We start from the raw sequence: 143,727 nt of genomic DNA on the forward strand, positions 1-143,727 counted from the left end.
ACAGATGCGATGTTTGCTTTGAGAATGTTGATTGAGAAGTATAGAGAAGGCCAGAAAGAGTTGCATTGTGTCTTTGTAGATTTAGAGGAAGCTTATGACAGAGTGCCGAGAGAGGAGGTGTGGTATTGTATGAGGAAGTCAGGAGTTGCAGAGAAGTATGTAGGAGTGGTGAAGGATACGTATGAGGGAAGTGTGACAATGGTGAGATGTGCGGTTGGAATGACAGATGGGTTCAAGGTGGAGATGGGATTACATCAAGGATCGGCTCTGAGCCCTTTCTTGTTTGCAATGGTGATGGACAGGTTGACGGACAAGATCAGGCAGGAGTCTCCGTGGACTATGATGTTTGCGGATGACATTGTGATCTGTAGTGAGAGTAGGGTGCAGGTTGAGGAGAGCCTGGAGAGGTGGAGGTATGCACTGGAAAGAAGAGGAATGAAAGTCAGTAGGAACGAGATGGAATACCTATGCATGAATGAGAGGGAGGACAGTGGAATGATGAGGATGCAAGGAGTAGAGGTGATGAAGGCGTATGAGTTTTAAGTTCTTGAGGTCAACTGTCCAAAGTAACGGGGAGTTAGGTGTTAAGAAGGGGAGTTAAGAAGAGAGGTGAAGAAGAGAGGGCAGGCAGGGTGGAGTGGGTGGAGAAGAGTGTCAGGAGTGATTTGTGACAGAAGGGTACCAGCAAGAGTGGAAGGGAAGGTTTACAAAATGGTTGTGAGACCAGTTATGTTATGTGGTTTGGAGACAGTGGCACTGACGAAAAGACAGGAGGCTGAGCTGGAGGTGGCAGAGTTGAAGATGCTAAGATGTCCATTAGGAGTGACAAAGAAGGACAGGATTAGGAACGATTATATTAGAGGGACAGCTCAGGTTGGATGGTTTGGAGACAAAGGAAGAGAGGCAAGATTGAGATGGCTTGGACATGTGTGGAGGGGAGATGCTGGGTATATTGGGAAACTGTTCTCAAAGTACAGCACAAATGAATTCTCATTGCTTACAAATAGCCTAAATGCACATGCTACGACAAGAAGCTACATTTAGATTAGTTTACTATTTTTACCCTTAGCAAATGAAATTATCACAAATAGCATTGTTAATCCATCCATCCATCCATCCATCCATCCATCCATCCATCCATTATCTGAACCGCTTATCCTGCTCTCTCAGGGTCGCGGGGATGCTGAAGCCTATTCCAGTAGTCATTGGGCGGCAGGCGGGGAGACATCCTGGACAGGCCGCCAGGCCATCACAGGGTCAACACACACACATACCCATTCATGCCTAGGGACAATTTAGTACGGCCGATTCACCTGACCTACATGTCTTTGGACTGTGGGAGGAAACCGGAGCCTCCGGAAGAAACCCACGCAGACACAGGGAGAACATGTAAACTCCACACAGAGGACGACCCGGGATGACCCACCAAGGTTGGACTACCCCGGGGCTCGAACCCAGGACCTTCTTGCTGTGAGGCGAACGTGCTAACCGCTGCGCCACCGTGCCGCATTGTTAATCCAAATGTTTGAATTCCAAATTATTAATATGCACATTTTCACAAAGCACGGCAAGAGTAACAAACTTACAAGCAAGGGCTTTCCACAGCAAAAACATAAAGAAAAACGGAGCGGAACTTTCTGTCTGGTGCGTGGAGAAATTCTTGCAAACTGCCATCTTTACCTGGTTGACCTCTAACCTACGAGTCACATGATCTGAACTGACCACTGAGAAAACACTACATTTATCACCGTTTTTTACAACAAACTACCACAAGCATGGCCGGATTAACCCACCAGGGGGCACGCACGTCCATTGGGCCCACCCCATCAGATACTAAACATTTTTAAATGTAAAACTAATGCAAATACCCAACATGGTAGTCGACGCTATGCCAATCTGCATTGGATTCGGATGGCGACTACAAAATACAACACAATTTTGAATCTCAAAACAAACAGAGATGAGAATGGCAGCTCACAGCATCAATAGAGACTTTGTAGCTTGGGGCCCTGCAACAGTAGAGACTGTAGCTTGGGCCCCCCGCATCAATAGAGACTAGCTTGGGCTCTGCATCGCAACTCAAGGTTGGAACAAACATCCATTTTAGGGTATGATTGGGGATCCCTACTATATGCGAACACAATACCCCTGACCTTTTGGGGCCCCTCATTGTCCGGTGCCCTGGGGCACTTGCCCAGCCTGCCCGGTCCATAATCCAGCCTTGACCACAAGGGGTGCTAAAAGAATATGAATTTGAAGGCCACAGAACGTGTGCCATGACAGTCACATGGTGCCCCTAATGCTCCCTGGGTGATGAAGTTCAATTATGACCATTATGAATCACCCAGAGAACCTAATAATAATAATAATAATAATCATTACGTCTATATAGTGCTTTTCTAGACACCCAAAGTGCTTCACATTGAAGGGGCCAACTCACTTCAACCACCACCAATGTGTAGCACCCACCTGGGTGATGCACTGCAGCCATTTTGCGCCAGAACGCTCACCACACATCAGCTTGAGGTGGAGAGGGAGGAACCATTTAGCCAGTTACACTGGGGGATGATTAGATGGCCAGATGGAGAGAGCCAGGTTGGGAATTTTGCCAAGACACTGGGGAACCCCCTATTCTTTGTGATAAGTGCCATGGGATATTTAATGACCACAGTGAGTCAGGACTTTGGTTTAACATCTCATCCGAAGGACGGCCTCTCCTACAGCACAGTGTCCCCGTCACTGCACTGGGGCATTGGGATTTGATATTTGTTGTTTTTATTAGGACCAGGGGGAAGACTGCCCCCTACTGGCCCGCCAACACCACATCCAGCAACAACTCATTTCCCCAGAAGGTCTCCAATCCAAGTACTAGCCAAGCGCATACCTGCTTAGCTTCCATCATTTGGCAGAGCCAGGGTACATGTTGGTATGGCTGCCGGCAACCTGACATAGAGAGGGCAGTAAAGAGTACCGGCATCTTGTGAGAAGTGCTGGTGCACAAGAAAAAGTCACAGTACACCAACGAGTAAAATGTAGAAGGGGTACCGGCCCACTTCGAGCACTGGCCAGTCCTCATATTGGTTGTTTACGTGTACTGAATTAGCATATCACATGACATGGTTAAGCTATGTTCGAGATCAATATTTCCCAGTCATATCCTGGGATTGATTTGAAAGAGACCAATTTAATTGTAATTGTAACTATTCTAATTATCTGTTAACTCCCTCTCCTCTTTCATCTGTTTCTATCTGCAGATGTTTCCCGTTTTTCTAAGACTCACTTTGTGTTGACAGCTGAATTCTTAAAAGGATTGCGCGCCTTTGGTGGTGGCTAAACCTGCACAAATAAGACAAAAAGAAACCGTGTAATTCTCAAAGGGGTGACGTGCACTGCTAACTGTGCTGCCAAGCAAATAGTGTCTCAGTGCTCCGGTACTATTTGCATGTATTTAAATTAGGTAATATGCATACATTTGGACAAAATTGGCCCATTTCTATGCAAATGGTTCTCATTGCAAAAAAGCCCAATTCACAGACACTAGCACATGCAGCTGGAGATAACATTATTAACATCTTCAGAGAGTTGGTGGTAACTGACGCCCAGACTTTCCAGTGATCATGGCAGCATTGATTGTAGCCAGGTGAAGGTGTTGTCATGCCAGGCGTGCTCATGAGCGAATTTTTTGAAGGAGAGTATAATTTTTTGATTTACATGAGACCGAAATCATTCGCAGATGCAGGTTGCCAGGTCTAACAATTCTTGCTCTCCTTGATGACATCAAGGATGACATTGAGCCTGCCTACTGCGTTCTTGGTGCAAAAAGTCACCATTTATACTTTGCCACATGGATAATTGCAGTCAGATGCAAAACAAGGGAAAATTGCACTCAGCTGCAAAACTTCATGGGCATGTTAGCACTGTAATATCATTAGTGCAATATCTTTTGTGAATCGGACCTTGGGATGGGACAGATAGTGGTTGCAAGCGATGTGCAATTCATGGTGCCATCAGCGGCTGCAATCCATCCTTTGTGAATTCACCAGTGAGTGTTTTGTCAGAGTGATTGTTATTTGGGGCACTTTAACCGTGTGCTGTCCCTCATGCCTCTCGGCGCATGGAGAGCTGTTTTCTCTCCTACTCTGCACTATGCTGGACTGTTAAATTGAGTAACCAGATGTGGAAAGGGCAACAAAATATTCAATTATTAGTGTTTCAGTAGTATCCATGAGCAGCAATATATTCCGTTCATTAGCGTGCGACAAATTTGGAATGGGCTGGAACTGCTGCGCCAGTTCATTATCAAAGAGCAACGGCTAATAGGAAAACTTCCACTTCCGTGTTTACCAATGAAGTCGTTGGTCAGCCAATCAGTCGTGTAACTTCAGTGACGTTGTTGGTCACCTAATCCAGCGGCCCAATCTTGTAACCGGATCTCTCAGTCACCCCAAACATGATCACCCACAGTGGTCACTCAGTCACGGATATTCGCGTTTGTAGGGCCGGCCTGCTGGTCCAGTCCAGCCAACAATATCCTTTGCCCTAATATCGTGGGACGCCATTTCCACCTTTGGAAATGTAGCTAAACCGAGAGGACGAAACCCCGTCTTCTGAACGGTGCCATGAGAGTAGATTAGAGTGGAGATTATAAACGTAAACCGGCTGAAGTTTTTCCGTCCGTCAGTTTATGTCATGATATGTTAGGTGGTGGAAAGCTGGATAAAGGAAACTGTTGCAGAGATGCAGAAATGATCGGGAACAAGTGCAGGTGGTTTTTATGTGCTATCCCTGTTTCGGATAGATAGCAATAAAGCTGAAAACTGGAGAATTTTTCCCTTTAATACTCAGACCTGTATATTAAAGTTCGCCTAACAGGGTTTTGACATACTACCAGTGAGTAGGGGTGCCAGTAGGAGTTCTAGGCCCTGGTACAAAGGCGAGGTATGATGCTAGGCCTGTAACTATGATGCATTTAACTTTGTACATTATCACAGTAAAGGGCCCCCAACTGCTTTAGGCTCAGAGAAAGTACTCCCCCACTTAGCTGGCCCCGGTTAGTGTGCTTCAAATACATGTTCAGTTCTAGGTTTAATTAAGATGGCCCCAAAACTAATTTGGTTTACCCTTTTTTAAAACGATCTCTCATCCAAACTCCAGCAGAAACAGCATCTGAGCATCATGGGGGACTGGAGAGTAGTTGGTAAAGAGCAGTGGCTCTGGCTCTTTCTATAATGTCAGCTAATTAGTGTGGTTAATCAGGCTGATAATGAGCCTAGGCACTACGCCATTTCAATCTGACAACAGGCCAGGGTTAATAATTCTACGAACCACGCCACGGCCATTTCCGCGTCTCCCTGAAGACAGGTGTTGGGGAAGAAAAAGAGAGGAGAGAGAGTTACAGTATGCAGGCTTTCAAGTGGCTGACGTGAGTCAAAATTGCGATCTGCTTTGTTTCTTTAACTCGGGGGCGGATAGCGTAATCTGGACCCCTGGATTGCTGCTATGGCTCCACAGCTGTAGTTAACAAACAGTAAAGGGACTTTTGCAGGTGTTGCATTTAATTCAGATATTAGTTTCCGATGAAGGAAAAAGTCTGCAGTGTCACATCTGGCTGGCCCTTGAGAGAAAAAGACGGCAGTTGGAGAACTGGAAGATAAGGGACTGCTGTTAAATGATGAACTCCCTCTGCTAGTCTGGTATTGATAATGATCATAATAAACATTATTGAGAGAGCACTTCTCAAAACAGCTGTTACAAAGTGCTCTGCCGCATAGAAACATGTGATTCACTGATAAAACTACAATGAGGAAATAATAAATAGTGAGTAACAAAGGAATAAAAACCAGAAGACTTAACGAGGACATACAGACTATCTCATCTTTCCTCTGAGCTCTTCTCCCCCTAAAACCCTTTTTTTCCCCGGTAGTCCCCACACAACCACGACGATTTACCCCCCCCACCACCACCCACGCCCCCACATGGAACATTTATTGTAATCACTATCTCATAATCATAATCATTGGCAGCTTGATACTATCACCCCGCCCCCTTTTTTCTCTGCTCTCCCTTTTTCTCCCTCTTCTTCCCTCACTCTCTCCCTGTTGCCTCAGTCATCCCACCAGCAGTGGCACAGTAGACTTGGAGAGCCTCTCCTCCATCCAGCACACTCTCATTTCTCAACACACCAGCTCTGAGTGGAAGCTCAGTAGGGGTGTCTGAGATATTAGCACTGTGGAGGACAGCTCAGGGAATATACCTACCATCTGCGGAGAAAGGTAAGCTTTTTACCCTCTTTGGCGATTGCTGCGTAACATTGAGGACAAGTAACCAAAGTGCGAGTATCAAACGAGAAAGATGCCCTGAAAGCTGAGTGTTTTTTTTTTAAGTATCTATCCTCTCCATTCTGTCAGATTTCTGCAGTGCCGAGACACATTGCGAAAGTGTCTGAAACTGGGTTTTTGCATGTATTATTGATGCCGGTGGTGTTTTTTTTCGTTTTTTTTTTTTTGTAAGGACGTGATCTGTTTGGTTTGGTTTGAAAATGTTGACACGTGAAAAGTGTTGACATCACTCAGACTTGAGGACAACAGTCAGTATGCACAAAGAATATAGAGAATAACCTAGTTTGCACTGGTGACCTCAGCTGACCTGTGCATTAATCCTTATTTGTGACTAAATAACAGAGTTTAGAGAAGCACAGTACCAGTCACCAAACACAGTCACATGTAATCCTATAGTACCTGGTGAATGTACTTTAAACCAGTCACCCTAAAAAACTCCACTTTAAATGAATAACACTGCCTATCAACAGCTTCTCTTATTTGTTCACTTATTTGTAGTTGATGGTGTCCTCTATTTTTCTAAGACATTTTCCTCTGTTCGACATTGTATTCTATTCTATGTAGCATGCTAAAGATGATTGGAGATATTTAAATGCGCAGATAACGTTTCATATGATGTTTATTATATGACTGTCTCCAACAAATGTCACACTGATGTCATACTGCGCATTATATAGCATATAATTTCCCCCAAAAGGACGTTTTTCAACAGCATGGACAAGGATCATGTTACAGAGACAAGTTATGTTCTGCCACTCTCATGCTGAGAATTCACCAGCCTCAGCCTGCAGCCCATCTATCACAGCGGTGCCAGATACGTGCCCATGAGTATTCATCAGCAACAGCTAATGGGGCACGGCAGTATGAACCTCTGATTTACAGCCCATCCTCCGTCAGGTCTGATGATAGGGTAATAGGCTGGTTATAGAGGAACAGGTGCCGAGGAGTGAATAGATGCAAAGTGTTGCCGCTGAAAGCCATCGTTGATTGTGTTTTTGTTCCCACATAAATGCTAATTTGCAACACTGCATTCAAACATATATGATTATTATGTGTAGAAAATAGCTCTATTCATGTCTGCTTTATGGCAAGAAGGCCTGGAGTCGTGTTTAAAAATGCTCAATTTATGCACAAAATATTTCAAGCTGATAATGGTCTTCGGAAGATGGTGTCCTGGGCGAGTTCATCTTGGCCTGTTATCTATAGAATAAATGCTCCACTCCATAAATTCTTTTACACTATAATTTTCTTGAGTAGGGTCTATATATCAACAGATGTAGCTATGTGATAAAGCTATATATCTAAGTGGAAAAATGCGACAAATGCATGCATTGCAACTCTTGTTGCAATAAGTATGCAATTCTAGTCTATTGTTGAAAAATCGTGGGATGAACCATGCAAGAGTAAAATAACCCATTCAGCGGCTCTTTACTGCGCACTTGTAGGTGTTGGTGGTGCACTTAAGCGCTTGCTCATTCCAGGTCATTTTGACATTAAATTGCATCAGACTGCACACACACACACACACACACACCAGTGTCTCTGTCTCACTCCACGCAAGCTTCCCCAGAGAGGCGACAGAGAGAATGGGCAAGTCCGAAAGCCAGATGGATATCATGGAGAAATCGTCAAATTTGGGAAAGCGCCGCTGGACTGCTGCAGAAATTGGTCTGTTGGTCCTGCTGCTGTTAGTCAGCTGTGCCTTGGCTGGGCTTATAGTCCTCTACACATCGGTGGTGAAAGGTGAGTAATGTTACAGATTACTTTAGGTAGATCCCAGCCGCCAACTCGTGTGAGTCGGCGATCATCACTTTAATCTATGTCTAGCGGGGTCTTGATTTCTAAAAAGACCACCTCGGAGTAATATTAAAATTCACATCTCACTCACATCCCATTTTGGATTAAATTTTACACAAATCTGACATTTTTTCATTGAGACATACCAGAAATTGATAACATGTCATGACTTAATTATACTTTCAGTTGTATATTGGTCAGGGCAGCAAATCCATTTTCATGAAGCTTGATTATCTACATGAAGTGCTCACTGAGAGGGCATCTCTTGAAACCTATTTCCATCCCAATTCAGAGCTGTCTAATGGGCCAGGTGTGTCAAGGAGCGCAACAAACGCGGGTGAGCCTTGATCCATTTTAACACCAGCAAACTGAGCACAAAATGGTTTGGCAAAGTGTACAAGGCATCTGTCATGTTAAAGCTTCCTGGGGCCATCTCCGATAGCCCCCTTAATTCCATTTGCTGCCTAATCAGCAGTTTCGGACAAAAGTAAAAGAACACAGTCGCTGCTGACAGAGCCTATTCCCTTCAGACACGCAAACACTCGTCTAAGCTAGCCACATTTTGCAATAGGAAATAGACCTACAGTACAAGTGGGCCAGCTTTTCCATCTCTTATGTCAATCGTCCAGCAGTTAATAGCCCGGTCCAATAACTTTTAACAATTTCATTCCCAGGGCACCAGTATCACTCCAACATCCACAACGTGTGCACAACCGCAGAGTGTGTTACTGCAGGTGAAAGCCGGCACCCATTTGCTTTCCCCTCATTTCATTTTGTGAACACATTTACCCCTGTTCTCTGTTTTACTATCAAAAACAATATTCTAACTGCATTAATACCCCCCCCCCCGCCCTACCTCTCTCTGGGTCTCCAACCATGCTTGCGGATCCAAAGCTGCCCGGCTCCTGCAGAACATGGATGCATCGGTGAAGCCTTGTGAGAATTTCTACCAGTACGCCTGCGGTGGCTGGCTGGAGCGCCATGTCATACCCGAAACCAGTTCCCGTCACAGCGTCTTTGACATTCTCAGGGACAAGCTGGAGATTGTCCTCAAAGGTCAGTAAACATGTTTCCACAGTAATACAGTAGAAGTGCCAAGGGTTTCATCTCTGTTGGTTCAGTGAGCTATACACATCGCTTTTGAGTTTTCAAGCAAGTGGTAATGGATTTGTGATTCCTAAAAACCGGCGGTAGCATTATTCCCCTATTTCAAAGTTTAATTTTTATAAGGAAATCAAGGAAATGCCTGCATGCTCTTTTGTTTACACAGGCGTTCTTGAGGCTGGGAATGAACAGGACAGGGTCGCCATCAAGAAAGCCAAAACGCTTTACTACTCCTGTATGAATGAAAGTAAGGCACTAATTATTCTTAACACACACTCTCAATAGTGATCTTAAGTCTAATTGAAGACAGCAGAATATACAGCTTACTGACACGTCAACATGACAGTGGGGGGGGGCTCCGCAATGATGTCATTTGATGGGGTTTTGGTGTTTCGTCTGCAGGCCTCATTGAGCAACGGGACTCCCAGCCCCTCCTCAAGCTCATTGAAAGTATTGGAGACTGGCCCGTTGCCTCAGATGATTGGAACACCACCAGAGGTAATATAGGTTTGAAAAAAAAACTAAGGGGGCATCTGGGTAGCGTAGCAGTCTATTCTGTTGCCTACCAACATGGGGATCGGCGGTTCGAATCCCCGTGTTACCTCCGGTTTGGGCGGGTGTCCCTACAGACACAATTGGCCGTGTCTGCAGGTGGGAAGCCAGACGTGGGTATGTGTTCTAGTTGCTGCTCTAGTGCCTCCTCGGGTCAGTTGGGGCGCCTGTTCGGGGGGGGGGGGGATATGATCCTCCCACGCACTACGTCTCCCTGACGAAATTCCTCATTGTCAGGTGAAAAGAAGCGGCTGGGGACTCCACATGTATCGGAGGAGGCATGTGATAGTCTGCAGCCCTCCCCGACATTGGCAGAGGGGGTGGAGTAGCGACCTGGATGACTCAGAAGAGTGGGATAATTGGCTGGGGTACAATTGGGGAGAAAAAGGGAGGGGGAATCCAAAAAAACAAAAACTAAGGTACATGGTGCCAACACAAATGCATGTCCACCACACAGTCTCGCTTGCCGGCTGCCTGCTCATGTTTCCCTGTACACTCAGAAAAATATCTCTACAGATGTCCATGTGATCCTATTTGCTGTAATGATCAAAATAGCCTCTCAAGACCTTTTAGCTGAGCAGTCAGGTGTTTATGATTGGGGGGATGTGGGGTGGGCACAACAGCATGTCCTCAGTCAGGATTGTGGCTGATCTTTTAAATAGCTTGCTCTGCTTTTCACCCAGTTCCCGACGACTGCCACCATTGTAATTAAATGTGATCAAGGATGGTGGCTCAAGCAGAATTAACTACCCATAAATGGGCATAAACAGATTTATCACTTTCCTGGCAGATCAGAAGAGGGGTTGTGTTCAATTGAAAAAGGAAGTCTTTCAGTTAAAAAAAAAATGTCCCGGTTGATTAGACAGCTCTGTAAGTTAAGATCATGGTGTTAAGATAAAGAAACCAATTTCTACCTGTTGTCCCAGAGGAGTCGTGGAACCTGGAGGACACGCTGGCAACCCTCACAGCACGTTTTCACAAGAAGGTCCTGCTGGACATGTACGTGTGGACGGACGACTGCGACTCCCGCCGCCATATCATTTATGTATGCCAGCCCCTCTATCCGAGCACAATTCATAGCTCATAGCCATTATTGCAGCATTAACTATTCAAGAAGTATACAAAATATTAACATTACAATAAAGCTAATTAAAACGTGGTATGCATTACAAATCTGCTTTATTCTGTTTGTTAACAGATTGACCAGCCGGGACTTGGAATGCCTTCAAGGGAGTATTACTTCAACGATGGAAACTACAAAAGGGTGATGCATGCATTAACATTTTAATTGCTGTGATGCCAGTGACTTATTTAAAAAAAAAAGAATAGAAAGAGGATGATTTGTTTCTTTTCACAGGTAAGAGAAGCCTACTTGCATTTCATGGTTTCCATTGCAAAGATAGTGCGAGAGGACAGGAACTTAACCCAGGATGATGAGCTTGTTTGGGAGGAGATGGTACAGGTGCTGGAGCTGGAGACAGACATTGCTAATGTGAGTATCGGCCACCACAGGAAATTGAATTGTGGGACACTGGGGATGAGGAGAGCTAATACTGACAGGATGAAAAATGAGGAACCCCCCCCCCCCCCTTATTTCAATGTCCTTGGAAAACCAGGCTAAGTTTAGTGTGGATTGAGGAAATCAGCACCAGTAAGCCCTTAATCTTTATTTTGCATATCATGAGCATAATAAATTGGTGTAGGATTTGTTTGTAAGGATGAAAAATTTTGAATTGAGTGAAGCATTAGCACATTCAATTCTTTTCTTTGACCTTGCTGAACAGGCAACATCTCCAGCAGAGGAGCGTCAGGATGTTACTGTTCTCTACAACAAGATGACAATCAGCGAGCTGCAGGACACGTTCAGCCTTAATGTACGTGTGCTGCACCGCCTTCAGTTGTATGAAGCCTGATTCCAGTGAATCTACACATCACTTGTCAAAATATCATGCAGGCTGGGAAGATCTGGGTGGGGTTAGCAAATGAGTAAATGAGAACGTTGCCCTCTTTGTAAACACCAGCTGTTGGCATGCCCTTAAGCAAGGCATCTGACATCAGTGGAAGAGTGTTTGTACTTGCTTATGAAGCAAAACGACTACCTTTTGTTCTTCAGGGATTTAACTGGACTCGGTTTATACAAGGTGTGCTGTCTAGCGTGTCCATCGAGGTACAGAAGGAAGAGGAGGTGGTGGTCTATAGCTCTCCCTACCTTGAAAAGATGAACGAAGTTCTCTCCAAACATAGTGTCAGGTCAGCCTATGACCATCTGTAAAATTCAAAAGCAGTACACAAACAGGAATGCATAATCATGGAAATATAGCAGAAACACAGTCAATTCATATTTCCCTTTGTACCTCCAGAACTATGCAGAACTACCTCACTTGGCAGCTCATCATTGACAGAGTTAATAGCCTGAGCCGCCGTTTTAAAGATGCCAGAGCCCATTACAGAAAGGTGAGACTGAGTTGATACAGTATAATGGAAAAAGCACAAGTTAAAGTAAATTCGATAAAAAAAAACATTTATGTGTGTGTGTGGGTGTGTACATATTTGTATGTATGTGTTTTGTGTGCGATGGTTAGACTCTGTACGGAACTACTGTGGAGGAAGCCCGATGGCGAGACTGTGTCCGTTATGTCCAGAGCAGCTTGGAGAATGCCGTAGGGGCACTGTATGTGCGTGAAACTTTTGCTGGTGAAAGTAAACGAATGGTGAGTCCTCCGACACCAGAGTTGAACAGAAAACAAAACAGAAGAAGAAGCCTCCTGGGTAGGGCAGTCAAATCCAAATCTAGTCAAGTCTAGCTCAAGGAAGATCGGGCTGCCAAATGCAGATGGAGTTGATGTGAAAATCTGTTTGTGTGTGTGTTGCTGTCATTTCACCTTTGTTTACAGGTCAGTGACCTCATCAGTAAGATCCAGGAAGCATATGTGGAAACTCTGGAGGAGCTAAGTTGGATGGATGCCCCGTCAAAGGAGAAGGCGAGAGAGAAGGTACAGGCATTGACATAGTGAGCACATGAATATGGTCTTATCTGTTCAAGGCTTGCTTTGACCTACAAGCTAATGGTTATGTATCTCTTGCAGGCCATGGCAATCAAGGAGCATATTGGGTATCCTGATCATATTCTGGAGGACAACAACGAGAAGCTTGACCAGGAGTATGCCCATGTGAGTTACAACTATGTCTCTCCCCAATCTGTACACTAAGTTACTATTATGACTTTTCAGAAGATGCTAATATTTATGTTGGGGTTATTGCTGATCAGGTTTTGCTTGTCCCTTTTGCCATTTCAGCTTAATTTTAGTGAGAACTACTTCGAGAACATCCTTGAAAACCTCCAGGCTGAGGCACACAAGGGTTTAAAGAAGCTAAGAGAACCAGTTGACCCTGACTTGTAAGATAGTATTACATCCAACAATGTAACTTAAATACCCTCTTATGAATGCACTTATGAAGGCTCCTGTGCTGGCACAGTCAACATGCCATGAGTTTATTGCAAAGAATCCTATTCATTACTTACAGGTCACGCTCACAGTATGAACCCCTTTTGTAAATGAGGTCTAAATATGATCGATTCAAATTAATTCTTCATTTCCTTTCTAAGGTGGATCATTGGTGCGGCTGTAGTGAATGCATTTTACTCCCCAAACAGAAACCAGATAGGTGAGCAGATTTCTAATTTTCAATCCAACAGTCAAACCAGACTAAATCACAAATGTTGCAAAAAACTGAAGATTGGCTTGGGAACAGCTCCTGTGCCATAATGAGATCATCGAGGGTATCAGTTATTTCTTCAGCTGTTGAAAGATTTAAACCACCTTTACATTTGTGCCTGGAATAGGTTTTATAGAACACCAACAGCTCATCACTTTGATGCTGCAGATTTCTGTTTCTTTTCCATGTGTGGACTTGCCTCAAACATGTATCTAAGCTGTATGTTATGTCTGTTTAGTGTTTCCTGCAGGAATCCTCCAGCCTCCTTTCTTCAGCAAGAATCAGCTTCAGGCCCTCAACTTCGGTGGAATAGGGATGGTCATAGGGCACGAAATAACACATGGATTTGATGACAACGGTGAAGTAATTCAGTTATGGACAATCCAAGAAAGCAGGAAGTTTAAAGTTTATTATAATTGGTCTTTGTTATTTTATGATCTAAATTTATTGTTCCTTGACTGTGGCTAATTTGTCGTGATAGTGTAATTACTTTTGGAATGTGGATGTGACATTTGCATCATGCAGTATTTTACTGGTTGCGTTATGTTTGGCTGCAGGACGCAACTTTGACAAGGACGGTAATATGTTAAACTGGTGGAGTAACTACTCTGCTGAGCACTTTAAAGACCAGTCACAGTGCATGGTGCAACAGTATGGCAACTTCAACTGGAAGCTTGCAGGTGGACAAAATGTAAGTGCACTCTCTGCGGAACGTGAAGGTCAGATAAGAACTTAAATGTTTGTCTTGGCTGTGATGCTCGACTATGGTTAACCATCCCAATGAATATCTTCAATTATCAATGATTTCATCTGTGTGACTTCAGGTCAGTGGAATCAGCACTCTGGGGGAGAACATTGCGGACAACGGAGGGGTTCGCCAAGCTTACAAGGTTAAATGTTTTCAAAGCAGAACAAATCCACATGTCCTTCATATGACGAACATGGTTAAATCCCAAAGGCTATACAATAAACTTAAAAAAAAGAGTTAATAACTCTCGTTCAGTTTACATGTGATTTTATAGGTGTGCATGTGTGTTTACAGGCGTATCTGAAGTGGGTGGAGAGAGAGGGTGAGGAGCCTCATTTACCTGGTCTGCATATGGATCACAAACAGCTTTTTTTTCTGAACTTTGCCCAAGTGAGTAACAAAAAAAAAAACAAAAAAAAAGGGAAATGAAGCAGCTGAATGCATTATATGAGAGAACACAGGTTTAATATAGTTCACCATATAGAGTTGCCAAGAACAAAAGCCCACAAGGGAGGTTTTTTTTTTTTTGGACCGAATGCTTGATTCGCAAAAATAAACTGTGGGGCAGTGGGGAGGGCGGGGAGCTGAAAAGCTCAAGCAATCTCAAACCCGTAACATACCTGGGGGTCTAGAGGGGCTGCCAAAGTAAAGACCACTGTGGTGCCAGAGAAAATACAGCATCAGCCAAATCGGCTGTTTGATAGTCATCCACAAACAAAAACAGGTCAACCGCCCATCACAAAACTACATTAAAAAGTCAAACTCACTTTGCACTGAGGCTGTCCACAGTACCCTGGTGGACTGGCTTGTGCCAAACACGCCAGGTTACGTCGCTGCCATTTCAAGGTTTACAGTCCTTTTAGGTTACAAATAAAAGCTGATTAAAGCGTGACCAGATGTTAATGAAGGTTGAAGCTGCCATAACAAATGGGCAAACGACTACACGTGAGGTTGCCAAGTATGTGTTTTAAGGTGTCATGGTGTTTCAGTATTTTGACCATCTTTGTGTGTTTGTTAAAAGCCTGTGTGGGCATTCGCCCAACAACTAGTGGATTTCTCACAAAACCAATCTTTTTCTTTTTCCAGGTGTGGTGTGGTGCCTACCGACCTGAGTACGCCAGCCAGTCCATCAAGACCGACTCACACAGTCCTCTGGAGTACAGGTTAGGACTATAACGAATTACTGACTGTTTTTGGACTCGTTACTTTTGTACCTCTCAGCCCCTCATGCTGTATGTGTCTCTTGTGTTAAGGGTACTTGGGTCGCTGCAGAATTTCGAAGCGTTCTCAGAAGCATTCCAGTGCAAAAAAGGAAGTCCTATGAACCCCGAGGTGAAATGCCGGGTCTGGTAGAGAGTCCCACTTTTCCCATTTATTTCCTGACATGAGAAGCTGACTACAACAACAACACAGATATTGAAACTCCACAGGGGCTGTCTTCTTAAAGACTGTCCAATTTATTTATATGGAAGGGGGGGGGTGACAAAGGATATTGACAAAGGCTAACCTCTCGGTCTACGCCACACCTAAAACCTGGGGCTCACGTGATATGAAAATTGTTCAAGTTGTCTGAAACTAAAATTTTAAGAGATGTCTGTGGATGATTGACTCACTTGTTCACATGTGGTTTTGCTGCATACCGCCATAGGTGATGAGTGAAAAGACTACATGGGGGGTGGGGGGGTGGACAAGCCAAGCTAGCTTAAAATGCTTTTCAAGGCATTCTCAAATTAGTCTTTATTTTCACACCTCCTGTACAGATCTTTGTGATTATCCATCCAACATGCGGTGCGGAGTTGCCTCGCTGTCTTTCCTCTGATGTATTGTTTTCAACACGTTGTGCGACTGTGCAGCGGTGTTGAACAATGCCATTGTGCCGGAGCCGGAGTATGAAATAAATGAGCGGCGAGAGCTTTGCTGAAGTCGAGGGAGAGCAGAATTAGTCACATTTCAAGGCTTAAGTCATTCACTGTTTAATGGAACAATTATCTGAAGACTTTAAGACTGTTAAATCTTTGCAGCTTTAACCTTAAATTAACATTTTGAGAAACGGACAGCTTAAATATTTTTACAGTTACAGAGTGAATAAATATTCGAGAGAAAAAAAACAAACCTGAAAGCTATTTTTTTGGAAAATCGCATAGCTCTATTTTTGTTTGAAGCTTCCTCATAATGCTCCGCCTGTCAGTCATGCTCAGTATGCAGGAATACAAAAGGCGTGTCACAAAAGCGCACGAGCTAATTTACGTAAGAAAACTGTAGCAAGAGATAGAGGTATTTCAGTTATGGAAAAACATGTTTTTATTTTCAAAACAAACAGCAAGAGAAAACTAATACAATAACACACACACACACACACGTGCGCACGCGGTCTTGCTAACAGTGTCATCAAGTGCATTATGGGACAGAGACCTAGTGCTTGTACTATATAATTAGAAAAGCTATGGGTCGTGGTTTAATGTGGCAGTGCAGCTGCTAGATGAGACAATCAGTACGGGGCCCCTAAACAGAGCCCTGACTTTACTGCTACGCCTGCTCCCCGTCTCTTCCCTACTTCACACTCCATAGATGGTGCCCAGTTTTTGGGAGATCTCTACTCCAACATGTGTATTGTTAATTTTTTACATGTGCTGATATGGCTTTAAAAAACAACAATAATAATACATTTAAAAAAATACAACTAATATATGATAGCCAGAGAACGGGTTGCATATTGTACTCTACTGTTCTCCGAAGTAATGTTTACCCTGTGTTACGTCTTCAGCGAGTACACGTGACATAAAAACATTTTGTTGTTTTTTTAATGGTAGATCTCTTTGCTTGTTGGACCACCCACACTCCTGAGAGGAGGCAGGCTTGCTGTAACTTAGCGCTCAAATGTAATTGTGCGAGACCTTTGGTGATAGAGCCGATGAAAGAAAAATGAGAGACGAGAGGACAACGAAGAGACAGACAGTTGAACGAGCGGCAAATGAAGTGGTGCACTTTCTGGTTTCTCGATGATCAGTGTGGCGTAGATGAAAGGACGAAATGCGGTGTGGCGGAGTGTGATGACCGCTGTAACTGAGCCAGGAGCCCCATTTTAAGAGAGGCGGTGGTCAGGGGGGCCGGTCAGAGCCAGGGCCATTATTTTCTACCTAGATTAATAACAAAGGAGCCGACCTGACTTCATAATCAGAAACTCGGGTTGCTGGAGGGAGGCCATGAGGAGAGGGGGGGGGGGCAGGAGAGAGAGTGTGAGAGAGAGAGAGAGAGAGAGAGAGAGAGAGAGAGAGAGAGAGAGAGATCTTTGAAAAGCAGCTGTAGTGTCTGAATGTTGGTTTGGTGAGGGTCACATTCAGGATGCCTTGGTAAACTGAACATGACTGTTATTGTAGGTCTCCACTGAGACCGCTGAAATGAATGTTCATGTTGAAAAGCTTTACACTCCCTCTCACTCCCTGTTTACTTTACATATATTGGTGAATACTGTTGTACTGTATGTCGTGCTATATAAGCAGGGATAACGCTATCTATGTATGTGACTAGGGACTGTTTTACTTGGAATACAAGTACCGATGTGTTGCCTTCTGCAACAATTCATATTTAACAAAGACACGAAGGAGGAGGAGACAGGACCATGTGCTAAAGCATGAGTTACGAATCTTGTTGGGCTGAAATATTTGGACTGAAAATGTGGATGCCGGCTTAGCCTTTTGTAAATTTCTTTTCTGTTTTTCCCCCCAAAAAAGAAGGAAAACTTTCAAAATTCCCTCTACTACTAAATACAGTGAACACGTTATACACAATAAGATGTTTTAGAAAAATCATATATTCTGTACAGCAGTACATTTAAATAAAGGATTAAAATCAGGTTAGAAATGAGGCTTGCATTTCTTACCTTTGTATTGGCTTTATATTCTAATGGTGAAATTGTGTCATATTGAATTATTATCGGTAAGTGCAAATAGTTGAACTACACATCTGTTTTATAGTTGAACTACACATATGTTTTATATATGAATGTCTATTACCGTCATTGCCACAACAGCCAAAATACCCATCGGACCAGAGGAATTTTATTTGTACTACATAATGGAATATTTATGAAGTAATCGTGTTTCTTTGCTAAAATATAGAGGTGGAAGATGTTATATGAATGTCCATGCTGCTATGTAATTATGTAGACTGAATGCTATTTTTGTGACTCCAATCCGTAATTATTGCCATTAAAGTGACAGTCTCCACTTGTATGATCTGAACTCATGCCTTTCAGTGTTTCATTGTGATCTTAAAGGATTATAAAAATCTTGTACAATAAACACAGAATGTGTGCCGTGTTTTGTGATAAAATACCAAAAATTTGACATATAATATGCTATTTGTGAAGACATATCATGCTGTAAAATATATACAATTTATTATGATTTAATACAGATGATTAAAGGATATTCTAGACCATTCCCATACTGTGTTTTGCCTTTTTGTAAGCAATTTGGGTGTCTAGAAAAACACCATTAATGATTTTTTCCCCGTTTTTGAAAATTTCATTAGCAATCAAGTCCAATCATGTGTGTGTATATATATATATAAAATTGCATTGATGATACTCAACTGCACACCGAATAAATAGCATGTGGCATCATCACTAGTCATCCAACACCGGCAGGCTCATCATCCATGGTTATATTGTCGTATCCATATTAAGCTGTTTTCTTCATGGCTGTGTAATTCAGCTCAATGCCCACACTGTTGCAGCCTATTTACAAGTCAGAAACTGGGCACTGATTTGTGCTCAACTTACAGACGTCTATAACGTGGTGCTAGGGAGCATGTCTGTGGTGTCTTTACTTTATATATGCATGGGCACGTGGATATGGTCACCCTGGTCACGCAGATGGTGATTTAAAGGAGAGCGTGCCTGGGTTTGTTGGCAGGTTAAGCTAACTCTGGATCGATACACGTCACACAGGAGGGAACGGTAAACCAAACCCAGTCAAGACCTTGAGATAGGACGTTTTTGTTTTGCACACCAACATTAGGCACAAGGGATGGGTCTTCAGATGAAACCTGTGCTAGTCACTGAATCTTAGGAAACTGCACTGGGTGTTTCTTTTATTTAAAAGTCTTAAAAGTTTGATCCGTCGGCAGATTAATCTTGCACGGTGTAACGTGCACGGATAAGTAGACTCGCTAGCCCTTGGCTAACGGGTCGGACCTTTTAGTCAATCAATCAATCAAGTTGCATTTTACATAGCGCTTTTCTAGCCTCAACAGCCACTCAAAGTGCTTTACATTTAATCTATCTATTAATATATTGCAGCGAATTCAGGGGGGGCAGTCTGGGTACCGCCACAGCCGGGACGTGAACCCGTATCTCCCGCACCGCGGGCGACAACATTAACCTGTCGACTAAAGGGTCCGACCCGTTAGCCAAGGGCTAACGTGTCTACTTATTCATGTACGTTGCAATATAATAAACTCTGTTAACTGGTTAACATTGTCGCCCGTGGTGCAGGAGATCCGGGTTCGAGTCCTGGCTGCGGCGCTTCCGGACTGCCTCCCGAATTCGCTACATTGGTGTCAGAAGTGGGATGGTGAGACCGTGAGGCCATCGGAAGCGCGTGCGCCCAGAGGCGTGAGGGAGCATGTATGCGCTTCAGGAAGGGGGGCAGTCCGGGAACCGCCGCAGCCAGTACGCGAACCCGGATCTCCCGCACCACGGGCGACAACGTTAACCAGTTGACTAAAGGGTCCGACCCGTTAGCCAAGGGCTAGCGAGTCTATTCATCCGTGCACCAGTATGCACTTCATGGTAAATAGTTCTTGGTTAAATAGTTAAATAGTCCTTCTTGCTGATTTGAAACCCACTTCCATGTCTGGCACAGGAGATCAGCTAGTTCACAAATGAGACTAAAAAGAGAAAATGGTAGACTGCACTTCTGTTGAACAAGTACGAGCAATAAGAATCTAGGCACAAATGGGTTTTAAATACAAAATGCCTCAAGTTAGTTTATATATTAAGTTTATTTATGAATTACTGCTTAGTAACTGAAACCATTAGTTTATGCTAAGTTTCTTTCTTTCTTTCTTTCTTTCTTTTTTTTGCGCGGAATTTTCCCCCTTTTTCTACCCAGTTGTATCCGGCCAATTACCCCACTCTTCTGAGCCATCCCAGTTGCTGCTCCACCTCTGCCGATCCGGCAGACTACCACATGCTCCTCCGATACATGTGGAGTCGCCAGCTGCTTCTTTTCACCTGATAGTGAGGAGTTTCACCAGGGGGACGTAGCCTGTGGGTCGATCACGCTATTCCCCCCAGTTCCCCCTCCCCCCGGGGGAACCCCTGTTAATGCAGCGACCAGGACACATACCCACATCTGGCTTCCCACCTGCAGACACAGCCAATTGTATCAGTAGGGACGCCTGACCAAGCCGGAGGTAACACGGGGATTCGAACCGGCGAGCCCAGTGTTGGTAGGCAATGGATTAGACTGCTACGCTACCCGGACGCCCTTATACTAAGTTTTTATTACAATTTTATATAAACCACATACATACATATATATTAGGGGGGAATCACCAGAGGCCCCATGATACGATATCATCACAATACTTAAGTCCCAATGACAGTATTGCAATTTTAAACATTTTGCAATATGTTGAGTATTACGATACATATATTGGAATATATCGTGATTTATTACCTTTTTTCAACTGCAAATTATTTCCCCAAAGGAAAACTTTGTCAACATCTGTTTCATCTGATAAAGATAAAGTTTTCAGTCTGTTAATCGCACTTCAGTCATTTTTATTGCAGCAAAATGGGATTGTCAAGCAGACAGACTGATCCACGCTGTCATAACAACGTGTCATATCATTTATATAATAAAAGATGACCTGGCATCTGTGTAATGATACAATATTGCCACGCAAAATATCGCAATGCTATGATGCATCAATTTTCCCTCACCCCTAATACATAATTAACTTATAAAGTGGCCATACAAAATATAAGCACATATAATAGACAAATTAAAACATGAGACAAAGCAGCACACATTGATCAATATGTAAGTAAACTATAGTTAATTGGAAATTACAATTCTCTACATTTATTTACCGTGGTTTATAAGGAAATATCAAGCAAATGTTCCTTTTCAATCAATAAAAACTTAATCAATATGTCAAATATATCAAATAATTCAATATAAAGGAAATTACCAATCTCTTAAAAACCCACAAAGAATACTTGTTTAATGACCATCTGTATCCATGGCTTTATGGTAACTTGCATCTTGAAGGATTCAACAGGTTTTGTCCATTTCGATGGTGGTCTGCTTTCTGATTATTTCATCTTCCCAAATTACAGGTCTTGTTGGATTTTGAGGTCATCATAGTGTACAAATATCATCATTACACTGCAAGAAAAAGGCAAAATAAATAAATGAATAAAAAATTCAAACAAAGTATGAACTTGAGCTATGAATTTATAGGACTGTCTCTGCAAAATGGACGTTTTGTTGCTCTGTGTGAGTGTCGTCGTAACGGTCAAGAAATTGACTGAAAAAATTAATATGGGAAAAATGTAATAGCGAGGAAAAGGGTAATGAATTTCTGACTGCCGGAATGACAGTCCTTGCTTGGAGAACGAGCTTGCGGGAAAAAGATACAATTCCCAGGAATATGAACATTGAAAAGAGAAGCAAGCCTGTCATTAATTTAATGGATGGACAAAATAAATACATCGCTAAGCTAAAAAACTGGGTTAGCATGAGCACAGAGGGTCGGGGTGTTGTGTTCATGCATAAGACAGTAAATTCGTTTAACTGAGCCTGTGCACTGTTATGTTAATCCTAAATGCCTGGCTACGCTGACATGGGATTTTGTCAAAAATACACCTCTTCTTTTACAGCTTCTTTAATTCCAAACACAGTAAGAAGGAAAGGGTTAATCCTTGTATCTCAATATTATCGTGGGGAAAAAGCAAGGGAGACGTCTCAAACAAATACAAGGGAGGCGCAGCTTGGTTTTGCAGTTATTGCACAAAGATATATGAAACAGGTGGGGGTGTTTTATAAAAGAAACTCAGGAGTGGATTTCACAACTGAGTTACTGTTGTATTTTGAAATACAACTATTTTCATTGTTTTTTTTTTCTTTGAATTTATTCTCTGATGCACATGGCATAAAACAGGGAAACTGAAAAGGACCAAAGGTAATTTAGTGAGGGATGTTCCTAAGTTCCATATAATGAAATATTGAATAAAGACTTAAATGGTGCCCCCAAGACCTGCACTTACAAAAAATCCATTTTACATGACAATTTAGAGATGCAATACAGAGGATGGCCTATTTGTGATGATGAGAAATTCATTTTTCGGCTGGGAAAGGGAATGTTACCATGGAAATATTTAAAGCCAAGTAGGGCAGCTAAGCACTGGATGATTTTTATTTATTTTTTTTGCATTGTAACATGCAAGGTTTTCAAAATCAACAAATCCCACAACTACACATGTGGGCCCAATGTCCTGGACACACAGTTGTCAGATTTCCAAAAGAGGTCAAATACCTTACATAGTGTACTGTTCTGAAGCAGACAGCATATTTTCCCCTAGCAGCTCAATGGCGATATCATTATATTTTAGTGCAGAAACAGATTATTCCTATACCCTTGGATGGTCCACCCCACACAGAAGTCAATCACTACTGTCCCACATAACACAAGGAATAGGATTGATGCCCATTGCACAATCCATGACCATGCTCTACCACTGTAGAACTCCTTGAAAAATGAATTGGCGGCCATAGAAAGGGTGATTGTGAGGGCGCGTAAAATAGGCTGATTGTCTTGGGATGAGTTAACATATTCTGTTTCACAACTGTTCACATAAAACAATTGAAAATTTTACATTACAAACACCCTCGTCTGCCCATTGTTGATAAGAGCTGTTTAGGGACATACTTGAGTTCAACGTGGCAGAGTGAAGTCTAAATTTTCTGGTTTTTAGCTTTGAGTACGATTTGGTTTGTCTTATAAATACTTAATTAATTGTGAAACTGTATGCCCTGCAACAAAGCCCCATCCATAAAAGAGTATGTATGCTCTTCCTGAGACAAAGCAACATCAGGGGGCAGTGGTTAAAATCATTATACAATTCTCTGGACCAAGGTGATCCCTATAAAAACACTTGCTTTAGGGCTTCTAACTTCCAATACAGATAGTAGCCCCAGTGAAAGACTGAATTCAGTATGTGAGCATTTAAACAAGAACAACCCCAGGATGAAGTTGGAGAAGTCACATTTTGGGGAGCAAACCAGATTAACCTAAAAGGCCTAATTTATCTTGAATAGCACACGACTTTGCTCTGTCACCCATACACGCAATTCATCGTCAAAAACCAATACTGTCTTGGGTCACTGAAACCCTGTCTTTGTTTCAACCTCCTTTTTATCATTTGCACTGACATTATCATGGTTTCAGAATCATTTCTAAAGAAGTTAGTTTTAGAAAGTGAAGTATGTGTCAATGGATACAAAGTGTACTGCACAGACAGACCTAGGTAAAGGGGTGGTGGTGCGGGCATTTACATAATATCAAAATTTTGTGTAAATGTGGTCCTTTTCCGAGGTTATTCCTCTGCAACTAGAGTTCCTGGCACTTAATATGGAGGTCTCTAGAGGTGGCCCAGTGGTTAGCGCTGTCGCCTCACAGCAAGAAGGTCCTGGGTTTCAATCCTGGGGTTGCCCAACCTTGGAGGTCAGCCCAGGTCGTTCTCTGTGTGGAGTTTGCATGTTCTCCCTGTGTCTGCGGTGGGTTTTCATTAGGTGCTCCGGTTTCCCCCACCATCAAAAAGACATGCATGTTAGGGTTAATACTCCGGTCTGTGCCCCTGACCGAGGCATGGCAAGACGAACTGGAGTTGGTCCCCGGGCGCTGCACGGTGGCTGCCCACTGGTCCTAGCTACACAGCTAGGATGGGTTAAATGCAGAGAAAGAATTGCCCCACGGGGATTAATAAAAATAGTTAAATAAATAACTGTGCCTGGTTGTTATAGCCCCCCCATCAATCCCTAAAGATGCTTTCCACTCCTTGTTACACTTCATCTCCAAACTCCAGTGCAGTGAAATAATTCTGGCTGGTGATTTGAATTGGGACTGGCTGAAGCCAGTATCTGACGATTTCAAATCATTCTGTGAATCTATGAACCTGACCCAACTGATTACTTTGACTACCTGGCCCAACATTAAATGTCCTGATAAATCAACACGCACTGATTGGATCCTGACTAATGTTTATCACAAAATTTCTGCTGCTGGTGTTTTTTGAAATGACCTCAGCAATCATTGTACTGTTATTGCCCTAAGAAACACTAAGATCCTAAAGACAAATCCACATCTGATTCACAAGTGAAATTTAAAGCATTTGGTTGAACAGGGTTTTCTCTGGGATTTATTTTCCTTCAATTTGTGTAGGATGGAGCTAATCCCTGATGTGGAGATAGCCAGGAAATTCTTCCATGATAGCTTTTTTAATATCGTGAGTAAAAACGCCCCTTACTGCCAGTGAGGAATTAAAGGCCAGGATCCCTGGTTCTTAATGAACGGAACCTAGCGTGGGCCAAAGCTAAAAAAGGCTCTGATAGTAACTGCCTTTACTTTAGGTAACTAAAAACAAGTGAATTTTATCTGCCTGTTACCTCTGAAAACCTGAATGATCCTTGAGAAATTTTGGAAAACTATAAAGTCTTTGTCCTCTAATAGTAATTCTCATGATCTACCTGCTTGTGTTATGAAAAACTCTGATGATGTGCATGATCAAACTGAAATGCTGAACTATTTTAATGAGCATTTTATGTCATCAGTGTCTTTGTTTGACTCTGCCTCTTCTCCAGCAGTACAACCTTCTTTAGATGAACCTCTGAATAGGGGGATCAACTTTAGCTACCTTCTCAGTTCAGGAAGTATATGATGCCCTTTTAGCTATAGATCCTAGGTAGCCTGCAGGTCCTGATATGCTTGATCCCAGTATCTTAAAGCTGGCTGCTGACTTCATTGCTGAACCACTAATTTATCTTTTTAATCTCATTCTTGAAACAAATGAAATCCGAAAGATATGGAAGTCAGCATACGTCCCACTCTTAAAGGGGGGAGGTCCAACTGCTCCTATATCAAAGCTTTCTCCATTGGCCAAAGTTTTAGAAACCTTGGTGAGTGCTCAGCTTAGAGTTCCTATAAAGTAATGCCATTTTGTCCTCAGTCTAGCCAGGTTTCAAAAGAAACCACAGTACTGTCTCAGCAGCCATGAAGGTAATCAATGATATCACTGAGGGCCTAGATAAAAAGCTTCACTGTGTGGCCCTTTATGTAGACCTTCCTAAAGTTTTTGATAAAGTAGACCACACTATCCTGAAGGAGAGATTAGCTAATATAGGGCTCTCTTAAGACTCAGTGGCTTGGTTTATAAATGATCACTCAGGGAGAACTCAATGTACCCAGTTCAATGGTCTTACCTCCCTCCACCTTGCTATCTGTGTGCACAAGAATGTCCCAGGGGTTTGCCCTGGGCCTCTTTTATTTAATATTCATCCATTCATTCATCTTCAGCTGCTTCTCCGGGGTAGGGTCGTGGTGGCAGCAAGCTAAATAGCGCACTCCAGATGTCCCTCTCCCCAGCAATGCCCTCCAGCTCCTCCTGGGGGATCCCAAGGCATTCCCAGGCCAGATTGGACATGTAGTCCCTCCAACGAGTTCTGGGGCTACCCTGGGGTCTCCTCCCAGTTGGCCGTGCCTGGTAAACCTCCAAAGGAAGGCACCCAGGAGGCATCCTAATCAGATGCCCAACCACCTCAAGTGGCTCCTTTCGACGTGAAGGAGCAGAAGCTCTACTCCGAGCTCCCTCTGGATGTCCGACCTCCTCACCCTAGCTCTAAGGCTGAGCCCAGACACCCTACGGAGGAAACTCATTTCAGCCACTTGTATCCTCTTTTACCTATTTTATTCAATATCTACATTCATAATCTGGGACAAAATGTTCATGTGAAATGCTAATCTCTTCTATGCTGATGACACAATGATTTACTGTTGTGCATCAACACTTGCCTCTGCCTATGTAAATGTACAGTCTGCATTTAATACCATGCAACAAAGTTGATGGTTTTGTCTAAGGCAAACAAAATGCCTTTAATCTTATCAAAAAATGATCACCCCCAGGGTCATGAGATTGAGAAAGTTAATACTGTCAAATACATTGGTAATTTAATTGACGAGTCCTTGTCCTTTAAGGAACATATTAAGCAACTGACCACAGAACTGAAACTGAAGCTTGGTTTTTATTTTAGGATGAAGTCTTGTTTTTCCTTCGAGGCGATGAGAAGGCTTGTTTCTGCAACCTTTATGCATGTCTTAGATTATGGCGTCCTTTTGAATTCACATGCATCCACAAAATGTCTTCAGTCAGTTGACACAGTCTACCATGGTGCACTGAGGTTCATTACAAATTCAAAGGCTCTATCTCATTACTGCACACTTTATTCCAAGGCCCGCTGGCCTGCACTAGACATGTGTAAACTTTGCCACTGGTATCTTTTTATCTATAAGGCAATTCCTGGTCTTTTGCCTACTTAGTAATGTGTAGTAATGTGTGCAGGAGCAATGCTGGATGGCATTTCTTGCACTCCCAGGACCTTATCCTACTGTCTGTTCTTAACATGCACACTGAAATTGGAGAGAAGGCTTTTAGCTATTTTGTCCCTATTTCTTGGAATTGTCTTCAAGGGGTGCTAAAATTGGTCAACCTGGTCTCCCTAAATAATTTCAACTTAATCTTGAAGAGCAGAGTGACAGACTCTGTCCTGCTTTTGTCTTTAGCACTGTAAATGTACATATATCAGTTTTTCGTTTACATTATAGCCAACTGTTTTTGTTGTATGTTGTAACTGTGGCTTTGCCTATTTTGGCCAGGGCACTCTTGTAACAGACATTTCTAATCGCAACGAGTTTCTTCACTGGTTAAATACATTTTAAATATAATATAAAATAAAATTCAAAAAACTAAGTCCAGTCTGTTCCTTGGCTTCAGATGTGACTTTTGCCTTGCCTTGCCTTGCCTTACCTTTTGTGTATGTTCAAAAAGTTCACAGAGAAGCCAACATGCCACAATAACTCTGACATAGTGAGTTTTGTGGGAAGCACATCCTAGAGACAGAGAGCTGTAGTTTTTAGGAGTTAAGGCTCAGGACCAGCACAAGTGTGTTGAAAGCCTCAACTATTATGAGGTCACACCTACTAGTCCATGGGCCAGACGATATTTCGGTACACTCAAGGTGGCAAAACTTACTTATAATTTTTGAAAGGATCCATGTCTGTAGATGATATTTTGGTATGAAAACCATTCCTGAGTGGCAGCTGTATCACAGTTATCAGCTCATGAAGTTAACCACCCGCTAAACTAAATTGCATTTTAGACGCTGGTGCATATCCTGGTTTAGCCTCATGGTCAGGACATTTTTCAATGTTCTATAATATTGTCTTTGGTATCATTTTAAAGGGGACCTTCTTAGCTTTCATTCAAGCCCTGTTGTGGATATTTCTCACAAATATAGAGGTCACTTGAGCTCTTCAACCCGTCAATAACACACATCTTTCTGCAATGTTCGCCTAAACTATATACTTTCTTTTAGCCCTGTGGCATCTAGGAATATCAGGGACACAAAACACAAAAACTGGAATACTCACAGGACTGTAAAGATTCAGGAAATGTATAATATACCCATACTATTTCATTGTGTGAGGTGATTGTGAGCCTTAAATGAGAACTAGACCAAAGCCAGTTAGGTCACAAACTGGTCTCTATACATTTGTTTAAATACACAATCAAAATACATGATAAAAAGGAATACCATAGTGAGGTAATGAACTATTTTAATATTTTAAACAACATTGACATTTACATATACTTAGTCAATGATACATGTAATCCCATATCATTAGTGGGTATATGTAATGGTAATGGGTAGAGTAATGGGTATATGTGAATATGGTTACATTATTGTTATCAAGCTCTGGGTAACCAAGTCCAGAATCAACATCCTGTGCATCAATAGACTACTACCACAGTAATACCATCAGAATCATCACACTGTCATTCATCAAACTGCTCGTTTCTCTCATCATCTGACTCCCCAAGTTCAAAGTCCAGTTCTGGACCATCCTGCTGTTTTTGGTTACTGCAGGTCTGTAACCTGCACATGTCTGTGCACGGAAGTCCATTTGACAGGCACATGCAGCTTGGCATTTTGCATGAATGCACACACTTGCATGTTAGCATTTCCAAGACCACATCTGGTGCAGGTGGGGAGCGCATCCAGTAAATGGCCAGCTTGCCTTCATCGTCTGTCCATCCATACTCCGTAGGGCTTGGCACCACAGGGTTAGCCTGTAGACAGCACTTCCATATTGCTGCCTGATAGTTGGCTCATTGAACATGCATAAAGAGACAGTCTCTACATGGTGGCAGCTGGCTGGACTCAACCACTCCCCTTTTGGTGCAGAAGAGCTGGTAACGCAGTTTGTTCGCCTCAGCAGTGCTGCTATTAGCAACATACATCCGACAGGTGAACTGCTCAATTTTCTGGAACAGCTCATCACTCACATTCCATGTCTGTCCCAGTTGACTAAAAGTCTCTTGGCAGGAAGTGTGCTTTCTCACTATCTTCAGGGCATTCAGCTTCCCTCGACCAGCGAATGCACTGACAGTGTCGCAGCCTGTGAAGGCATGTAAGCCAATTAGGCTGTCACAGATGCTGTCTCCAAGTGAACTTGCCAGTTTGGTGATGTCGACAAACCGTGTGCGGTTCTGAGTCCCACACTTCTGGTAGATGGGACAGGTGATGTCCTTCTGGAAGCCAAGACAAAGCACCATGACATCAGTGTCCTCAGCTGTGATGATAACTGACTTTGAGCCCGCATTTGCTGCATGCAATGCATGCAGGAGCAGACGGGTGTCAGCTTCTTCATGTGTGGAGTGCAGTTCTGCTGCTTCCTCACACCCATCTTCTGTCAACTTGTAGCAGGTTTCCTCACAGGTCATGTACAACACCTTGCCATGCAGCATAGCTCTGTATCGTGGGAGTTTCCACTCTTCCACCAGAAACTTGATGAGACTGGTCTTGTTGGAGGAACTGCACAGAAATTTTCTCCACTGCTGGACGTGGTGTCCCCCTGCAAGATTCTTGTACTGGAGAGTGATGTCTCCACCCCGGTTCAGTCGTTCAGCATCTTTGATCGAAGTCTGGTGATAGACATCAAAAACAACATCAATCCTTCCACTCTGTGCTCCCTCATGGAGGACCTGGGTCAAGGCTGACTCTGCCACCTGTGCAAAGGTTTTGTTGTTGCCATTCATTTTTTGGACCAGGCTCATCCCATCAATGATGGAAGTAGATGGGATTGGGATGTCTTCTGCAGGAGATACATTCTTTTCAAGCTCTCTGGCAATGCAGCCTTGTTTGTTTTTCGTAAGGACCCATCAGCATTTTCCAGTGCCCATGGTAGTGGGCCCAATGGGTAGGCAAGGACATCCTTCAGATTCACCTTCCTGCTTTCAGCCACCAGGATCATGTGACTGAAAAGGTTTCTATCTGCCTTCAGAACCACATCCTGTGCTTTCTTTCCATGAGCTTGTTTTGTGCTGACATTGGAGAATGTTTTCAGACTTTGCTTGGTCATCTTGTCGTGGAATTTCACAGGTGGTGGGTCTGCATCTAACCTTGTTTGCTGGAATGCTTGGTAGGCCTCTTCTCCTTTCTCAAGAGCTCTCAAGAGATCTATGGTCACATCAGGTGGAGCCATGTTGCCAGTGGAGAGGCTAACCAAATCAATCTCATCAGGGGACATAGGATTGAGCCAGTTATTCTCCATAAGGTCCATGAGAGACTGGACATCTGCTTCATCTCTCTTGATCCTTGGACTCTGTAGATCTGGATGAGACCATTTGCACCTGCCTTGACCTGTCAGGTCTCTCAGCTGTCTGAGGTACATGCTTCTATACTCAGCTGTGAGATAATATTTGGTCACAGCTCCTGGCTTCAAGCTGAATCCCTTTGTCCCTCCAGCTGTTTGGGTGTCTTTGTTCACCGTTTCTTCTATAGCTTGGTCAACAGGGATTCGGCCAAAGGGATTGGTGGAGCCCAGTTGGACTGAGAAGCCTCCTTCCATGAATTCTGTGTACACATCTGGGTGTGTGATGGGCAGCTCAGACATCTGGGCGTAGTAGTAGGGGAGGTAGCGTGCATAATTCATCCTGTCATAAGCAAAGCACCATGGGATCATTGCTCGAATGCTAGCCAAGTGTAGCATCCAGTCTCCCTCTCTGGATGCTCGGATGAGCCCCAACAAGATTTCAACCATGTCCAAATAGGACATCCAGAAGTTCGAGAGGCTGCCGTTTCCACCTCTAAGGAACTCACGGTAGACTTCAAATAGATCCATGATGCGTGTACAAGAGCTGTTCTCGAGGACCTCCTTCAAAGCATGTTGTGAGACTTCTTTCCCAAGGCTGTCAATGGTCTTCAGTGTCTCATTCAGGTGAACCATGTCATTCCTGTGAGTTTCTTCCAACCAGGACAGGAAACCATTCAAGGTCAGTCGCATGAGAGCCTCATACAGGAGCTTGTGTAGTCGCACTGCCCTGTTGTACTTGCGGCCATCCATAACACCAGCAATTGAGCCTTCTGCAATCATGCCAGACTCAATGCAGAGGTCTTTGAGTCCAGCATCTTGGAAACGCTTTCCTATTATTGCCAGCAGTGTGCAGATGGTGTGGAATACCCCAAGCCTAACGATGATATCATGGAACTTGTCATGGTGTTTCCATGTGATCTCGACAGCCTTCGCATACAGGGCTTGGTCAAAGACACAGACAATCTTCCTCAGGCCTAAGCACTGCATGATGCTCAGTGACTGGTTAAGCACCTCGTTGACAGTAGACATTTGTGTCGCTGGAGCATTGATGGTAGGCAGATATCCTATATTTTCGGGGATGACCGTCATCTCTCCTCGAGTCAGGATGTTGAAGCCTGTCCAGCTGCTGACTGACTGACTGTTCTTCTTGTTGTGACATGCGTGCTAGGACCCAAAGAAGGTTTTTCTCTCTGGCAAGCTTAGTATTGGCTGCAGTATCGGCATCTGACTTTTTACTTTGTGGTGGCCCTACCCGTTGTCCAGCATTGTAAGTTGGTAACATTGGTGGGGGTCCATCAATGCTTCTCTTCTTTGTTTTGGGAACAGTGGGCATGGGTTGGACAGGAAGTGGGTTGACTGGCTTTGCTTGCACAGCAATCCCATTGACTCTGTGAGATGTTCCCTCACCACTGACAGTTTCTTCAAGACGGTTGATATTGTCCCAGGCTAAAGTTGTGAATATGCCAGGATGGATGTTAGCTGGAAGGGCAATGCCACTCCCTGATGATGAGAGTTTCTGGAGACACAGGGCAGTGTTGATCTCTTCCATCTGTGAATAGGACACACTGTGACCAAGTCGGTTGAGGATGTTTATCAACTCTACATTTCCTGTCAACGATTTGACACTGAATGGCAGAACAATGTGCTTGGAAGGCTTGGTATTTCCACATGTCACTGCATATACTATGTCATGGCCAAATGACTGCAGAAGGCACTGCACTCTCTGGATGCATGATCAGGATCATTTGAGCCTGTGAGTAGAGAGTACAGGAAGATAATGAGCGACTCTGGAATGGTAGGACATTCTGCTTCTGGTTTGACTTCAGGCGGCCAGGTTTGAGGAACATCTTGACTTTTAATGTCTGCTCTCAATTTGATGGCTGCTTTGGCTATAACATCTTGTGCACTGACACTTTTCAGGGTCTGCAGCTCCCTTTTGAGAGACTGATTTTCTTTGGCAAGTTCCCTCATGGACAAGTTATCGGGATAGAGGAGGAATTTTCCTTTCTCATCAGGGAATATCTGCAAGGCTCCAGCAAACTCACTCTCCAGGTTTCGCCTTATGTGCTTCTTGGTTGATTCCTTGACTTGGGCAATGCCTTGGGAGTTCATTGAAGCTACCAGTCTAGAAGAGAGATCAGTCATTGTCATCACTTGAGGATTGCCAAAAAGCTCCATCCTCATGAAGAGGAACAGCTCATTGTATGCCTTATTCACAGCAGCTTCATACTGGGCTGCAGCATCATCATCTTCATTGCTGGCAACCTCTCCTTTGGAAACCTCTTCTTTGGTGTAAAGTCTATAGCATGACCTGTGGTAGTGCCCTTCAGCTGCTACAAGGTCTCTACTCACAATGGCAAGGATTCTGCTGTCCCTTTTCTTTGTGGCTGCACTCCTGATCTTTGCATCAGCTCGCAGTTCTCGACACTGCACCAGTACTTCTCTCGTATTCTGTCTTTTGGAATATTTGCTGTTTTTCTGACAAAATATGCACTCTGCATCATAAGTCCTAGATGTACTTGCAGCATGTCGAGCTACTCTCTTAGATTGTTTCTCTTCAGCAGAGACACAACTTTTCTTTTCTTTTGCAAGGAGGCCATCAAGAATTTGTTTCATAGTGAAGATACTGCGACACTTTCTGTGGTAGTAGATTGCTGGAATCTGTCCCTCAGGAATGTCTTTTGCCAGTTTCAAAACTGGTGCATGATTTCGTATCTGAGCTGCCCTGAGCAGAGTTCTCCATGAGTCGACACTTTGTAGTGAAACCAGCTTATCTGTATCATCATAGTCCATGGGCCAGAGCCCAAAATTTCCTATTTCGGTACACTCAAGGTGGCAAAACTTACTTATAATTTTCGAAGGATCCATGTCTGTAGATGATATTTTGGTATGATAACCATTCCTGAGTGGCAGCTGTATCACAGTTATCAACTCATGAAGTTAACCACCCCCTAAAGTAAATTGCATTTTAGACGCTGGTGCATATCCTGGTTTAGCCTCATGGTCAGGGCATTTTTCAATGTTCTATAATATTGTCTTTGGTATCATTTTAAAGGGGACCTTCTTAGCTTTCATTCAAGCTCTGTTGTGGATATTTCTCACAAATATAGAGGTCACTTGAGCTCTTCAACCCGTCAATAACACACATCTTTCTGCAATGTTCGCCTAAACTATATACTTTCTTTTAGCCCTGTAGCATCTAGGAATATCAGGGACACAAAACACAAAAACTGGAATACTCACAGGACTGTAAAGATTCAGGAAATGTATAATATACCCATACTATTTCATTGTGTGAGGTGATTGTGAACCTTAAATTAGAAGGGCATTATTACTAAGAAACTAACTAGACCAAAGCCAGTTAGTCCATGGGTCAGACCAGATATCGATATCACCCAAGGTGACACAACTTCACTGGTGCCATTTTATTTGGTACACTAACAGAAGTAGAATAATACATGATAACCTTTCCAAATGAGCAGCTGTTTCATTTTTCTTTCAGGAAACCTGTTTCTGTGCCTCTCACGATTGTGTATTTGCCCAGATTTTTACAAATATAGCATTTCAACACCCCTGGTACTGATTAGCCTAGCTTAAACTCTGGGACAGTTCTTAGTTGGCCAACAACCAAGGATAACCAGTACTGTGTACTTCCATTCATTGTGCTAAGCTAGGCTAACGTGCAGCCAGATAGCTTTCTACTAAACACATATAGAGGAAACTGGTATCTATCTTCTTGTCTCACTCTGGAGAAGATTGTAAGCTAATTTCCCATAATGTTAGCATGTTCTTTTAATGTATATGTTAATATGATTAGTTAAAGTGGCTACGAGGAACTTTCATCTTGTGTTGATTTTAGCGGCCTCATATGGACAAAATACAGCTGTTGCATAGCAACTAGGTAATGTATCTATTTGTGGCTATGTAAGATAAATAATGGTAATATGACGCTGGTGAAGCAAAGTAAACTTTGTTTTAGTAGTGTTCATACACCTAAGTTACATGTATTTGTTTGTATGTGGCAGGTGAAAATTGACTGAATATGGCCACTGGTGAACAAGCAAGTTTTTACTCAATACCAAAGCGCCCACGGGTGGAGTGCATTATCCACTGTTCTGATGATACAGATAAGCTGGTTTCACTACAAAGTGTCGACTCATGGAGAACTCTGCTCAGGGCAGCTCAGATACGAAATCATGCACCAGTTTTGAAACTGGCAAAAGACATTCCTGAGGGACAGATTCCAGCAATCTACTACCACAGAAAGTGTCGCAGTATCTTCACTATGAAACAAATTCTTGATGGCCTCCTTGCAAAAGAAAAGAAAAGTTGTGTCTCTGCTGAAGAGAAACAATCTAAGAGAGTAGCTCGACATGCTGCAAGTACATCTAGGACTTATGATGCAGAGTGCATATTTTGTCAGAAAAACAGCAAATATTCCAAAAGACAGAATACGAGAGAAGTACTGGTGCAGTGTCGAGAACTGCGAGCTGATGCAAAGATCAGGAGTGCAGCCACAAAGAAAAGGGACAGCAGAATCCTTGCCATTGTGAGTAGAGACCTTGTAGCAGCTGAAGGGCACTACCACAGGTCATGCTATAGACTTTACACCAAAGAAGAGGTTTCCAAAGGAGAGGTTGCCAGCAATGAAGATGATGATGCTGCAGCCCAGTATGAAGCTGCTGTGAATAAGGCATACAATGAGCTGTTCCTCTTCATGAGGATGGAGCTTTTTGGCAATCCTCAAGTGATGACAATGACTGATCTCTCTTCTAGACTGGTAGCTTCAATGAACTCCCAAGGCATTGCCCAAGTCAAGGAATCAACCAAGAAGCACATAAGGCGAAACCTGGAGAGTGAGTTTGCTGGAGCCTTGCAGATATTCCCTGATGAGAAAGGAAAATTCCTCCTCTATCCCGATAACTTGTCCATGAGGGAACTTGCCAAAGAAAATCAGTCTCTCAAAAGGGAGCTGCAGACCCTGAAAAGTGTCAGTGCACAAGATGTTATAGCCAAAGCAGCCATCAAATTGAGAGCAGACATTAAAAGTCAAGATGTTCCTCAAACCTGGCCGCCTGAAGTCAAACCAGAAGCAGAATGTCCTACCATTCCAGAGTCGCTCATTATCTTCCTGTACTCTCTACTCACAGGCTCAAATGATCCTGATCATGCATCCAGAGAGTGCAGTGCCTTCTGCAGTCATTTGGCCATGACATAGTATATGCAGTGACATGTGGAAATACCAAGCCTTCCAAGCACATTGTTCTGCCATTCAGTGTCAAATCGTTGACAGGAAATGTAGAGTTGATAAACATCCTCAACCGACTTGGTCACAGTGTGTCCTATTCACAGATGGAAGAGATCAACACTGCCCTGTGTCTCCAGAAACTCTCATCATCAGGGAGTGGCATTGCCCTTCCAGCTAACATCCATCCTGGCATATTCACAACTTTAGCCTGGGACAATATCAACCGTCTTGAAGAAACTGTCAGTGGTGAGGGAACATCTCACAGAGTCAATGGGATTGCTGTGCAAGCAAAGCCAGTCAACCCACTTCCTGTCCAACCCATGCCCACTGTTCCCAAAACAAAGAAGAGAAGCATTGATGGACCCCCACCAATGTTACCAACTTACAATGCTGGACAACGGGTAGGGCCACCACAAAGTAAAAAGTCAGATGCCGATACTGCAGCCAATACTAAGCTTGCCAGAGAGAAAAACCTTCTTTGGGTCCTAGCACGCATGTCACAACAAGAAGAACAGTCAGTCAGTCAGCAGCTGGACAGGCTTCAACATCCTGACTCGAGGAGAGATGACGGTCATCCCCGAAAATATAGGATATCTGCCTACCATCAATGCTCCAGCGACACAAATGTCTACTGTCAACGAGGTGCTTAACCAGTCACTGAGCATCATGCAGTGCTTAGGCCTGAGGAAGATTGTCTGTGTCTTTGACCAAGCCCTGTATGCGAAGGCTGTCGAGATCACATGGAAACACCATGACAAGTTCCATGATATCATCGTTAGGCTTGGGGTATTCCACACCATCTGCACACTGCTGGCAATAATAGGAAAGCGTTTCCAAGATGCTGGACTCAAAGACCTCTGCATTGAGTCTGGCATGATTGCAGAAGGCTCAATTGCTGGTGTTATGGATGGCCGCAAGTACAACAGGGCAGTGCGACTACACAAGCTCCTGTATGAGGCTCTCATGCGACTGACCTTGAATGGTTTCCTGTCCTGGTTGGAAGAAACTCACAGGAATGACATGGTTCACCTGAATGAGACACTGAAGACCATTGACAGCCTTGGGAAAGAAGTCTCACAACATGCTTTGAAGGAGGTCCTCGAGAACAGCTCTTGTACACGCATCATGGATCTATTTGAAGTCTACCGTGAGTTCCTTAGAGGTGGAAACGGCAGCCTCTCGAACTTCTGGATGTCCTATTTGGACATGGTTGAAATCTTGTTGGGGCTCATCCGAGCATCCAGAGAGGGAGACTGGATGCTACACTTGGCTAGCATTCGAGCAATGATCCCATGGTGCTTTGCTTATGACAGGATGAATTATGCACGCTACCTCCCCTACTACTACGCCCAGATGTCTGAGCTGCCCATCACACACCCAGATGTGTACACAGAATTCATGGAAGGAGGCTTCTCAGTCCAACTGGGCTCCACCAATCCCTTTGGCCGAATCCCTGTTGACCAAGCTATAGAAGAAACGGTGAACAAAGACACCCAAACAGCTGGAGGGACAAAGGGATTCAGCTTGAAGCCAGGAGCTGTGACCAAATATTATCTCACAGCTGAGTATAGAAGCATGTACCTCAGACAGCTGAGAGACCTGACAGGTCAAGGCAGGTGCAAATGGTCTCATCCAGATCTACAGAGTCCAAGGATCAAGAGAGATGAAGCAGATGTCCAGTCTCTCATGGACCTTATGGAGAATAACTGGCTCAATCCTATGTCCCCTGATGAGATTGATTTGGTTAGCCTCTCCACTGGCAACATGGCTCCACCTGATGTGACCATAGATCTCTTGAGAGCTCTTGAGAAAGGAGAAGAGGCCTACCAAGCATTCCAGCAAACAAGGTTAGATGCAGACCCACCACCTGTGAAATTCCACGACAAGATGACCAAGCAAAGTCTGAAAACATTCTCCAATGTCAGCACAAAACAAGCTCATGGAAAGAAAGCACAGGATGTGGTTCTGAAGGCAGATAGAAACCTTTTCAGTCACATGATCCTGGTGGCTGAAAGCAGGAAGGTGAATCTGAAGGATGTCCTTGCCTACCCATTGGGCCCACTACCATGGGCACTGGCAAATGCTGATGGGTCCTTACGAAAAACAAACAAGGCTGCACTTGCCAGAGAGCTTGAAAAGAATGTATCTCCTGCAGAAGACATCCCAATCCCATCTACTTCCATCATTAATGGGATGAGCCTGGTCCAAAAAATGAATGGCAACAACAAAACCTTTGCACAGGTGGCAGAGTCAGCCTTGACCCAGGTCCTCCATGAGGGAGCACAGAGTGGAAGGATTGATGTTGTTTTTGATGTCTATCACCAGACTTCGATCAAAGATGCTGAACGACTGAACCGGGGTGGAGACATCACTCTCCAGTACAAGAATCGTGCAGGGGGACACCACGTCCAGCAGTGGAGAAAATTTCTGTGCAGTTCCTCCAACAAGACCAGTCTCATCAAGTTTCTGGTGGAAGAGTGGAAACTCCCACGATACAGAGCTATGCTGCATGGCAAGGTGTTGTACATGACCTGTGAGGAAACCTGCTACAAGTTGACAGAAGATGGGTGTGAGGAAGCAGCAGAACTGCACTCCACACATGAAGAAGCTGACACCCGTCTGCTCCTGCATGCATTGCATGCAGCAAATGCGGGCTCAAAGTCAGTTATCATCACAGCTGAGGACACTGATGTCATGGTGCTTTGTCTTGGCTTCCAGAAGGACATCACCTGTCCCATCTACCAGAAGTGTGGGACTCAGAACCGCACACGGTTTGTCGACATCACCAAACTGGCAAGTTCACTTGGAGACAGCATCTGTGACAGCCTAATTGGCTTACATGCCTTCACAGGCTGCGACACTGTCAGTGCATTCGCTGGTCGAGGGAAGCTGAATGCCCTGAAGATAGTGAGAAAGCACACTTCCTGCCAAGAGACTTTTAGTCAACTGGGACAGACATGGAATGTGAGTGATGAGCTGTTCCAGAAAATTGAGCAGTTCACCTGTCGGATGTATGTTGCTAATAGCAGCACTGCTGAGGTGAACAAACTGCGTTACCAGCTCTTCTGCACCAAAAGGGGAGAGGTTGAGTCCAGCCAGCTGCCACCATGTAGAGACTGTCTCTTTATGCATGTTCAACGAGCCAACTATCAGGCAGCAATATGGAAGTGCTGTCTGCAGGCTAACCCTGTGGTGCCAAGCCCTACGGAGTATGGATGGACAGACGATGAAGGCAAGCTGGCCATTTACTGGATGCGCTCCCCACCTGCACCAGATGTGGTCTTGGAAATGCTAACATGCAAGTGTGTGCATTCATGCAAAATGCCAAGCTGCATGTGCCTGTCAAATGGACTTCCGTGCACAGACATGTGCAGGTTACAGACCTGCAGTAACCAAAAACAGCAGGATGGTCCAGAACTGGACTTTGAACTTGGGGAGTCAGATGATGAGAGAAACGAGCAGTTTGATGAATGACAGTGTGATGATTCTGATGGTATTACTGTGGTAGTAGTCTATTGATGCACAGGATGTTGATTCTGGACTTGGTTACCCAGAGCTTGATAACAATAATGTAACCATATTCACATATACCCATTACCCTACCCATTACCATTACATATACCCACTAATGATATGGGATTACATGTATCATTGACTAAGTATATGTAAATGTCAATGTTGTTTAAAATATTAAAATAGTTCATTACCTCACTATGGTATTCCTTTTTATCATGTATTTTGATTGTGTATTTAAACAAATGTATAGAGACCAGTTTGTGACCTAACTGGCTTTGGTCTAGTTCTCATTTAAGGCTCACAATCACCTCACACAATGAAATAGTATGGGTACATTATACATTTCCTGAATCTTTACAGTCCTGTGAGTATTCCAGTTTTTGTGTTTTGTGTCCCTGATATTCCTTGATGCCACAGGGCTAAAAGAAAGTATATAGTTTAGGCGAAAATTGCAGAAAGATGTGTGTTATTGACGGGTTGAAGAGCTCAAGTGACCTCTATATTTGTGAGAAATATCCACAACAGGGCTTGAATGAAAGCTAAGAAGGTCCCCTTTAAAATGATACCAAAGACAATATTATAGAACATTGAAAAATGTCCTGACCATGAGGCTAAACCAGGATATGCACCAGCGTCTAAAATGCAATTTAGTTTAGCGGGTGGTTAAATTCATGAGCTGATAACTGTGATAGAGCTGCCACTCAGGAATGGTTATCATACCAAAATATCATCTACAGACATGGATCCTTTCAAAAATTATAAGTAAGTTTTGCCACCTTGAGTGTACCGAAATATCGTCTGGCCCATGGACTATCAGAACAGTGGATAATGCACTCCACCCGTGGGCGCTTTGGTATTGAGTAAAAACTTGCTTGTTCACCAGTGGCCATATTCAGTCAGTTTTCACCTGCCACATACAAACAAATACATGTAACTTAGGTGTATGAACACTACTAAAACAAAGTTTACTTTGCTTCACCAGCGTCATATTACCATTATTTATCTTACATAGCCACAAATAGATACATTACCTAGTTGCTATGCAACAGCTGTATTTTGTCCACATGAGGCCGCTAAAATCAACACAAGATGAAAGTTCCTCGTAGCCACTTTAACTAATCATATTAACATATACATTAAAAGAACATGCTAACATTATGGGACATTAGCTTACAATCTTCTCCAGAGTGAGACAAGAAGATAGATACCAGTTTCCTCTATATGTGTTTAGTAGAAAGCTATCTGGCTGCACGTTAGCCTAGCTTAGCACAATGAATGGAAGTACACAGTACTGGTTATCCTTGGTTGTTGGCCAACTAAGAACTGTCCCAGAGTTTAATTTAGGCTAATCAGTACCAGGGGTGTTGAAATGCTATATTTGTTAAAATCTGGGCAAATACACAATCGTGAGGGGCACAGAAACAGGTTTCCTGAAAGAAAAATGAAATAGCTGCTCATTTGGAAAGGTTATCATGTATTATTTTACTTCTGTTAGTGTACCAAATAAAATGGCACCAGTGAAGTTGTGTCACCTTGGGTGATATTGATATCTGGTGTGACCCATGGACTAACTGGCTTTGGTCTAGTTAGTTTCTTAGTAATAATGCCCTTCTAATTTAAGGTTCACAATCACCTCACACAATGAAATAGTATGGGTATATTATACATTTCCTGAATCTTTACAGTCCTGTGAGTATTCCAGTTTTTGTGTTTTGTGTCCCTGATATTCCTAGATGCCACAGGGCTAAAAGAAAGTATATAGTTTAGGCGAACATTGCAGAAAGATGTGTGTTATTGACGGGTTGAAGAGCTCAAGTGACCTCTATATTTGTGAGAAATATCCACAACAGGGCTTGAATGAAAGCTAAGAAGGTCCCCTTTAAAATGATACCAAAGACAATATTATAGAACACTGAAATATGTCCTGACCATGAGGCTAAACCAGGATATGCACCAGCATCTAAAATGCAATTTACTTTAGGGGGTGGTTAACTTCATGAGCTGATAACTGTGATACAGCTGCCACTCAGGAATGGTTATCATACCAAAATATCATCTACAGACATGGATCCTTTCGAAAATTATAAGTAAGTTTTGCCACCTTGAGTGTACCGAAATAGGAAATTTTGGGCTCTGGCCCATGGACTATACCCTTTATGGGCATTCTGAACCATGGCGTATCTATTGGCTTTCAGCAGTTTGTTTCAAAATGTGCCGTGATGAATCCTGAGAGAAAAACACTGCAAATATTGTTTTCCAAGTTATCCTGCTCTCCCACAGGCATAGTTATTACTGTGTATACAGCATCCATTTGATAGTGTCTATTTATCTTTCTTATCTACAAAACCAGTAATGCAGCCACAGACACCCCTGAGGTTGAGAGGGCCTATGACAGACAAGCCCTCTTATATTAAAAAGAGATGTGGTACAAAAATTATCCATAAAGGGGCTTCTTTAATGCACGTGTTAATATTGTTGCAACTGCAATTCAATGTATCCTGTTGAAACTATTGGGTGTTTGCTAAACTTATTTCACAGAGATGAAGGTCAAAGGTAGATTTCAGGGCTACATTGCTCCACTCTGTGATTTTGACTGACGCTGTCACTCATACTGGGAGATTTTCAGCCATGGATGAGGTTTTTCATGGGCAGCAAAACATAAAAGAGGAGTAGAAGACTTAAGTAATGAAGAAATTAATTGGAATTTCATCGCAAGTGACAATAAACACAAGTGGCTATATTTAAGTCAAATTGGATATCAGCTTTCTTCTTCTTCTTCTGGCTTGGTCCCTGTTTCTCAGGGGTCACCATGGTGGCATTTTGCCCTGCTTAGCTTTCTGTCTGACACAACCCTCTCCCGCAGTCCAGCCCTCCTCTATCTCGTCTCTCTATCTTTTCCTTGGTCTTCCTCTTTTTCTTTTGCCAGGTCTATCCAGGTCCAATACCTTCTTTCCTATATAGTCTATGCCTCTTCTCTGTACATGTCCAAACCATCTCCATTTTGTCTTTCTCAACTTCTCATCCATTCTTGAAAATGGACGTCGGCTTTTGCAAAAGATTTACCTATTATCCCCAATATTTCTTATATTCCAAACAATGTGGAGTGTTTATTCTGATACTCTTGTCTCACCTCTGGCTTGTGTCCTGCTTGTGCACTGGCTGTGATACTGAGCACCTTGGTAATATCCTCTAAGGGTACATAATCTCCTGGTGAATCCTGGACAAAATGCAGCAGAACCTTTTCTCCACCTATGCAGCAAAAAAAAGAAAAAAGAAAGAAAAGAAAAAAGATTTAAACTTCCATCAAGGTCAAACTGGCACTTTATTCAGTCTGAGATCTGGTTTTCTATCTACTTTGAAATAATGTTTTACTGCACTGCCCTCTAGTGGATAGAACACAGACACGCTCCAAAAAAGACCACATGAATAAATGAATACACATTGAATAACTGCACTAATGCAGTTTAATTTCAAACTAACAGAACAAGCCCAATCATTATCAATGGTCATACTGGAGCTGTACTAATACTCCCATACCCACCCCATTTAATTCATCACATGATCTGAGAAAGGAAAACCTTATGTACTATATACCTCTAAGAAAAAAGATAAAGCCATGTGTAGCCATGTGGCAAGCTTTTCGGGTACATGTCACTTTGATAACTTCATTTTTATTGAACACCTGGAAAAAGACATCGCTTCAAGGGCAGGGATGGGAATACAAACCTGGGGATAAAGCATGACAGGAGCGTGAGTGTGTGTGTTTGTATGTGTTGAATGTGTATGTGTGACAGTGGTAATGGGCAATAACAGGTCAGGGATTAAAACCAGAGGACTGCGATGTTACATCTATCCCTGCATCCCCCCCGTCACCCTCTTCTTCCCAGTCTCCCTAATTGTCTTCCTCCTCATGGCCACTCCCCCTGCCCTAGTTTCTCTCCCTGTCATTTGTGTGTGTGTGTGTGTGTGTGTGTGTGTGTGTGTACTGCAGAAGTGGAGGCGGGTGTGCTTCAGGCAGAACAGAGGTCTACCATCTGCATCTCATCATCAGCCGTAATCTTCTCACTCACTTTTCAACCCAGCCTTGCCACATGCATTTTGCCAGATCACAGTACCTGTTCATCTTGCCTGACACTCTGTCCTCGGTCTTCAGTTTGTTTCCGTGGAGCCCCGCTTGTCCTCCTGCTTCCTCACTGGTCCTGGCCCCCTTCCCTGTGCATCTTCCTGGACTCCGTGTTCCCTGTCTGCTCCTCGATTCCCTTGCTAGCCCTGTTCTGCCTGGCTTCGCCCCAGCTAACCCCTCTCCTGCCTGGGCCACAACTCGCCCAGGTTGCCATGTGGTCTCCCCTGGTAGGAATCCCAATTCTTTACCTGTTCCCCAACCTGGCAATATTCGGTCCGAATAGATGTCTCTCCCCTGACTCTACCTCCCTCGTGCTTCTACTACTCTTTCCACTATGCCTAAACAACAAATAAGGGTAAATAAACCGAATATCAAGACAAAAGTGAACGATAAATACACATAGCACTCAGAAGAACACAAAACATGAGAATTTTACGCAGCTGCTCTGGAGAGCTCTTGGCCTGCTTGGGATTGAAGGGCCAACTAGGAAGCGGCTGGTAGTCCACATCACCTAACAGGCAGAGGCGGCATCCCAGTGGATCTGGATAAAGAGGAATGAGCGGCAGCAGAACCAACCTGGTGACGGGCTAACAACTAGGGTTGCCAACCATTCCTTAAAATAAGGAATCGCTCCTTATTATATATATATATGTGTGTGTGTGTGTGTGTGTGTGTGTGTGTGTATTGTGTAAGGCACCTTATATTTGTTATGCTCGTGCCGCCCTGTCCATCCAACCCCCGTCCCTGTCCCCCGTTCCTTATTTCCATTTCAAGGAGTTGGCAACCCTAGTAACATTATAAAGTCGATTGGTGGACAACGGGGTTAGTACCGGGATGCTGGTTCTACCGTCGAGCCCCCTCGAGATGTCATGGGCTTACATCGATGAAACACTGAGGAAGGGGTGCCCATTTGAAAACCTGCAGAAGCTGCTCAGCCCAGTTTGGAGGGAGGTACCTTGAGGGAGAGAGCGATGCCACTGGCTCACAGATAGCACAGGAGCGAGTACTTGTAAAGGTGAGCCAGTTGCAATAAGCCTTACTGTATTTTGCATATTGGGCGGCACGGCGGCGCAGCGGTTAGCGCTGTTGCCTCACAGTAAGAAGGTCCTGGATTCGAACCCCGGGGTTGTCCAACCTTGGGGGTCATCCCAGACCGTCCTCTGTGTGGAGTTTGCATGTTCTGCCCATGTCTGCGGTGGGTTTTCTCCGGGTGCTCCGGTTTACCCCACCATCATAAAAAAAAGGCATGCATGTTAGGATTAGTACTCCTGTCTGTGCCCCTGACTGAGGCATGGCAAGACGAACTGGAGTTGATCCCCGAGTGCTGCACGGCGGCAGCCCACTGCTCCTAGCTACACAGCTAGGAATGGGTTAAAAGCAGAGCATAATTTCCCTACTGGGATCAATAGAGGACATCAAAACCAAAGCCATGGTTGCTGCACTAGCGCATCCTCTGGTCGGTCGCTGATCTCCAGTTGAACCATGGGTTGGACGCTCCCTGGGCGCTGCACTAGTGGCTGCCCACTGCTCTTCATTACACAGCTAGGATGGGTTAAATGCAGAGAAAGAATTGCCCCACAGGGATTAATAAAAGTAGTAAAGAAAACAAACAAAAAACATGTTTTCTGTTTCCATGGGATCCCGGTGGACATCCCGGTTGGACCGAGGGCAGCAGCTCATCTCCCAGGTGTGGAGGTCCTTTGCCTCTGCCCTGGGGGCCATCATCAGTCTCACCCTGAGACCAACAGCCCTACGAGTGGGCCAACCAGGAACCGGAGACCACCGTTTGCTGTATGGTCACCACCAACCTGTCCCCCTGGAGCCAGTCCCTGCCTTTAGGTAAACTACGCTCACATCAGCACCTTTTTGGGGATGTCCCCCTTTGAGTGTGCCCTGGCCTGCCAACCTCCCCTGTTCCTGGCCTAGGAGGGGAAAGTAACGGAGTCATCAGCGCAGGCCCACCTGCAATGCTGCCGGCGTGTCTGGAACCAGGCCCACACTGCCTTGCTCCACGCCTCCACCCAGTCCCAGGTGAACAGCCGTCGCACCCCAGCTCCTGTATCCACCTGAGGCCAGAACATATGGTGCTCCACTAAAGACCTGCCCGCCACTGAAGGTAAAGTCCAAGAAGCCCCCCCTCCCCACTTCGTGGGCCCTTTCCTGATGGGAAAAAGTCATCAACCCCGCGGTGAGCCGCCTTGAACTCACAGCTTATCTCCCACCTGAAGCCTGTCTTCTCCAGCCCCTTGCCCCCCCCCAGCAGCTCCTCCACACATGATAGGTGGTGGCCCAGTTTACACCATCTGATAGTTTCTGGATTTGTGCTGCCGGGGCTGTGGCTCCCAGTACCTGGTGACACAGAGGGTTATGATGGCACCTGTAGAAGGAGGATACTGTTACACCTGCCCCTTCACCCCATCGGATTCACCCTCTTATTCCCAGTCTCCCTAATTGTCTCCCTCCTCATGGCCACTCCCCTTGCCCTATTCTATACCTGTCGTGTGTGTGTGTGTGTGTGTGTGTTTGAGTTGCGACATTGACAGTCTTCAGAGTGTCATGACTGTGTTGATTGGAAGGGACATTCGAGGAGGGCTGCAGACTACCACATGCCTCCTCCAATACATGTGGAGTCGCCAGCCACTTCTTTTCACCTGACAGTGAGGAGTTTCACCAGGGGGACGTAGCATGTGGGAAGACCACGCTATTCCCCCCGGACAGGCCACCCCGATTGACCAGGATACGACAATTACAACCATGGATGAGCCTGCCTGTGTTGGATGAATAGTGATGCCACATGCTATTTATTGCAGTTGAGTATCATTAATGCAGATTTTATTTTTTATACATGATTGGACTTGGTGATCACTAATGACATTTCCAAAAACAGGAAAAGGCAAAACACAGTATAGGAATGGTTTAGAATATCCTTTAACCTACACCCCCACCTCTCTCACCCTCAACACAGGAGCACCCCCAAGGTTGTGTGCTGAGTCTCCTGCTGTACTCTCTGTACACACATGATTATGTGGCCATGAGTAGCTCTAACACTATTGTTAGGACTGCTGGCGACACAGTAGTGGTGGGACTGATCTCATGCAACAATGAGATGGCCTACCTGAAAGAGATGGTGGACCTGTTACTGTGGTGCAAGCCAACAGCCTCTCCCTGAGTGTCAGCAATACAAAGGAGCTTTTTGTGGACTTCAGAAAGACACAGTGGAGGACCTACACCCCTGTCTCTATCAACAGGGTCCTAGTAGAGAGGGTGAGAAGCTTCAGGTACCTTGGTGTTCACATCACCGAGGACCTAACATGGAAACTTCACACAGACATTTTGGTGAAAAGAGCCAGGTAGCATCTTTATCACCTTAGGCAACTGAAGAAGTTCAGGGTCTCCCCACAGATTCAGAAAACCTTTTACTCTGGTGCAGTTGAGAGCATCCTGGCAGGGTGCATCAAAGTATGGTATGGTAACTGTAACTCTCAAGACAACAAAGCCTTGCAGAGAGTGGCACGGTTAGCGGACTGTACCACTGGGAACCACACTCACCCCCCTATAGGATTTATACACCAGGCAGTGCAGGACCAGGGGTAGAAAGATTATTATGGATCACCATCATCCCAATTATGGATCGCTTCAGCCACTGTGGTCAGGCAAATGCCTCCTCAGCCACAACGGCAACACAAAGACTCAGAAGGAGTTTCTTTCCCCCATGTCATAAGGACACTAAACACCATATAAAAATAACATTTGTAACTCACACTGTGTGTAGTGCGTAAAAAAATGTTCCTGACACTACTGCCACTTTGCCTTTGCTACTTTACACTTTAATCATACAGTCTATTTACACATTTGTATTTGTATGTAACTGCACATTGTACATAGATATTTATCAGGATATAACTTCTGTTTATGCCCTGAATTTTTTACTTTGTTTCCAAATTTTACTGTATTTTATCTTATTCTAAGTTTATTGGTGTGCCACTTCTTTTGTTGCAGTTTTCAGAGTTTGCCAAAAAATAATTTCACTGCTCACTGTACCTGAAGCACATGACAAATAAACCTTTCGACAACTCTCTGAATCTATCAGCTGACATCACGTCAGCCATTGTCTTTGAACTACGTTAGCTGCTCTCGCTAGCAGATGGGCATTTCTGTTGCAGGTGTTATGCACCCCTGCTGTGAACTGCACCCCTTTATTTAACCGCATGAAACGCCATGTTGCTCCTAGCTAGGGAATACACCAATCAGCCAAAGAATTTAAACCACTGACTGGCACGTGAATGATGGGTCCTACAGTATCATTTTTATGGGTACCGGCACACACTGGCATTGAGGGGAATGAAATAGCAGATAAGGTTGACAAGAAGGCCACAAAACATAATCACATTGATTAAGCAAGACAGAAATAAAGAGCAATATTAAGCACAGATTGAAGGAAAGGTGGCAAAAGCAATGGGAGGAAGAGTGGAAAGGATGATGGTTTTACAGCGTTCAAAGGAAAGTGGACGAAATGAGGTGTGCTGGAAGGAACGGGAGAGATGAGACAATAATTTCAAGGCTCAGATTTGGACACACTGGACTAAACAGTACACTTTTCAAAAAATACAGGCAGATGTGACTACTGTGGGCAAGAAGAACCATTAGAGCACGTTATGATATATTGTCAGAAATATGAGGCAGAAAGAAGGCGTCTAACTCCAAATCTCCGAAAAATAAAAACGCAATTTGATTTAGTACATATTCTACAGAAGAATTCAACTGAGTGTTATAGTGTTATACAATCTTGTTCCAGTTTCTTAGAGCAACTAATTTAATTAAGAAGATTTGAGGGTTTTTTTCCGGGGGGGGGGGGATAGCGTAAATAATAGACATTCCGATCCACTCCATACCAGCTGGTGGCGGTAACGCACCAATTCGTTGTTTGGCAACCGCTAATAAACACCGAGAAGAAGGTGAAGAACCAGAAGAAGAAGAAGAAAATTCCAGCGACGCACGTTTTAAAGTGCAGAGATGGCTTCCCAAAATCTTCAGTTCCATGAAATGGGCTTAGATGATCGTCTATTAAAGGTAAAAACCATCATTTTTACTCGGATTCAATAGTTGGGTCGACACACGTACCAGTCATATGAAGATAACGACACGCCGAACTGTAAACTCATGCTGACCCGTTTACCGCAACGCTCAGTGGGAGTCTCCTTGTCATCACACTTTCTGTGTGAAAGTTACCTTAAAGCCCTTTTACGCAAAACCTGGCATTTGTTCAGTTTGAAACTGAAGTTTAAAAACGAGCTGAAACACGTCGCTAAATGTACACTTCGGCTTAGTGACACTATGAGTAGAAGAGCCTATTTATCGCCACCATAGCTTCACAGTTAAATATCTGTTGACATACTATGACGACAAATGATACATTTAATTTGACTAATCTGCCTTTATTGTATTGTCAAATTGCTGCAAAAAATTCTTGAGCCAAATTCCACTTAAAATCTTTGGCAAAAACCCGCGAGGCAAAATGAGATCGCCTATACTTACTGCATAACAAAGGCTACAGTTACACCGCAGGTCTTGGTTTATTTTTTTGCTCGCCTGTTTACGTCTACTTTTTAAAGTGATCCATGTCAGATTCGTTTGCGTTCACCATAACTAGTTTGCACTTGAAACAACTGGCATGTGCAGGCCTGCGGAGAGTTCGGTCACCTATGCGGAAGTAAATAACCGCACGTGTACGTACGTCACTCAATATGCAACAAGAGTGTAAGTGTCGAGTTTTGAATGGTGTCCGATTCACACTGACCTGAAAAATACAATCTTTGTGGATACATGAGTCACATTGGCAGATATCAGATTCCCATCCGTGTTATTTCCACACATGAGTGTGCTCCAAATATAATCTGAAAATATCCGATTCCATGTGCTTTTTTTCCCTGGTTACAGGGTCATAATACATATCCAATCTTTTACAGTCAGCAAAAAAATTAGAATTGTTTCACTTGCACCAGGCGGTCGCCAAACATAATATCAATGGACAACCCCAGCTTTAGAAAAATCCAGTCACACCGCTGATCAAGCGGAAGACACTATAGTAAAAATAAGATGGCAGTATTACAGTGTTACAATATGGTATGGTGGCACGGACAGTCAAACACGGAAAAAACTGCAGCGGATTGTCAACAAGGCATCCAAAATCATAGGCAACCCACTCCCCTCAGTTGAATCTCTACATACTAACCGGACTGTAAAGCAAGCAAAGAAGATAAACTCTGACCCCTCACATCCTGCTCATCACCTCTTCCGGCTTCTTCCCTCAGGGAGGCGCTACAGGCCACTGTCAACTAAGACTAAACGCTTCAGTTTTTTCCCCCTAGCCATCAGGACTCTGAATTCTTCCCTAAAGTCCTCTCCTCACACACCATTGGCATAAATACCACCATTCTGGTAACTGTATTGTTTGTGATAATATGTGGAGTGTCTGTTGTTGTCCATGTATGTATTGTGCTGCAGAATTTCTGTACCAAAAACAAATTCCACCGGCCTTGGTTGTGTGGCTAATAAAACAATCTAATCTAATTTAATTGAAAACAATTTCCGTAATAATTTCCACAAGTACTTCACCGTTAAGAAAAATACAGGGTTTAATTAAGAACTTAAAATGTCTTAAATTTTTGATGTTGGCATGACCGTAGCTAGGGTGGTAGAACTTGATTGCCCTGTTGATAAATTTGACATAAAGGGTATTGACTTCTCATGATCTGAGTCTTATAGCAGTATCTGTAACATGAAAAAATGCCATAATTCTGTGTAGTCTTTGCAAATTTGCAAGTGAATTTCTTCAAAATGCCACAGTAAAACTCATTGATACTTGGTAAGGTTGTTGTGTGAGGGGGGTGGGGGGGTGCTGATTTCATAGTCACCAGTGATATTGACTACATATTGATCGAAGTATTGTCGTAGTATCTGCAACAGTACCTTATTATTTTATTTACCTCTGGCAGCTTTGCATCTGAATTTCTATAAGATGCCAGGAGAACTCTGACACTTGGTAGACTTGTTTTCTGGGTGGTGCTGATTCTATAGAAATCAATGATATTGACTACTTTTGGATTAAAGCGTTTTAATAGTATCGCAAATATAGGGGGAAAAAACATTAGCTACTACAAGGAAAAAATAATTCTGAAGGAAATATTAACTTTTAAAACGCATTTAAACTTGTAAAATGCAGGATTTGCATAAAGAATGAAGAGTAACTAATTGACAGATCAAAACAACCTGTGATTAAAAATATCGGTACCACTTTAGTATGGGGAACGTAGTCACCATTAATTAGGTGCTTATTAGCATGCAAATTAACAACATATTGGCTCTTAATTGGTCATTATTACGTATTCATTAATGCCTTATTCTGCATGGCCTTATTATACAACCAGTAAGCCATTAACTATGAGTTTTCCCTTTATAACCTCAGAATTATTGCTTATTAGTAGTACCATCTCAATATGCTTTGCTTAGTATGGACTTTATAAGGTGGTAGTACCACAAGAGTTATTCTCCCTTACTAACACTTAATGAATATGGTCTGTTCTTACATAACAAAACAAAAAACTACAAGTGTTAATAGTGTTAAATTACTGTAAATTAAGTTTTTGTTACTTAGAATATGTTCCCCATACTAAAGTGACATCTTGATCATTACTAATTCACTAGTAATTAAGTTTTTTTATGTTCCCCATACTAAAGTGTTACCAAAATATCTTTGCAAATTATAGTTGAATGGTGGTAATTATTCATCAGATCATATAATTTTTTTTACTCTGTCTGCAGTGGTGTTAATTATTCATCAAATCATTATTTTTATAATACATTTTTTCTCTATTTATGAGCAGCGGTGGTAATTATTCGTGAAATCATTAATCAAAAGGAAACAGGCTCAAAACAGTAATTTCTGTCTCGTGTCCAGCTCACCAGCTGCTGGACACGAGACATCGAATACCAACAAAAACCACTTGGCTGGCCAAGTTCCCGTGTTTTTTGAATGCATAAATCAGTGGAGTGAGGGTCATGAGATGTTTACTTGGGTTCAATCAGCAATGTTTTAAAAAAAAAAAAACTCCTGATATTTACTAGTCATGTTAGGATTTGGGAAAACCTTGAAATTACAAATGGAACCATAACATTTGTCCTTCCAATTATATAGCACCTGAGCTTGACTAACACAGAAATGAAACCAGTAGTGACTGTAGGTTCTTCAATTCAACTTTAAGTAATTTTGTTTCGTCAAACCAGTTACATTTTTATTTTGCCATAGGCAATTGCAGAGTTGGGTTGGGCGCAACCAACCCTTATCCAAGAGAAAGCCATCCCTTTGGCTCTGGAAGGGAAAGATCTCTTGGCTCGGGCCAGAACTGGATCTGGGAAAACAGCGGCGTATGCTGTGCCTGTAATACAGCACATCTTGGACTCCAAACAGGTGAGTAAAAACAGCCAGGAAGTTAAAAGTAAAGGGTTTTGTAGAGTTCATTAAAAGGTATTGCAAACATGAATAGATTTCGTCAATGTCATACTCTGAACTACATTTATCACATTGATAGAGAAGTTGAAGCACATACTCCTGTGTCTGTCTGCCATACTTCTAATAACTTTTGTGCTGTTAAAAATTTCAGAGTGTTCGTGAGCAGGCTGTGCGAGCACTGATCTTAGTGCCAACCAAGGAGCTTGGTCAACAGGTGCAGTCTATGATGCGTCAGTTAACTGCATACTGCACAAGAGATGTCAGAGTGGCAGACATCTCTGAAAAGGCAGACCTATCAATCCAGAGGTCAGTCTGTTCATAGGTATACCAGGGCTGCAAATGCACCGAATGTCCTTACTGTGGTATTAGACAAATATAATGCTGTTGTTTGCCATAATGCCGCAAGGCACCCACTCACTTTTAATCTGATCGTACAGGAATATTATCTGGGTACGTCCAATAATTTGTAATAATTGCAGAGATTGTCAATTATTTTATCCTATGCAGATCTGCCATCAATTTGTCAAGTTAACATTTCTGGGCCAATTACCTATGAATTTTGTAAAGAAGGAGGTTCGCTGATGATCCTAATCCTGTGCGAACTGAATTTTAGGGTGGAAAGAACCAAAATCAATCACCATTTTCTTTTGAACTATTCAAATGACCATGCCAAAACTTTCTCATTCATTCATACTCCTGTTGTTCTCATTCATATTCTCATTCAATTTCTATGGGTGGTACAGTATTGTAGCGAATTCAGGGGGCAACCACAGGAACTGCCGCGGCCGGGACGCGAACCCGTATCGCCTGCACCATGGGAGACATCGCTGACCGCTTGACTAAAGGGTCTGACCCGTTAGCCATGAGCCAACATGTCTACTTATCCATGCACGTTACACTACCCCCCCTCCTTCGGGAAGCGCGTCCCCGCACTTAAGCATATCAGCTCCTTCACGCCTCTGTTGGAAATATAGCTCGTTTGCAATACAAGCAAAGTTTATTTTTTGAATAGCACCTACAGCATGCCCCCGGAGGCGGAGACTAAAAATCAAAGCTGAACTTGCCCGTAGTTCTTCCTTGTTACCAATTACGTCCCTGAGGCGTCAAATGACAACACTGGTGCCGGACGAAGAATTGATTTTGCAGTTATGTCCCAGAAACACAGAGAACCTTGACAAACAACTGCAGACGTTTTTCACACTTGATCCCAAATTCGGATAGATAAGAGATAAGGTGGAAAATTGGTGAAGTGGTTCTTTAACAATACACCAATTCAGTTGGATTCATCAAATACTAAATCAGTAAATGATATATTCTCAATTTATGTAGCTAGTGGAAATAAAGATGATGCTGATTTTGTGTTATATGTTTTTATATTGTTTTGGGCAGACCTGTTTTAATGGAGAAGCCAGATGTAGTTGTTGGGACTCCTTCTCGTGTGCTGGCCCATCTGAATGCTCAGAACTTGGTTCTGCACTCATCCCTCGAGACTCTGGTGGTAGATGAAGCTGACCTGCTCTTCTCGTTTGGCTTCGAGGCAGACCTCAAAAACTTATTGTGGTCAGTGCACACCAACACTTTGGGTTCATAACCACTAATCATTAAGATAGAACAAACTGAGTACCGACAGTATTTTGTCAAATCTAAATGAACAGCTTCTCCAGATATTGCTTTTATTGCAGTATTTGAAAATGAAACAGTCACACAAGTCGTCTTCCACATTCACTACAGTGAACATCAGTATCATTTGTCCTCAAGGAAAAACACCTGCTGAAACTGCTTTGAGCGAATGGATTCAATATGCAGATTTATATTATTTACAGGAATGAAGCTACATAAACAAATTACATGTGTGTACTTTTGAATATTTTTAGTATTACCAACCCAAACTTGTGTTTAAGAAAGTTAACATGAGTTTGTTAGCAATACAGCTTAACATGGATATATCAGTTCTTTCCAACCTTAAACTGATTTACTCTGTGAAACCTTGTTCTGATTTGTGTGTTTCAACAGTCATTTGCCGAAGATCCACCAGTCATTCCTGATGTCAGCTACGCTCTCTGAAGATGTTCAGGCCCTAAAGGAGTTGCTGCTACACAACCCTGTGAGATCAATTTATATATAACCCCAATGTGAAATCCCTAAAAGACTTAACAGTATGTCAACACAGATATTTTGTTGGTAACATAAGCCTTTCGGCAGCAGACAACTTTGTAAAAAACAAACATATAGTTAAATATATCAGTACTTCAGTAGTGAATTTCTTTAAATGGAGTATAAGATATTAGAAAATTATCTCCGAGTATGTGTTATTTATGGTGTCATTGCTGAGTGTTTGTCACAGAATGCAAGTAATAACTTATAGTGTTTATTTCTTAGGTGATCCTGAAGCTCCAGGGCTCCCAGCTACCAGAGAGCAGTCAGCTTCAGCAGCACAGTATTAAATGTGAAGAAGAGGACAAGTTCTTGCTCATCTACACATTGCTGAAGCTGCGCCTGGTTCAGGGCAAGACGTTGGTTTTTGTCGAGGCAGTCGATAAGTGCTACAGACTCAAACTCTTCCTGGAACAGTTTGCCATCCCAGCCTGTGTTCTCAACTCAGAGTTGCCTGTTAGGTCCAGGTGAGGGATTAGGGATTATAGAATGAATATTAATATCTGGTGTTTATTTTGTTTAATTGCCACACGTCTATACCCAGTCTCACATTCCTCTATGTTACCCACCACCAGGTGCCACATCATCACGCAGTTTAACCAAGGATTCTATGATTACATCATTGCCACAGATGAACAAGGACTGGCTGATCCCACAGCTGCAACACAGACTGCTGTGGGGAAGGGAAAGAAGAAAAAAGGCCAAACTAAAGGGGGGAGGTGAATTAAATTACTTGCACAGTACCCTCTTTTCAAATTCATTTATTCATTATTATGTTCTTGTTCAATATTTGTGTAATTGTCTAGATTACAATAGAAATATGTATAACACTAGAACAACCAGGATTTCACTCCTGCCTAAAACGACCATGGGCGGTCAAAATGACCGCTGGTTTTTAAACTCTATATTCTGTCAAGATAAATACCCAATTGAGATATTAATGCATTACATTTGTTAGTATGTCTGTTATGAAACTAACTGACACTAAAATTAACATTTAACAGCTATAATACTATTTTTAAACAATTTAAACCAGAGAGACATGGTCATACTTGAATAGCAAAATTGAAAAAGTAAAAAACAAAATTACCTGAAAAACACAATGGAAAACACATATTGCTAATCTAACAAACATTACAAGGCCTATAAAACGTGAAATGTAAAAAAAAAAAAGAACTGAAAATAAATATTAAAATGGTCCCAAACAATGACCCGAACTTAAAAACTACTAGAACGACTGTGGGTGGTCATTTTGACCGCCGCAGTTTTTAAACTCTATATTCTGTCAAGATAAATACCCAACTGAGATATTAATGCATTACATATGTTAGTAAGTCTGTTATGAAACTGACACCAAAATTAACATTTTAACAACTTTTAATACTATTTTTCAAATAATTTAAAATGGCGGCTGTCCAACACCTGTAAATACTGCAACGCCTCGGTGGTAGTCATGGTGCCTCTGTAACCAGACATGCTGGCTATAATCAGAAATAAAATTTAGACTATTACTCTGCACTGGAGAATGCTAGTTTTTTTTCTAGGACAGAGCAATGAACTTCACGAAGGAAATGATGCGACCAACACACGGCATAAATAGTGACATGACACGCCGATCACGCAAATTACGAAACGGTCATGTTGACCGTCTACGGTCGTTTTAGGTAGATCTTGTCGCAACTTTTTTTTTTCTGAGATTGATCTAAAACTCATTTTAATGCAATATGCAATTTTTGGGGAATTCAGGGAGCGTCAAGTCTGTATCTTTTTTTCCCCACAAAGTTATTACACTCTATAAATCCAAAAACAGCCATATTGACCGTCTTTGTCGTTCTAGTGTTAACAAATAACAGGAAAAAAATCAGTATTTGACATTTGACATTTTTTAGTGATGTTCTGAATCTGATCTCTCACCTCCCTGTGCTGTGTTCACAGGGCCAAGGAGTATGGAGTCTCCCGAGGTGTAGACTTCACAAATGTGTCCAATGTCATTAACTTTGACTTCCCCACATCTGTACAATCCTACATACATCGAGTTGGAAGGCAGGTGTTATGTGTGGAATTTTAATAGAATTTTAAGTTTTACAGTCTACCCCATAAAACCATAAAACATGATCTTTAGCTGGAGATCATATTCTTTCATAATAAGGTTAAAAACTGTATACGTATTACACATTTATTATTCCTTAATATTCTGCATATTGTTTTGTAGAACTGCACGTGCAGACAACCAAGGCACGGCTCTTTCCTTCATCTCTCATGCAGAACTCCATTTGCTTTCAGAAGTGGAGGATGCCCTCACAGGAGGTAAACAGAATGTACTGTAATGTTATTTTCTCTTTTCTTTATGCACTAACTATGTAATTGGCGCATTACGAGACAGAGGTCATGTGACCAGGGTTGCCAGTTTTAGTCCCTAAACCTGAAGAGAATGTCTTTGCCAGGACTGCCTCATTTCCCTAACTTATTAGACACTATTTTGTCCCCCTTGATCCATCCTTAAAGTCCCCATGAAATCCAAATGGATATTTAAGTTTTTTATTGTGTTTTGCACTGATCGTCACCTATACGCCAGTACCTGGCATATTCTTAATGGTATTTTGGAGTTTGTCATTTCTTGGAAAATGGCAATAAAACATTGATGACTCATCCTGCACTCAGGGTCGTATACTAATTTTGCATCCAATGAAGCCCTTTCTTGAATTTTTATGTTCCTCCCCCATGACTACAAATTCTGCCAGTTACTGACCCGCACACAGGACTTACAAGCTAGCTCGCACTTATGGCTCGTCGTTGTGTTTTTGGTTGCGCTAACTCCCACAACCCACCGGTGGGTTGCCTTGGCTGGGGAGAGCTATGAGAAGGGCCCGGCTACTGCACACCACTGTACCCAGTCCCTTCCGCCAGCCCTCCTTTCAGCATGGCATTGGGACACTGTCTTGCGGGGCCCTTCTCCACAACAAGTCCCTCCCTAGCTTCCTGTTTTTACAGGAAACGCATAAATATGTGGAATCAAATAGCACTCTGCTAGCCATTTCATAGGGTCTTTAAAGCGGCACCAGTTAATTTTGCACAACAACAACGTAGGTGCATTTATTTACAAGTCATACCTCAACAGATTATTATGGAAGAAGAGAAGCAAGGTTCACAGGTTGAGTAAATTAAATTTGCAATACTTGTATGTATATCTGCCATAAATCAGTCCCTTTATTTCCCGGGAAGTTTCATGTCTGGTGGCAAAAGAACTGCATAACAAAAACAAAACTTCTAGGGAACTGATCTGAATGGCGATTTTGTCATTCTCCCACAGTCATCACAGTATACAACTCGAATGAATTCAATGGTATGCTAAAGCAAAAAAGTTACTTGATGCCTCCTTAACCATTGTCACTGACAAGTGGCCAGCAGTAAAAGATAGTGTCTCATTGTGTTTGTGTAAACCTCTCTAAATAAATGGTGTTAACTGGCTCTGTTTGATGCTGTAAGAGGCAAGAATTGTAACTCTTATGTCCTAATAGCTAATGCATTGCCTACCGTTTTTGTCAGATAATAGTGATTGTGTGGTGAAGCCATATGAGTTTAAGATGGAAGAGATTGAAGGCTTCAGGTACAGATGCCGGGTAGGTGTCCTCATAATTTTAAACCACCCAACATAAATTAGAGGTACAACATCAACAGCATATATAAGAGATATACACTCACTGGCCACTTTATTAGGTACACCTTCCTAGTACCGGGTTGGACCCCCTTTTGCCTTCAGAACTGCCTTAATCCTTTGTGGCATAGATTCAACAAGGTACTGGAAACATTCCTCAGAGAGTTTGGTCCATATTGACATGATAGCATCACGCAGTTGCTGCAGATTTGTCGGCTGCACATCCATGATGCGAATCTCCCGGTCCACCACATCCCAAAGGTGCTCTATTGGATTGAGATCTGGTGACTGTGGAGGCCATTTGAGTACAGTGAACTCATTGTCATGTTCAAGAAACCAGTCTGAGATGATTCGAGCTTTATGACATGGCGCGTTATCCTGCTGGAAGTAGCCATCAGAAGATGGGAACACTGTGGTCATAAAGGGATGGACATGGTCAGCAACAATACTCAGGTAGGCTGTGGCGTTAACACGATGCTCAATTGGTACTAAGGGGCCCAAAGTGTGCCAAGAAAATATCCCCCACACCATTACACCACCAGCCTGAACCGTTGATACAAGGCAGGATGGATCCATGCTTTCATGTTGTTGACGCCAAATTCTGACCCTACCATCCGAATGTTGCAGCAGAAATCGAGACTCATCAGACCAGGCAAAGTTTTTCCAATCTTCTATTGTCCAATTTTGGTGAGCCTTTGCGAATTGTAGCCTCAGTTTCCTGTTCTTAGCTGACAGGAGTGGCACCCGGTGTGGTCTTCTGCTGCTGTAGCCCATCTGCCTCAAGGTTCAACGTGTTGTGCGTTCAGAGATGCTCTTCTGCATACCTTGGTTGTAATGAGTGGTTATTTGAGTTACTGTTGCCTTTCTATCAGCTCGAACCAGTCTGGCCATTCTCCTCTGACCTCTGGCATCAACAAGGCATTTTCGACCACAGAACTGCCGCTCACTGGATATTTTCTCTTTCGGACCATTCTCTGTAAACCCTAGAGATGGTTGTGCGTGAAAATCCCAGTAGATCAGCAGTTTCTGAAATACTCAGACCAGCCCGTCTGGCACAACAACCATGCCACGGTCAAAGTCACTTAAATCACCTTTCTTCCCCATTCTGATGCTCGGTTTGAACTGCAGCAGATCGTCTTGACCATGTCTACATGCCTAAATGCATTGAGTTGCTGCCATGTGATTGGCTGATTAGAAATTTGTGTTAACGAGCAGTTGGACAGGTGTGCCTAATGAAGTGGCCGGTGAGTGTATTTGGGTCATTAATTGTGTTCTTCGGTTTTCATTTTAGAACGTCCTTGAAAGATAAGTAATTATTGTGTGTATGTATAGGATGCCATGCGCTCTGTGACAAAGCAGGCAGTACAGGAGGCCAGACTGAAAGAGATCAAGGAGGAGTTGCTAAATTCAGAAAAACTAAAGGTAGGCCTTTTCATACCACTCTCAAGACATGCATCAAATTTCACCCTTTGCAACACTGAACCCATGTTGGTGTATGTTCAGAAGTAAGTCACTCAGGTCATTTTTTTCTACTGTAAATCAGACATATTTTGAGGATAACCCCAGAGATCTGCAGCTGCTGAGGCATGACAAAGATTTGCACCCTGCTGTCGTCAAACCTCACCTAAAGAACGTGCCAGGATATCTCAGTAAGAGACACTCTTATGCACAGCTTTAACCGATTTTCTCCATGTAAAAGCTTTGTCCATGTTAACAGCTACGTCTACAAAACGATATCGCTCTGCTAATATTGTTTTACTGAGATATTTTCTATTGATCTGATCCAGTTCCTGATGCCCTGAGAGGGGTGGCCAACCCTCTAATAGGCAGGAGAAAGAAGAGAGGGAAAACCACACGAGACGATGATGTGAAGACCAATTTCAGGGTGAGACATAAAGACAAGAATAAAACTATATAAAAAGTATAATCTCAGTACATAGATAATGCTTCCCATCAGCATTATTGATATAAAAAAAAACCGCAATTAACATTAAGGATTTTTAAAGGGCATGGATGAGCAAGCTTAATATTTTTGTCTGACTACATCGTTTCCGTAATGGATAGGCTTTGGATTATTTCAGTCCTTTTTGAATCAATTTTAGCCATCACCTTTTTAAATGTTTAGCATTACAGCATGGAGTACATCTGAGAAACTTTAAATTTATTATCATTGCTTGTAAATCTGTTTGCTTTAATGCATGGGAATCAAAGTTATAAGATCTTCCCCATACCAATTTTCTACTGTCAAGGAGATTTAAGTTTGTTCATAAAGCTTTTAAGAATAACAAATCTGTGACTACATAATTTAAAATTTAATCCAAATACCCTTTGAGGCAAATAAATTACGTGTCTTTTTCATAGAAAATACTGTGCAACAATCCAAAACCACATTAACCCATGCTTTTTCTTCAACAGTGAGATTTGTAGTTTGAATCCCGATGTTGTGTGTGGCTCTGCTGGGTGTTGCAGCGAGTGCAGTTGGCAACACTCTGGGGCAGGGAGCTGGAAGGATACCGTATTTCCCAGACTACAAGTCGCACCCGAGTACAACTTGCACTCAGCAAAAAACGTGGTGTTGAGAAAAAAAAAAAACAAGTTGCTTCTGTGTATGTTGCATTTATATGGTGGTACAATAGTGATGCGCTGGTCAGAGTTTTTTAATACCCACACCCACCCGACTCATTATGAGAACCACTCCACACTGCTTTGTCATTTTTGACCTGCCCGCCCAAACCCCTTGATATTTTCTGGTAAGCAGAATTCACCCAACCCGCAGGTTGTGGGTCGACCCGCACATCACTATGGTACAGTATTTTCAATTGAGTCACAAGATTAAACGGTGCCATCTAGTGGCTTTAGTTGAAATGCAGTGTATTGTCCCACAAAATTACATTGTATAAATTGCTTTGGAATATAAATTGCAGGACCAGCCAGACCCATAAAAAAACAGCAACTTGCAGTCTGGGAAATACGGTATTCTGTCTCACTAATACAACTAGTGACGACTACAGGTCATCATCATCATTGCAGTTATATAGTGCTTTTCCCAACACCCAAAGCACTTCACATTGAATATAGTATACACATGAATATAGCATCACATATACACATGAATATAGTGTCACATAGTATCTTCCTTCACATGTTAGATGAAGATATAGGCAACCCCTCCAATGAAGTGACTCTGTCCCGTATAATCTTAACTAAGCTATAGATTAGGAAAACTATAGGGTATAGGACCCCTGATGGTTAATTCTCAGTAGAATAGGAAAGATTGGTGGGGTATCTACAGCTGTGGTTGGATGTGGGGGAAGTAGTGTGTGTTACATTCCCCCAGAGAAACCTGTCAGCTACAGGTTTCTCTGGGGGCCGACTGGCTCCATGTGTATTGGGAAACGGCTAAACAGAGAACTGGATATGCCAAATAGGGGAGGGAAAACAATCCTAATTCTTCTGTCTCCCTTAATCTTACAGAAAAAACCCCAAGGCAAAAATCCACTGAAGACTTTCCGTTACACAGGAGGGAAAAGCGGCGGAAGGAAGAATAAATAGCCAGCCCTAAAAACTGATGGCGCCATAATATTTCACATTAGTCATGTTACTCCATACCGGAATGAGTAGTGACACTCCGCCGGGAGGAATTGTGGACTCAGGTGTTGGTCAAGCCCACACAACTATGAAACATATGGACTTGGGACTATAAAGACTTTCTGAGGTTATACTGACCCTTGACACACATGCATCTGGAGGTTCTATAAACTCTACATGTTGCAAAATTTAAGTAACATTTTTCTGTTATTTAGAGATTGTCAAGCTGCACTTGGATTTACTATCTTAATGATGATGAAGCCAGGTGGACAGTATGAAAAGAAGTGATTATTTTTTCCATTTGAAATGCCCCAAAAATGTAAAACATTCAAAATGTTTGGTTAACAATTGTCGTCATAGACAGTCATTGGGTCCCCTTTGTAGTTTATCTGGTGGATATGGTTAATAAAATGGTATGTAAACAAACCTATTCATTACAAGGGAATAAAGAAGGACTCTACAGGTGAACCACTTGAGCATTTTAGCAACTCCTAAAAATATATTAACCATAAATTTGAAAAATGGCACATTTGCAACCTGAGATTGGCAGAGGTTACCAATATTTTTCGATTCTTTTCATTGATAATTGTATGATATGGTCTGTTTTTGTGCATGTTGATATTTTATCTTGAGGACACAAACTAGGTCTCTTGGAAAGACCATATCGTCCTTTCAGGGGTTGCAGAGGATCACATGTGTATTTAAATAATTTCACTGACAGTAGCATACCGTGGGGTTTCAGTCAGCACACACACACACACACACACACCTCATATGGGTGCCAATACAGCCAACACAGCCACATGAAAAATGCACTATCATGCACAATACGCACTACTGGATCAACAACAAGACAGCTGATCTTCAACAACCACAACACACACCACTGTACACTAGAGCAGCTACTGCAGCATCACCACATGGCACAAAAACAACTAGAAGAGTGCACTCAGTGGAGTGCAGCTCTCCACTAGGTGTATCTCCCCTTCTCCGGTGCTCGGACTTGGTGACAAACCACCCCTTTTTTTCACCTACTGGGAGAAGGGGCCCTTAAAAAATACTTCAGATGAGTTTAGACATTGCGGTTTCCATGATATAAAATGAATGTAGGTGAATGACATCCATTCATTCTAAAGTTATAAAAAAATGGTAAGAAAACCGCTCAGCCATGGGAAATTTTTTTCTTGTAGCTCCTGAGGTGGTTTCCAGCTGTGACTGTGATTAATCCTCCTCTTGAAACTATTTCCATAGCGGCGTTTTAACATTGGAGTCTATGGCACTTGTGCATCTGATCTCCCTCATGTCAGTTAAACAAACATGGCGGAGAGGCGAATAAAGCGAATTATTTTTGGTTTATTCAGAGTTTTTCCAGTTTTCCTCTGCTGAGATCGGCAGTGAATTATTTGCTGATTTGCGAAATATGATCGACATTTTGTTTACTTTCAACACTGATACCCGAATACGTCAACAGGCACTGCCGCTGCCCGATCTAAGTCAACTGTGCGCATGCGTGCGGCAACAGAGCGCCGTGTCGACCAGGTCGACGTGGACATGGTCAAATCTTCTCTCTGGCACTGCGAAGCGTTCCAGGGGCGCCTTAATGTGGCGGTGTATCTTAGCCCGCTGACAGGTAACACACGAGTCGGCCCACGCTTTCACGTCTCTCTTAAGTCCCTCCCACACAAACTTAGCAGAGGTCAGGCGCACGGATGGCTTACCACCTGGATGAGAGAGGCCGTGCACAGCTTCAAACACGGGGCGTCTCCAGCTGTCTGGGACGATGGGCCTGGGCTGTCCTGTGGAGACGTCACACAGGAGGGTGACACCTGTGTCGCTGAAAGGAACGTCCTGCAGGCGGAGCCCCGTGTCGGAGGTCCGGAGACGGAGGATGCTCGGGTCCGTGGCCTGGTCAACGGCCATCTGTGCATAGTCCAGGCCTAGGTGGACTGCTCCAATCACTGCCCTAGAGAGGCAGTCAGCTACCTGGTTAGACTTACCAGCGACGTGCTGAATGTCGGTAGTGAATTCCGAAATGTAGGAGAGTTGTCGCTGCTGGTGAGCAGACCATGGCTCGGCCATCTTGGACATGGCAAACGTGAGGGGCTTGTGGTCCACGTATGCAGTAAACTCGCGGCCCTCTAGCAGGAACCGGAAATGCCGGACGGCGAGCCAGAGACCGAGGAGTTCCCTGTCAAAAGTACTATACTTGCGCTCTCGGGGTGTAAGCTGGCGACTGAAAAAGGCCAAAGGCTGCCAATCCCCCCCCCCACCCACTGCTCGTGAACCGCACCAACAGCATAGTCCGATGCATCCGTGGTTATGGAAATAGGCACTGTAGGTGAAGGATGCGCTAGCAGGGTAGCCTGGGAGAGCGCAGCTTTAGTCTCGGTGAACGCACGGTCCCACTCTGCTGTCCAGTCGAACGCCTGGTTGGGGGACTTGCCTTTCAGCGCCTCGTACAGTGGCCGGATGATAAAGGCGGCTCGGGGAATGAAGCGGTGGTAGAATGTCACCATCCCGATGAACTCCCTGAGCGCATGAGCTGTTTGGGGGCGCGGAAAGGCCGCCACCGCTTCCACCTTTGAGGGCAGGGGGACCGTCCCGTCCCCAGTGATGCGGTGCCCGAGGAAATCAATGGCCGTCAGCCCGAACCGGCACTTCGCCGGGTTGACGATCAGCCAATGCTGGCTGAGGCGTGTGAAGAGGGCGTGAAGATGGGACAGGTGTTCTTCCTCGGAGGCGCTGGCGATGAGTATGTCGTCCAAATAGACGAAGATGAAAGGAAGGCCACGGAGCAGTGAATCCATCAGCCGCTGAAAGGACTGGGCCGCGTTTTTGAGTCCAAATGGCATTCGTAGGAATTCAAATAGGCCGAATGGGGTAGTCACCGCTGTCTTGGGGATGTCCGAGGGATGCACGGGAACTTGATGATAACCACGGACCAGGTCGACTTTTGAGAAGATGCGTTTGCCAGACAGGTTTGCAGAAAAGTCCTGGATATGCGGGACAGGTTAGCGGTCGGGCGTGGTGGCGTCATTTAGTCGGCGGTAGTCCCCGCATGGGCGCCAACCTCCATCAGGCTTAGCAACGATGTGGAGTGGGGACGCCCACGGGCTGTCAGAGCGGCGGATGATCCCCATGCGTTCCAGGTGCTCGAACTCGGACTTGGCAATGGCGAGTTTGGCGGGGTCGAGACGCCTGGCTCTGGCGTAGACCGGGGGCCCCTTCGTAGCAATGTGATGCTCCACCCCATGCTTAGCGGTGGGTGCAGAGAAGGTAGGCTGGGTGAGGTCAGGGAACTCAGTGAGGAGGCGGTTGAACTTGTCTGCCTCTGAGAGAGAGTTGGCTAGACCTGCATAGGCCGCTTCCCTCCGCGTACATGCGAAGGAGGAGAAGGTTAAGGCATCGACCAGACGGCTGTTCTGAATGTCCACTAGCAAACCGTAAGCGCACAAAAAATCAGCTCCGAGGAGGGGAAGCGTTACATTGGCCATGACGAACTCCCACGTGAAACGTTGTCCACCAAAACACAGTTCTACAGACCGCACGCCGTAGGTGTGGATAGGGCTGCCGTCAGCCGTCGCCAACTGGGGGCCCCGCTCCCCGCCCATGATGTCGACGTCAGTAGCAGGGAGCACGCTTCTCTGTGCACCCGTGTCACAAAGAAATCGCCGACCGGAGATGGTGTCGAGGATGAAGAGTAGCCTGCTCGTATCGCCAACACTCATGGCCACTACTGAGTGTTGGCCCTCTCGTTTCCCGTCGGCCTGTAGTTGCAGGGGGAACGGCACTGTTTAGCTTTCGCACCAAATCGAGCGTGGTACATACAGAGTCCAGAGGGCTTGTAGCGGTCTGATGCTGTGGCGCCACCGTCGGGCCACGCCCGCGATGTCGGCGGGGGGCCAGTGAAGGTAGGAGCCAGCACCCCGGCATGGGAGGAACGTTGTGTAGCGACGAAGAATCGGTCAGCCTCCTTTGCCAGCTCACGGGGATCAGTGATGGTGGAGTTAGCGAGCGCAGTCTGGACGTGGGGCGGCATGTTGCGCAGAAACAGCTCCATAAACAGGAAACATGGCTTTTCTTGACCCAGTAGGTTTAACATCCTGCTCATTAGCTCCGATGGTTTACCATCTCCCAAGCCCTGAATTGCGAAGAGGCGACGTGCTCTCTCCGTTGTTGACGGTTCAAAAGTTTCAAGGAGGAGATGTTTAAGTGCGGCGTATTTACCATCGGCCGGTGGGTTGGTTATGAAACCGCTTATCCTGGAAGCCGTAGCGCACCCCAGCGCTGCCACTACGTAGTAGTACCTGGTCTCGTCTGCTGTTATGTCTCTGAGCGCGAACTGTGCCTCAGCCTGTGTGAACCACGTAGCCGCGGAAGACTCCCAAAACTCCGGCAGTTTAATTGCAACGGCGTTCGTAGCCATAATGTGTGTGGTTTCAGAAAACTTATCCGAAAACCGACGTCGGGGTCACCAGTGTAGAGCCGAAGGAACGGAGAAGACCGTAGGTTCACACTTTAGCCGTGTAGGCAACTTTCTTTAATCCACGGTAAATCAGAGAGACAACAAAACCACAGCTCGACTGAGCGGAGGCGGCAAGAATAACCAGAAAACTGGCTGGACAGCCATAACTTAACCCTGCGTTAACCTGCCAGGGCAACCATGACTTAACCCTTAGCTCCTGGGTTGAATTCTGTCCCCCATACGTGTCCACCACATGAGCCCCCCCAGAATTCGCCCTAGTAATCGAAGTCAGGCAGGCGCGGGGGGACGACAGGCCGTCCGCGGCGGCTCCGGGTAACAGGGGCCGGAGTGTCTCTGGGAGGCATTGACGCGGGCCTGTGGAGGTCGGCCTGAGGAGCAGAAGAGGCAGCGCGGGCCTCCACGGGGGGAGGAAGCGGAGCCGGGGGACGACCGCGACGAGGAGGTTGAGCTAACTCCAACGGCTGCGTCAAGTCCAGGTGTGCGGGTTTATCTCGGTCCACTGAAACATGCTCGGCCGTGCCCCCAAAATCCACCACCAGGTGCTTAGTTCCCCGTTCCAGGACGCGGAAGGGGCCGTCATAAGGGGGTTGCAGAGGGGGGCGGTGTGCGTCGTGACGGACGAACACGTAGTCCGCTGACTGCAGACCTGGGGGCACCTGGGACACCGGAGCGCTGTGTTGGGCGGTAGGGACGGGTGCCAGGGCAACCATGACTTAACCCTTAGTTCCTGGGTTGAATTCTGTCCCCCATACGTGCCCACCACACTACAATCATAACTGCGCAAATGTCTTTGGTCTGATAGTCTAATGAGCAGTTTGTGAGATTAGCCGCGGACAGACACAAAGTGACCAAACGCATACCACCTTGCGGAGATAACAAGTCTCTACAGCTGACGTAGTGCTCATCAGTCACTCGCGTGCTCACCAGTCACTCGCATGTCCACCAGTCACTCGCGCAACTTCAACAAATTCAATAAAGTAAAGCGACAATATCATCAGTGCACTGCCTTCATTTCATTGAGGAAAATGTGCACGCTGTAGGCTTGGGTGATTGGCTGAGTCCAATCGGCAATTGTTTTTTTTAGGGCGATTTTTTAAAAATCTTTTTGCAATTTTTGTGCTTTGTTAATTTAATGGTCTTCCTCCTCGCGAATTCAACTCGGCGTACATAACCTGTAAAGCAGAATTGAAGTGTGTGCAAATAGGAACTGACAGCTGGGGTTGTTGCCATATGCACGTCCTCGTTGCACTGATTCCCGACGAGTCTCACAAGACAACAGTGATAATAAGAAAAGTGACATGTGAGAAGAATGTCCTTAAAGTCGTCTTTGAAAAGAGAACTGCCGCCATTGCATATAGCCTTTCTTTATGAATAAAAGATGTATAATTCACCACGTATGAGGAAGTCTACATACTTGCATCAAGGTCATATGACTTGAACTGGGAGATGATTTTGCGGTTGCATTTTTTTTCTTATTGTCTCAACATCTGAAATAAACGTTTCACCCAGCAGATAAGATCACTGACAGCTCTGGGCAGTCTAGAAGTGGAGTGACTGTGAAGGATAAGGAGAATATAAAGCGTTGATGGTGTGGGGTGGGGCTCCGGAATTGAGGGAAAATGGGAGGGGGTTTTCCACAGGGCCCAAAATAATAAGGACCCTTTAGACCGTGCCACATGTTGTCGGGGAGCCCAAAACTCCTCGCAACACTGATGGGTGTGTGTGGCTGTTAAAATATTAAAGCAATTTGTTTATTTTTTTGGGTGGGGTGGGATATCCACATATTCCTGTAAAAACATTTTGCTTTATACTTGATTGATCCGTTTTGACAGTAGTAGTTTTTGACTGGTTTTGAAAATTGTAAATAAATACAAAATTATTTTAAACATTACAAAAAAAAAATCAATGAATTTAACTACAGAATATTTACAAGGGTTTAAAAATCTATGAGTCTTGTTATGGTTTAATACAAATACAAACACATGTAATTATTCCTGAACAAACAGAAGTGCATCCTTACTTTAAAAGAATGATATAGTGAAGGATAAAACTAACTGGAGCATCCAATGATGTGCGGCCATTGCTGCAAAATTTTGACAAATGGATAGGTGAGGATTCCACCTGCTCTGTTCAGACCGCAACACAAACACACACGTGGACATGGAAACTCCTCAAAATGCATGGAGGGATCCACCTGAAGTCTAGCAGCCTTATAAGCGAAAAGATGGGGGCCGAGGGTTAGTGAGTGTCAGGGCCACTATCCAGGATGAAACAAGGAACATCCATGAGTACATCAGAAAAAAGGTCCCCCAGGATGAACTGCTGAATGAGTACCTCAGGCAGCAGAGGACAGAGTGCAGAGGAAGAAGAGAGGAGAAGTCATGGAAGATCAAGCTCCTCCGTGGGATGTACCATTGACAGATAGGATTTCTCGATATCAGCTACATCTTCTATCAGTGGCTAGAAAAGGCTGGACTGAAGGACAGCACAGAGGCTCTGATCATAGCAGCACAAGAACAGGCACTCAGAACCAGATCGATTGAGGTAGGGGTCTACCATGCCAGACAACACCCAAGATGCAGGCTGTGCAAATATGCCCCCGAGACAGTCCAGCACTTAGTAGCAGGGTGTAACATGCTATGTTGGAAAGAGTACACTGAAAGGCATAACCAAGTAGCTGGGATAGTGTACAGGAATATCTGTACTGAATACAGACTGGAAGTCCCCAAGTCCAAATGGGAGACAGCACCAAAGGTGGTTGAGAATGGCAGAGCTAAGATCCTGTGGGACTTCAAGTTCCAGAGTGACAAGCAGATGCTGGCTAACCAACCAGACATTGCGGTGGTCGATAAGGTAGAGAAGACAGCAGTAGTGATTGATGTAGCAATCCAGAGCAATGGCAACATCAGGAAGAAAGAGCATGACACGCTAGCGAAATACCAAGGGCTGAGGGAAGAACTAGATTGAATGTGGAAGGTGAAATCCACAGTAGTCCCAGTGGTAATAGGAGCACTAGGGTCTGTGACCCCCAAACTGGGAGAGTGGCTCCAGCAGATTCTAGGAACAACATCTGAGGTCTCTGTCCAGAAGAGTGCAGTCCTAGGAACAGCTAAGATAATACAAAGAACCCTCAAACTCCCAGGCCTCTGCTAGAGGACCCAAGCTTGAGGAAGACAGACACCACCCGAAAAGGGTGAGAGGGAGATATTTTATATATACATAGGCCCTGTGATGGCCTGGCGGCCTGTCCAGGGTGTCTTCCAACCTACCACTTAATGACTGCTGGGAAAGGCTCCAGCATCCCTGTGACCCTGAGAGCAGGATAAGTGGTTTGGATAATGGATGGATGGATGTAATGAGATAACCAATCACAGAAAGTTGAATCAGTTCATCTGGACCCAACTTTTATTGAGAGAAATGACTCATCACTCATCTAAGTGGCCTCGTCAGTCACTTCACAGATGATGTTATTCACTTACCTGTCAGCGGTTTTAATGTTTTGGCTGATCAGTGTATACCTGAATAAAATGACAAATAGCAGTTGGAGCAGAGTGACCAGCCACACCTGAATTGTATGCAGGACTCCTATTAACCAAGTAGGGGATGCCATATTCACAGCAACCCTTACCTCCGAGCAGTTCAGATCAAAAGGACTACAGGAAGGGTTGCTCTACCATCCTCCACCGGGGTCTCTTCCCCAAATGATCAGAATAAACAAACAGTGGGCTTATTGACCCATGAAGGCTTTCACCCAATCAAAGACAGGCTCACCATCCCCCTGTTGTCTCACTTTACTATTCTCCCTCACATGACTCTGGAATACTTTTCCAGTTGAATCAAAGGACTTCAAAAATGTATACACGATTGAAAGAAAATAGGCATTCCTTGTGTGATTTGTAAATATTGCATAATGTACCAAATGATTTATATCACATGTGCAACTGATTATTTTTTTAAACCTTTACTTACCCAGAGTACTAAGCTAAGCACATGTGCTCTTTTTCAGTAACACCCTGCTACCCATTCATACCTGGGAGTTGCCCAGTACAGCCACAGTCTTCACTGGTGGCCACTGAGCAGTTGGTCGGGGGGGTTAAGTGGCTTGCTCAAGGGCACATCAGCCATGGGTATTGGGGGAGGGGAGAGCTCCGTTCATTTGCCCCCAACCAACATTTTTTTGAGGGTCTGGGGATCGCACCGGCGATCTTTCAGTCACAAGCCTGCTCCTCTTGCCTTTAGGCCAAGGCTGCCCCTGACCTTATAGCAGACAGTTTTTTGGATTTTCATGTTAAATAGTTTTTTTTAAAGATCTGGTCAGGCATATTTGATGTCGAAGTGGAGCTAATATACTGACGCACGAAGATGTTTTTCACGCTTGTACTGCAAAAGTACAAAAATGTAGGGAATGTATGTTTAAACCTGTGCCGAGAAGTTTCATTCATGCAAATGAAGTGGGTTAGTACACACATCAAGACCTGGTCCCCTCTCCTCAGAGGCCAAGTTTCAAAAGTGCAGTTCCTAGGACACACCATACTTTTTGCAATCTTAAAAGTAGGCAGATCCCTTCAGCTACCATCAGCCCAAAGTGGACCAGACACCGAGAAAGAAGTGAGAAGTGACTTCATCAACAGCAGCAAGGCACACCATTTGCACCCACTGACTACGATGTGATAACTACCTCGTACTGACCTGAAATTTGGCAGTGTGTGTGTGTGTGTATCCAAGCTGCTTGATTCTCTTTCACTCTCTCATTTTCTCTCTATCTTTCCCTCTCTTGCGCTTTAGTTCAAGCTGCATGCATGGCACAAGACCAACACCCCTTTAGCTGCCTGATATATCAGCATATGGTATGCAGTGTGTTTGGTTTGAACCTTGATTCAGAGTTATTTCCCCGGGTATACCACACTTCACCCCCATTTCCACTGTTAGCTTGTTATTTTTATGGCTTTCTTTTGTTTCTCTTATTTCTGCTTTCTTTTATTCTCACTTATTTTCCTTATTTTACTGTGTAGTTGTACTCAATAAATTGTTGATTTGGATAAAGTCCGCTTCTGATGTGTTTGTGTGGGCAATCTTATGGGTAATCAAAGATCACAAACAGAAAACACTGCTTTCATACTGTTCAACTGATATAAACGGCGAGACGTTCTCTCTGAACGAGAGTGGTTCCCTGATATAATCAAACTTTCAACTAATTAATTATGAACTAATCTGCTCATTGTCTCACCACATCCAAATTCCAATTGCTCTTAACAAGAATTTGACCTCAAAATGCTACATATTATAAAATTAAAACCCTGACAAATACACGTGTTCAACCCTAAAACAGGAGTAGTCGTGTCAGCAGCACACTGGCTTCTGGAACCTTGTAAATTAAAGCATCGTATTGCATCATTCTATCGTTTATCTTTTTTTCAATGGCTGCTTTCTCTGCTCCACCTTCTCCTTTTCTAATGTCAAACTAAAACCTGCAGTGTGGAAGTTACTGTCTCCCCCTTCTGGCAGTGAGAGTGAAAATTCTGACTGTTAATTTTACTGGGGAAATACCACGTCCGTAAAACCAGGTCTCGCCCATCATTTAAACTCTTCAGGGCCAGCTTTAGGGAGTATCTAGAGTCTATGCTACAAGATTTTTTTTTAAAGAAATTTGACTTTATTTCTTACCCTTTCTGTAAGTTATTATTTTATATTCCATTCCATTATCCAAACCGCATATCCTGCTCTCAGGGTCGCGGGGATGCTGGAGCCTATCCCAGCAGTTATCTTTTGTTACATTTACCCAAACTCCTGTTGCCATGTTGAATGTATTGTCCTGTTGAGAGTGGAGTCAAGCCTGTTATGTTATCCTAGTTTCCTCATTTTATTGTGATGCCTACAGGTTTTCTGTTTTAGTCTTAATGTCATATATTGTAAGAGACGATTTCTACAATTAAAAAAGTTATCATTGCTGGTTAACGTAAAGTGCATCACTACACAGTGTTGTGGAGTAGCGTCCCTACAACATTACTAGCTCACCTACATTTGTCAGTCGCTTGGCGGTAGCGTTGCTGTTTTCTGAATCAAATAGCGTTTCAGTAGCAAATCTCTTTTATTGATCAACCAGTGCGCTAGCGTCCACAAAAACTACACTTTCCCCAAACACTTCTGAAGCTCAAGCGCAGCGGAAATATCTGCAGCGGTCTGAAATAAAACGCCAGCGCCATACACGGACCTGTATGTGTAGCCCACAGAAGCACGTCCATATGACGTATATGATGTCACTTACCAATTGTTTGGCTGACGGCAATGAATCATCTGCACTCTTCCACACACACACAAATGAACATACACATACTCTTAGCACCTTTTTTGTTATGTGGAACACATGTTTTTTTTTAAGTTTGTTTTTATTTTAGTAGTTTTCTCAGGAGGTGTCCCATCCAAGTACTAGCCAAGCCCATACCTGCTTAGCTGCCATCATCTGGCAGAGTCAGGGTACATGTCGGTATGGCTGCCGTTTTTGTTTTGTTTTTTTGCCCTGTGATGGCTGGGAGGCCTGTCCAGGGTGTGTCTCTGCCTGCCGCCCAATGACTGCTGGGATAGGCTCCCGCATCCCCGTGACCCTGACAGCAGGATAAGCGGTTTGGATAATGGATGGATGGATGGAAGTTTGTTTTTGTTGCCCAATTGGTTTTGGAGCAGTGAGAGCAGAGAACACAGCTTAGTGTTTAATAAAGAATTGAACTGAACATTTTTTGCCAGCATATCTTTTTGACTGGCAGTGATCACTGAGATCGCGTCGACTTGGAATGAAACTGGCTTTGACGTAGTAAACTACTTTTGCCATGTTGCTGTAGCTTAGCTTGCTACATTTCTCTTTGGTGTAGTGAAGCTTCACTTAATGTAGACTAACTAGTAACTTAGCTCGACACTTTCCAAGTAGCTTGCCCAACACTGGCAAGCGCAATCCGATGTCAGCGCAATTTGGCTAAATCATGTCAAGACAACATCTGGGTGTAAGACACATGTTAATGCCAAGTGTAAAAGGGGCTATTGTTACGTATAGGACTACCTTTGGCCACAATGAGCACTCCTCCACTCTGTAGCAGATCGCCTTTGAAATTCCCCCGGATCCCTTGGGCAATGGCCTGAATGACAGAGCACAAAGAGAGTTGGTCAGAAGTCAGGCTTTCAAGTTCATAAACATGCATCCAAGGCTTAGGGCATGTCTGACACACACAGTATGAAGAATGCAAACACTTGTGAAATTCTGGAGACTGAGCAGAGATTTTGCTGAACCACAATCTAATCGTGTCGATACCTTTGCAGCAACATCTCGTACTTTCTTTCCCAATGCAGCAGGGACCACACTTATGGCAGAGTACCTGAATAGGAGAAAATATGGTCTGACTCCCCATTGTTGCAAAATATATCAATAATGAGTGAAGGTTTACATAACGGTGGTTTAAATAATGTTGACAAAGAAAAAAAAAACCCAATGGGTCAAATGTCATTATTTTCACATAGACCAAACAGCACTAGATGAGCAAACAATTAGGAAGAAAGCTAAGCTTATGGTCAAACTTCTCTGGTGAATGAGCTCAATTTAATTCAACGTTAAGACAAGCTTTACAGTTTTTCCACCAGCTTTTTCATTACATGGCAGAGGACTCACCTTTTGAAGCCCAAATCATTGTAGTTTATCTTTTTCTCATCCAAATAAAGAGCTGTAAAGGAAGAAAATGTATATTGATTATTCATAGTTGCACAACAGGCTGCCTATGGTGATGTCCATGTGACACAACCACATCTACAATTACATATATAATATTGTGCAAGGGTGACAATGCCACTTTGTCAGGTCATAACTGTGACCTGACAAAAAGAGGTTTTCCCTGTGGTTCAGCTTACAGTAGCATTTGAGCCCAGGGTTGGCATACATTAGCAAAGTGCTAATGGGCTACAATAAGCCACTTGTATGTGAGGATGCCTTTCTCCACAAAACTTTACAATAGATTCATACATCTTCAGTTAGGTTCAGTGTAACTGAAAACTTAAAGAAAAAAAATCCTCCTCTAACGAGCTGACACTTGCTTATTTAGTACATTGCATAATAAATCATCATAAACAGGCTGATGGATGGATGGAGAGACAGACAGACGGACGGACGGACGGACGGACGGACGGACGGACGGACGGACAGACAGACAGACAGACAGACAGACAGACAGACAGACAGACAGACAGACAGATAGATAGATAGATAGATAGATAGATAGATAGATAGATAGATAGATAGATAGATAGATAGATAGATAGATAGATAGATAGATAGATAGATAGATAGATAGATAGATAGATAGACGGATGGATGGATGGATGGATGGATGGATGGATGGATGGATGGATGTATACAGCGGGATAAAGCATGTGGTTACCTCCTCTAAAAAACCCTCCTTCCCTGAACTCCTTTAGCCCTACGTCCTCTGGTCCAACGCCCACCAGGGCTACACCATTGGCTCTCAGATCTGGTTCCAGTTTACTGATCTCCGACGCCGTCCAACGACACACCTGACAGCCAAACCTGCGCAGGAAGAACAGCACCGCCGGCTGATCGCTCCACAGAGACCGGAGCTCCACATTCTGCAACACAAGTAGTGCAACTTGACAGTCAGCTGCATTAATTAATCAGACAGGGTGAGGTGAGGGGTGAGATCTGTTGGGAAGTTTAGATATTATATCATTAACAGCACGGTGTTATGGTTTTGTTAAATGTATCGCGTATTCCCTCCGGCACGACAGCGTAGCTAATCATCATTACGCCACCCACCCACAGGCTCCGTTCAGGGCAATCCAACTGACAGCAACGCTGCAAGACAAGCGGGGCGCTGGGCTCTCGGCATGCGCAATAACCGTTATAAGCCGTAAGCGACGTTTATGAAGGACGATGGCGACTTTACACGCAAACCAACCCACATGGTCAAGTTTACATATACAGAAACGATCTTGCAGGTACCATCGGTGACAAACAAAATTACACAACAGCGTACCTCTCCGGTGTCAGCCTTCTTCAACAGGTTTTTCCCAACTTTTGCGAGGTCTATCGCTGCCATTTTCTCTGGATCGTGCTAAATGAACTGCAGGCCGGATGATCTCCGCAGTACAGCGAAGTTACCTCGGTGTTGGGGCAGATTTGTTTCGGCAGGGCACTTACACAGCAGCCCCAAGTTACATCAGGACGCACAACCCCATCCAGTTGCAAAACCACTGCCTCCGGATACGCCCACCTCTCGCTACAGTCCAGTTATGTTTCTGATGCCGCTTCAAGTCCACCAATCACAGGGTGCGGTTTACCCGATGAGGGCGGGGCTAGCTAAATGCCCATATCGAGCATGTGAGCTGCAAGAGTTTATAAAAATCAGGCGGTGGGGTGCCGTTGGAGCCCATCATCTGGCCAGTGTAAGATATTGCCCCAATGATTCTGATGCGAGCTGAGAGCAAGACCTGGATTGTGTACGAATGCGTGTCGTACATGAAAATAGTTCATTTTCTTTGCTGGTTGCGTAAGGTACTGGAGGTGATAAGCTCAAAGGTGATGCGTTTTATTGCATGGCTGTGCACCGGCTTTCGGTGGTCACCTGGAGCTCATCAGTTATTCATTTTAAAGTGCTAGTCACTAAAATTAGACATTAGTACTTATATTTAAAGACTAGTCACTATTCTGACAGCCACTAGTTGCTATTGTAAAAATCACCTTCTTAAAAATTAGATACTAGTTCTATTAGAATTTAGAACTTTGTACCTCTGTAGCAACTACAGAGGTATAAAGGTGATCAGCCACAGCATGAAGATATGGGAAAGAGTAATACAAGCTGGGTTAAGAGGAGAGGTGTCGATTAGCGAGCAGCAGTATGGTTTCATGCCACGAAAGAGCACTACAGATGAGATGTTTGCTTTGAGAATGTTGATGAAGAAGTACAGAGGCCAGAAAAAGTTGCATTGTGTCTTTGTGGATTTAGAGAAAGCATATGGCAGGGTGCTGAGAGAGGAGGTGTGGTATTGTATGAGGGAGACGGGAGTTGCAGAGAAGTATGTAGGAGTGGTGCAGGATATGTATGAGGGCAGTGTGACAGTGGTGAGGTGTGCGGTTGGAATGACAGATGGGTTCAAGGTAGAGGTGGGATTACATCAAGGATCGGCTCTGAACCCTTTCTTGTTTGCAATGGTGATGGACAGGTTGACGGACAAGATCAGGCAGGAGTCTCCATGGACGATGATGTTCACAGATGACATTGTGATCTGTAGCGAGAGTAGGGTGCAGGTTGAGGAGAGCCTGAAGAGGTGGAGGTATGCACTGGAGGGAAGAGGAATGAAAGTCAGTAGGAGTAAGATGGAATACCTATGTGTGAATGAGAGGGAGGACAGTGGAATGGTGAGGATGCAAGGAGTAGAGGTGACAAAGGCATATGAGTTTAAATACTTGGGGTCAACTGTCCAAAGTAACGGAAAGTGCAGGAGAGAGGTGAAGAAGAGAGGGCAGGCAGGGTGTAGTGGGTGGAGAAGAGTGTCAGGAGTGATTTACGACAGAAGGGTACAAGCTAGAGTTAAAGGGAAGGTTTCCAAGATGGTTGTGAGACCAGCTATGTTATATGGTTTGGAGACAGTGGCACGGACGAAAAGACAGGAGGCGGAGCTGGAGGTGGCAGAGTTGAAGATGCTAAGATTTTCATTGGGAGTGATGAAGAAGAAGGACAGGATTAGGAATGATTATATTAGAGGGACAGTTCAAGTTGGACGGTTTAGAGACAAAGCAAGAGAGGCAAGATTGAGATGGTTTGGACATGTGTGGGGGAGAGATGCTTGGTATGTTGGGAGAAGGATGCTGAATATGGAGCTGCCAGGGGAGAGGAAAAGAGGAAGGCCAAAGAGGAGGTTTATGGATGTGGTGAGGGAGGACATGCAGGTGGCTGGTGTGACAGGGGAAGATGCGGAGGACAGGAAGAGGTGGAAACGAATGATCCGCTGTGGCGACCCCTAACGGGAGCAGTCGGAAGTAGTAGTAGTAGTAGTAGTAGTAGTAGTTCTATTAGAATGAACACTGGTTACTAATTTGATAATGACAAGTCACTTTTTCAATAAACACTAGTTCTTTTATTTTAGTTACTAGTACATAATTTAAAGGCACTAGTTGTAATTATAATTATACCAAGCTGCTTGTAATTTGAACCCTATGAGTCATTACATATTAGATATCAACTTTACATTAACTACTGGTCACTATTTAACTAGAACTAGTTGTTAATCAATTTCTACTAGTCATTATACATTAGCTACTAGTAACTATTCATCAATGACTAATTCTGACTTTCACATTAATATTTGCTATTCAGTATCAACAATTAGCTTTTTAATAAGATATAGTTTCTATTCCAAATAAAGATATCAGCAGATGTTTTTACTTGACACATTTTTAACATTAGTGAATTAACATGACTAGTCATAACTAGATGTTGATATTGCATTACAGATTTGACTAGTCAAAATGAAAAAGTTGATAGTGTCAAACTGAATAGCAACCAGTCACTTGAAAAACTACTAGGCCTTATTCAAAGTAACTATTAACAGTGGGGCGTTATCTAGTAAATACTTGAAAGGCAACTATGATTAAGAGATAGTTACCACATGCAGAAAGTGAAGTGCGTGCAGCCCACTGTGAGGACAATACAGTGCTAGACTACAGAACACGAATCCAAATTTAAGGGATGTTTTGAATCAACAGACTGGTCAGTCTTTAAGGATTCAAGCAAGCAAGCAACGTTTTATATTTAATTTTATATTTATAGTACTTTTAAAAACATACAGTTACAAAGTGCTTTACATTCAATACACAAAATACGAATAAATACATAAATTGAATGAATATAAAAACATGGCATAGGGAGTAATAGACCAAGCTAAAAACTAAACAAAACAGAAGTCAGGGGGCGGGAATCTATAAAAAGGCTTGTCTCAAAAGATGGGTTTTTAGAAGCCGCTTAAAACAGTCCAAAGATTCAGCGACTCTATAATGGATTGGGGAAGATTATTCCAGAGGCTTGGGGCTAAAACTGCAAAAGCGCGTTCACCTTTTGTTTTGCAGTTGGAGTGGGGGATGGATAAAAGACAGAGGTTTGAGGATGGGAGGGGTCGGGAAGTGGAATGAGGAGTGAGAAGATCAGAAATATAATTGGCGGCAAGATCATACAGTGCTTTAAATGTAGTCAATAAGATCTTATAGATTATTCTGAATTTTACGGGAGGCCAATGGAGGGATGCAAGAATAGGGGTAATATGGGGCCTACAGCTAGTTCTAGTTAGTAGTCTAGCAGCTGCATTCTGAACCAACTGTAGACGATTTAAAGTAGCTTGGTTGAGGCCAGAGTAGAGGGAGTTACAGTAATCTAGATGGGAGAAAATGAAAGTGTGAATTAATTTTTCGATATCCTTAAAGGACAAAATATTTTGGATTTTTGCGGTATTTTGTAGCTGAAGGAAACAGGACTGGACGAGCCTCGAGTTTGGATGAGTATGCTGAATCAGTCACTGGTTATGTTAGATTCTGTGTAGATAACTGTACCCCAGTATGATCTATTCGCTTCTACCCCAACCAGAAGCCCTGGATTAACAGTGACATTCGCCTGACATTGAGGGAGTGTACAGCTGCTTTTATATCGGGGGACAAGGAATGCTACGGAAAATCGAGACTGTCCTCCACCAAAAAACGACCCCATAGGTCGTTTGTACAAGCAGCTTATTACGACTTATAGTGGGCGCTAATTTAGGAAACGCGCATGTGGGTCGTATTAGAGGGTACACGACCTATGTGGTCGTAGGGGTTGGAGGACTTGTAGGAAAATTCAGGTATGACTTAAGGAGAGCCATCAAAGCCACTAAAAGACAATATAGGGACAAACTGGAAAATGACTACAGTGACTGTGACTCACGGCGCATGTGGAGGGGGCTGCAGGTGATTATGGACTAGAAATCTAAACCCAGTGTGGCTTTCAACTCTCATGCCTCTCTCCCGGATGAGCTTAACAACTTATATGCCTGCTTTGAAGCTCACAACCTGGGCCGAGTGACAGCGGCACAATGCCACCCAATGAAGTCGATCTACAGGTGACAGGAGCTGAAGTGAGTAAAACCTGTAAAAAGGGTGAAGGCTCGTAAAGCTGCTGGCCCAGATGGCATCCCTTCCCATGTCCTCAGGGCATGTTACACTCAGCTATCTCAGGTTTTTACTGACATTTTTAACCTGTCCCTGTCATTGTGTGTGGTTCCACTCTGTTTAAAGAAAATCACCATTGTGTTTGTACCCAAGAAAACACCCGTCTCTTGCCTTAATGATTACCAACCTGTTGCTTTGACCTGTTATTCAATTCAATTCAAAACTTTATTGCAGACTCAGGGTCCATAACAGACAAAGACAAAGAGGTAAAAGACAAACCCCAGACAACACACAGAGTAAACACAATAAAATAACATAAATGGAACAAATCAGTGTCTTATAAGAAGGCAGCTATAACTGGGATTGGTAGCGTGTGGCGCTGAATCTTATATTTGTTAAACTCATAATGATTACATTATCAGATTCATTGAGCCGGCAAATAAATTCATACATGAAATTTCTTAGAAGAGCCTGAAAAGTATTGACTCCACAAACATTTCACTTCCAGTACACCATCTAGGTCTTTTTAGTAGTATTCTCATAGCATCATTATAAGCAACTTGAAGCCTCTGTAAGCTTGCTTTTTTGTAGTTTGACCACAGGTGTGTAGTATAAAGTGGTGTACAATATGCTCTGAACAAAGACATCTTCACACTAACTGAACACATACCAAACTTGCGTGACAGTGTTTGCTTGTGTATACATCATGCGGCATCATCACCATCTGTCATTTGTTCAGTAATATAATGTCCAAGATATTTCATCTTATTACATACCCCAAGATTCTTACCAGACAATTTAAAATCAGGAAATGTTAGATGAGTGACCTCTTTGGTTCTGCAGATCATGACAACACTCTTACTAGCACTGTATTTAATATCATGCTCCACACCGTACACAGAACATATATTAAGGAGCTGCTGGAGACCAGCGCTACAGGGAGTATGGATGACAAGGTAATCTGCATACATAATATGGTTCACCAATATTATTATGAAGTGTCTGGAAAGATTGGTAATATCATATATAAAATGTAACATTTCTGTTACCCTTGACCCATTACAGTTTGCCTACTGTTCCAACAGATCTATAGACGAAGCTATCTCACTTGCTCTGCATACTGCCGTGGTACACATTGAAAAGAAAAATACCTATGTCAGAATGTTGTTTATTAATTACAGCTCTGCTTTTGATACAATTGTACCATTCAAACTGGTGTTGAAACTCAGAGGTCTTGGTCTGGGCAAATCTATTTGTAATTGGCTATTCGATTTCCTGACAGGTAGGCCCCAGACAATGAGAATAAGCAAAACATACTCATCGACATTAGTTCTTGGGACCGGAGTACCCCAGGGCTGCTGTCTCAGTCCCCTATTGTATAGTCTGTTTACACACCACTGTGTTGCCAAATATGACAATAACGGCATCATTAAATTCGCTGATGACACCACATTGATTGGACTAATAAGCGACAGTGATGACAGGGCCTATAGGAGGGAGGTAGAAGATTTAACCATATGGTGCCATGATAACAACCTCTCTCTAAATGTTAATAAGACAAAAGAAGTCCTTGTTAATGTAACGGGGGCAGTCCTATGGTGTTCTATGCTGGTCAGCCTGCTGCACGCCCGTCACTCTCATCATTAGCTCTGCGTTGTGTTCTAGTTGGGTGGGGCCCCAGGTGTTGTGGGGGGCCCTCAGTCTCTCATCATCATCATCATCATCATCATGATCAAGGAAGGAGGGGGGGACACACAGGACTCTATTTGGCCCACCTTGCCATTTATTTTGGTTTCAAACTCTTTGACAAACGTCCAGTCCTCCAGCGGGAGCGGTGTTTCTTACGGACGTGGGGGTCGAAGTTCAACCACTGCCCGGACTTCACTCGTGTGCGTTAGAAGGAGAAACCATCCACGGGACTCCGATGTAAGAAAGGATAAACAAGTACTTTATCCCACAGCTTGCAGTATCTTCTTACAGGGATACTCAAGGTTACGTTCTCCTCAACCAGCAAAACTGTCCTACCGTAAGAAACACGTGTGGCTCGGCTCGATTGCTGCTTGAGACTCCTCCCACAAAACAAAAATGGCCTCTCCCGCGTTCCCTCTTCCGTGTACCCACAAGACCTCTCTCTTAAAGCGACAGTACATGTATATGACGGTCGTTGAAAAACATACATAAAAGTAAATAATGACATAAAATAAAATGTAGTAAACACAAATAACAGCACACAGACAGGATTTGGTGATATTTCATACTCAAACAAAATAAAATAAAAACATTAATTTTAACCTGGTTACATTCACCCCTCCTGAAATTCACCAACATCCTGACAGCAGGATAAAAAGAGAAAGAGGAAAGGAAAAGTCCATCACTGACTACTGGCACAAGTGAAAAGAAGGACCTAGTCCTCCAGTCAACTTAGGAGCTACCTCGGTTACGAGGTCCAGAAAATAATGAGGTTGATCAAGTCTCAGAATTCCCTTAGATCAATGTGACGCCTGATACGCCACACCATGCACTTGGCCCAAAACAACCCTGTCTGATAGACACCTAATAACTCACATTAAACTAGTTTGAATGACTCCAACCTCCATCAAAGTTCAAACCCTCACATTCCGTAGAAATGGCATCTGAGCCATAGATTCTATTAACCTGTTCACTGACCTCACCACCCTCCCTGTGCGTGTCCTAACCCGACCATCGCTCTCTACTTGTGTGCGTGAGACAGTGCGAGCTGCAACATCTGTATCGAGTGAGGGTGGTGCCCCTGTGTGCGAATCAGTGTGAGATATAACACCTACATCGAGTGAGTGTGATGCCTCTATGTGTGGTGCATGTGTGTTGTGTGGTGCGTGTGTGTTGGGTGGAGTCTGAGCAGTGGCCCCCACAGGACTGACTACCAGACTAGACGGAATGAACTCTTCCGCTTCTGCCCACTCAGATCTAGGCGAGTCTCCAAGTGATGAGACTGCTAGCCCCACTGCATCCCCTGAGACCGTCAGGCCATCTGCACTGTCCTCCTCATCGGACTCTGCGCAGTCAAGCAACTGACTGGTTGTACTGGACTCCTCACCCTGATCTAACTCAGGAAGGGGCAAGAAGTTGACCTCCAACAAACGGTTCCTGTGCACCACTCTGGTGTGCCCCTCTGCATCCTGAATCTTGTAGATGTGGATATTGGGGTTGACACCGACAACCGTGTACACTCCGTTCTCCCATTTGTCAGCCAACTTTCTCTTCCCTCGCTCACTCTGGTTCGCAACCAAAACACGATCCCCGACAGACAGGACAGTGCCTTTGGCGTGTCTGTTGTACTGTCGTGCCTGATGCTGCTGCTCAGCCGTGGAGTGCTTCTGAGCGATCTCCATTGCACTCCTTAGACACGAAAGCAGAGACTGAGCATAAGAGTCATAGTCAACAACGTGAGGATCATGCAAAACCTGCCTGAACATAACATCCACCGGCAGTCTTGGGACACGCCCATACATCAGGAAGAAAGGTGCATAACCCGTGGTCTCGTGAACAGTGGCATTGTACGCGAGCATGAGAGAATGGATCTGCTGAGGCCACTGTTGCTTCTGCTGAAGCGGAAGGGAACAGAGCATATTCCCCATCGTGCGATTAAAACGCTCTGTCCCGCCATTACCCATAGGATGGTAGGCCGTCGTGTGGGACTTCGCTACACCCGCCAACTTGAGAAGCTCTGCAATCAGGTTACTCTCAAAGTTTGTGCCCTGGTCAGAATGTATTCTCTCTGGAAACCCGTAAACACAGAATACATGATCCCAGAGTTTCTTGGCGACCTGCTTCGCTGTCTGATTGGTGCAGGGGAACGCGTGAGCAAGCTTAGTGAAGTGGTCAGTAACCACTAAGACATCGACTGACCGCTGCTTACTGTCCTCAGCGGACCAGAAATCCATACACACAAGCTGCATCGGTGCGGAAGTTTTAATGCTCTCCAGGGGCGCGCAAGCAGCTGGCTCTGGGGTCTTCCCAAACACACATCTCCGACAGCATCTGACATATGCTCTGATATCCCTCTCCATGTCAGGCCAATAAAAACGCTGCCTTGCAAGAGAGAGAGTACGGTCCTGGCCCTGATGACCAGCGTGATCGTGGATGCCAGACAGTGCCTTGTCTTTCAGACTCAGAGGTAAAACATACTGAGACCTCCTCTGCTTGGACACTGGGTCCTTTGTCACCCTGTACAAGACACCATCATTGACTTCCAACTTCTCCCACTGTTTCAACAGCCTGAGGACCTTCTGGTCAGCACCATGCCTCTCACGTCTCGATGGCCGCTTCCGAACAGCGACAAAGGGCAACACCTTGGAGATGCAGGGGTCCTGCTCCTGACTCAACCTGAGCTCCTCGGTGGATAACATTGGCAGTGTATCCTGACCACCCGACAGATGCTGAACGTGCTGGACCAAACTGAGTGCTGTGAATACTGATGCATCAGGCCAGTCACATTTGGCTTGACAAAAAGCCCTGACCTCAGCTGCATCACAAGCAAACCCAGATCGCGCACTACTCACTGTTTGGGACTGGCAACTGAGTCTGAAAACATCCTGCACAGAGTCCCCCTCAACCCTGTCGGCTTCCTGAACAAGGGCCGGGTAGGGCTCCCTAAGTAGCCTCTGACTGACGGGCTTGGAAAAAGGGTCGCGACTCAAGGCATCCGCCACCACGTTTTTCTTCCCTGGCAGGTGTTTGAGATCGAAAGTGTAAGACGCCAACTTAGACACCCAGCGGATCTCACACGCGTCAAGCTTCGGCTTCGTTAGGAGATAAGTCAGAGGATTATTATCTGTCCAAACGGTGAAGCTTTGACCCTTCAGCCAGTGGCTGAACTCTTCACAAACACTCCACTTCAGCGCCATGAACTCCAGTCTATGAGCTGGATACTTCCGCTGTGAGGCATTGAGGGACTTGCTTGCAAAACCAACAGGTCTGGCCTTGGACTCTCCTCGGGGCACTTGAGACAGCACCGCGCCGAGTCCGTCCAAAGACGCATCGACCGACAAAATGAAAGGCACCTCAAAGTCTGGATGGGCAAGCACCACACACTCCAGTAACATCGTCTTCAACAGATCAAATGCTTCCCCACATTCCACCGTCCAGTCTGCGGAGGTAAGCTTACGGAAGCTGCCATGGGGCTTCTTATCCTTAGCTGACCTCCCCCTCCTCTTTTGTCCAGCTGTAAGGGCGAACAGGGGCTTAGCCACGGAGGAGCAGTTTGGGAGGAAATGCTGGTAGTAAAATACCATACCAAGGAAAGATTTGATCCTACGAACAGAAGGCGTGCACCCATCACCTTCCATGAGATCCTGCACTGTCATGTTGGAGATGACCTCTACTTTGGAGGGATCGACAGACACACCTCCGCCATCAACCACGTGGCCCAAAAACCGCACCCGCTTCTGCAGCAGATGACACTTTTTCGGAGCCAGTTTCAAGTTGTTCTCCCTCAACCTCTGAAACACAGTGCGGAGCCTCGACAGAGCCTCAACCTCTGACGGCGCGAAGACAAGAAGATCATCAAGATAGCACAAAAGCTTCGTGAAGTTCAGATCCCCAAAGATCCCAATCATCATTCTCATGAAGGCTGCAGGGCTATTACAAAGGCCCTGTGGCATGCGATTGTATTCATGCAACCCAAGGGGAGTCGTGAAAGCAGTGTACTTCTTGTCATCTTCATGCATTGGGATGTTGAAGAAGCCAGAGGTGAGGTCCATCGTACTAAAGAGGCAGTTACCACCCAGCGCGGCAAGACAGTCCGACTGGTGTGGCAAGGGATGAGCGTCTTTCAAGGTCCGAGCATTCAGCCATCTGAAATCAGTGCAGATCCGAAGCCCGCCATCCTTCTTCCATACCATAACCAGCGGTGAAGCGTATGCGCTCGAGGACTTCCGGATAATCCCTTTCTCCTCCATATCAGTGAGAACCTGTCTCAACTTCTGATAGTGGGCTGGGGGAACCCTCCTGTAGGGCAAGCGAAAGGGGCGCTCATCCACCAGATGGATGCGATGTGTGTATCCTGTGACCTCGCCACAGTCCAGAGAGTCCCTGGAGAAGATGTCATGGTACTCGGTGAGCAGCTGAGTGAGCTGGGACTTGCATGCCTCACTAACCTGACAGGAGCTGAGGTCAATGTCACTGAGTCCGAGCTCTGACAAACTCCTAGCCGGCTGGACAGGGGGACAGGCACTATCTGTGGCGTTGGACTCATGCCTCCCTGCAACTGATTGCAGTCCCTGGAAAACATTAAAGTCCTCAATCGCCAAGCATGGAAACACATCAGCCAACTTGCAGTTCCTTTTCAGTGTTATGGCTTTGTCAGATGGATTGACAACAGTCATGGGTACCCACCTATCACCCCAGAGCGGTGTGACAAGTCGACCTACGAGGACACTGCGTGGCATGGCCTTGGAGTCTGTCGGCTCCACAACAACAGTGCTTCCAGCTTACATAGGCACCTTAGCAGGAAGTCTGCCCCAGACTAAGTGCTCGTGCCTCGGTAAGAGTGTCACGGCCTGGGTGAGCTTAGCAGTACCTATCTTCTCAGGAACTGCACCACCCCTCCAGCGCTCTACATTCATGAACATGGACAAGAACTGTTCAACGTCAGGACTAGACGGATGTTCCTGTCTGGACGCGATGTCCCAGTACTCAGTACCACTCTTGAGTACATGGGCCACATGTTTAATGACGTTTGTGCCGACTATCAGATCATCATAATGACCGGGCACGACCAGAGTGGGTATGACAAAGGAAACACCATAAAGCTGCATGTTGAGGTCATAAAAACCATCAGGCCTAGTCTCCAGACCACCGCAGCCAATCAAGACAATGTTCTCTTCAGGCTGCTGCTTCTCAGGTAAAACACCCCCAGAGCGGAGCTTCTCTACTGCATTTTCACTGATACTGCATGACATAGAGCCAGTATCCAACATGCCATTAAGCTGCACACTCTGGTTGACAAGAACAGGAGCATAGAACAAGTCACTGAAAGCCTGAATCCTCTGTGTCGCCTGAATGACCATACGCGAACCCTGAGGTGCTTTGGCACACTTGTCTTCATACAAGTGAGCCAGGTCGGAGACATCAGTGAGGGATACATCTACATTACCCACACCATCCCTCTCTAGGTGTGGGTTTAGTAGTTTAACGGACGAGACTGACGACCAGCTCTTCCACCAGGCTGAGAACGGAGCTGGTTGGGCGGCTGAGGGTGAGGACAGTCCCTCTTCCAATGACCAGGGGACAAACAGTTTATACATCGGTTCTCCCGGCTGCAGTGGGAAAATGTGGAGTGATCCGGAGACTTACAAACCCTGCACAACCTCTGTGGTGCGTCTGGCACCCGCCCTGCGGCGTTAGCTGGCGGTTGAGTCAGCGTCGGTGTCCGGACTGCAGCGCTAACTGGAACCTGAGTCTGCATTGTGACCAAACAGTCTAGCAAGCTCACCAAACTCCTCATATAGTCATCACCGCCAGAGACAGGTGCGGGAGACGGTGCGGGAGACGGTGTAGGAGACCTTGCACAAAATGGTATAGGAGATGACGCATGAGCCGGGACGGGAGATGGCACCACCGGCACAGTCGTGTTCAAGTCGGGAGCCATGTCGACTACAGGGACATGAACCTGTGAATGGAACCTACGCTCTACCGCGCCTGCTTCACGTTGTCCACCTGCAGCAACACGGGACTTCCTCTCCAGCATGTGCTCATCAAGCCTCTCCTGGATCTCGCTAGCAGACCATTTCCCTGCGGACTTGAACTTAAAAACATTGGCAAGAGACTGATCTGGACAGTGTTTGATAAACATCATGCTTACCTCGTGGCTTGGCTCTTCAATACTACGGCCCTGCCACTTCAAGCATTCGTCAGCCACCTCCACTGTTTTATTAAGCCTAATCCAATACTCCATAGCGTCCTCACCTGGCTTGGGCAGCGTACTGTAAAAGTCTGCCAGGGGCATGCTCGAGTATGTGAGGTCACTAAAGTGTTGCTTCAGTACATCAAAAATAATGTGGGGGTTCGCTATGTGGTCGACAGATGTGTTGCGCAGCTTTATCCTCACCACGTCCCCTGCTTTCCCCATAAGCTTAGCTAGAATCTCATGTGACTGCTCACTAACTGGAATGGCTCGCTTCCTCAAATACAAAGTCATAAGGCTCTCCCACTCATGAACTGTAAACTTATCAGAGCTATCGCCCCTGAAAATAGGAGGCTCCCTAGCGTCTGTCTGCATTACTACTCTAACACTAGGAGCTGTCTCCAAACGCTGTTCAGCAGACCAGCACTGTCTGTGTGTGTGTTTCTAAGCACTTGTGTTTCCTGCAGCTTAGCAGTGATTGACTCTCCTATCTTCTCTGCTAACCGAGTAATGAGCATGGCTAACTCACCCACTGGCTGCTCGCTGTTACCCAGCACAGCCCCTTCGCTGATACCTGGCCTGGCCCGTTCTACGTAGCGTGTGGAGGTGAACTGAGGAGTGCCAAATGTGGTCGGGTCTCTAGGTCCTGGTGCTCTGGTGTCTGGTTCTCCGCCCTCTAAGAGCTGCCCGAAACTCCTACCTACACCTAGCCGTAAACCCCCACCCACATCTAACTGGTACCCCCTCTCCATAGCACACTGGCGATCCAAAAGATCCTGATCAGCAATGTTACCCCCACCTACGTACGAACCACCCTCTGCCATGTTCCTACCTCTAACACTCAGATAAAATAAAAAATAAAATAAAAAAGTGAAAAGCTCAATTCATTTAAATAATTGAATCTAGAAATCACTAAGAGATTGAAACAATCACACACAATCAACAAATTCACCAATAGATTAATCACATATGCACATATCCAGTAGTTTAGATCAATAGATTATTCACACGAGTCCTTCAATCACATCAACATTAACCTTTTTTTCCTTTTTTTTTTTCGTGTGTTTTTCTTCCTTCAGTATATACAAATGTCCTGTTCACAAGCCCAGTCCATGGTAACCACAGCTATGACTGTCCAGTGTCCACACAGCTCAACTCCAGTCCACTGTAACATGAGTGTACAGTCTGTAGAAATACCTGAGGACGTCTGGGGCTTGATGACGACAGCAGCCTCCCGCGGCGAGCAACTGATGTCACTCTCAGAATCCAGGAGGGTCACGGCACCAATGTAACGGGGGCAGTCCTATGGTGTTCTGTGCTGGTCAGCCTGCTGCACGCCCGTCACTCTCATCATTAGCTTTGCGTTGTGTTCTAGTTGGGTGGGGCCCCAGGTGTTGTGGGGGGCCCTCAGTCTCTCATCATCATCATCATCATCATCATCATCATGATCAAGGAAGGAGGGGGGGACACACAGGACTCTATTTGGCCCACCTTGCCATTTATTTTGGTTTCAAACTCTTCGACAAACGTCCAGTCCTCCAGCGGGAGCGGTGTTTCTTACGGACGTGGGGGTCGAAGTTCAACCACTGCCCGGACTTCACTCGTGTGCGTTAGAAGGAGAAACCATCCACGGGACTCCGATGTAAGAAAGGATAAACAAGTATTTTATCCCACAGCTTGCAGTATCTTCTTACAGGGATACTCAAGGTTACGTTCTCCTCAACCAGCAAAACTGTCCTACCGTAAGAAACACGTGTGGCTCGGCTCGATTGCTGCTTGAGACTCCTCCCACAAAACAAAAATGGCCTCTCCCGCGTTCCCTCTTCCGTGTACCCACAAGACCTCTCTCTTAAAGCGACAGTACATGTATATGACGGTCGTTGAAAAACATACATAAAAGTAAATAATGACATAAAATAAAATGTAGTAAACACAAATAACAGCACACAGACAGGATTTGGTGATATTTCATACTCAAACAAAATAAAATAAAAACATTAATTTTAACCTGGTTACATTAACTTTAGAAAGGTCAGAGGAAATAATATTCCTATTAACCATCAATGGTTCATCTGTTGAAATTGTGTACTGTTTTAGATTTCTTGGTTTACACATCACAGACACCTTCACATTGTCTCTCAACATCAATTGAATTTGCTGTATTTGAGCGACCCAGTGTGAGTCCTGATTCAGACCCCATCAGACATTGTGGGCAAACTTTAAAATTGCCATCTGTCACTTTTGCCCATTTATGAATCAGACTTTTTCACAGTGCAGTTTGCGAGGCGGAATGGGCTCTGTCATGATGTGCAAAATTAAGAGACTTATCCAAAAAAAAAAGACTGCTGGCTGTAATAGCTGCACTGTGAAAACGTGTGATTCATAAATCATACTTGGGGGAATGAATACTTTTTCCAGGTGAAATCTGTACTTCCAGAAAAACACATGACATGTCCAGTTTGTGATGTATTGAATAGGTGCAATGATCTCCTTAGCTCAGCTAGGGTGTCCATAGTAATCAGGGTTAAATCTAATACTTTAACACCCTTTTATGATCAAATATAACAGAAATTTAAGAGATTAATGTACAAATCATGCAAGAAGGGTTCAGCTGACAAGGCACAAGTAGGGGGCCGAAGAAGGCCAGTTTGGTGAGAGGAGCCAATTTAATGTCTTGTACATAATTTAGAAGCCAACTCCATAAAAGTTAGATTAGTGAACATACATTACAGTTTAGCTCATTACTTGAACACGATACAGCCTAACAATGACAAACTGAGTCTGGAATTTGACTATTTTCACTGACAATGCATTTCTGAAGTACAGAGGGGATTTTATCGTCTTTATATAAAGCCAGAGCTGTACCGTACATTCAAATCATTTTGAGTCAAATGACAATATTTCATAGGGAGGTGTTATGATGAAGACTTTGACCTGAGGAAGGTCGTTTCCGTAATTTTTCCAAGATACCTTCAGTACTTGAGAGAAATGTAAGTGTACAACGTAAGAACTGTATATTGGTTGGGTAAATTTGGAACTGGATTATTAAAACAAATGTATATTTAAGAAAGCCACTTTATTTTTGTCATTGTACAGTTTTTTGGTTACAATGAATGTGTTCTCTGCATGTAACCCATCCTGTTGTATAGGAGCAGTGGGCAGCTGCAGCACCCGGGGACCAACTCCAGTTCTTCTTTCCATTGCCTTGCTCAGGGGCACAGGCAGGAGTATTAACCCTAACATACACGACTTTTTGATGGTGGGAGGAAACCGGAGCACCCGCAGGAAACCCACGCAGACATGGGGAGAACAGGCAAACTCCAAACAGAAAAGGACCTGAGAGGGCCTGGGGTTCAAACCCAGGACCTTCTTGCTGTGAGGCAACAGTGCTAACCACTGGGCCACCGTGCTGTCCAAACTTAAATTTAGATCAGATTGTACATATTGAGTACTAGGGGAACCCCTCCCCCCCAAAAAAGCCAGACATATTTCCAACAGACCAGTGTTGCACACAAGCGTACAGGTTCAGTGTCAGGGTAACGTTGGAAGGCTTCGCCAAGTATAGGCTATCAAAGATGGTTAATGCAGTAGCTCTCAAAATCAAATGTAAGACAACTGAATTAATTTTAAAGCATAATATTTGTCAATGTATTTAAGACATTAAGTTTTGTTCAGAACCCACAGAAAACCTGTTAACTCACTGCTCTAAGAGTCTCCTTTCAAATGTAACCAGGTTAAAATTAATGTTTTTATTTTATTTTGTTTGAGTATGAAATATCACCAAATCCTGTCTGTGTGCTGTTATTTGTGTTTACTACATTTTATTTTGTCATTATTTACTTTTATGTATGTTTTCCAACGACCGTCATATACGTGTACTGTCGCTTTAAGAGAGAGGTCTTGTGGGTACACGGAAGAGGGAACGCGGGAGAGGCCATTTTTGTTTTGTGGGAGGAGTCTCAAGCAGCAATCGAGCCGAGCCACACGTGTTTCTTACCGTGGGACAGTTTTGCTGGTTGAGGAGAACGTAACCTTGAGTATCCCTGTAAGAAGATACTGCAAGCTGTGGGATAAAATACTTGTTTATCCTTTCTTACATCGGAGTCCCGTGGACGGTTTCTTCTTCTAACGCACACGAGTGGAGTCCGGGCAGTGGTTGAACTTCGACCCCCACGTCCGTAAGAAACACCGCTCCCGCTGGAGGACTGGACGGTTGTCGAAGGGTTTGAAACCAAAAATAAATGGCAAGGTGGGCCAAATAGAGTCCTGTGTGTCCCCGCTCCTTCCTTGATCATGATGATGATGATGATGATGAGAGACTGAGGGCCCCCCACAACACCTGGGGCCCCACCCAACTAGAACACAACGCAGAGCTAATGATGAGAGTGACGGGCATGCAGCAGGCTGACCAGCATAGGACTGCCCCCGTTACATTGGTGCCGTGACCCTCCTGGATTCTGAGAGTGACATCAGTTGCTCGCCGCGGGAGGCTGCTGTCGTCATCAAGCCCCAGACGTCCTCAGGTATTTCTACAGACTGTACACTCATGTTACAGTGGACTGGAGTTGAGCTGTGTGGACACTGGACAGTCATAGCTGTGGTTACCATGGACTGGGCTTGTGAACAGGACATTTGTATATACTGAAGGAAGAAAAACACACGAAAAAAAAGGAAAAAAAGGTTAATGTTGATGTGATTGAAGGACTCGTGTGAATAATCTATTGATCTAAACTACTGGATATGTGCATATGTGATTAATCTATTGGTGAATTTGTTGATTGTGTGTGATTGTTTCAATCTCTTAGTGATTTCTAGATTCAATTATTTAAATGAATTGAGCTTTTCACTTTTTTATTTTATTTTTTATTTTATCTGAGTGTTAGAGGTAGGAACATGGCAGAGGGTGGTTCATACGTAGGTGGGGGTAACATTGCTGATCAGGATCTTTTGGATCGCCAGTGTGCTATGGAGAGGGGGTACCAGTTAGATGTGGGTGGGGGTTTACGGCTAGGTGTAGGTAGGAGTTTCGGGCAGCTCTTAGAGGGCGGAGAACCAGACACCAGAGCACCAGGACCTAGAGACCCGACCACATTTGGCACTCCTCAGTTCACCTCCACACGCTACGTAGAACGGGCCAGGCCAGGTATCAGCGAAGGGGCTGTGCTGGGTAACAGCGAGCAGCCAGTGGGTGAGTTAGCCATGCTCATTACTCGGTTAGCAGAGAAGATAGGAGAGTCAATCACTGCTAAGCTGCAGGAAACACAAATGCTTAGAAACACACACACAGACAGTGCTAGGTCTGCTGAACAGTGTTCGGAGACAGTGCCTAGTGTTAGAGTAGTAATGCAGACAGACGCTAGGGAGCCTCCTATTTTCAGGGGCGACAGCTCTGATAAGTTTACAGTTCATGAGTGGGAGAGCCTTATGACTTTGTATTTGAGGAAGCGAGCCATTCCAGTTAGTGAGCAGTCACATGAGATTCTAGCTAAGCTTATGGGGAAAGCAAGGGACGTGGTGAGGATAAAGCTGCGCAACACATCTGTCGACCACATAGCGAACCCCCACATTATTTTTGATGTACTGAAGCAACACTTTAGTGACTTCACATACTCGAGCATGCCCCTGGCGGACTTTTACAGTACGCTGCCCAAGCCAGGTGAGGACGCTATGGAGTATTGGATTAGGCTTAATAAAACAGTGGAGGTGGCTGACGAATGCTTGAAGTGGCAGGGCCGTAGTATTGAAGAGCCAAGCCACGAGGTAAGCATGATGTTTATCAAACACTGTCCAGATCAGTCTCTTGCCAATGTTTTTAAGTTCAAGTCCGCAGGGAAATGGTCTGCTAGCGAGATCCAGGAGAGGCTTGATGAGCACATGCTGGAGAGGAAGTCCTGTGTTGCTGCAGGTGGACAACGTGAAGCAGGCGCGGTAGAGCGTAGGTTCCATTCACAGGTTCATGTCCCTGTAGTCGACATGGCTCCCGACTTGAACACGACCGTGCCGGTGGTGCTATCTCCCGTCCCGGCTCATGCGTCATCTCCTATACCATTTTGTGCAAGGTCTCCTACACCGTCTCCTGCACCTGTCTCTGGCGGTGATGATTATATGAGGAGTTTGGTGAGCTTGCTAGACCGTTTGGTCAAAATGCAGACTCAGGTTCCAGTTAGCGCTGCAGTCCGGACACCGACGCAGACTCAACCGCCAGCTAGCGCCACAGGGCAGGTGTCGGACGCACCGCAGAGGTTGTGCAGGGTTTGTAAGTCTCCGGATCACTCCACATTTTCCCACTGCAGCCGGGAGAACCGATGTATAAACTGTTTGTCTCCTGGTCATTGGAAGAGGGACTGTCCTCACCCTCAGCCGCCCAACCAGCTCCGTTCTCAGCCTGGTGGAAGAGCTGGTCGTCAGTCTCGTCCGTTAAACTACTAAACCCACACCTAGAGAGGGATGGTGTGGGTAATGTAGATGTATCCCTCACTGATGTCTCCGACCTGGCTCACTTGTATGAAGACAAGTGTGCCAAAGCACCTCAGGGTTCGCGTATGGTCATTCAGGCGACACAGAGGATTCAGGCTTTCAGTGACTTGTTCTATGCTCCTGTTCTTGTCAACCAGAGTGTGCAGCTTAATGGCATGTTGGATACTGGCTCTATGTCATGCAGTATCAGTGAAAATGCAGTAGAGAAGCTCCGCTCTGGGGGTGTTTTACCTGAGAAGCAGCAGCCTGAAGAGAACATTGTCTTGATTGGCTGCGGTGGTCTGGAGACTAGGCCTGATGGTTTTTATAACCTCAACATGCAGCTTTATGGTATTTCCTTTGTCATACCCACTCTGGTCGTGCCCGGTCAGCATGATGATCTGATAGTCGGCACAAACGTCATTAAACATGTGGCCCATGTACTCAAGAGTGGTACTGAGTACTGGGACATCGCGTCCAGACAGGAACATCCGTCTAGTCCTGACGTTGAACAGTTCTTGTCCATGTTCATGAATGTAGAGCGCTGGAGGGGTGGTGCAGTTCCTGAGAAGATAGGTACTGTTAAGCTCACCCAGGCCGTGACACTCTTACCGAGGCACGAGCACTTAGTCTGGGGCAGACTTCCTGCTAAGGTGCCTATGTCAGCTGGAAGCACTGTTGTTGTGGAGCCGACAGACTCCAAGGCCATGCCACGCAGTGTCCTCGTAGGTCGACTTGTCACACCGCTCTGGGGTGATAGGTGGGTACCCATGACTGTTGTCAATCCATCTGACAAAGCCATCACACTGAAAAGGAACTGCAAGTTGGCTGATGTGTTTCCATGCTTGGCGATTGAGGACTTTAATGTTTTCCAGGGACTGCAATCAGTTGCAGGGAGGCATGAGTCCAACGCCACAGATAGTGCCTGTCCCCCTGTCCAGCCGGCTAGGAGTTTGTCAGAGCTCGGACTCAGTGACATTGACCTCAGCTCCTGTCAGGTTAGTGAGGCATGCAAGTCCCAGCTCACTCAGCTGCTCACCGAGTACCATGACATCTTCTCCAGGGACTCTCTGGACTGTGGCGAGGTCACAGGATACACACATCGCATCCATCTGGTGGATGAGCGCCCCTTTCGCTTGCCCTACAGGAGGGTTCCCCCAGCCCACTATCAGAAGTTGAGACAGGTTCTCACTGATATGGAGGAGAAAGGGATTATCCGGAAGTCCTCGAGCGCATACGCTTCACCGCTGGTTATGGTATGGAAGAAGGATGGCGGGCTTCGGATCTGCACTGATTTCAGATGGCTGAATGCTCGGACCTTGAAAGACGCTCATCCCTTGCCACACCAGTCGGACTGTCTTGCCGCGCTGGGTGGTAACTGCCTCTTTAGTACGATGGACCTCACCTCTGGCTTCTTCAACATCCCAATGCATGAAGATGACAAGAAGTACACTGCTTTCACGACTCCCCTTGGGTTGCATGAATACAATCGCATGCCACAGGGCCTTTGTAATAGCCCTGCAGCCTTCATGAGAATGATGATTGGGATCTTTGGGGATCTGAACTTCACGAAGCTTTTGTGCTATCTTGATGATCTTCTTGTCTTCGCGCCGTCAGAGGTTGAGGCTCTGTCGAGGCTCCGCACTGTGTTTCAGAGGTTGAGGGAGAACAACTTGAAACTGGCTCCGAAGAAGTGTCATCTGCTGCAGAAGCGGGTGCGGTTTTTGGGCCACGTGGTTGATGGCGGAGGTGTGTCTGTCGATCCCTCCAAAGTAGAGGTCATCTCCAACATGACAGTGCAGGATCTCATGGAAGGTGATGGGTGCACGCCTTCTGTTCGTAGGATCAAATCTTTCCTTGGTATGGTATTTTACTACCAGCATTTCCTCCCGAACTGCTCCTCCGTGGCTAAGCCCCTGTTCGCCCTTACAGCTGGACAAAAGAGGAGGGGGAGGTCAGCTAAGGATAAGAAGCCCCATGGCAGCTTCCGTAAGCTTACCTCCGCAGACTGGACGGTGGAATGTGGGGAAGCATTTGATCTGTTGAAGACGATGTTACTGGAGTGTGTGGTGCTTGCCCATCCAGACTTTGAGGTGCCTTTCATTTTGTCGGTCGATGCGTCTTTGGACGGACTTGGCGCGGTGCTGTCTCAAGTGCCCCGAGGAGAGTCCAAGGCCAGACCTGTTGGTTTTGCAAGCAAGTCACTCAGTGCCTCACAGCGGAAGTATCCAGCTCATAGACTGGAGTTCATGGCGCTGAAGTGGAGTGTTTGTGAAAAGTTCAGCCACTGGCTGAAGGGTCAAAGCTTCACCGTTTGGACAGATAATAATCCGCTGACTTATCTCCTAACGAAGCCGAAGCTTGACGCGTGTGAGATCCGCTGGGTGTCTAAGTTGGCGTCTTACACTTTCGATCTCAAACACCTGCCAGGGAAGAAAAACGTGGTGGCGGATGCCTTGAGTCGCGACCCTTTTTCCAAGCCCGTCAGTCAGAGGCTACTTAGGGAGCCCTACCCGGCCCTTGTTCAGGAAGCCGACGGGGTTGAGGGGGACTCTGTGCAGGATGTTTTCAGACTCAGTTGCCAGTCCCAAACAGTGAGTAGTGCGCGATCTGGGTTTGCTTGTGATGCAGCTGAGGTCAGGGCTTTTTGTCAAGCCAAATGTGACTGGCCTGATGCATCAGTATTCACAGCACTCAGTTTGGTCCAGCACGTTCAGCATCTGTCGGGTGGTCAGGATACACTGCCAATGTTATCCACCGAGGAGCTCAGGTTGAGTCAGGAGCAGGACCCCTGCATCTCCAAGGTGTTGCCCTTTGTCGCTGTTCGGAAGCGGCCATCGAGACGTGAGAGGCATGGTGCTGACCAGAAGGTCCTCAGGCTGTTGAAACAGTGGGAGAAGTTGGAAGTCAATGATGGTGTCTTGTACAGGGTGACAAAGGACCCAGTGTCCAAGCAGAGGAGGTCTCAGTATGTTTTACCTCTGAGTCTGAAAGACAAGGCACTGTCTGGCATCCACGATCACGCTGGTCATCAGGGCCAGGACCGTACTCTCTCTCTTGCAAGGCAGCGTTTTTATTGGCCTGACATGGAGAGGGATATCAGAGCATATGTCAGATGCTGTCGGAGATGTGTGTTTGGGAAGACCCCAGAGCCAGCTGCTTGCGCGCCCCTGGAGAGCATTAAAACTTCCGCACCGATGCAGCTTGTGTGTATGGATTTCTGGTCCGCTGAGGACAGTAAGCAGCGGTCAGTCGATGTCTTAGTGGTTACTGACCACTTCACTAAGCTTGCTCACGCGTTCCCCTGCACCAATCAGACAGCGAAGCAGGTCGCCAAGAAACTCTGGGATCATGTATTCTGTGTTTACGGGTTTCCAGAGAGAATACATTCTGACCAGGGCACAAACTTTGAGAGTAACCTGATTGCAGAGCTTCTCAAGTTGGCGGGTGTAGCAAAGTCCCACACGACGGCTTACCATCCTATGGGTAATGGCGGGACAGAGCGGTTTAATCGCACGATGGGGAATATGCTCCGTTCCCTTCCGCTTCAGCAGAAGCAACAGTGGCCTCAGCAGATCCATTCTCTCACGCTCGCGTACAATGCCACTGTTCACGAGACCACGGATTACGCGCCTTTCTTCCTGATGTATGGGCGTGTCCCAAGACTGCCGGTGGATGTTATGTTCAGGCAGGTTTTGCATGACCCTCACGTTGTTGATTATGACTCTTATGCTCAGTCTCTGCTTTCCTGTCTAAGGAGTGCAATGGAGATCGCTCAGAAGCACTCCACGGCTGAGCAGCAGCATCAGGCGCGACAGTACAACAGACATGCCAAGGGCACTGTCCTGTCTGTCGGGGATCGTGTTTTGGTTGCGAACCAGAGTGAGCGAGGGAAGAGAAAGTTGGCTGACAAATGGGAGAACGGAGTGTACACGGTTGTCGGTGTCAACCCCAATATCCACGTCTACAAGATTCGGGATGCAGAGGTGCACAGGAACCGTTTGTTGGAGGTCAACTTCTTGCCCCTTCCTAAGTTAGATCAGGGTGAGGAGTCCAGTACAACCAGTCAGTTGTCTGACTGCGCAGAGTCCGATGAGGAGGACAGTGCAGATGTCCTGACGGTCTCAGGGGATGCAGTGGGGCTAGCAGTCTCATCACTTGGAGACTCGCCTAGATCTGAGTGGGCAGAAGCGGAAGAGTTCATTCCGTCTAGTCTGGTAGTCAGTCCTGTGGGGGCCACTGCTCAGTCTCCACCCAACACACACGCACCACACAACACAAATGCACCACACATAGAGGCATCACACTCACTCGATGTAGGTGTTATATCTCACACTGATTCGCACACAGGGGCACCACCCTCACTCGATACAGATGTTGCAGCTCGCACTGTCTCACGCACACAAGTAGAGAGCGATGGTCGGGTTAGGACACGCACAGGGAGGGTGGTGAGGTCAGTGAACAGGTTAATAGAATCTATGGCTCAGATGCCATTTCTACGGAGTGTGAGGGTTTGAACTTTGATGGAGGTTGGAGTCATTCAAACTAGTTTAATGTGAGTTATTAGGTGTCTATCAGACAGGGTTGTTTTGGGCCAAGTGCATGGTGTGGCGTATCAGGCGTCACATTGATCTAGGGGAATACTGAGACTTGATCAACCTCATTATTTTCTGAACCTCGTAACCGAGGTAGCTCCTAAGTTGACTGGAGGACTAGGTCCTTCTTTTCACTTGTGCCAGTAGTCAGTGATGGGCTTTTCCTTTCCTCTTTCTCTTTTTATCCTGCTGTCAGGATGTTGGTGAATTTCAGGAGGGGTGAATGTAACCAGGTTAAAATTAATGTTTTTATTTTATTTTGTTTGAGTATGAAATATCACCAAATCCTGTCTGTGTGCTGTTATTTGTGTTTACTACATTTTATTTTGTCATTATTTACTTTTATGTATGTTTTCCAACGACCGTCATATACGTGTACTGTCGCTTTAAGAGAGAGGTCTTGTGGGTACACGGAAGAGGGAACGCGGGAGAGGCCATTTTTGTTTTGTGGGAGGAGTCTCAAGCAGCAATCGAGCCGAGCCACACGTGTTTCTTACCGTGGGACAGTTTTGCTGGTTGAGGAGAACGTAACCTTGAGTATCCCTGTAAGAAGATACTGCAAGCTGTGGGATAAAATACTTGTTTATCCTTTCTTACATCGGAGTCCCGTGGACGGTTTCTACTTCTAACGCACACGAGTGGAGTCCGGGCAGTGGTTGAACTTCGACCCCCACGTCCGTAAGAAACACCGCTCCCGCTGGAGGACTGGACGGTTGTCGAAGGGTTTGAAACCAAAAATAAATGGCAAGGTGGGCCAAATAGAGTCCTGTGTGTCCCCGCTCCTTCCTTGATCATGATGATGATGATGATGATGAGAGACTGAGGGCCCCCCACAACACCTGGGGCCCCACCCAACTAGAACACAACGCAGAGCTAATGATGAGAGTGACGGGCATGCAGCAGGCTGACCAGCACAGAACAGCATAGGACTGCCCCCGTTACACAAACAAGAGGGGGAAAATGGTTTCAAATCTCTTATTTTAGCATGATAAAAAACAGTAACATCTAAATGAGGTCTACACCAAGACAGGAGAGCTACTGTATAATTACAAACAATAGCCTATATGCACACAGTGGCGCTGACGTAGTTCCCGTAAAATCTCTGCCAGCTTGCTCACTTCCGCTCCGCTTCCGCTGTCCATACTGTTCATATGATTTTTGTCAAATGGCGATGCCGTCTCAGAAAAAGAAGTTTAAGTTTCAACGTACCGGTATGCCAAGCATTCAGTAAGTACAATAACGTACTTAGTTTTCATACGTGTCACTCCGATGCGGAAACCAGGTGAAAATGGATTGTCGCTATCTGGAGGGACAACGTCACCATTAGCCACCATTCCCGCGTTTGTAGCCGGCATTTTGAAAAAGGGGATGTTCGTGAGCCAGGGTCTGAGACAGGTCGGCGAGTGTTTAAGAAAGGAGCGGTTCCGGCGTTGTTTGAGTAGAACAATTTCTGTTTTATATTGTTGAGTATTGTCTTGTTTTGTTGTCCTTATAGCATTGTCTGTTTTTTACGTTAGAGTTGTTTGATATTGGTTTACTGAAATCATTTCACTTTGTTTAGTGATGATGAAATGAGTTGTATACTATCTTGAGGATAAAATGTGAATCTTGTAAATAGCAGTTATTTTTATATACACTACACGAAATCTGTTTTATACTGTTCAAGTTATTAGATATTGGTTTACTGAAATACATTCACTTTGTTCAATTTAAGTGATACTCATATTTTTCTTTGGTCACCCACCCGTCAGTTCTGCTCATTTACCTTTCTATAACAGATACTGTAGTTGCAGTGCAGTGCAGTTCTCTAGTGCAGGGAAGCGTAGAGGTAAAAATAAAAAAAGGAAATAGTCAATTTTTTCTTTGATTGTGATTTCTTTGTCTCTGGGAATCCTCTGAATGAACGTGTCTTCCTGTGTGTAGACAACAGAGTCACACCATTCAAGTCCAGAAATTAACAGCTGACTGGTTCTGCCAAAAAGTACAGATGGGATTTCCTTAGTGTATGTGTGCCCTAACTGATCTTGATGTATGGGTAGTCCACATAACTCGAAACATTTGGGCATTTAATTTCAACAAGGCCAAACTCTGGCTGCCCCTTTGGATCATACACTATGCCATCAGGTGATGACCCCATCCAAGGTGCGTAAGGGTGGATAAGGAACCCACAAGGATATTGATTGACCTCCCTTGCTCTGCAGTACTCTTCTACTGCTGCAGGTTCCATGTCCAGCCCCCTCCTCATGTGTGCAGTCTGATGGCTGGGTCTCAGAAGCCTCTTTGCCAGATTTTCAGCAGAGGTCAGTCCCCTGGTGTGACAGACCTCTCCGAATTTGGTGGAGGTGATGTGGGACCACCTTAGTTGGTGCCACTCTACACAGGAACTCTGCTGTTTTGTGCTGTTCTCAATTTTGTGAGCTGTCTCGAATGATGTTGCCAGGGACATCATGTGGAACTGCTGATGCTCAGAGCAGACGAAGGAACAGGTAGAGGGTCCCAGCTTGTAACCAGAAAGTGGCAGCAGTGGGGGAGAAGGGGCATCTGTGGGTGGACGGGTTTTCATCACTGTCTTTGTTGGCAAGTGATAGGACAACACACTTCCTTCTCGCACTTTACCGAACTAGATTCTGCCAGAGGCACATTATCGGCTATGGCCATAGTTGTTATGAGAGGAGCCACATCACTAGAAAGGTCACTGAAGACCTCGTCCACCCTGAGCATGGAAAGTTCAGGCATGACTCATTCTCACTCAGAAAGCATTGTTTGCATAAAGTAAGCTAAAGCATACATTCAAATGAAACAGCTGAGAATAAAGAAATACCTTATTTGTATTTAAGGAGTAGTAGAAAGACCTTATTTGTCAATCGATGAATCAGATTTTATTTGTATAGCACTTTTCATACAAACAAATTTAACACAAAGTGCTTCACACAATAAAACAATAAAATCCCCCCCCACAAAAATAAAAAGTACAGGCGAATTTTATAAAAGTACAGACAAGTTTAAAACTGAGTTAGTAAACAAAATAAAAGTGCCATAAACACTGATTAATTAAAAGTAACAACAATCAGAGCAGAATATATAAAAATAGCAAAATATATAAAACACACACACACACACGCACACGCACACACACACTATGAACTTAGCTGTAGGCTGGTTTAAAAAGTAAGGTTTTGAACCTACTATTTGCGTGAAAAGTCTGAAAAGATCAGGTTTGGACTTTCTTGCTTGATTGACTGACAGTATGAATACTACCAATAAATGCTAAAATAATATTTATCCTATAATGTAGCAGATGATTAATTTATCTGTTATCTTACTGATAAGATTACAAAAATATATTTTAATAATAACAACAACAATAATAATAATAATAACCTGATGCCTTCTACCAGTCTCCTTTCTCGAGGTCTGGCTGAAAGAATCACCATGTCATTCACCAGACCAGGTTTAACACCCTGCATTTAAACAAAAACAAGTTTTCAATAAACATAAACAAATATCCATCCATTTTCCAAACCACTTATCCTGCTCTCAGGGATGCTGGAGCCTATCCCAGTAGTAACTGGGCAGCAGGCAGGGAGACACCCTGGACAGGCCGCCAGACTATCACACAGGGCCAACATACACACACCCACCCACATTCATACCTAGGGACAATTTGGTATGGCCAATACACCTGACTTACATGTCTTAGGACTGTGGGAGGAAACCGGAGCCCCCGGAGGAAACCCACACAGACACGGGGAGAACATGCAAACTCCACACAGGACGACCCGGGACGACCCCCAAGGTTGGACTACCCCAGGGCTCGAACCCAGAACCTTCTTGCTGTGAGGTGACAGCGCTAACCACTGCACCATCGTGCCGCCCTCATAAACAAATATCCATAGATAAAATAAAAGTACCATGTTAAGAAAGTTAGTTACCATGGTTCTTGGTTTATGCCACCTCCATTCAGTTTCCGTGCAGCTGTGTGTTGGGGGAACAGAGGTGATCCTCAGCTGGGAATAATGGGCCGTCTGGTAAAGAAGTGCTGCCACATGGTTGCATAAAGCTATACCTGCCACACAGGTACACCGGCAGCTTTCTAGCTGCACAGGATGGGAATTCCTACGTACAATCTGTGAAAATACACATATCTGTTACAATATATACTGTACTTGCTGCTGCAAGTGCAGTTAAACATTAAAACAAATTACTTTTATAAACAATGAATTAGTGAACTTTATAAAGGAGAATACATGAGTACAGTGAGAAAAATATGAATGACGTATGAATTGATTATACGAATGAGAAAAAAAAATGAACCAAAAAACCAGTTGATATCTAATGTGTAAATCAAAACTTGTAGCCAAATCATTACTAATCTGACTTTACTCATTTAAAATAACAGGGACACTAACAGGGACAAAAAAAATGTATATTTCATGTAGCCTTTAACAGTATTAGAGTCATAGCAGTGGTATGACTCACACAAGCGTTATTGATTTGACGAACAGGAACCTGTCTCATGAACCAGTCTGCACCGAACCTGCTGGTGAGCTATGGGCTGTTAGTCACTAAAATTTAAACACTAGTGCTTATCTTTTTTAAAAACTAGTCGCTATTGTGAAGCTGCTAGTTTCTAAAAAAGATACTATAACAATAGTGACTATTGCTTTTACGATAGTTAAAAGAACTAGTGTTTATTGAATTATTTATAGTAAAAGAAGAGTGACGAGTAATTAGTGCTTATTCTAATGGCAAGTAGTGGCTTTATGACAGCGACCAGTGACAGTCAGACTAGTGACTAACGCCTTACAATGGATAAATGACAAAACAGCTAGTCATGATGTGTGAGTTGTGAATTATCATGGCACACTGAAATGTGAGAAGATTTTACTGGTGCCTAGACTGTATTCCCTTTGTTTCCAACATCTGAAAAATCCTCTGGTTTTGAGGAATACTCCTGACACAGAATCGACCCAGTTTCCCATCTCACTGTACTTCCCCAGGGGTGATGTTATCAAACACAGAGTGGCTCCTTTCCGGCAGGCCCCACCTGACTAACTACGCCTGTGTCATGTTCCTCTTATAGGCAATAACCAAAGATGATCTTAACGTCTGTGTGATGTTCCTCATATAGGCAATAATCACAGATGAGCTTAATGCCTGTGTCATGTTCCTCTTATAGGCAATAAGATAACCACAGATGATCTTGTTCCTCATATAGGCAATAATCACAGATGATCTTGACGCCTGTGTGATCTTCCTCATCTTGGCAATAATCACAGATGATCTTAACGCCTGTGTGATCTTCCTCATATAGGCAATAATCACAGATGATCTTAACGTCTGTGTGATGTTCCTCATATAGGCAATAAATTAACCACAGATGATCTTAACGGGAAACTATTGACAGTGAATCCGATTCAGGCATCTGCTCTTGCTATCACATTGAAGAGCCCATGGCAAGTGATCACGTCATGTCCTGGTACAATACTATTAACCTACTTAACCTGGACCGAGCCGCTCTGACGGAAAGGTGTGGACAAAGACGATGGGCCAGTGAACATGGCACACCTTTGAACAGCCGCTGTCGTCGTAGTTGTACACATCACATCTCCGATAGTTCGACATTGTAAGCCAAGCCTTAATGGCGTTATCAGTGAACGGGACCTTTCGGTGCTCCGATGCTGCAGGTCTACCGGGCGGGAGGGGCGTGACGTCACGGACCGGGAGAAAGAAGAATCGACGGGGGCGGGGGGGAGACAGGGGGGATTAGAGGGGGAAGGAGAAGGGACGGAGGAGAGAGCCGGGGGTTGAGCGCATCAAAGGAAAACAAAACATGAATCCTGTGATACCTCGTACATTCTTATAAAGCATAAACATGCCAGATGTGTTCACCTACACTGTGTGCGCCGCTATAAGTGACGGACCGCCCCGATAAGGTAATTATCTTTCACGTTTCCGTTTGCACGTCTGCCTCATCTTCGACCACGAGAGTTAATTCCGATTGTGTAATCTTCACCTCGAGATGCAGGTGGCAAATCGAAGAAAATGACCCGAAATGGCTAAAAAGAAAAACACACAGCCAGCGTTAAACTATTTGGTAACGTGTGTATCCCCCCCCCCCCCCGTTATATTTTAGTAATACTGCAATAAATACACAATTTCCGGCACTGAGATGGGTTTGAAAGCCAGTATGGCATCCCCGGCGGATCCTTTGTAGGCGGCTTGGAGATCCTCCATGAAAAATTAAAGCGGAAACGGGTTTCACGAGCTTCACGAGCTTCACGGGCTTCACGGGCTTCATACTGCTGTATTCAGGCTCTCCCGGCACGTGGGCTTTGCGCACACCACTTTCAACATGCGCATTGGTTGCAGTGCTTCGTGTCCATGAGGTGTGCCGTCAACGCTGTCTGATGATGACTGCAGTGTCCTCAACTGGTGAAGATGATATCCTTGGCTATACCCATATCATCAGCACCAAGTTGTTCCCACGGTTATGGCGTATTGTAGTGATCTCAAATCCAGTTGAAAATTAAACACCGCCACTTGCTAAATCTTTTTTTTTAATCCTAATGAAGCGTTAACTTAATGTCGTTGTCCTGTTTTTTTTGTTTTTTTTTTAAAGGGTCATCCTCTTGTATGCTGGAGTCACCTGGGATGAGAGCGATGTCTTCTCCAGGCATGAGTACCCCCAGTGACCCTTTGTTGGCTAGTCCGGGAGGGAGGTCAGCTGCAGCTCAGGAAGTTGTCTGGAGGACTTCGCTCCCAAAAACGGCGAGCTTCCCAACGTCCACCACCCGGCATCTCAGTCACCGCGCCAATAACTTCCAAAGACACCCAAAGCGTCGGAAGCTCATTAGGCCTTCACCACCTCCGCCGCCGAATACACCCTGTCCCCTGGACCAGCTCGACCTAAGTGAGCTTCCGCCGCGACGCACTTTCCCCGAGCTGCTCTTTAATGGTTGCATCCTGTTTGGTATTGAATTCAGCTACGCAATGGAAACAGCCTATGTGACCCCTGTGCTTCTACAGATGGGTCTGCCAGACCAATTCTATAGTCTGGTGTGGTTTATTAGTCCTATACTGGGTAAGTGAAAAGCAATGGGAGATGACACATTCATTGGTGGACATGTGAGTAGCTCTGATGTCAACTGTCACAAGATGTTAACTGATTTGTTGATAGCTATACTCTTATGCAGCACTCATTCAGCAGCTCTAAACTGTTGGTTCCTCTCTTCATCTGGAAGGATTCCTCGTTCAGCCACTCCTGGGAGCCTGGAGTGACCGTTGCACGTCTCGGTTTGGACGAAGGAGACCATTCATCTTTGCCCTGGCCATAGGTAGAAAAAGTTGCACAATACGTCTTCACGATTCTTCCAATAGACTTTAGCAGTGCAAACCGATTTGAACTGGTGGTCCAGAGTCAAAGTCACCCTATATAAACTTTGCTTCCTCTACTTTTTCCTCAACAGGAGCGCTGCTTGGTCTAACTCTGGTGCTGAATGGACGGGACATTGGTGGTGCTGTGGCAGACACAGCACTGAATCACAAGTGGGGTATTATCCTGACAGTGTGTGGAGTGGTCCTGATGGACTTCAGTGCTGACTCGGCAGACAACCCCAGCCATGCCTACATGATGGACGTGTGCAGCCCAGAAGACCAGGACCGGGGGTTGAACATCCATGCGCTGTTGGCAGGTCGGCACATCAAACGTAGTCAGGTTATAAGGTTGCCTTGTCAGCATGACGTTAGCATGCTGGAGCTCGAAGTTTTGTTTTATAAACATGATTTAGCAGACAGAGAACAGAAGGTGCTGGGGTGAGATGAAAAATATAATTATCATGACCATCAAAGGGAATTTTACTTGTTATTAATATATACTATGATATTTGCTTACATATGAAAAAATACTATATTCAAGAATCCAGCTAGGGTTTAACTGATTGGTAAATGGACTGCATTTATATGGTGCTTTTCTAGTCTGCCAACCACTCAAAGCACTTTACAGTATAAAGTGTATGCCTCACATTCACATATACACACATTCATACACTAATGGCGGAGGCTGCCATGCAAGGCGCCAACCTGCTCATCAGGAGCATCCTGATACAATACCATTGAAAGATTCTAAATGATAAGGTTGAATTAACGCCTAATGTTTTATAGAGAATAGAGCTAAGATTGAGATGTAAAATAGCTCACACTACAACAAGAGATGTATCAGATGGGCACGTTCCAACTTTGTTGTGTGTCAACCACACCACACAGGACTCGGGGGCGGATTTGGTTACATTGTCGGAGGAATCAACTGGGACCACACTGAGTTTGGAAGGTTGATGGGAGGACAGCTACGGGTCATATACCTTTTCACAAGTGTCACTCTGGTGGTTACCATGCTGATGACTCTTACCAGTATCCCTGAGCGTCCCCTTCCGAAGACCCAGCCTCCGAAAGACTCCAGCAAAGGTCATCTTAAAAGCCCCAGCCTCCCTCTTCCTCCGTCCCCCCCGGTACCCCCGGGAGCAACGTTAGGACTGGAGGAAGAAGAGGAAGGTTTTTACAACTACCAATTTTCAGAGTCCAACTCACGCCATCCTGACCCGCTGGGCCACTCTTGCAGTGCCAATGCGCGTCTCTGTGCTGGCCTCACCAGCCCCATATCGCCCCTCAGCCCCCTCACTCCTAAATATGGTAGCTTTATAAGTAGGGACAACTCTCTTACTGGCATAAATGAGTTTGCCTCCTCCTTGGGAACCTCCTACATAGACAGCGTGCTCATAGACTGTTACACAGGTCAGCAGACGCCACTGCCACTGGACTTGGACTGCAAAGCCAGGCCCCTGCCTCCAGGCGACACACCTCAGGAGTCTACGCAAGGGCCAGAGTCTAACCTGGATGGTGGGTCCCAGCTTGTAGAGGGGTCTCAACCCAATTTTGGGCCTCAGCCTGCAGAGGAGCCTCAGCCTGGAGGAGAATCCCAGTCTCATGGAGCATCTGAGACCGGAGCTGGAGCTCACCCTGGTGCTGGTGGCCATCGAGGCTCATCTGCTGGTATCCTGAAACGCCCGCAAAGTCTTGCACTGCTGGAGGACCCAGTTGCAACCCAGACTATCGGGATGGAGAATGGACGCAGGAGAACTGTGACCTTCAGCCAACAGGTCAATCATATTTCAAAACATTCCGTTTTGCATGTTATAAACTGAGTAGCCATTTGTTTATAAATACACGTGGGTAAAGGTGAATGCTGATTGCAGTTTTTAATGAGATGCAATATTGATTTTGTCTAAAAAAAAAAGGTTGCCAACATTTTGCTGAATGGCGTGCGCTATGAAAGTGATCTGAGTGAGAATGTGGAAACAGCAGACTCCCAGATGTCAATGAAGCTGCTGTGTGTGGCCATCTATAAGATGCCTCCCTCCCTGCGGAGCTTATGCACTAACCATTTTTTGGGTAAGAAAATGTTATTTTTACAAGAACACAGCAATGTTTTGATAAATGGGGGTCTCCGGGAGTCTCTCAGTCTTCCTTTAATCTCTCTTGCTCTGTACGGGAGCGTGTGTGTTTTGTTTAGTTTTTGCTCAGTTTGTTGTTTTGTTGGGATTTTCTTTCTGTTTCCTGTCTAGGCTGGCTGTCCTTTGAGGGCATGCTGCTGTTCTACACCGACTTCATGGGAGAAGTCGTGTTTGAGGGAGACCCCAAAGCCCCCCATGACTCAGAGGCCTACCAACGCTACAACGCTGGGGTCAGCATGGGCTGCTGGGGCATGTGCATCTATGCATTCAGTGCTGCTTTTTATTCAGGTGAGCCTTTGACGCACAGCTTTAATCAAACTGCATCTTGGGACTCAGCACTGGTCGGGAAAGCCAGTTGTCCTCGTGTTCTGTCTACCATTATACGCACAACTACACATTTCGTCTCTGTGTTTCTCGTTCCCTGCTTCAATGCTTCCATCCCTTCTCTGCTTGTAGCCATACTGGAGAAACTGGAGGAGCGTTTCTCCCTCCGTTCTCTCTATTTCTTCGCCTACCTTGCATTTGGTTTGGGCACGGGCCTGGCCACGCTCTCCACCAACCTCTATGTGGTACTTTCTCTCTGTGTCACCTATGGGGTGCTCTTCTCCTCTTTATGCACGCTGCCTTACTCTCTGCTGTGTGAATACTACCAGAGCCCTCAGGTCAGTAGACATACACGCACACACACACACACACACACACACACACACACACACACACACACACACACACACACACACACACAAACACACACACCATGTCACCCTATACTTGTGAGGACCCCTCATTGCCTACATTCATATTATTAACCCTAACCTTAACCATCATAACTGTACACCTAACATTAACCCTTACCTTAACCTCAACCTTAACCTTAACCTTGACCTTAACCTTGACCTTGACCTTAACCTAATTCTAACCTTAACCCTAAACCCAAGTCCTAACCCTAAAGTAGACCCTTTTCCTCATGGGGGCCCATAAAATGTCCCCACAGGTAGGTGGTTTTAGGTTTTGCTGGTCCCCATTAGGATAGAAAATCTGGCACACACACACACACACACATTGGTGCCATCCCAGTGTAATAGTTGTATTGTCAAACTGTCTCACCAAGCCCAGTATGGTGTATGCATTAGCTTAAGGACCCATGAAGCTACCTGTTGTTGAACTGTGTGGTTATTGTAGGTTTAAATGTGAAATATTTTGACAATGCAAATATGGATCATATAACTGCAATGTACCAGTTTCCCACAGAATTTATTTTTCTTTTACTATGGTTGGTAAACCCAAAACCCTATAGGGTGGTCAAGAAGCATGAAGCCCAATTAAGAAAATTATAATATCTAAATACGCAGGGTGAATACAGGTAAAGTGAGACACTTTCTGGTAATTCACATTTTGCATCGTTTTAAAATATGATCCAAATGGCTTAAATGTGGGCGGCACGGTGGTGCAGTGGTTCGTGCGGTCGCCTCACAGCAAGAAGGTCCTCAGTTCGAACCCCGGGGTAGTCCAACCTTGGGGGTCGTCCCGGGTCGTCCTCTGTGTGGAGTTTGCATGTTCTCCCCGTGTCTGTGTGGGTTTCCTCCGGGTGCTCCAGTTTCCTCCCAAAGACATGTAGGTCAGGTGAATCGGCTGTACAAAATTGTCCCTTGGTGTGTGTGTGTGTGTGTGTGTTGGCCCTGTAATGGCCTGGCGGCCTGTCCAGGGTGTCTCCCCGCCTGCCGACCATTGACTGCTGGGATAGGCTCCAGCATCCCTCCGACCCTGAGAGCAGGATAAGCGGTTTAGATAATGGATGGATGGATGGATGGCTTAAATGTCAGAGTTGTGGACACTTATTATAGAGTTTATTAGAGTTGATTTTTAGTAATGGAAGTATTTACACATAAAGATGAAGATGATGAAACTGAAGTGTCCCACGTTACCTGTATTCACCATACTGCTCATGATTTGAGTCTCAGCAGCAGCTGACAGCGACGCAGCTGAGTCAAGCGCTTGTCTGAACACTTGCAAACTCCATTTATGTACAAATTTATTTATTAATGACTTTTGAAATTCACAAATAAACACGTACATTCTTGACACGTTCTTTAACAAAGTTCTTGACAGATGGATAGTTATAGACGAGTAGGCCTCTATTACATACTACAAGTGATTTACAATGAGCTTAAAATGTACTTCCAACACCGTTTATTTAAACAACTTTTGCGTGTCAATACAATACAACCAACAATTGTACAATGCTGATAAGGATGCTCAATATACTTGTTTTTATGCACACATCTCACCTGCGGTCTGAAGCCTAGCTAGATGATATTTGACCCGATCGGGCGACACGTCTCTTCCTCTGAGCTGTTTCCCGCCGTCTCCGGTCGCGGCGGTGGCGGCGGTGGCGGGGAGGAACGGTACAGCTGTCTGAAGTGGCGCCACGCGTCGTATCTAGCTCGCCAATACAGTCGAATGTTTTCACATATGGCAGCAGAGGCAGTCAGATTCTCCACTTCATAAAATTGGGTTTTCATTACAGGCTACTCAAGTCTTCCAAGTGAAGTAAATGCCGTATCGTTTGTGGAAAAAGTAGTCGTGCCACGGCAATACTGGCAATACCGGCAAGCGGCTTGATCCAGAGTGAAGCTTCTTGGTGGCGTTTTCGGGGATGAATTTTATAATGCTGTGGTGTTGTGAAAAAAGCGGACGGAGTGTGTAACTCAGGTATGTGTCTTGTGTGTGTTTTGTGCGTGTCCTGTAGTTTTGCGGCTCATCCGAGGAGGGGACCAGGCGAGGGATGGGGGTGGACATCTCTCTGCTCAGCTGCCAGTATTTCCTGGCCCAGATCCTCGTCTCTGTGGCAATGGGACCTCTAACCTCGCTGGTGGGTGGGGCCCAGGGAGTGATGTATTTTGCGAGCCTGATGTCATTCGTGGGCTGTCTGTACTCGTCCCTCTGCGTGGTGTACCAGCTGCCCCCCCATGAGGGTGAGCCCCCTGAAAGCGAGACCCAGCCACTATTGGTGCACATTTAGAAACCCCCCTCCCCCCCACTTAAACCTACTTAACCTCACGTGCACTCTTAGCCACATGCATTTCACGCTGTCGCTCACTGTGTCCTTCTGACTCCCCCCCCACACTGCTAAGGCAACATACAACACACACGCTGCCGCACACTGTAGGGCACAGCATACGTGTATTATCTCTCACCTCTCGGCACTGCTCTTCTCAGGGCTAGACAGACAGACAGACAGATAGACAGACAGACATTGGCCACTGCTCTAATGTGTGTACGTCACCAGTGTGTTTTTCATACAATGTTTGTGCCCCATGCATTTTTCTTAACTTTTCCAAGAAACGTGTGACTTCTGCAAACGTGTGTGTGTGTGTGTGTGTGTGTGTGTGTGTGTGTGTGTGTGTGTGTGTGTGTGTGTGTGTGTGTGTGTGTGTGTGTGTGATTATAAATATCCGGCCAGTGGCCTCTATGTGAGTGAGCATGTGAAGGATGTGAATAGTGTGTGTGTGTGTGTGTGTGTGTGTGTGTGTGTGTGTGTGTGTGTGTGTGTGTGTGTGTGTGTGTGTGTGTGTGTGTGTGTGTGATTTCTCTGCTGAAAGTTTAACCTTTTCATCATCTTTTCCTTGCTTGTCAGTGTTTAGGGTAGAATTCTGACCGCCACACATAACTACGGCTTTCCCCTCTTCTCTCAGTTGCCTAATGCCTGCATGAGCCATGGCACAGTCTCTTAACGCCTTTGTGTTAGTCTTTTGTTTTGGTCATACGGCCAAGGGAATGTCTACCTGCCTGTTTCTCTGAGTTGGCACATCAGCGTTCCACTTTAGCCAAGACTGAATGATAGTGACTAACTGAATGCGCTGCCAATGACCATTGATTGAAACCTTGAATAACACAACGCCACTCTCGCAACCTTTTTACATGTTTCATTTATACCAACTTTTTTGATGCAATGTGACAAACACACATATTTGATAATCACACTCAAACAATGTGCAGCAGTGTAACGTTTTTGCACTCATCCCATTAAAAAAAGAAAAGGAAAAAAAAAGCAGTTTTGTGCTGGATGACTCAAGTCCCCAGCCAGACTAATATTTATTTTCCTTGTAAACACATGGCCATGACTGATTGACACTAATACATGTAAACACAATTGCTCTAAACCCCCCCCCCCCAAAAAAAAAACAAAAAACAAAAAGAGCAAAAACAAAAACAAAAAACAAAGAGAGAATTGTGTACTGGTGGCAAATTATCTCTGGGCTCTCACTAAGCCATGGACAGTACTGTGAGCTGTCATCCTGCTCCTCGCCATACCATTGTAATGACAGTGATTCTTGTCATTATCAGGAAGAGGAGAAGTTGAAACTGGGGTGTGATTCAGCATTCAGTCGGAAACCGCACAAAACAGAAGAGCAACAAAACAGTTGTTTGACTGGCAAGAGTGCTCAGAAGATTCGTTATCAATGGGTCACCATGAAGTCGGACAAGAAAAAAGTAAAGACTTTTTGGGGTTTATATTGCCGGCAGCAAGTGCTTATCTTCCCCAGTAGGGCGCATGATGCTGGTTGTAGGCTTTTGTCACCATGCTAGACCCAATGAGGCTCACACTGTACTGCAGTCACCCATTGGGATTGGTTTACCAACTTTATCACAGGAAGCATTAATCATCATATCTCTGTTGTAGACAGTACGTCTACATCCTCATCTGGTCACCGGGGAGGGGGGATGCAAGTGCAGATTTCTTTTTTCAATTTTTGTTTTTGTATCAGATCCAGTAAGCTTGCTTTGCATTGCCTGTACATTCTTATGTAGGGCAAACAAAAGCCAGATATCTCTCTTTCACAAAGTCAAACATCAGTCTTGTTTTCAGCCATCCTTTTGATATTTTCACCGGCTGGTCCTCACATTGAGCACCCATCATACTGCTCATCCAGAACCGGGGGTGCCTCAGCAGAATGTCCGCCATAGGCTCCATAACCAACTGTGTGCATGCCATGCTTGTGTTTCCAAGGAAACAGGAACTGTATGGATCATGCTGCTGCAGCTTGCTTAAGGAAATTGTTGTTTTTTTTTACATTGTGTTCTCTGATGCCATCTACTGCAAATTACAAAGTGTTAATGTAACAACTACTTTACTTCAGGGTTGAGTTGAAACTAAAATGTTGATTTTGCCATTTTGGACTCTTGTCTTTTATTGCAGTTTTTTCTTTGGCGTGACTTAAGGTGGACGTCCAAGCAAGACTGCGACTCAGCTGACATGCTGCAATTTCAATATGTACCACGTGAGGGAGGTAGAGGATCTCAGAGGACCCGAGTTCTCGCTTGCGTTTCACAAGTGGGAAAATCTTTCCTGTTCCTTCCTAGTTCTAAGCCAACCATTTTAGATTTTTAGAGAAAATTAGGTCAAGTGACATCATGTTACAACGCCACCACTGTTATTTCAGAAGTAATCATCTATGAACAGGTGATCAGCACTTAAAAAAACCCCCCAAAACAAAACATAAGTAAAAAGACAATTTATTTGTTAATCAGAATATACAAAGCAGTGGCTGTAGTAACCAAATGTCATTCTGAATCTGAGAAAGGCAGACTTGGACATAAAACTGGGTTACCCAGCCATAACATAATAAACTTGGAGGAAAAACAAGAACGGTTGAATAGAAATGGTACAAACTTGCGTGGAATGCATACAGAACGAATGACCAAAGCTTCAAGATTTAAGAGGGGTTAATTGACAATGCCAAAGCCTGCCTCCACAAAACAAGGTCAAGAAATCTTATTATGGAGGCATAAGCGACCTCTCCATTTCTGCCATCTGTTAGGCGAATGCAGCAGTGAGGCAGAGGATTAAACTACTAGCAGCTCAACACAAAAAGCCTTAAGTAATAATGCCAACAACCGTCGATTAGCCCCTGCTTAAAACTTATCTTTGGTCTTTTAGTGAATCTGAGAGGTCAACATGAGCCTTTGTGGAGGGGAGCAGCTGCCCATATGAATGAATCAGCTGGTCAGCAGTAATATAGTAGAAAATGTGCTCTCAACTTATACCGATTTTATAAAACCTTACTAAAACTGTTCTTAATAGTGTGGCCCTATTTGTACAAGTAGAAAAAAAGCTCATTTTATAGACTAATAAATAACATCTCATAAAAAAGGAGGCGGGGCCACTAAGTTTCAGGACTCCAGTGCAATGTGATAACTTGGGAGCAAACAAAAAGATATCTCAAAGATACAGAAAGCACAAGCTCTACAACATGACGTTGACCAGGCTGTCTAGACAGTGCTGCACAGTAGCAGGGCAGAGCTCTAAGCCTCCACTTCTGCTTCTTTTGATTCTCCATTCTCTGCTTCTGTCTTCTGCTTTTTTGTATCCACAGTTTCCTAAGGACAAACAGAGTTCAAGTTCAACAAATTTGTGGGTGTCAGGAGTTCAAAAGGGTGCCTACCTTTTACTAATAATATATCTTTGAATCAAAGGGCAATGAAATAACTGATAAATCCCAATGTAAAAATGTATGGAACAAGGGGGTCTATAATGATGGTAGACCAAAGTAAGAACACACCTCCTCCTCTTCAGCTGCACGCTTCACAGGCTGTGCATCAGTCTCCTCAGCAGGGGGAGCCTCCTCTGCTTCTCCTGCAGTGACAGTTATTTTGGTAAAATCAATTATTTGTTATAAGGACACAAAAAAAAAGACTGATACACTTTTCAGAGAATCAACTAAAAACAAAGGATCACAACATGCACTGTTGCAATTAAACCTAATCATGTCCAGAAGTCTCTCTGCAATAAATATAATTATTCCAATAAACTTCCTGAAAAACAGTAACACCCCCTAAACATGATCATACCATCTCCATTCTTGTGTTCCTCATCTTCTACCTCCTCAGCAGCTTTGTCACTGTGATCGGCACCATTCTGGAAAAGGATGAGAAAAAAGTGAGTCCGGTGACAAAAAGAAAAGGTCAAGCCATGACTCGGTCATCACTAAACAGGAAACAATACAGCAGGATCAAATCTTAATCAAGGATATCAGATTAGCCATTTTGCCCTGAAAATACGTTTTTTCTCAAAGTCTTGCTTGTAGAGCTTCTTTTAAAAGAAGCATGTGCAGAGCTGTTTACCAGCCCCCCAGCGAAGTATAGCTGACAAGCTCTCAGAAGTGAAAGCTGGGGGAAAAAACCGAGAAACCTTTGCTTGCACACATCTGTTCCGTTTCACAAACCACACAAAGCGAGAGCGCGGCCTGCGGAGCAGCTGAAACAGGAGGGGCGGGCGGGGGAGAGGGGGGCGGGGCTACAGCGACACCTGCGCGATGAGACAAAAGGACCACGAGGCTCCTCCTCGAGTCGCCGCGGCGCGCGCCTCAACTCACTGTTCCATTGGCAGGTGCGTCCCCGACGCAGTTCTCCTTCGCGTCCTCTTTCAGGTCCTCCTTCAGGTCCTCCGCTCCCACCTCCTTCTGCTCCTTCAGCTCCTATCCATCAAGAAAGGGTTGTGTAAATTTACATTTATATTCAAGCCAAACTTATTTTACGGATCTCACGTTACAAAAAGAAAACCCCCATTGGAGGTCACACTTCTAACTGGCCAAGTTTCGCATATCCATTACAAACCACGCTGACTGACGTGTGTGTGCGTGTGTGTGTGTGAGAAGAGATAACTGACTGAAGCGGCTTCCCGCCCACAGCAGCGCCGCTCAACAGCGCGAGCGCTTTGTGTGCTCAGCGGGACGTGTTCGGGTCGCCTTAAGACGGCGGTCGGCCGGTGACCCCTCGACGCTGAACATTACAAATAAGTTCGTGTAATATGGTCGTTAAGAGTCATTTGTGATTAACACTCGTCTTTTCTCCCTCTCTCTCGTTGGTGGTTTTTCCGTAAAGTAACGACAACGCCGCTGACATTTGTATTATCCATTGAACCCGCCGTTACCTCTGCCTAAACGCACCTAGCAACAACAAACTGAGGTCCGCGAGCATCTTTTATAACAAGTTCACTCAGTCGGTTACCGTTAATCTTAACTAATGAACTGAATCTTTGAACCCACCTTTGCTGTAACCTCTGTGGCTGGGGTTGTGTCAACTGCTGTATCAGCCATGGTTGATTTCCTAATTAAATTAGATAGAGATTTTCCCTTCAATCAGATTTTTTTTTTTGGCTCCTTGCCTCGGCGTGAGGGTTAGCTGTGAGGAGCTGGGAGAGAAGTGATAACTACCAGCCTCGTCTTTTGTGTCGGGCTGCTTGAAAAGCCACTCGTTGGCTACCGCAGGTCGAAGCCGAATGCGATTGGACAATCCCTCCGGAATGAGCGCGTTATTGGAGCGTCGTGCTGCCAATCATTTCAAGTCCACCCTCCCGACGATCGCCTCCCACCTACGTCTCCTCTCATTGGTCAATCGCTTTAAAGCGCTGTTGTACGCTTATCCACGATTTCTTCTTACAACATGTTGGCTTTTGAACATTTTCGTAAAGAAATAGTGGCATGGTTTTATGCAGACTTGCGGCCGATGTTTAAGAAATGACTTAAACGTGACGATAGCAAAGGGGGTCACTCGAGTGCGGTGGATGACATCAACACATCTTTTGCGCCATTTTTCTGCAGGTTTCAAATATCATGTTACATGTAAAACAGGATAACGTGACGACGTGAAAACATTTAACCACACCTCTTTTTCTATATATAACCTTCCGAAACAAAATGCATGCCCGCTCTAACAAGCAGAAGCTTATGTTTTTTTCCTTTTTTTCCCAGAATCAGCCGTTAATGTTGGACTACACAAGAGTCAACTAACTGTGTAATTATACATCAAAGCAACACATTAACCAAATAACCAATTTAGACCTTTATAAGGCAATTAAACCTTTTTATGAAGATTTCAGGGAAACCAACTTCACTGCGTAGGAACTAAATGTGTTTTTCGTCATATATTATATATTCTAGACATTATTGCGCCTTAGTTGTAATTTTTTTGAAGTTCTACACAAATTCTAACTAGGTGTTGATGACAAGTATGAACTTTCTTTTTATTTTGTCTGAACAGTGCTTGGCCGAATTGCTCATAACTAGTCAAATATTAGTGTTATGTTTAAGGCCATATTCCCAATGGCAGTTAGTTAATTTTACAAAAGCTGAGTAAAAGATAAGCAACTAGTATGTTGCAGTGTGGTGAGTAAGTCTAGCCAACATGGAAAGCAGTGGGATATAATGTGTGTGTGTGTGTGTGTGTGTGTGTGTGTGTGTGTGTGTGTGTGTGTGTGTGTGTGTGTGTGTGTGTGTGTGTGTGTGTGTGTGTTTGCCTGTATACCTGAACAAATCACAACCACATTTACTTCACCGAATAAGAAAGTGATTTCAATTCAGTTTGTGTAGAAGGGTTTAACTAAGGGTAGTAATGACTGAGTGTGAAACTCCTGAACTGCATGACAGCTCAAGCTTCACTAAATAAATATTGTTTAATTCAACTCGATTTGATTACATGCTTGTGCATGTGGAACCATTAAGTGTTGCCAACGATTCTTGCACACATTCATACGCATGTACTACATCAGCGGAAATTATTGCATGCACTCATAGTATACACAAACAATGATGACTATTCTTTACCATAACTTGACATGTCTGGTGTTATTTAATGACAGAGGATGCTACTGTGTTTTAAGACAAGTAGACTGAATTAATTTCATCGGATATTGCTCGAGGTTTGTCTCTGATTCATGTTGTTGATGGAACTTGGCGAGCCCTGTTAGCATGGTCAATGAGACAATGTGAGGGGGGTTCCCTCACATCCAGGGTCATCTGGGGTGAGCTGCCCTGCACTACTTACTCATCTGAGTTTGAAACCAGAAGTAGTGCTATCACATGCCAGGCCCGCATCTTTGGAGCTCTGGGACATCAACATCTAAACAGTGTCACGGTCCAACAGGAGTCTTACACAAATTCCCCACTGTTTGCATTGTGTCATCCCACCCTCAGGCCACGATTTAAGTTGGTCTTGAATAGCTCAGATTTTAAGAAAATTACCAGAACGTCCTTCTTTGGCATGTTTCTCATATTTCTAACCTCACCAGAGTCACAACACGGGTGGCGCAGTGGTTAGCACTATCGCCTCACAGCAAGAAGGTCCTGGATTTGAACCCCAGGCCATCCCAGGTCCTTTCTGTGTGGAGTTCTCCCCGTGTCTGCGTGGGTTTCCTCCAGGTGCTCCGGTTTCCTCCCAGCATCCAAAAGACATGCATGTTGGGGTTAATACTCCTGTCTGTGCCCCTGAGCAAGGCAATGGAAAGAAGAACTGGAGTTGGTCCCTGAGCGCTGCAGCTGCCCGCTGCTCCTATACAATAGGATGTGTTAAATGCAGAGAACAAATTCATTGTAAGAATACAATGCCAAGTAAAGTGACTTTCGGCTGTTTTTAATATATATAAAAAAACTAATGAAAACTGTCAAAGATGCAGTCTAAAGGTGACTGAATATTACTTTTTTTAACATCAGCAAATGATAAATAAAAAAAACATGGTGATACTCCTCTTTTTCTCAAAGTATTTTCTTTTTTGACGATTGAATTAGAGATTTTAGCTTTTATTAGACCGGATGACAGGTTTGTACGGCAAATACAGGATGAAGAGAGAGGAAGAAAAAGTAAAGCAAAGGCCTCAGGACCAAATTCAAACCCGAGACACTGTGCTCAGGCCTGAACAGGCATTGTTTTAATATCTAATTACAAAACCTGTTTGTATATTGCCGCCACGGTAAAGCAGGACAAAGTCATAAGTGACGTTATCATTCGTTCAGCCTCTACCTTTAAGGTCCCAGCCATCCTCTTCTTGCTCCCAAATGGTCGTTAGTTCTATCAGAAGATAGATAGATAGATAGATAGATAGATAGATAGATAGATAGATAGATAGATAGATAGATAGATAGATAGATAGACAGATAGATTGATTGATTGATTGATTGATTGATTGATTGAACAGAACAAACTTGCAGAGAAGAATGCAAAGCAAGGTCAGTTTAATGCATTTCCTCAGTAATATTCATTTTTCATACTGTTATTACAAACTAATGCTATAGCTCTTAACAGACACAAGCCAGTTAATTAAAGACTTCCATTATCCATTATCCATTTGACAGCAAGGACTCATCATGGTGCTGTATAGTGTCACAGTGGTGCCCTTTCATTGGGAAATGAAGACCATGTGGAGACCGCAGAGCACTGAAACAGGCGTCTACAATCTAATGGCCTCAGTGTGTGCAGGAGCCAGATCCATGGGAGGAACACTCAGGCATAGTGAAAAAAAAAAGAAAAAAAAAAGAAAAAAAAAGAAAAAAGAAAGAAAGCAGGCGCCATTACTCACTCGCTTTCTGTAACTGGAAAATGGGAGCAATCAGAGAGGGGGAGTGTTTGTGAGATCATTTCCTGTCTTTTTTCCCCGTGTTTGCCGACTACCTCAACATGTTTCCATGTGCCTCAAATCCTTTGCAAAGAAAGACAAAAAAAACCCTTTGGGTAATCAGTGGATGGATTAGATACCCAGTTAAGAGCTGGTGCAGTAAACGAGCTAAAATGTTCACAGGGGGGAGAGCAAGCAGGAGAAGTGTTAAATAAAAGTAACTGAAGCAAAAAAAATGTTCAAGGTAAAGAAAAAAAAAAGGGGGGGAACCGGGGGGAGGTCATGGCACCATAGAAAGCAACACTTTGCTCGAGAGCCCTGAAAAAGTAAGAGGAAAAAAAAGTGAAATCCAAAAACTCACAGAGGCATTCTCAGCACCGGGGGTGGTTGAGATCACAGCCACGGTGCAGGTTTTAACCTTGCTCTCATGAATATGCTAACACACTAAACGCAATGCATTTGCGAGGGCCTCGGTGAATTTTCGGTGGGGTTTACTTACTATATCTCCCCTTTTTGTTTGTTTTTGGTTTACTACACCTCGCAACTACAGAGCACCTTACGGACATTGCACACGGTAGAGCTGAATAAAGCATGCCAAGGACCTTTTCCGTCTGTGCACCAACTTTACATGAAAGAACTGATTCACTGTACTCATAACAAGCCACGCGTAAAAGAAACTGGCAATATTTTGCACGTTTCCATAGTCTGACTCAATTTCTTTCTCTTTTTTTTTTTTTGCAGCAAACTTCACGTCAGTGTTCTCTGCTAAGCACCAAAAACTGCAAAGATAAAGACAGTTAGTCAAAACAGCACCTTCATTTTTGGAGGACAAAGGACTGCAACCTGACTTGTGGAATGTCAGCGCTCGGGGGTGGAGGAGAGACAGGGCCATCAAAGAGAAGAGGTCAGGATTAGGCGGGGGAAGGGTCTCTATAATTGGAGGAATTGGTGAGGGCAATGTGCGGCCTTTTGTTTTGAACAGCGGGGTCCTGCATGGGCTAACTGGCTTTCGTGGGGTCTCGGCAGATCCAGCAGAGTATCAGGGCAACATAAGTTGACTTTTCTCAGGGATTCTTTAACGGCAAGCATGGTGAAGGGAAAAGCCATATTGGGCGTACTAACGTCTCTATCACAATCTATAATCAAAACAATTTAGTGTCGTGAACACGCAAACATTAAATATGAAATAATAACAATAAAAAAAGATGTTGCTAACTCTGAAAGCTGTGAACGTTTTGGAATCGGAACCATAGGGCTTTTCTTAAATGACAAGTCTCTCTTACCTTTCTTGTATTATTCCCCCCCCCCCGCAAACTAGCACAATTGTCCCACATAGCCACACTTGATCAGACGTCTATAAGACAATGCATATTTGTGAATATTTTAAGAATGTAAGCGATGTCTCCAGAATTGTCCAAGAAATGGTGCAATAAACTTTTAAAATGTGAAGGAAAATGCCCATTACCTGACAAAGATACAAACAAACAATTAGTTCCCACATAAATCATATTCACATGCATGCAGTAAATGATTTTTCTCTGGTGCCTACGTTCACTCACAACACGTATAAAACACATGGCTGGTGAACAGTGAGGTTTCTGATCCTACCTTGGTGGAATCATGGTCAACACGGACATTGATGCATGCAGTCATTGATCTAAGTTAGTCTATATCATGTTAAAGCTAATTACCCATGAAAACAGTGTCATATAATGAGTAATTTTGGCCATAACAATTAAAGATATATGAAGTCACATTTTTAGCAATCGTTGTATTTGGAAGTCCTCTAGACTGTACCACATAAACAACACATTTTCAGCTTTAAAATAAACTATAGCATCATTTTAGCCGTGAAATAACATAAAATCCTTGCCTGCGGGGTGGTCTTGTCTTCATGTGATGTGTTAGTACCCAAGGTGTTGTTCACCAGCCCCAGCAACATTAATTAATGGGTAGCACTTTAACATTTAATGGGTTTATTCCAGTGTCTCAATCTGTGCTTTCTCCTCTGGAAAACTGCTGTAAATGCACAATCAAACAGGATTAGAAAAAAAAGAGAGTTGCAAAACCTCACAGAAGTGTTGCGATTTGAGATACCAACATTTAGTCGACCGGAGATCTCTTGTCCAAAAATGATATTTATCATGATTTTTAAGTGCCAGAATGATTCAGTCTTAATTTTGCTGCGCAAATGACACATCACCCACTTGTTATAACTAGCAGAGTCATTGCACACCTCAAAAGGTTTCCATAGATCCTCTACATATACGAATATAATAAGAGCCATCTGAAAGTGGGGCGTGAGCTTGTCCGGGGACTTCATTGTACTTTGCACATCAGGTAAATCTGACTGTGGAATATAAAGAATTTGGGCAAGTTGATAACAGCACTGCGGGCAAGGTCAGAGTAGGTGTTAAATGTTATTTTTTCTGTGGGGACCCGAAAACTAAATCTAATGCATTTGTACTCTACTGGACAGCTTTGTTTTTCCCCTCTGAGAGAGGTTATTGAGACAATCTAGATGATATGTAAAACTCCACATTTGGTTTTACACAAACAGAAAGCTAACGTCTTAGAAAGGAATAGATTCTGACACGGTGGTAACAGGGGGGCATTGTTTTTTTGCGGGTTTTTTTCTTCTTTTTCTTCCCCTTCCTCGCCGCTATACCACCTTACTTCTTTCACCTCTTGGCTCCACCTTCACCGCTGTCTTGCCAGAGCAAAGTGGAAATTTCCAGTAATTCATGGGGCTCCTTGAGACTTGCTCCTCCTCCTTCTGGTTTCCCGCCTTTCACTCCGACTCTACCTGCTCTTTTCTGCTGCCTGCTGGCCTGAAGACTCCCTGCTCCATCAGACCTCAGGGCCCTCGGCCATTTCCCTCCTCTCGTGGCAAGCAATTTGTTTGTATGGATTGGACGATTGGTCCAACAAAGCTGGGAGATTCAGCGTGATTTCTTTTTCGTAATTCAGCCTTGATCTCATGCAGACTCGGGGAATTTCTTAATACAATCAGGGCAGGAATGCGCTTTGTACAGTAAAGCGCTCAGTGGAAAAGGAGAATGGTTTATCACTCCAGCTGGGTGGAAGCCAAGTCCGAGACACTTAAATTGAACGTGTCATCTGTGCTTGTACACATTTTCATTTCATGCCATGCTCAAGATCTTTCTGGAATATACTGATCAACCTTTGTTTTGTTTACCTTTTTTTTTGACGACACAGTATCTTGTAAATCCACAAATAAATGTTAAGGGGCAAGCTCATTGGGATTAGCCTTAACCCTTATGACTAATGATGAACAAGGGTTGATGCAGGATCACAGAGCAGATGGTAGATTTGCATTTCTCCAGCTAATTTGATATTCTGGTTTGAAGGCCAAGAGAACCAAGCCATACTTACGACCGACACATCTGAGATTTAAGATTGGACAAAATGACATGAAATCTCATTTTGAGAGCGAAGGATAGCTCAGCGGGAGGACAAGTTGACCCCCCACGTAATGTTCACAGTCAAAGCAGTCTCTGTGGTTTTTATGACTTCCTCCTCATCGATGAGACGGCTCCAAGTACACATGCCTGGTACTGGATGGGGAAACACTGTAGATAAGCGACAGATAAAACAATGAGGGTGCTGTGGTGGAGAGCTTTGAGTGTGTAGATGGTGCGAGGCACACTGACCTCGGCCCCATTGTGAAGCACCAACAAAGAGCCATCTGCACAGCAACCAGAGCTGAGATGAGGGACTCACACACAGGGGGATTGGGTGGGGGAGGGAGACATGGAGATGTGAAGAGTGTAAGACCGAGAGATAAAGAGAAATCATAGGTAAAAGAAATAAAACAAAGTGAAATTACAGGACTCAGGACTTGATCAGTGGGACCAGTAGGGACCCTTTGAGCTGACCCTGGCTTGAGGAAATGAGCATCCTCCACAAGGGGAGCAAGTAGAGGCAAGCAAAGACACGAAACGGTCAGGATCATGCCTAATCATTCAAGACCACATTTCCTGCCTGCTACATAATGAGACGAAGTCAGCTGAAATTTTATACTGGTTGTTCAAGGGTAATATTTAACTCAACCCTTAGGCCTCAAACGAGTCTGTTATCTCACCCGTTCAGTCAGGCAGACAGAAGAAACCTACAGACTTTGTGTCCGTGCCACAAACCGGGGGCCTCGTTAGAAATTGCAACATATCCTGTTTTTTTGTTGGTTTTTTTGAGACTCATATTTGCGGGGCCACGGTTAATTAAACAAGTAAGTCTTTCTTTTTAGCACGACATCACTCTTTTTTCCCCCTTCTCGTGGGTGATCAGATGAATTTCAAAATGGTGAAAATACAGACAAAATGGTGTCAGGGACATCTGTAAAAAATCACATATTACCTACAGGTACAAGAGCCGAGAAACAGGATTGCTTAGCAACAGCAGTAAAAAAAAAAGAAAAAAAAAGAAAAAATCTTGTAAGCTTCTGTAGCAGCGGAGAAACCAGTCATCCTGCCCCCCAGTGGTAAACTGGCGGTACCTGCGCCTGCTGGGTAAATGGCTCTGAAAACGATCGCAAGCTCACGCAGCAAACATATTATAACCACCAAATCCAAAATCAACAAATACAGTAAACTAAAAGATAGTTTAACTCATGCTAGAAAAGCAAATTGATGAGAGGAAAAAAAGGAGACGATCGTCCTCTCAAGACTGTTTTAAAAAGAAAAATCCAAATTGGCTGGAAAATGCTCTAGACTTCATGGCCAGCTGGTTGCTTAGCAACATACATTGGTGGGAGAGGTAGCAGTGGCGGTGGGAGGGGTGGAGTGCGTGGTGTGTGTATGGGGTGGGTGGGTGGGGGGCTCGGCGTTCTGCGGAGGGAGGTAGCGTTTGGAGTGAAGGCAGACTAGGGAAATACCTGGCAAAATTCCCAAATAAACAAACGAGGAAGGGAGAGAGACACAGAGAGAGAGAGAGAGAGAGAGAGAGAGAGAGAGAGAGAGAGAGAGAGAGAGAGAGAGAGACAGACAGAGAGAGAGAGAGAGAGAGAGAGAGAGAGAGCGAGAGAGAGAGCAAACATGCGAGTGAGAGATCGAGAGAGAGAGCAAGAGTGCGAGCGAGCGAGAGCGAGCGAGAGCGAGAGCAAACGAGCGAGAGAGAGAGAGAAGTCTGAGATAGAGCGAGAGATCGAGAGAGAGAGCAAGAGTGCGAGCAAGAGAGAGAGAGAAAGCGAGAGAGAGAAATCCGAGTTAGAAAGCGAGATCGAGAGAGAGCGAGCGAGAGAGCAACAGAGAGAGAGAGGGAGAGAGAGAGAGAGAGAGAGAGAGTGAGAGAGAGAGAGAAGTCTGAGATAGATCGAGAGAGAGCAAGAGTGCGAGCGAGAGAGCAAAAGAGAGAGAGCGAGAGACACAGTGAGAGAGAGCGAGAGAGAGAGAGCGAGAGACACAGAGCGAGAGAGAGAGATAGATAGAAAGAGAAAGCGAGAGAGAGATCTTACTGGCCAAAACAAGAGAGATAACAGCGTTATAAAAAGAGGAAAGGTTTTTCAGCTTAGACATAAGCATTCTTTCAAAGCATCTCAATTACCAAGACGTGAGGAACAACAGTTTGCATAAAGGGGGCTGTTAGTGGGGAAGCCCCTCCGAAACAAAATACACCGAGATGCGTCTGTCTTGTAAGCAGCCTGTAACCCAGCACCAAAAACAGCAACGCAATGGACACAGCTGTTGGCTTTTACAGTGTGCGAGGCGAGACGAGAGAAACAATACAATATGCATCACAGGACGTGAACGGTTGTGGTTGATAAGGTATATCGAGGCGTGAGATAGTAAAGGGAACAGACGAACAGGATACAGACAAGTTTGTAGAACGCAGATAAGAGCGTGTGGACGTTAACTGGGGTTATGTGCGCGCGCGCATACGTGCGTGTGTTTCTGGGTGTGTTTTGCGGGTCTACAGGTGCAGAGGTGCCGTTTGCCGAGAAACACCAGCGCTTTGCTGAGTCCTTTCTAACTGCCCTGAATAAAACCTGAACATTTCCCTCAAATCTACAGTGGAAACAGAGAGAAAAAAAACACTGCAACATACAAACCACAGAAGGACAAGAAGAAAAGAAGAAGAAAAAAGAAATAAATAAAGCGAAGCAGAGGAAATTGGAAAGAAAATGTAGACGGAGTAACCGAAAAGGTGGAAAATGCTCTTATATGGAGAGAAGTGGTAAAGCGGGTCTTGGTAGTGGTGGCCTTCTGCTGGTAGGCCGGGCTTAACAGGAAGAGAGGTGGGCCTTGGAAACTACTCGATACAGGCAGCCTCCGCAGGCAATGAGGAGCCTTTGTCAGGAGCAGGAAATGAGGTTCTGTTGTGATTAAAGGGGAAGGTTTCTATGGCAATGCGCAGAGCCGTGTGCACAGAGGAGTCGTCTGCGGCGGAGGGGTGTGTGTAAGAGTAGGATTTCAAAGAATGCAGCCTCCCTCTAGCTCAACCTCCCCCTCCCCCCCACCCGGCGCTTTCTTACCCCCTAAGTGCTCTTTTATCTCTGATAATCTATTTTCATAGCCACAAAGTTGAGGATTAACGCAAAGCAAGGCGAGTCATTGATCGACTAGCCACCCATGTTTACCGGGGCGCTAACTGCTCCACTTCCCCAAAATCACCGCTGCCAAAAAAAAAAGAAAAAAAAAGAGTGGGAGGTGTGGGGGGGGGGCAGCGTGCCAGGCCAAAACTAGTCAGAAAAATTACAGAAAAATGTAATCAGTTCATCTGGACACAACTTTTATTGAGAACACGACGTTTATAAGTGAGAAAACCCCTTTAGTGAATATGTAGTTTACAACCTCAACGACCCGCCCAGCGATTCAGAGATATATCTCCTTTGTTTAGAAACTTGATTTTTTTGGGACAATCACCCAGTTCCTGTGTATGGCCCACGATACGAAAAAAGCTCTTGGCGAGGGCATGACCTTCAAAACCTAAATATAGTAATATTCTTTGTTAATTGTTTTGTTCGGTTAAATACACTTGGTAAAAATACGTCTCTTAAAATAAAAGTCTTCCTAACTTGATTTTCTCTTCTGTATCAAGGAAGTTGCTCTCCTTTTTGAACCTATGCCATTTGTGCCCGAACTAATGCTTTTAACTAAGGTTTATTACAAGTCCCGTTTAGCTGCGCCACTAGAGAAGAACACGTCATGTTCAGTTTATTAGTAAAGCCCTAAATAACAGCAACAGTCTCAGTGGGCTTTACATTAAAGGTGTGTCCTCGGAGATGAGCCAGAAATAACTAGCAGACCTGACAATATGGAAATGACAGTGATATAACTGCACCAATATACAAAGAGATGACTGCCATTACAGGTGTTTTGTCTGTCACCGATTCAGACAGGGATGGAGTACTATTTTTAATAACCAAAGAGAAGATTTTATTATGAATAAAAACCGACACCAAGTTTACACACCATTCATGTTCAACAAATTGAGCGGACTGCTTTTATGGGTCACGTCCAGGAATCACAGTGTTTGAATAACTGCCATTGATCTGTGTAGAATAGTCCTCAAAACACCCCGTTAGATAAAAACGGTAAACCCCTTCTTAATCATCGGTAAAGTGTTCAAAGAGTAATTGCACACTTGGATAAATTTGAGTGGAAAATCTGAATACACGGCTTTCTTTCAATGAAAGCCATTAGTCTCGGATTAAATCTCAACATTTCTGTGAAAGTATGACCGCGTCTGTAGTTCTTGCGAGAACCCTGCCAACATTGCGCCCCTGCTGGCTGCATTCTGCCATTGGCGAGCGGGGTCCTTAACGCTCACTGGTCCGAGTACTTGGACCCACAGACATATCACACGTTAAAAAGCACAAGTGCGACCGCTGGAGAGAGTTCGAGCCTACCGGCCACTTCTCCTTTTCACCACAGACGTGCCCACCCTCGCACTGACAAACCCTCCCGAGGTTTTTCTGACACTTGCACATATTTACTTTACTTTCCTATTCAACATGTCAACACGCCTGTGCGGAATGTTCATGCCCTTTCAGTTTCCCATTGTTTCCACTCGGACGACAATACAGTTGCACCAAAATGCGCGGTCTCCATGGTTTCATTAACGCCTTCTCGGTTCGGGGAAGTTCAGAGAAGGGGGGAAAAAAGCCCCGTAAATTTCCGACGTCATGGAAAGACGAATTTCCATCCACTATGGGCCGTTTCAAAGGAAAGGGGTAACAGAAGTGGGTACACTGGACTTACTGAGCTGTATTTTCCCCGTACTGAACAAGTCAAAGAATGCAGGCTACTCCGAAAGCGCATTTTCTCTGAGGCGCAATAACCCGCGTTTTAGCGCGCCGACTGCTGGGACAGGCTCCGGCATCCCCGCGACCCTGAGAGCGGGATGAGCGGTTTGGATAATGGATGGATGGATGGGAAGTTACAAAGATCTGCTGCCCCCAACCTTTTTGTCTGGGCATAGCAGTGAGTAGCACGCTAAGGCGCACCGGAGGAGGCGGACGCTCTGACTGTTGACGGTTGTGCGCCGGGAGAGCGGAAGGGCTCATGGACGTGTTGATGTTCGAGTTGAAACTGTTGTGACTTGTGTTGTATTTTTTTGCGAGTTCGGGTGTTCTGTTCATGTTGGGATATGTTGTGTGTTTTGGGGTTTGACTCGGACTAGGTTAAAGGACTGGTCGCGTGGCTTGGGTCCTGGGCTGTTCCGGTGGCGTCTGGACACTGCGTGGCATCCTGCTCATCATATTCTTCATACATTTTACATTTCCGTTATAATTCTGTTATCCTCTTTCAGTGTTGTATTCTGGAAATGGTGTAAACACAACATCCATTGCAAGTTGTCCGTCTTGGGAGAGAGATCCCTCCTCTGTTGCTCTCCCTGAGGTTTCTTCCACCCCCCCCTAAAGGTTTTTTTTGGGGGGGGGTTGTTCCTTGTCCGATGCGAGGGTCTAAGGACAGGATGTTGTGTTGCTGTAAAGCCCCTTGAAACAAAATTTGTAATTTGTAATATTGGGCTATATAAATAAAATTGATTTGACTTGACTGACTGACCGTTGGACCGTGACTTGGACTGACATCGCCGGTCCTGAAGTCGGGGGGGGGATTATTGTGATATTGAGTTTGTCAAATGATAATAGTTATCCAAAATAAAAGCTACTCCTGCAGGTCGTTTGGTGTATGGGACGCAGGTATGGCATTAAGAGAAAGCTCGTCTCAGTCATCCATTCTTCCACGCAAGCTCGTCACAGTATATTTAAAACCCAGATGGTGGAGGGTAGAGCACACATCCAAAGGACAGCTGGGTGACCTCATCAAGAGTCTGAGAAGGAATCTCAGTAGCTCTTGATCTTATTAGCTCTGCCTAAACAAATCATACCAAAATTGTTACAAACAATAATTCATCATAAAAGGGTTATGTAGGCCTACACGTAACACAATTAAGCGACAAATCTGATTGTATTGGAGCTGCAAAGATTCAAGTCCACCCTAGAAATGCTTTCTATTGGACTGCATGGTTTACATTCATTTTAATAATCTTTATTGAACATTGAAAACAAGCAAAACCCCAGCAGAAGGGGGGGGGCAGGAAGATAAGTATCCCATTTAAGCAGATGTCCATTAGCTAGAGAGTTGTGTTACATTACTAAGGTCTCTTAAGTATTGCTGTCTGCTGATGGACTGGTCACTGATCTGGGGAGCCTTGTTTCCTCCCTGCTGGGCTGACCCCTCTTTCTGAAGAACCTATGAATAATTCAATTGAAATCAAATGAAGTACAAAGTATTTTTTCAAACACTGCAACCGTTATCACTGAAAAAACTCCCGCTGTCACACTTACTCCATGATTCTTTGGCGAAGTTCTCTCTGAGAAAGAGGTCGCTCTTCATCATCAATGAGAGGAGACTCATCTACATCATAGTCATCTCTGACAAGGACAATCAAAAACAGACACATGCGGCCACACACATAAACAAACCAATCATTGAAAGTGAGCGAAGCTGTGCATGAAACTGATAACAAGCAAAACACAGAAAAACACCAACCTAGCGACTGGAGGTTGGATACTGATATTCTGCTTCAACATGTCGGGATTTTGGCCCAGTAGGTATATGGCCAAGTCTTTTGGATTGTAGACCCTATCAGCATCCTTTAAGAGACAGAATGATTGGTAGACATCAGATTGCTATGCAACAAACACAATTTAAAGTGAAATGTATAAAATAGGGGATACGATGATTGACAGGACAGTACATTAGGTTAAGAGCATACCTTGGTGTTGAGGAAGGCCTGAATGGTGAGAAGCTCGTTTGTCTTCTGTTCAATTAGACCCAGGTAAGACATGATGTTATTATCCCTGATCCCTGTAGAGGAGCCCAGCATGTCCTCTATTACTGACCGGTCACATTCCAGCTTAGTGAAGATGGTGCTCACTCCTAAAGCAAGAGAAAAACAGAATGGGGCCAACATGGAACTGCTCATGTTTTCTTCTGTATTACACATTTTAGAATATGTTGTACATGCTTTTACAAGTTTGTGTGCACACTGGTGTAAACGTGTGTGTTTTGAGAAAAAAATGAGAGGCTAAACCGGCTTTTAGCTGGTCCATTATCTTGCTGACAATGCTGGCTTGTTTTTCATGCTCTCTCCTTTGGGATTCAATTTCTTTCAATCGCTCGTCGATTTCTCTCAGCAGAAAGCAACGTTCTTGCTTCTGTTGCACATCTTTCATTTGAAACTTTTCGATCTCACCCTGGGTCTGCAGATGCACACATCTCAGTGTAAATTGATGAGGAAAGGGTCGACAGGCTCCCTATCTGATGTGCATTTACACTTTTACTTTTTTTTTTGCATTGAATTTAGTCAGATCTTTCTGTGGATTGTAGAACTAAATAAAAGACATCTAAGAGAAAAGAAAAATATTAAAACAACTTAAAATAATTCCACAAAGTGTGGGCCTTTCATTTGAAAGGCAATGCAGTGTGTTATATATACTGAATAACACATGGAATTTTTTGTTGTGAATAATAATGCAAAAAACACTTTGTAATGTAGAACATGAAGGGGAAATGACAGAAAAATATCACCATAACAGTGAAAGTGTTCAATGAACTTTTTCGTTTAACTCTATAACAATTAAATAGAAATAAATACTATTTTTCAAAAAGGTTTTTATTGAAAACCTCAATAAATTAAAACTAGCTAGATAAATTTACTCTGCCCTGTGCACAGTTGTGTAAAATTTCCAAAAGTACAATTATTTTGTGAAGGTTCCCACGCGCAATTAAACTAGTTAGACGTGGTTAACTGAACAATCCATTTTCTAAAATTAATAAAACCCTCTAGCTAACTCATTGCTTGTAAAAAGATAATTTGAGTTCTCTGTACGAATACTGTGATGAACAATTTGGCCTAATTTGGGGCAGACTGTAAGAGAGAGTACATAGTTTATATTTTTCATTGACTGCCATAGTAAATTTAGAGAAAAGAAACTGCACTGAAACTACACACTGTGCCTTCCACATGTAGTGATGATAGAATGATAATTTTTTTAATGATGTGTTAAAGGACCTGCAATAAGAACATATTTGCTCTGAGATATAGAGACAAAGTTTGTCAGATTAATGATAGACTTCGCTGTCCCAACTTTCCTCTTCCAGGCCTGTCTTAATCCTTAATCTCAGGTGGCACTTTCTTATGAATGTGAATTGGCACCGGCTGTCACTATTGCCCCTGTATTTAAACACTTACTATTGAACCCTTTTCTGCTTGTGCTAGATAGAATTTTTTTGCCTGTTTTCTGACTTGTGGCAATGTACATCAACTTTGTACTTTCGATTCTCTGATTCTTGGTGCTCTAAGGTGCACTGACACTGAATTCCTTGTTGTGTTGATTGTTGTGTTGTTATTCTATGTTAAGTACACTGAAAGAGCCATGAAACCGGAGTTAAATTCCATGTTTGTGCAAACCTACACTACCGTTCAAAAGTTTGGGATCACCCAAACAATTTCGTGTTTTCCATGAAAAGTCACACTTATTCACCACCATATGTTGTGAAATGAATAGAAAATAGAGTCAAGACATTGACAAGGTTAGAAATAATGATTTGTATTTGAAATAAGATTTTTTTTACATCAAACTTTGCTTTCGTCAAAGAATCGTCCATTTGCAGCAATTACAGCATTGCAGACCTTTGGCATTCTAGCTGTTAATTTGTTGAGGTAATCTGGAGAAATTGCACCCCACGCTTCCAGAAGCAGCTCCCACAAGTTGGATTGGTTGGATGGGCACTTCTTTGAGCAGATTGAGTTTCTGGAGCATCACATTTGTGGGGTCAATTAAATGCTCAAAATGGCCAGAAAAAGAGAACTTTCATCTGAAACTCGACAGTCTATTCTTGTTCTTAGAAATGAAGGCTATTCCATGCGAGAAATTGCTAAGAAATTGAAGATTTCCTACACCGGTGTGTACTACTCCCTTCAGAGGACAGCACAAACAGGCTCTAACAGGTACTATTTAATGAAGATGCCAGTTGGGGACCTGTGAGGCGTCTGTTTCTCAAACTAGAGACTCTAATGTACTTATCTTCTTGCTCAGTTGTGCAACGCGGCCTCCCACTTCTTTTTCTACTCTGGTTAGAGCCTGTTTGTGCTGTCCTCTGAAGGGAGTAGTACACACCGGTGTAGGAAATCTTCAATTTCTTAGCAATTTCTCGCATGGAATAGCCTTCATTTCTAAGAACAAGAATAGACTGTCGAGTTTCAGATGAAAGTTCTCTTTTTCTGGCCATTTTGAGCGTTTAATTGACCCCACAAATGTGTTGCTCCAGAAACTCAATCTGCTCAAAGAAGTGCCCATCCAACCAATCCAACTTGTGGGAGCTGCTTCTGGAAGCGTGGGGTGCAATTTCTCCAGATTACCTCAACAAATTAACAGCTAGAATGCCAAAGGTCTGCAATGCTGTAATTGCTGCAAATGGAGGATTCTTTGACGAAAGCAAAGTTTGATGTAAAAAAAATCTTATTTCAAATACAAATCATTATTTCTAACCTTGTCAATGTCTTGACTCTATTTTCTATTCATTTCACAACATATGGTGGTGAATAAGTGTGACTTTTCATGGAAAACACAAAATTGTTTGGGTGATCCCAAACTTTTGAACGGTAGTGTACATGGCCAATAAACATGATTCTGATTTTGATTCTGATTCAACTTAACATACATTCCTGGCTATGATTTGATTTTCATATAGTGCTCTATGTTGGTAACATTTGTATGTTGCTGACACTCTTGTAAGTCGCTTTGGATAAAAGCATCTGCTAAATGAGCAGCGTAATGAACATAAATTAAAATGTAAATGTCCCAAATTAGGACTGAATGTTAACCTCATTATTCAAACAGTTGACCTTCTTATCATCTTTTGTTTATGGCTGGGTTAACCAGTGTGAGACAATTGCTCTTTCACACCAAAAGATGACCAGATAAATATGGCAAGTACTAAACTTTAGTTTCCTCTTTTCTAATTATCATAACTTCCCTTTAGACTACTATAACCTATAGAAAGTTGCGAGTCAATGTAAGATGAACAATGTAAAAACAATAGGGCAATGTAAACATGGCAAGTAAACCTTTCCATGACTGTACATACTCACCTGGCTGATTTGATCCCTCAGTGCCTCAGCTTCATTGTTTTGCTCATTTACAAAATTGAAAAGTGCAAAGTTGCGATCCTCAACTGCATGCCAAAACACACAACAGTAAGAAAAGTGTATATTTTAATAGGGGACACTGACGTTTCTGTATGATAACGATCAAGAAATGCTGTATTTGGGTGGGGCTGTGAGTGTGCCAGTTGTGTTGGTGGTGACTAACCCTGGATGAACCTGGAGACCAGCATGTCTAGGTTGTCCTCTCCTGTCACAGCCTTAATCCTCTCAAATGTCTCCTCTAGAATGTCCATTGACTCCTCTACCGAGTCCATCTTCTTCTGTTCCTTCAGCTCTGATACTAGAGCATTGAAAAATTACCCACATTACAGTCACTATCACCAACATCATCAGCTTTGCCGCTACAACTACCATTTGAACTGTCATTTGTACTGTAAAATCAGCAAAGTCAGCTCCAACATGATCACTAAGTTGTCTTACGTTGTTTGTGTTCCGCCTCCTGGCCCTCAACCTGACCAGATCTCTCATTCCACTTAGTAGTCATAAACTCTTTAAGGCAGCACTCCTGTGCAATAACTCTTTCCAGTTCCTTCATCTCAGCATTGAACTGAGCAAGGTCCTTAACTGCCTTCTCCCTCATCATGGTCATTTTAGACTGAGCCTCCACTCTATGGTACATAAGAATTCAAATTAATTTCTTCAGCAAACAAAAACAGTCATGCAGTCATGTCAAGTAAACACCCCCCCTCCCATTTATCTCCCTAATTGAATTTTTGGTCAATTACCCCACTCTTCTGAGCAGTCCCGATCTCTGCTCCACCTCCTCTGCCAATCCGGGGAGGGCTGCAGACTACCACATGCCTCCTCTGATACATGTGGAGTGTCCAGCTGCTTCTTTTCACCTGACAGTGAGGAGTTTCGCCAGGGGGACGTAGCACGGGGGAGGATCACGCTATTCCCCCCAGTCCCCCCGAACAGGCGCCCCGACTGACCAGAGGAGGCGCTAGTGCAGCAACCAGGACACATACCCACATCCGGCTTCCCACCCTCAGACACAGCCAATTGCTTCTGTAGGGACATTGACCAAGCCGGAGGTAACAGGGATTCGAACCCGCGATCCCTATGTTGGTAGGCTACGGAATAGATCGCCACACCACCCGGATGCCTCCAAGTCAAGTCAATTTTATTTGTAGCCCAATATCACAAATTACAAATTTGCCTCAGCTGGCTTTACAGCAATACAACAGCCTGTCCTTAGACCCTCGCATCGGATAAGGAATAACTCCCTAAAAAAAAAAACCTTTAACAGGGAGGAAAAAAAAATAGGAGGAAACCTCAGGGAGAGCAACAGAGGAGGGAGTCCATAAACCCCTTGCTGCACTGATTGTCAACATTATATGGCAATCTAAAATTAATACTCACCTGGCATCATAAGCAGCAGTTGACAAGGTGATAATTTCTCCAATTTCCTTGCGGATATCTTGTAGTTCCTATAAAAGACAGGAAACGATGCCGAGTTAACAGTATTCAAATCAATACTCTGACTTTGAAAATGTTGCAAAGCAATTTCACTTCCAAAAAATGTTCTGCAAAGGTGGCATCATAGATAACTAAAATTTTGTGTTAGAATTGTTGTTGTTCAGCATTTGACTAAGAAATACTCAACAACAAAAAAAACAAGTAGTTTTTAGATAATTAATTTTTTTTTGCTATGAATGTGCCCGGCAAAGAATTACACTGACAAAAAATGAAAATGTTATTGCTTTATCAGAGCTAGTATGTCTGCTTTTGTGTCTGACTTTTCTGACTGGTGTATGGTGTGACCTTGACCTTTTTTCTTTTTTGGGGGGATTCCCCCCCTTTTTTTCTCTCCAATTGTATCCAGCCAATTACCTCACTCTTCTGAGCCATCTTGATCTCTGCTCCACCCCCTCTGCCGATCCGGGAGGGCTGTAGACTACCACATGCCTCCCCCAATACATGGGGAGTCGCCAGCTGCTTCTTTTCAACTGACAGGAAGGAGTTTCGCCAGGGGAACTTAGCGCATGGGAGGATCACACTATTCCCTCAAGTTCCCCCTCCCCCTGAACAGGTGCCCCGACTGACCAGAGGAGGCGCTAGTGCAGCGACCAAGACGCATACCCACATCTGGCTTCCCACCCACAGACATGGCCAATTGTGTTTGTAGGGACGCCCAACCGAGCGGCCGGTAACATGGGGATTTGAACCGGTGATCCCCATGTTGGTAGACAACGGAATACACCGCCACACCACCCAGACGCCTGTAACCTCTGACCTTATCCAGTCTTTGGTGTATTTGCTGGAAACGGATGCGTTCCATGCGCAGAGTCTCTAACTCCTCTCTCAAATGGCTGTTTTTTGTCAGCTGCTCACTGAAACAAATCAAGGCCTGCAGAGGATATCAGACACACATGGAGCAAAAACTGTTGTACTGCCCTTTTAAAATTTGTCAAGTCATCATGCAAAACTTTCCATGGTTGACCAGACAAAGTAACCATTCTCAACAGTATGGAGCATCCATCAAGGTATTAGAGATTCTTTTGATACCTAAGCATGGATTTGTGATGTGTTTTGTAACTCACTCTGTGCAGTTTGCTCTCCAGGGTGCGTATGGTTTTCTGAGTCTGCCGAGTGTGAAACTTCTGTGTATCACTACTGTTGGCCGCCCCCTTTTTCAGCGTGACAAGCTTCCTTTCCATGTCAGCTATCTGCCCATATGAAAAAAGCTTCTGCTTAGATTTCATTTGTATATGTGAGCTTATATGTGGTACAGGAAAATAAGATGTATCAATTCATTTATGTGTAGAAAGGAATTTGTGCATTAGTCAAGAAAATCAACAGTTAAAAGGACCTTTACCTCCTCCTCTATCTGTCTCTGACAATGTTTCTCACTCGCCAACTCCTTCTCCAGCACATCTCTCTGTTCCAGTACAGTACGCAAGCTCTGAGTGTCTTCACTATCCTGCTGTCTGCAGGACACATTCTCAGAAACACGAAGACTTCGCAGCCATTCCTCTTGTTCTTTTTGAAGCTTCTCTACCTGTTGCCTTTATTTTCATGCACACACACACACACACACACACACACACACACACACACAAAGCTAATTACATGACAAATATAAAAAAATCTTAACACACAAGAGCATAAAAAAGCGAAATCAACGCTGCAGGTGCAGGGTCTTCTTTACCGTTGTTTACGAATCTGCTTCTGAGACTGAATGCTGTATGCCTGCCGGTCCACTTCCATGATGCGGAACTGTCTCTGCAGTTTGGCCAGCTCTGTTTCTGCTGGAATAAAATCATATGATAGCTGAAGCTGGCAATTTGATCTGTGTAACGTACATATGTGGCTTTTGGTATCAACAACACAAACAACATTACCTATACCATCAGTATCCATCTCGCTGCTCTCTGTGTGGGCACTTGTGGTTGATCTTCCTCGAGGCATGGTTACAATAAACTATATAAGATCAAGTTATATATAAATAATAATGATGTCAATATTACTAGTTGGCTATTTGCACAGTTCTCTAACCAGCTCATCCAACAAGTCAGTTTTTCACCAGGCCCTCAGAGGTTGACCATAGCAGAGAAGATAATGGATGTATAATGTATAACCTCGTGTTTTTTCATCCACTGTAGGTTAGTTAGTCTGTTGGACAGTTTGTAACTGATAAAAATCTTACGTTATCTAGGAATTATCACCATCATCCAAGAAAAAACCAAAAAGATTTGATTCTTTTGGCGTAAGATTTATATAGAATTAGTGACTATATTTGGGACAAAAATTACTTTTAATCGGGATGAACCACTCTTTGGGCTATTACATGCAGCACCCACATGTTGAGTGTAGCTGCTAGAAAAGCGATTACAAAGAAATGGCTCAAGCCAGACACCCCATCTATAGAGGACTGGTATGATGTCATTTACGAAAATGTTGTGATGGAAAGAATCACCCTCTCCACGAGGCTTCAGGAAACTAAATTTGAGCAAATTTGGGAGAAGTGGAAATTGTATATTTCCCCCAAAAACGTCCTTCTTTTGTTTAAATTTATGTAAGTATGGTTTTTGTACTTTTTCTTTCTTTTATCTCAAATGGAGAAAAAAACACCCCATGTTCTATGTTTTGTGTTCTATAATAATAATAATAATAAAAAAGAAAGAAAAGAGAAAAACGCCATATAAAACGCAGCTTGCTTGCTTGATTGACTGATCTGACTCTCGTGTCTCCGGAGCCGTATCGGGGACACGGTGAGGGAAACATTTTAGGGGCACTTTTGCCTTCCGCAATGAACGACTGAATGAATGAATGAATGAATGAATGGTTTCCCTCCCCGTGTCCCTCATACGGCTCCGTACACACCGGCTGACGAACAGTAAATGACTGGAAAACGCTTAAACAGGGATGATATGACAAGTTAAGCTATGGCCCATTAGTTATAAAATGACGCGAAACAAGAATCCTGCGTCGACTAAGTTAAGCTATTTGATGCATGCTATCAAAATATTAATTAAAAAGTTGGTTATGAAGCTGTTAATATGCGGGCTAATTAATTCAGCGTTGACTAACGGCCAGTTAGCTAGGTTCTGGGATTTAGCGACAGGCAAACTTCTGTGCGTATGTTAGGCAAACGAACTTGGTCTTACTGTCAGCTCTCGGCTCCGTAATAAACGACACCGCAGTTTATAGCGACCGAACTCGCAGCCTGTTATTGTCGAGGGGCGAGAGAGAGAAAGAGAGAGAGAGAGAGAGAAAACCCCAGTTCAGTTAATTTTGGAAGGAGAAATAAATCAACCCGCCCGGGGAACGATGGATAAATTGTCGTTAATTCAATTCCGTTCTCCTTTGGCCTGTTTTTCCAGATGACGTCAGTTGTTAGCAACCGTTGCTAAGTGAAGACGAGGTGGGGCGGGGTCAGTGTGGTTTTATAATCTAATACTCTAAAGCTATCATCTTTTCAGAGATGATATTATGTTTGAAGGAGGAGAAAAACAATACACGCAGCCTTGCAATTGGTTTTAAATACATTTTATTTTGTTCACAATCGTTTAATCCCACCGTGTGTAACAGGACGGTATTGCATTTTTTTCTTCTTTAAACATCATTCTGGCAATGATTATAAACACTTATAAACAAAATTGCAAGTCAAATCTAGTATTCAGTGCCTTGATGCATCTCTTACTCTTCTTGGCTGTACTGTGTCTCTTGCTCTGACTGTGGCGATGGGCTTTGCTGCTCCTCCTCAGTAGGCGTCGGTGGTGCACCTTCCAGAAACGTGCAGAAGTGGGCCGAAGTGTTGAGCTCCGGTTTGCTCAGCAACAGGTAGCACTTTGGAAAGTAGTAGGCTGCCACTAGTTCCATGTTGCTTACCAGATTGAAAGACATTTGAATAAATGATCTGTGCTTGTCAGACATGCCGGCATAGATGGGGATAAAGATCACCCAAATGACACAGTAGATCAGAGAGGAGAAGGTGATATCCCTGGCCAGGTTATACTGTCGGAGAGGCTTCGCCGCCATGAAGGTGGACATGAAGGATATGAGGGCCAAGCCACAGTTGAAGCCTTGCATTAAGCCAAAGCCCAGTGCGGGCTCTGCAGGACATGTCAAAAACCATCGCAAAAATCTTATTTTTAACTGAGCTAGGTGCTCAGATTGCAAAATTGCTCTCTGCACATACCAGCCGCAGAGCCCTGCCTGTACACAACAGCAGATTATCACAAGCAGCCAGACTCCAAGGCCTCTCATGTCCAGGTGAGAAGTGGCTTTCTGAGGGAACTCATTTATGTAGAGTATCTGTGTGAAGAGGTTTCAGAATTTGCTTATTAATAATAAAGTGTACTACTCAATTTGTCCATTATAGGTACCACTGTGTTATTTTTCTTCTTTATTTCCTCACCTGTAGTGAGATGGCTGTAATAATGGAGAGGGCCACTGTTGGAAAGATTGAGGTGAGGGGTAGCTGCAGACGACACACCAGGTCACCAGGCTGACCCAGGAAAAGCAGCTGGCTGAGACAGCCTGCTGACAGACTGAGCAAAACCACACCACTCAGGGCCCCACCAGAGGCGTTTACCAGCGGGGTCCCTCTGTATTTCAGAAACAGCAGCCCCACTGACCCCTGGCACATCAGCAGCATCAGTCCAGCCAGCATCATTCCCACTGACTCAGGCTTGTCCCAGGATAAGATGTCAAAGGTAGGGTGACTGCAATTGGTGCTGCGCATTAGGGACCACTGTCCCTCAGGGCAGTTAGTGCACTGGATGTCATCTTTGAGTCAGGGGTAGAGAATTAGCTTTAGCTTTTGATAGCAAGTCTAGTATCTAAAAATAAAAGTTTTGCATACACATGAGTAGTGGACATGTCAAAACGATTGCCTACCCTTTCCTGCCTGGAAAGTGCCCTCCAAACAGTTGATGCAGTCAAAACAACACGAATGGAAGCCTTTGACTCTTCGCACCTGGCCTGCCACACATTCTGCTGAACAGGTGGACTGAGGGACCTGCAAAGGTTGCATAAGCACAGCTAGTGCTTTATTGTACAGACAAATAAACAGCATGCAAGCAACCTAAAGAAGTTTCATATTCAGTGTGGCTTAATTCCAAAGCTTGCCTTATGCATAAAGGTGTTACACTATGTTATCGACTGATATAGTTTCCAACTTGGAAATATATCAGTCTATGATATTGTTTATATGCATTATTGGCCAAAAATATACATTTACATGAAATTGAATCTATAGATGAAATGTGCCAATTACCCCCGAGTTTGCCATGTGCCATGTGAGGAGGGTTTTGTTGAGTAAAAGTTTATTGTTAAAGGTTCCAACATTTATAAAATGCAAACTTGCATTTTTCCAGACCCACTCCACCAAGTCGTAACTCTTGTTTAGGCTGCCACTGCTGTCAAAAGCAAAATGCGTTCCATTCATCTCTAAAGGATTATTCTTCAACACTTCCAACAGCTGCAAAAGAAGACAGTGAGGATGATGATAATTTATTTCGAACATGTAAATAAGCAGGATATAACTTACAGATAAGCCATTGCCAACAATCTGAGGTGATCAACAAATCCACACATTAAACTCAGTGAACAAATCTCCGTAAATATCAGATTATTAGTTACATGTTGGAAAGGGAGTAGGAGGAAGTGTACACTTATTTTTTCCTACCCCTTCTCCATCCATCCATCCATCCATCCATCCATCCATTGCCTTAACCGCTTATCCTTCTCTCAGGGTCGTGGGGATGCTGGAGCCTATCCCAGCAGTCATTGGGCGGCAGGCGGGGGGAGACACCCTGGACAGGCCGCCAGGCCATCACAGGGCCTACTCCTTCTCATCTAATCTTAAATTAATTCAGCCACTATACATTTCGAACTTAATTCCCACTGCACTGTATAGTTCAAATTAAGTGCAAGTTGTGCTGGACAATACAAACTCAACTACTGTGAACAAAAGGAGAATAAAGGGGGGAAAAACATCAAAACACAAGAGAAAGAAAAAAAAAAGAAAAAGAAAAAGACATCCTAAGGTCATGTACCAAGAATAGCTGGTATGAAGGTGTTGAATAGAAACGAGGTCAAAGAAAAGAAAAACCCCCTCTTTGATACATACTTCATACAACAGGGTTTGTAAATTCACCTGCCAAGGGCGGATCTTGCTTTCAGCTCCCCACACGCAGTTGGTTGCGTTGCATCCCAGCAGCTTGTGCAGTGCCTGTGCCACACTGTAGATGGCAGTATAGACATTGTAAGCTCCACGCTGCACTGAAGGCGTCGTCACAACGCTTATATTTGCAGGTGACAAGGTCCAACATTGTGGGCATGGACCGTAGGGACCCACTGTGGCTGACGGTAGAGCTTGAGAGGACAGGCTCCCACTTAGTTTGCTGAGGAGTACCTCTGTGTAATTAGTCAGCGAGTCCAGGGTCTGCGTCCTGTCTGCAAATCCTATGATTGTGCCAACTGTGTGAATGTTGGGGAGGAGAGTCAGACGATCGCTGAAGGCCCACGCCGTACTACCGATCCATACACCGGTCATATTCCTCCTAATGACCTGATGACGTGAAGCAATGCAGGAAAAATGATGACCCGGCGGCTTAGAACCGTTGAAATGAGATTCACAATAAGAAAACAAACATTTACTTACACAATCATGGTGCTGCGCTTCACTTACCTCTTTGAAGAAAATTTCCACCGACGGAGCGAGGGAAAAGATCACTACCACGCCTACTTTGGTTGCTTTAATGTTGTCCAGGATGTTTCTGACTACGGGCTCAGCCTCGCTGTAGATGGGGATCAGCCCTTTATAAGCCACACAGATAGACATCTTTACTGCTAGCCGGGAAACCTCATCCAGGCCCTTGCGGCCATACTCTTCGTCACTGCCCACCAATGCCACCCAGTTCCAATTAAATTCCCTCAGCAGGTGCAGCATGGCCTCCGCTTGCCATTTGTCACCGGGCACCGTACGCAGGAAAGATGGGTAGAGGTACCGGTTGCTGAATGTTTCACTGGTGGCTCCATAGCTAATCTAAAGGCAAAGGGATTACAACAACATGCATTTGGAAATCTTCCAATCTCCCCATGAAACAATAATAGCTATGGCAGCACAAAGGGGACAGAAGTGGTTGAGATTTAAATATGAGTCACAATATACCTTGACATTTATCCTACATTATTTGTGTTTTAACTCTATGAAAAGGTCAGAAAAGGAACTACAGTAAGTGGCATTGACTCAGACCTGTGATGTAACTGTAAATCAAGATGGTAAGTCGGTAATCATCATAAAACAAACAACCAAGAATGCACACTAACATCAATTATAGTTTTGCAAAAGCATCGATTCAGCTTACCCCTCCTCAAATATCCTAGCTTGGTAGGGTTTCAGTGACAAAACATTGTTGTTGTTTTTTTTGTCTGTATTAACTGTAAAGCTGCACTGAGATAGGTTTACCAGCCAAAGGTGGTATTGAACACCATCGCTGATGTAAAGAAAAATAAAGCTTCTTGCAAGTTAGATGATGTAGATGTCTTGCATTTCAAGGAATTGTGTAGCCTTAGTGTTTGTATTGTCTACTGATTGATATGTTTGTGACCAAACCTGTGGCATCAGAAAGAATCCCAGGAGTTTTCCTATGACTGACACCATTTCCGAGGTGGCCGGACCAATTACAGCTGCCATCCTGGGCTCATAGTTGGTATAATTACACTTGACAGCCAAATTTCCGGTGGATTTCTCCGTGAGGAAGTAGACGGTAGACTTCACAATAATAGAAGATTGAGAGCATGTGTCAAAGATTTCATAACCCAGCTTGATGCCTGGGAGCAGCATTTGGTTGGCATTGATCTCATCCACAGTGTATTTCATCACTATAGCAAGACCCAGTCCAACCTCATTTACGCTAGTTTTGTTCACAGTGAAGAGAAAAATCAAAGCCTGCATGGTTAGATTAAGTATGCAGTAAGCATTTATACTCATTTAAAAAAAACGAACCTGATATTTGGACAACGATGACAGTGCCACATTATCCCCAAACATATATTTAAAAATAGATTTCACATTAATATTTCATTTTACTGTACCTGTTACAGCTGATGTCATTAGGCATCTCACTCTGACTTCGGTTGCCGGTGAACAGGTTGATGGGAAATAGACCTCCTAGCAAAATGTCCCCAGACAGATTGAAGAGGCTGGTAGGGATGTTGTGCAACCAGCTATGTGAATTTTGACAGCAACCCAGTCCAAACATCCAGCACAGCACCAACAGCTGGGGAGGTACAGCCATTCTTCAGTTGAGCAGGAGACCAAGCATGGAGGGGTCATTAGAGGCAAGTGGGCATGTTGTTGCACCATGTAGGATTGCTATATGCAAACTCACCTGCAAGCCCCGAAGTGAGTCAGTCGGTACAAAGGATTTCTCCCCTCCCTCTATGTCTGTCATCTGTGTCTTCTGTCATATGTTTCTGATTGGATGATGAAAAGAAGAGAATCATACTGCGATAGCATAAATAAATACTGATAGTATTCACAGTGTTTTTAAAGAGGACACTGGTGCAATTTCCGCTCTGTGTTGTTTAACTCTAAGCTCACAGACAATAGAAAGCTCATGTAATGTAATGCATGTAAACCTACACAGGTAAACCTATACAGGTAAACCCAATGGAGCCCACTAGGCTAAGTGGGCTTGACCTACATTTACGAATGCTGTATTTGGAGAGCTAGATATAACACATCAGTATATCCATTAAGTTATATGTTCTTCATTTTACTTCTTCTTCTTCATCATCATCATCATCATCATCATAAAATTCTTCCTAATATGTTTGGCAGCACGGTGGCCCAGTGGGTAGCACTGCTGCCTCACAGCAAGAAGGTCCTGAGTTCGAACCCCAGGCCGTCCCAGGTCCTTTCTGTGTGGAGTTTGCATGTTCTCCCCGTGTCTGTGCGGGTTTCCTCCGGGTGCTCCGGTTTCCTTCCACCATCAAAAAGACATGCATGTTAGGGTTATACTCCTGCCTGTGCCCCTGAGCAAGGCAATAGAAAGAAGAACTGGCGTTGGTCCCCGGGCACTGCAGCTGCCCACTGCTCCTATACAATAGGATGGGTTAAATGCAGAAGACACATTCATTCATTCTTTCTTTTCTTCTTCTAATGTCATTCTCATGACTATTATTACTCCCAACAATAGTAGCAGTAGACTTCCAGTAACTATTAATTATATTAATTATGCCTTTTCGCTACAATATCATGACCTTAGCTTTTCAGCTGAATTGTGAGCGCAGAGTTTTAAAACTATTTCTGTCGCATTAATGGGAAGGTTATATTGAATGAATGGGTTTGAGGTTTTACACAGTGTTGGTGGACGGTGAGTAACAACTGAGGACAAGTGCTTGACTTCACGTGTGCCGTGCAGGTGGTGTTGGTCTTTCTGGAGCATTTCACTGAGATTTGCTTGTGGTTTCATCTTAAAGTTTATTCGGAGTTACTATCTGTAAGAGGAGATATGCACACACTTTTCTCCTGATTTGTACCGGCTTGGTACCGCGGTGAAACACAGTGAAGTGAGGCTGTCACTGAGCTCCTCATTAGTGCATTTTAAGGAAAAAATTACACAGTATCAGATTCATAACACCACTATGTTGTTATAAAGACAAGTGAAAAACATTATTTATTAAATCTTTTCATAGTTAGTGGCAGCAGTACAGTATTACATATGGCATGAGGTTTTCATGACGTGTTTTGTTTACCCTGTCATAGTTTGAATTTGGCTAAATGTTTCTTGTGAATTTTGCATGCAATTTTGCATGTAATTTAGTTCAGTCATACCAAACAAATTGTCATATTCCAGCCAATGCTTTTGCATAGAGCCTATACATGCGGTAAATGTCTTTACGCATGCTCAGTAATCCATGTAAGAAAGTCACAGAAAGTTGAATCAGTTCATCTGGACACAACGTTTAGTGGGAGTAACACTTCATCACTCATCCAAGTGAGTCATGAAAGTGACTTTGTTAGTCGACTGCAGGTATCCCCCAACCTACATCTGTTGCCATTTTACAATGCTG

The 143,727-nt window shown here is 44.3% G+C and overlaps 7 protein-coding genes across 8 annotated transcripts; 3 read left to right on the forward strand and 4 right to left on the reverse strand.

Annotated features, from left to right (window-relative positions):
• The first annotated feature begins 7,924 nt into the window (after positions 1-7,924).
• mmel1 (membrane metallo-endopeptidase-like 1) lies at positions 7,925-15,609 on the forward strand. 2 transcript variants are annotated; one of them, XM_056274973.1, is made up of 23 exons: positions 7,925-8,081; positions 8,428-8,472; positions 8,810-8,869; positions 9,030-9,191; positions 9,406-9,486; positions 9,642-9,737; positions 10,718-10,836; positions 10,990-11,055; positions 11,149-11,283; positions 11,576-11,665; positions 11,905-12,041; positions 12,152-12,245; positions 12,374-12,502; positions 12,686-12,784; positions 12,878-12,961; positions 13,088-13,188; positions 13,399-13,457; positions 13,747-13,866; positions 14,066-14,199; positions 14,333-14,398; positions 14,551-14,646; positions 15,343-15,419; positions 15,510-15,609. In XM_056274973.1, exons 1-23 carry the CDS (start codon positions 7,925-7,927, stop codon positions 15,607-15,609), a joined length of 2,307 nt encoding a protein of 768 aa, XP_056130948.1. The 2 variants fall into 2 exon arrangements, with proteins under 2 accessions (XP_056130948.1, XP_056130949.1); XM_056274974.1 differs by lacking the exon at positions 8,428-8,472.
• Positions 15,610-21,035: 5,426 nt separating this feature from the next.
• On the reverse strand, positions 21,036-74,687 carry prxl2b (peroxiredoxin like 2B). Its single transcript, XM_056273710.1, has 7 exons — positions 74,507-74,687; positions 73,895-74,099; positions 73,132-73,183; positions 72,778-72,841; positions 72,529-72,604; positions 42,093-42,211; positions 21,036-21,656 (listed from the first exon to the last, which is right to left on the reverse strand). Exons 1-7 carry the CDS (start codon positions 74,567-74,569, stop codon positions 21,630-21,632), a joined length of 606 nt encoding a protein of 201 aa, XP_056129685.1. The 5' UTR covers positions 74,570-74,687; the 3' UTR covers positions 21,036-21,629.
• ddx56 (DEAD (Asp-Glu-Ala-Asp) box helicase 56) lies at positions 48,063-61,510 on the forward strand. The gene is made up of 14 exons (XM_056273709.1): positions 48,063-48,155; positions 51,391-51,552; positions 51,746-51,900; positions 52,984-53,154; positions 53,608-53,698; positions 53,974-54,215; positions 54,324-54,467; positions 55,684-55,791; positions 55,961-56,055; positions 57,295-57,368; positions 58,736-58,825; positions 58,947-59,052; positions 59,191-59,288; positions 60,878-61,510. Exons 1-14 carry the CDS (start codon positions 48,099-48,101, stop codon positions 60,953-60,955), a joined length of 1,671 nt encoding a protein of 556 aa, XP_056129684.1. The 5' UTR covers positions 48,063-48,098; the 3' UTR covers positions 60,956-61,510.
• Positions 74,688-104,262: 29,575 nt separating the features above from the next.
• On the forward strand, positions 104,263-110,130 carry slc45a1 (solute carrier family 45 member 1). Its single transcript, XM_056274960.1, has 8 exons — positions 104,263-104,683; positions 104,844-104,936; positions 105,069-105,293; positions 105,865-106,754; positions 106,893-107,046; positions 107,220-107,396; positions 107,565-107,770; positions 109,858-110,130. The coding sequence occupies exons 1-8, from the start codon at positions 104,263-104,265 to the stop codon at positions 110,128-110,130; spliced, it is 2,439 nt and encodes an 812-aa protein (XP_056130935.1).
• A 2,479-nt stretch (positions 110,131-112,609) lies between these two features.
• Positions 112,610-115,328, reverse strand: si:ch211-222l21.1 (prothymosin alpha). Its single transcript, XM_056274085.1, has 5 exons — positions 115,157-115,328; positions 114,485-114,586; positions 113,961-114,027; positions 113,672-113,745; positions 112,610-113,489 (listed from the first exon to the last, which is right to left on the reverse strand). Exons 1-5 carry the CDS (start codon positions 115,205-115,207, stop codon positions 113,415-113,417), a joined length of 369 nt encoding a protein of 122 aa, XP_056130060.1. The 5' UTR covers positions 115,208-115,328; the 3' UTR covers positions 112,610-113,414.
• Positions 115,329-128,304: 12,976 nt separating this feature from the next.
• Positions 128,305-135,606, reverse strand: odad1 (outer dynein arm docking complex subunit 1). Its single transcript, XM_056275304.1, has 13 exons — positions 135,540-135,606; positions 135,347-135,446; positions 135,014-135,203; positions 134,739-134,864; positions 134,432-134,545; positions 133,558-133,625; positions 132,616-132,803; positions 132,341-132,475; positions 132,121-132,203; positions 129,058-129,226; positions 128,740-128,903; positions 128,514-128,617; positions 128,305-128,395 (listed from the first exon to the last, which is right to left on the reverse strand). Exons 1-13 carry the CDS (start codon positions 135,604-135,606, stop codon positions 128,305-128,307), a joined length of 1,599 nt encoding a protein of 532 aa, XP_056131279.1.
• A 1,731-nt stretch (positions 135,607-137,337) lies between these two features.
• LOC130131066 (taste receptor type 1 member 3) lies at positions 137,338-141,947 on the reverse strand. The gene is made up of 8 exons (XM_056300889.1): positions 141,745-141,947; positions 141,263-141,563; positions 140,336-140,692; positions 139,802-140,215; positions 138,920-139,123; positions 138,541-138,661; positions 138,059-138,429; positions 137,338-137,955 (listed from the first exon to the last, which is right to left on the reverse strand). The coding sequence occupies exons 1-8, from the start codon at positions 141,945-141,947 to the stop codon at positions 137,338-137,340; spliced, it is 2,589 nt and encodes an 862-aa protein (XP_056156864.1).
• Positions 141,948-143,727: the final 1,780 nt, after the last annotated feature.

This window comes from Lampris incognitus, chromosome 2 (genome assembly GCF_029633865.1).
Source record: "Lampris incognitus isolate fLamInc1 chromosome 2, fLamInc1.hap2, whole genome shotgun sequence".
Classification (NCBI taxonomy): Eukaryota; Metazoa; Chordata; class Actinopteri; order Lampriformes; family Lampridae; genus Lampris; species Lampris incognitus.

Coding starts and splice junctions, on each gene's coding strand:
- mmel1 (XM_056274973.1), top strand. CDS start 7,925: ATGGGCAAGTCCGAAAGCCAGATGGATATCATGGAGAAATCGTCAAAT. Junction 12,962..13,087: donor TTGACCAGGAGTATGCCCAT/GTGAGTTACAAC, acceptor TTGCCATTTCAG/CTTAATTTTAGTGAGAACTA. Junction 14,647..15,342: donor TTTTTCTGAACTTTGCCCAA/GTGAGTAACAAA, acceptor TTCTTTTTCCAG/GTGTGGTGTGGTGCCTACCG.
- ddx56 (XM_056273709.1), top strand. CDS start 48,099: ATGGCTTCCCAAAATCTTCAGTTCCATGAAATGGGCTTAGATGATCGT. Junction 48,156..51,390: donor TAGATGATCGTCTATTAAAG/GTAAAAACCATC, acceptor ATTTTGCCATAG/GCAATTGCAGAGTTGGGTTG. Junction 53,155..53,607: donor GACCTCAAAAACTTATTGTG/GTCAGTGCACAC, acceptor GTGTTTCAACAG/TCATTTGCCGAAGATCCACC.
- prxl2b (XM_056273710.1), bottom strand. CDS start 74,569: ATGGCAGCGATAGACCTCGCAAAAGTTGGGAAAAACCTGTTGAAGAAG. Junction 74,100..74,506: donor AGAAGGCTGACACCGGAGAG/GTACGCTGTTGT, acceptor CTTGTGTTGCAG/AATGTGGAGCTCCGGTCTCT. Junction 42,212..72,528: donor AGTGCTCATTGTGGCCAAAG/GTAGTCCTATAC, acceptor TTTGCTGCATAG/GTGGAGAAAAGGTTCTGCTG.
- slc45a1 (XM_056274960.1), top strand. CDS start 104,263: ATGTCTTCTCCAGGCATGAGTACCCCCAGTGACCCTTTGTTGGCTAGT. Junction 105,294..105,864: donor CATCCATGCGCTGTTGGCAG/GTCGGCACATCA, acceptor CACACCACACAG/GACTCGGGGGCGGATTTGGT. Junction 106,755..106,892: donor CTGTGACCTTCAGCCAACAG/GTCAATCATATT, acceptor TAAAAAAAAAAG/GTTGCCAACATTTTGCTGAA.
- si:ch211-222l21.1 (XM_056274085.1), bottom strand. CDS start 115,207: ATGGCTGATACAGCAGTTGACACAACCCCAGCCACAGAGGTTACAGCA. Junction 114,028..114,484: donor ACGCACCTGCCAATGGAACA/GTGAGTTGAGGC, acceptor ATCCTTTTCCAG/AATGGTGCCGATCACAGTGA. Junction 113,746..113,960: donor GGAACACAAGAATGGAGATG/GTATGATCATGT, acceptor CTGTCACTGCAG/GAGAAGCAGAGGAGGCTCCC.
- odad1 (XM_056275304.1), bottom strand. CDS start 135,606: ATGCCTCGAGGAAGATCAACCACAAGTGCCCACACAGAGAGCAGCGAG. Junction 135,204..135,346: donor AAGCAGATTCGTAAACAACG/GTAAAGAAGACC, acceptor ATGAAAATAAAG/GCAACAGGTAGAGAAGCTTC. Junction 128,904..129,057: donor AATGGACCAGCTAAAAGCCG/GTTTAGCCTCTC, acceptor CTCTTGCTTTAG/GAGTGAGCACCATCTTCACT.
- LOC130131066 (XM_056300889.1), bottom strand. CDS start 141,947: ATGGCTGTACCTCCCCAGCTGTTGGTGCTGTGCTGGATGTTTGGACTG. Junction 141,564..141,744: donor AATGACATCAGCTGTAACAG/GTACAGTAAAAT, acceptor GAACAAAACTAG/CGTAAATGAGGTTGGACTGG. Junction 139,124..139,801: donor GCAAGATCCGCCCTTGGCAG/GTGAATTTACAA, acceptor CTTCTTTTGCAG/CTGTTGGAAGTGTTGAAGAA.